Below are 131,707 nucleotides of genomic sequence, written 5' to 3' on the forward strand. Positions count from 1 at the left end.
TGCTTGGTATGCAAATTGCAAGGGGTGTAACAGTGGATCCGTGATGGTTTTCAGGTAGGAAAGCACTAGCCTTTCAAAAGTTTTCATGACAACAGATGTTAAAGCAACTGGTCTGTAGTCATTCATTTCCTTGATGGTGGGCTTCTTGGCACTGGGATGATGGTAGAGCATTTGAAGCAAGAAGGAACATAGCACATCTCTAGTGATTTATTGAAAATATGGGTGAAGATGGGGCCAATTGGTCAGCACAGACTTTTAAGCAAGAAGGAGTTATCTTGTCTGGGCCTGGAGCTTTTCCTGGCTTTTGTCTGTGAAATAGGTCCTGCACTTCCTTTTCTGTGATCACTAGGGGTTGTGAACCCAATGAAATGGGGTCAGTTGTAGGAGGCTTGGCTGTTGTTGGTGTGTCTGAGATGGGGGTTGTGGAGATAGGTGGCTGTAGTTTCCTTTCAAACCTGCAGTAAAACTCATTCAGGTCATCTGCCAGTTGTTGATTACCTTCAGCCTGGGAAGGAGGTTTGCCATAGCCGATGATATTTTTAAGAGTTTTCCACATGTTTGCTGGTTCATTTGCTGAAAACTGATTCTTTAGCTTTTCAGAGTAGCTTCTTTTTGCTGCTCTGATCTCCCTTGTTAGTGCATTTCTGGCCTGATTGTACAGCATTTTATCACCTTTTCTGTAGGCTTCCTCTTTGGAATGTCGTAGCTGCTTAAGTTTAGTTGTAACCCAAGGTTTGTTGTTACTGTATATTCGCAAGTTCCTTGTAGGTACACATAGGTCTTCACAGAAGCTGACATATGATGTTACAGTATCTGTGAGTTCATCCAGGTCTGCAGAGGTATCTTTAAAAATATTCCAATCAGTGCAGTCAAAACATGCCTGTAGCTTTAATTTTGATTCCTTCGTCCAGGTCTTCACTGATTTAATTATTGGTTTTGTGGCTTTAAGCAGGTACAAGGTGAATCATGTAATGATCAGAGGGTCCTACAGCTGCACGTGGTAAAGACCGATAAGCATCTTTTAGTGTTGTGTAGCAATGGTCTAGAGTATTCTTGCCTCTGGTGGGACAATTGACATGCTGAAAGTATTTTGGTAGCTCTTTCCTTAAGTTTGCCTTGTTTAGATCTCCCAAAACAATGGCCAGTGAATCAGGGTGTTTGGCTTCAGCCTCCATGATTTGGTCAGCTAGAGTTCGTAATGCCTTGTTTACACAGGCTTGTGGTGGGACATAAACAGCAATTAGAAGAAATGAGGAAAATTCACAAGGCGAATAGTAAGGTTTGCAGTTGATAATTAGAGTCTCTAAATTGTTGTCACAGAATTTGTAAATTATTTTAAAATCTTGACACCAGTTTCTATTATTATATAGGCATAAGCCTCCTCCTTTCTTTTTACCAGATGTTTCTGGAATCCTGTCTGATCGTTCAATCTGAAACCCTGGAATGTTCAGGCTGCTATTTTCAATTGATTCATTTAACCAGGTTTCAGAGAAGCATAGGACTGCTGAATTGCAAAAATCAGAATAGTATTTGTTTAAGAGGAGTATTTCATCCATCTTATTTGCATGTGAGCGTATATTTGTTAGGAAAATTGAAGGCAGAGGAGTTTTAATGTGATTTCTTAGCCTGATTAAGATCCCAGATCGTTTACCTCTCTTCTTTCTCTTCGTCATTTGGTTTTTTAGTAGTCCATGGCTCCGTGGGAATTGCCTCCTTCTGTGTTAGAATCTCCTCCGTGTTTGTAAAGACAGGTGGGGGTGAGATCAAAGAAAGCTGCTCCTTAAAGAAATGTTCCTTAATTTTTAGCAGATGGTCTCGTGAGTAGGAAATCCGTAGTGAGTCATAGAGAACAATTAGAAATAAAGAAACAATTAGAGAGAGAAGGCAGTGAGAGAAGCAGGTAACATTTACAGATATGCAGTTTCTCATTTTGAATTGTTTGGGTTAATTTCAAGTACTTAAAAAAAAAAAAGAAAACCTCTGAAGGCCTGGAACATGGGTTATTTTTTTGTAACTTATTTATTCAATTTATGTAATTGCCCTGCATTTTCCTTGTTTTTATTTATTTTTATCCCACCTTTATTATATAAATAATGGCTGGCTTAAATTGGAATTTTTAATGTTAAATTTTATTAATTTTAAACGGGGTTTTTTAGTTTATGGCAAATTTTAATTTTCAGGCTAATTTAAATAAGTTTTTTAAACTGCATTTTAACCTGTATATTGTATTGTTGGTTTTATCTTGCCTGTACACCGCCCTGAGTCCTTCGGGAGAAGGGCGGTATAAAAATCAAATAAATAATAATAATAATAATAATAATAATAATAATAATAATAATAATAATAATAATAATAATAATAATAATAATTCAAGGTGGCAAACTTATCTAAATGATCTTCTTCCTCCTATTTTCCACACAAGAACCCTGTGAGATAGGTAGGGCAGAGAGAAAAAGAGTGACTGACTCAAAGACACCCAGCTAGTTTTCATAGCTTAAGCAGATCTTGAATTTAGGGTCTTCTGCTTTCTACTCTGGAGTCTTAACCACTAGACCAAACTGGCTCTCTTGTTTTCTGCTCCTCCTTGGGAATTTTGCTGAACCCCATCAGCTAGGCCTTATTAGTATTGTATTTGTTATATTAATGCTAAACAGCTTTGATGGATACAGAACTTGAAAGAAAATGTGAAACTTTGATATTATAATCAGAGGTGGGTTTCAGCAGGTTGTGACCAGTTCTGGAGAACCAGTAGCAGAAATTTTGAGTAGTTCGGAGAACCGGTAGTAAAAATTCTGACTGGCCCCACCTCCATCTATTCTCTGCCTCCCAAGTCCCAGCTGATCAGGAGGAAATGGGGATTTTGCAGTAACCTTCCCCTGGATTGGGGAGGGAATGGAGATTTCACAGTATCCTTCCCCTGGAGTGGTGTGGGAATAGAGATTTTACAGTATCCTTCCCCTGCCACACCCACCAAGCTATGCCACACCCACCAAGCCACACCCATAGAACTGATAGTAAACATTTTTGAAACCCACCACTGATTATAATGTATATGTTGACAGTAGCAAGAAACCGGTTTGTGCAAAGATGGAAAGCCACACTAATTAAATAATTCACTAATACACTAATAATATTCACTAATACACTAATACACTAATAATAATTCACTAATACACTAATTCACTAATACAAAAATGGGGAATAAAAATGGGGAATAACAGAAATGGCAAAATTGATTGTTTTAATTAAAGAAAAGGACTTACCTAGTTTTGTATATGTGCAATGATGGAAAGACACACTAATTCCCACAGTGGAAGATAGGCAGTAAAGATGATAGAATTAGTGGGAAATTGTTTTAATTAAAAAGTACTTACAGTACCTAGTTTTGTTTCTATTTGGAAACTATTTCTGATCTTTTCACTCGAAATGGGAAAAAAATGAAATGTTGATTTTAAATTTTGATGATCAAAATGATTTTGTAATGATAGAAGTGGTTTGAAATATTATAAAATTAAAGCAAAAGGTTGATCTTGTATTATTTTTGTAGTCTACAGCAGGGGTCTCCAACCTTGGCAACTTTAAGACTTGTGGACTTCAACTCCCAGAATTCCTCAGCCAGCAAAGCTCCGAATTCCGAATTCTGGGAGTTGAAGTCCACAAGTCTTAAAGTTGCCAAGGTTGGAGACCCCTGGTCTACAGCACTGAAGAAAGTTAAAATCCATTACTTTTCTCTCCCTTTGCACCTTTCTCTCTTATTTTCCTAACTTTACTTTCTTCTTGCAATAAAACTTAATAATGGTATCCGGTGGCCTGTGTATAAGAGGGTCATGGAGCAGATCAACTACTTCTCTTTCCAAAAGAAATGGAAAGTGGGTGCCATTTGGGGAACAATTGCAGTTCTCAGAGCATGACAATTGCAGCTGCTTTCAAAATGGCACCCACTTCCGGGGTGGCACCACAGAGCCTCTGTATAGGAAGGCTGCATGGCACATTGGCTAGTTCTCCTTGTTGTTGTGTCAGATACGTGGATAGAGAGACTGGAGACAGGCTTCAACAACAGCTTTTTTATTGACATCTATGTACAATCCAACAGCTAGCCTCACTGACAGCCAGCCCTTTTATAGGGAGCTGTCAAGAGCACTAGCCAATCAGTATTAAGCTTTTTTCCCGCTTGAACAGCGGACCAGAGGGAAAACTTCAGTTGTCAATATCTAACATAGACCATGACAATTGCAGCTGCTTTCAAAATGGCAGCCACTTCTGGGGTGGGACCACAGAGCTTCTGTATAGGAAAGCTGCATGGCACATTGGCTAGTTCTCCTTGGTGTTGTGGCCCACCGGCGGCCAGCAGAGCTGGCAGCAGAGTCAGACAGTGAGGAGGTTGGGGAGGAACATGGGCCAGTCCTGGGGGCTGGTGAAAGCTCAGACAAGGGTTCTGCGTTGGAGGCAGAGAGGGAGCTAGACAGCAGTGAGGCAGAGGAACAGCTGGAGCCTATTCCCAGTGTGTGCATGTGCAGAGCTGCCAGAAGACAAGAACAACTAAGAAAGCAGGGTCGACTTGGGAGTAAAGCCACACCTTGGAGGTGATTGGCCCCTCCCATAGGCCCCTCCCATAGGAAACAAAAGAGGAGCAAACGGGGAGTGGGCTTTTGAGGGAAACAATTAGTTCGTTCCGTGACTCTCAGAGGCTCTGTGCCAAGTTTTGCCCTGTACTGCGTTTGGAAACTAATTACGTGGCAGCTTTCCAAGTGAGATAAGGAATGTGTTGATAAATATTCCTTTGAAAAACTGTTTGGACAGCCTAGCTGACTGTGAATGAAAGGAATTCGTGTAAATAAAAGAGGTTTTGCTGGGACCAAGACTCTGCTTCCTGCTTTTTAAGGGAGCCTAGGCCAGAACACTTGGGAAAGGCAAGATGGGTGGGGGGGAAGGAAGCCTAAAGGATGGTACTAAATGGGACAGGATACTGTGCAAGGGCTGCCTCAGGGGATTGGAAGTCCCTGGGACACCCAGGACAGGCCTCATATGAGCTGAGTAGGTGCCACAGTCTGATTGCACCAGATCTCCCAAGGTGTCTCCCCAAGGCACCCCTTGCTCTGCTTAACAACTGAACTTAGAGAACTGGGATTGTGGCCTTTAAGCAAGGCAATCATGTGGGCATCAACAACCACCACAACTTATGGCAATCATTCCAGGCTCAATTGTGGTCGTACGTCGAGGACTACTTGTATTCTCTTACAGGGATCTAGTAATATAATTTACTTGATTGCAGTCTGGTTCTGGATCTAATATAAAACTTGATTGATTCACCAAATAATAACATGGTATTTTGTTTTATTATTTCCATGGAAGCTAATGGAAGCAGGATTCTTGAACCTGATTATATTATATTCACTGATGTTTATTATTTGGATATGATAGGATATTTAGTTCAAATATATTGTGCCAGTTACATTTAGCTTATTGGACTAGGTTCATTTACTGTGAGTTGTGTTGAAGCCTAATTAGATATTAATTGTGTGTATATTTTATTTTGCAAATGAAAAATCATGTGTCTTATAACATACTTTATTAAAAATTACTTTTTGGTAATAAAGATGCTGCTGTTATTTTTTGTGTTGTGTTCCCTCCTTCCCCCCCAGTTTTAAACTTGGTGCATCCAGGATTCTAAATTGCATAGAAATATCACACTCATATTTATGCAAGCTTTCTGCTGCATCTATAGAGTACAAAAATGGTCATGTCTGTTTTGTAACTTTCAATTGGACAAAATTAGATGGTATAGATCAATAATTGTTGAACTGACATAATTCAAATGGACTAACTTTCAAAATGCTAGGACTTAGTACTCCTAAGGCAGGGGCCTGCAACCCGCAGCTCTGGAGCTGCATGTGGCTCTTTCACCCCTCTGCTGCAGCTTCCTGTCACTCAAAATATGCGTCACAACTGCCAATGCGTGACACCTGCCAGCACGTGATTTATTGAGCTTTTTGACGCATCTTTTTTTTCTGAGTTCAAAATGTTTTTGTTGCATGGAGAAATAAAAAATTGTTTTCTCTGTAGCAGGTCATTGATTTCATAAATGCAACACACTATAGTTTTTTTTATATATAGCATAAAGGTAAAAAATAATAAATAATATAGTGTTATCTTCATTTTAGATGTCAAAAGGGTTTTGTGGCTCCCGGTGTTTTCTTTTCTATGGGAAACGGGTCCAAATGGCTCTTTGAGTGTTTAAGGTTGTTGACCCCTGTCCTAAGGGAATGACATTTGGGGAAGTTGTGGCTGCTTCAGTCACTGCAATTATGTGATCCTCATTTACAACGTTCCCTGATCCCTTCCTAGTCACTTGTGCAATTATTTCCTCACCTCCTGGAAGAATGAAAGGGGAAGAGGAAGGGAATTTCCAATGTTCCCTGCCAGCTTTCTACAAGAAACTCAAAAGGAAGGAAATTGGAAGTTGATCTCACTGCTTATTTGCCTATCATGGTTACTATATTTCTCTGTTTAATTAACAACGTATTTCTGACACAATGACACACGAGTCACAAGTTGTCTAGTATCAATTTAAAAAATGAAGTGCTGATGGAAACATAAAGCTGGGGGAGAAATAGAAATTGTATTCTGAAGCTTTGATTTCTGATATTCTGTATCATTGTATGTAGATACTTTTTTGGTATCTACATAGAATCATTTATAGTAATGAACATTAGTGGAATATTCCACTAGAAAATATTATGTATCAGTGTCTTTCTCTCTCCCCCACCACTCTCTCATTCTATATTAATTGGAGTGATTTCTGTGACAGTGATGTTTGTATCTTATACACTTACAGACACCAACCAAATATAACTGCAAGGCTATATGCAATTAAAGATCCACAGGTCCTTTTCCAAATACCTTTAAAATTCACAACCAAGTTTAATGTTGTGGGAGATTGCTAAGTAGATGGGAATGTGTCAGTTGGCCTCTTATCGCTCTTTTTCTGCAATTATTGTAGTGAAAGAGACAATGGCCGGTTTAGCTCACGCTGGTAAAGCCTGTTATTAAGAACACAGTAGCCTGCAATTACTGCAGGTTCGAGCCCGGCCCAAGGTTGACTCAGCCTTCCATCCTTTATAAGGTAGGTAAAATGAGGACCCAGATTGTTGGGGGGGCAATAAGTTGACTTTGTAAAAATATACAAATAGAATGAGACTATTGCCTTATACACTGTAAGCCGCCCTGAGTCTTCGGAGAAGGGCGGGGTATAAATGTAAACAAAAAAAAAAAAAAATGGGTAAGCTTGCTAGAATAACAATAGAATGCTGGCACTGCCTTGAACCAAAGATGTTATATTACCTTTCAAAATGTCCCTTTGTTGCTTCTCCTACTCTGCATTATCAGATACAAGTACATTTCTTTGTTTCATTATATATTGAGCACATGCTCTGTGTTTCTTTGATCAAATCCCTACGATGGTTTGAGGTATTCCTATGATGTTTGTTTTGGCCTGCCCCAGTTGCACAGGACCAGAATTCCTGCCCCAGGTGCACAGGACCAGAATTCACTGTAACTAGTTTTGCTAAATAAAATAGTCATTTATATCCTTCCATAAGTTTGACATTTCTCAATTGTTCTGGCCCAAGTAGTTATTACCAAACACAATCATTCCTAAACAAACATATTTTATTAGAACAGCTGAGAATTACTTCATTCTCAGTTTAGTCCAAATTAAGTCCAAAACAAAGTCCTTCAGAAAAAGTCCTTGTGCCTTATCACAAACCTTTGCCTTCTTTGGCACCCTGCCAAAGGCTTTTCTTGGCAAGAATCCCAGGAAGTTCCGAAACAAGAGACAAGAAACAATTGTGGCAACATTGCTTTCCTACAAAGAGCCCAAGAGCCGTTGCTGCTCTTTTAAGCCTTATGGGAGGGGCCAATCATCTCCTGGCCTTACTCCCGAGTCGTCCATTTTGCTTTAGCTGCTCTTGCCTTCTGGCAGCTCTTTGCATGCGTGCACTAGGAACAGGCTCCTTCTGTTCCTCTGCTGTCCGCTTCTGGAGGCTCTGGAATCCGCGCACCGCTCCTAGATGGCCCTGGCCCCATCTCTGCCTCCGACGCAGAGCCCTTGTCTGGACCTTCCCCTGACTCCAGGACTGACTCATTGTCCTCCCCAGCCTCCTCATTGTCCGACTGCTGCTAGCTCCGCAGGCTGCTGTCGGACCACAACATGTTTCACTGCATATGTGTGTATCAAATCAGAAGCTTTCAGTATTTGATCACATCTTCTAGAACAGTGATGGCTAATCTTTTCCGGACCAAGTGCCCAAAGCACGCGAGTGCCCAAACCCCTCGCATGCACCCTGCCCCCACGCATGCACGCCCCTCACACGTCCCCCCGTCCCCCATGCAGGCGCAGCAGAGACCTGAAGACCAGCTGGTTGGCGGGAGGCGCACGCACGCATGCACAACAGAGCTGAACTGGGGCAATGGTTCGTGTGCCATTAGAGAGGGCGCTGTGTGCCACCTCTTGCACGTGTGCCATAGGTTTGCCATTATGGTCCTAGAACCAACAGATCTGTAAATTGCAAGGATGATTGTGAAATCTGATCATCAGGCTAGAATTTCATAAATCGGGGAAGGAAAAACAGCTCTCTCCTCACAGCATGTAAAAGTGGTATTTATTTTTTAAAAAATATAAACACAACACCAAAAGCCAAATGCCAGGGTAACCAAACATGTTTTAGAAATACCGATGGAAATAATTGCATCAATAAATCCCTCAAAGACACAGCTGCCTCCGTGGAACTGTGAAAGCATCACTGCTTTTCAAGAACCACACACCAGTTTCCTTGGTCATAGTAACTTCCTTGCACCTTTATGCAGTCTAGTTGTTTACACAGCAGTTCCAGTTCACCTTCACAGAAGACGTGGTAATAGCGGTGAAAAACAGGATTGGGTTCTGGAGCATATGTAGAGGCATCCAGAGGCTGACAAAGGTTACCATGTCTTGTCTTTTTCTTTATCCCATCTTTCAGGTGCCAAGGGACCAAGACATCTTGAGTTTCAAAGGAAGTTCTATTTGTATGAACGGGAAGGCTGGCAGGAACTCCCTGGTTTGGACTGTTGCTCGTCCCATTAGGCTGATTACTGCCCTTGCTGGGCTGTGCCAAACCTTGGCATTCAGTGCTGCCTGTTTTATTTAGCGTGTCGCTGACGGCTTTGGCAAGCCTTTTATCACTAGTTTTTTCCCCTTTCAGATACTTCGACTTCTGCTCCTTGTATTCCTGTTCCATGGCCCAAACGTAAACAAGTGCTTTTCCACCAGGTCTCAGCAGCCGAGTCAGTTCACAGAGCACAGCCAGCCTCCTCTCCTAGTCAAGGGGGAGAAACACAGATAGTTATCCTAAAGGTAAAAGGTAACAAACTAAAAACCGTACTCAGAACAAAAACAAAATACAAGACCGGGCTCAGAGAATTAGGAGCTACTGTACTATTCTGCAGTCTGTTTACTTCTACTTTTTAAATTATACATCTTTCATGCTTTTCAGCTATTTAACAGAATTCTATATCAATGAAAGTAATATAATAGAATGAATATACAATTAAATATTTATTTTAAAAAATTCACCCAACAATAAAATAAAAAAACCTAAAGAACAAGGAACAGCTACCATAACATGTAAACAACTTTATTGAAAGAAAGAACAAAGAACGATTTTAATGATGGGTAGTCTTCAACTTACAATTGGTTGTTGCTTAACGATCATTTGAAGTCATGACAGACTTATGACCACATTCAGAGTTCCGAGAACTATCCATGCCCTGCGGTCACATGACTGCATTCTGGGTGCTCAAGGAACTGCGTCAACAGCGGATTGCAGCATCCTAGAGTCATGAGATTACCGTTTATGACGTTTTTGTTGGAAACTGCATTTACTTTCAGCTTCCATGAAAAAAACACCCATTGTGAATAATGATTCACTTAATAACTATGGCGTTTGCCTTACGACTGCTGCTGCAAAAAATATATATCATAAAATCAGGAGTGGTCACATGGAGATTCACTTAACGACTGGCATGACTCATGACCATAATTGCAAGCTTAATTACAGATGTAAGTCAAAGACTATCTGTAAAACATAACAAAATAGATCTCTCATAATAAGGGAGCCCCCATGAGCTTCCTTAACTGTACTAGAAATGTTAGCAGGGCATGTAACTGAGTTTCCTTTGAAAACAGGGAAGTAATGGCAGGTCTAATTGGGCAAAAGAGGTCTTCCAGTAACTAAGCTAAAACCCTTTATGGTCTGACACTTACAAAAAAATATTGATTGTGATGTAGCTAGCAAAACTGAGAACCACAGCATGCAAGTTCTACAATCCGTTCACATCCAGAACAGAAAAAGGTTTATACCATACTGGCTAAAACCTAGCTTATCAAAGTTAACTTGGAGAGCGAAGTCTTGCAGAAAAGATTCAGAAAGATCTCACATCACAATACAACACTTGATTCATAATTTGCTTCGATAGACCCATCTCCAGTGAGGTTGAAACAGGATCACTGCTAAGTGGTCCAACACATGCTTTGTGTACAAAGTTTCAGATTCAGCAGCAGCATCTTCAGGGAGCAAAAACTTGAGATAATATGCCAGAGAACATGAAGAACCACCACCAATCAGAATAGACAAAAATGAGGAATTTTTATTGCAGACTGTACTGAGATGTTAAGAAACTTAGAAAAACGTTAGGGGTACAGGAATTTCACAGGATGGGAATGTCTTTTCCATTTGCTTTCTTGCCCCCAATCCCACCCCAGAAAATAGTTATAGACCAAAAAAAAAAAAAGGCATGGTAGGCCTTAATTCAACGGCACCAATAACTGTGATGTAAAAATCAAAGGAGCAATCTGGAAGTTCTTTGGGAGCTTCAAAAATGGAACTGGGAATCACAGCTCCCTGGAATGAAAACAACAACAACCACCACCATGAAACAGAAGGATAGGCCATTTTAACCTACCACTGTTGAAAAATGATGGATGACCGCAATGGATATGCAAGCATCGCAAGAACCACTCCGTATTGGCACAGTGAGCGCATCGCACACAAAAGCCTGAAATTCCTTTTCTCCACAGATGTCGACCAGAGTCTTACTACGGTCACAGCCCAACTGTTAAAAAAAAAATAGTCTTGAGAAGGCTGTACACAAACTAGGAATGAATATTAAAATTATGTAGCTTTTCAGAAATAAACTATAGTCAAAGAGCCCCAGTTTTCTAGATCAGGGGTCTCCAACCTTGGCAACTTTAAGCCTGGAGGACTTCAACCCCCAGAATCCCAGCAAAGCTGGGAAAGCTGGCTGGGGAATTCTGGGAGTTGAAGTCCTCCAGGCTTAAAGTTGCCAAGGTTGGAGACCCCTGTTTTAGATCCAGTATTGAAATGTGGTTAACTTTGATCTCTTTTAGTAAAGAACCAAAATAATGATCTAACTGCTGGATTAACAGCAGGCACACATGCTTCTTCAGTGAAAGGAACAGTAACAGCTGGCTGCCCAGATGTGAAGGACTGTAAACTCCAAATTACACCTGCAGGTATCAAAGCTTTTCAGTTTCTCTCTTTGATGCTGTTCTTTTAACACAATCCAGCACACTGATTGTCTTGATTTATAAGCCTGTTTTTTCCCCCCACCCAAGATTTATGAGGTAATTCAATATTAGCTGCATTTTATAGAAGGTGAGCTTACCAACTCTGTGTAAATGATATCAAAAACAAACTATTGTGTGAACCCCCAGTAGCATTAAGAAACCAGTTTTCTTTCTTGTTCCTACCATCATCGATCTGGGATCCAATTGACAAGATTAAAAGTAGGGTTTACATTTTAATTCCATTTTCCATTATCATCTGATATTCACAGAAGCAACAGGAAGTGGATCCTAACTGATCTTGTGCTCCATGTTTCCCCCAGAGAAAGGGAATATTTTCTCACCTCTTCCACCAATTGCATTCCTACTGTAGTAAAGGTAAAGGTTCCCCTTGCACGTATGTACGAGTCATTCCCGACTCTAGGCGGCGGTGGTCATCTCAATTTCAAAGCTGAAGAGCCAGCGCTGTCCAAAGACGTCTCCATGGTCATTTGGCGGGCATGACTAAACGCCAAAGGCACACGGAACGCTGTTACCTTCCCACCAAAGGTGGTCCCTATTTTTCTACTTACATTTTTTACATGCTTTCGAACTGCTAGGTTGGCAGAAGCTGGGACAAGTAATGGGAGCTCACCCCATTACACGACCCTAGGGATTCGAACCGCTGATCGACAAGCTTAGTGTCTTAGCCACTGAGCCACCATGTCCCTATTCCTGCTATATGTTCTGTCAATTTGCCAATTTTTTAAAAAAAAGGGGGGGGAGGAAGGATAGCAAAGAGAGCAAACATGGCTAGCTATGCCCTTTTTTAAAAAAAATCTTTTTCTCCAGCTAGACAATTCACTTAGGAATGCTTGCAGCAATATTAGCTCTGACCTTGTTTATTTGAAATACATTCTGCTGCCCCACTTCTCTTCTGTAAGACACTCAAAACAGCTTGGAATAAAATCAATAAACACACAGTTATTCAGCAGAGGAGGACATCAAAACTACAATGAATACAAGGCGTAGAAGGCTAGGCTGAGCAGTTCCACCCACCATCTAACCAATTTCCACTTCAGATGGCCTTAACAACTCATCTTTCATGAGAACAGTACTCTGAAAACGGATCAAGGTTACCTTTTAACTGGAGTAGTGGTGGGTTTCACTTACCTTTGCTACTGGTTCGCTCGCGCATGCGCAGAGTACCGTATTTTTCGGAGTATAAGACACTCCTTTTTCCCCAAAAAAAGAGGGTGAAAATCTGGGTGTGCCTTATACTCCAAATGTAGCCCCACCCAGTTTCTCAAACGGAGGTTTCAGAGGCTGAAAAAAGCATCAGAAATGAAGCTTCAGAAAAAAGCAACAAACGGAGCTTCACGGAGCTTAGAAAAAAAAACCCAAACAGAACTTCAGAAAAGAAATTCCCAAACAGAACTTCAGAGGGGTTTTTTCTGAAGCTTTGTTTCAGAGCTTCAGAGGCTTTCAGAGGCAGAAAAAAGTTTTTTCTGAAACAGAATTTCAGAGGCAGGGAAAAAAAAAAAAAAGCAAGGCACAGAGCTCACAACCAAGGAACCTGTTGCTAAATTTCACCTCTGGGAACAGCTGATTGGAGGTATTCCAGGAGGCCAATCCACCTGCCAATCAGCTTTTTTCTTATTTTCCTCCCCAAAAACTAAGGTGCATCTTATACACCGGTGCATCTTATACTCTGAAAAATATAGTATATTTGATGATGTCCGGGAGGGTGGGAAGAGTCTCCCGCCGCCGCTACTGGTTTGCCCGAATTGGGGCAGACTGGTAGCAACCGAATTGAACTGGAGCCACTTAGCTACTCTTACTACCTACCTTCCAATTTTATTTTTGACAATTTGACTATTTTATAACTAAAAATGTAATAATTAGCGACCAGCCAGATTAATAGGAGACAACTTCAGATTGAGTCTATTTGTCGCTGGTAATGTATCTGTACAAAGATATCCTCTTTGCTTCAGGCTGACCTCACAAGTCAGCACTTGACCTCACAAGTTCCTTCAGATTATTTTCATTGGTAGGGTAGTATTCAGGCTTATGAGGAATATAAACCACGGTTCTAAAAACTACTCAGAGCAATTTTTGGCAGTGATTGTAAATACTGAAGAACTCCTACCCCTAATAAACTTGTTCTTATTCAAGTAGATTTATTTAAATTTTGGAACAAGCTAGTTTTGGGAGTTGAAGTCCCAAATCAGAGCAGTCCATCTATAGCAGGGGTCTCCAACCTTGGCAATTTTAAGACTTGTGGACTTCAACTCCCAGAATTCCTCAGCCAGCAAAGCTGGCTGAGGAATTCTGGAAGTTGCAGTCCACAAGTCTTAATGTTGCCAAGGTTGGAGACCTCTGACCTATAGAATTCACAGACATCTGCTTTTGGTCTGAAATTTGTTTTTTTTTAAATAAACTATGGCATGAAAAGGGCATTTATACTGTTGCTGTTAGACAGCTATATAGTTGTATTCCTCCCTTTTTTTCCAATCAGTAAGAAGTTCAGAGGCAGTCTGAATGAGGTTTATTAATTTACTATCAACTGTATGTTTCCTATCACAGCTCAGTTCAAATAGCATGGAAACACACAGCAGGAGAGCTCATTTTAATGTTCAATCTCAAGAAAAGGAGCACTGTAGCACTCTCATTTGACCTTCAAATCGCATCAAACAACCTGGAATGGCTTTGTGGACAGCTTTGGAAGGCCAGCAGGATTGTAACTCAAACACTTCTACTGTATTATTGCTATCAACTTGAGAACAGCAGCTATAGAATGAAGGAGATTTGAAAAGAAAGCACCAAACTGAATCCCAAGTAGTTTTCTTTTTCCATTGGTGCCAGGAACAAACAAGCTTGGTAATTCTGCCTCACATGTCAAGGTTCCAGTAACACCCCAACGAAAGAAGACTCTGAGGCTTGAATTTCCTCAAAGTTCCATTTTATTGAAGATGTCATATTGGCACATCTGGGAAAACCCGAATCTGAAAATTTCCAGGTTTTCCCCATCCAAATAAAATTCCAAGTCCCTGCCCAACACCCACATGTCCATCATATGATCCAATCAGGCACCATCCAAAACTGAAGATACCTCCCAGTCCCCTCATGGCATCTGCAGGGCACCGGGGCCTTGACTCTCTGAGAACATAATGTTATTTTGACTATCTATGCTCTATACAATCCCCCCTCCCATTTTCCCACAGTAGAAAAATGTGGCAGGAGGCTGAAGACCCAACTGTAAAAGATGGCTTCCAGGTCTGACACCACACTTGTAGCCTAAAATCTAGTATGGGACCTCAGGGATACCTTCTGCAATGCTTGCCTGGCCCCATGTCCTACCTGGTTTTATTACTTTTTAGATTCTTTTCCAAAAAAGACAGAAAGCTAACACTGAATTGCAAAGCAAACTGTCAGGCTCAAGCATTGCCTTTATTTCAAATAATGGTACTTCTACATGGACCCATAAAAGCTGGAAAGGGAGACTGGAAATTTTACTATTTTGCCTTTGGATAAATAGGTATTTTGTGACTAAGTACATCCCCTATGGCAGCCTTTTGTGAAAATCCGTATAGCACGCTCTCAAAATTTAGGAACATCCACTAAACCTCCATAAGTTGTGGCTCCTGATTTATACTCTCCTGCAATATATCACACTATTTCCAAAAATCCCACAATGCTTTCTGAAAAGAAAGGTAATATATAAAATACCCACACACACATACACACCTTTCAATGATGTTTCAGAGGTTGCCAATTTAGGGTCACCATGTAAAGCTGCACTTTATGAGTGAAATAAACCTATGAATTTTTTATTCATAGATTATATAAACTTATGGTTATTCATAATCATCATGGCAATCCAGGAATCAGCCTGTTTACAGGCAAGATATTATATTTGCAAAGAGGAAATAAATTACATATAAAAAGTTTATTACAGTAAAAAACCAACAACACAGGGAATCATGTAAATCTGTACCACGGATTTCTTGCTATGAATATAAATGTTCATCTACAAGACTAATTTTAGTTGATGGATTAGCTGCTAGAAGACAATAAAAACAGAATGCAAAAGCTATAAACTAGGTTTGATGCATGCACTTGCATATATCAAATGAAAACAATGCCGTGTAAAGCCAACAGATGGGGCATACAAAAACCAATAAATAGTTTCCTTTGGTAACTCTAACAATTTACTCATTTGCTTTAACATAAATAGAATTTTTTAATAACATGTTATTTATTTTAGTGTTTCCAGCCAAGACAGATTAAATTCTCAATTTAGTCAGCTTTAGCTGCCAGTTACAAAGTGGTTTATTGACAGAATATATGCCAGATCTAATTCTCAAAGCAGATTTGCTCCATTTCATTAAAGGGAAAGAACTGTAAGAAAAAAAAAAACAATATTCCGCATTTCAGTTTTGTTGGATTAGGGTAAATGTGAAGTGCACGCCAGTTGTACATAATGCTATTCATATCAAAGATTTGCCGTTAAGTGGGAAATCTTTATTGCCGATGGTGCCAATTTCATTACTGGGTATGATCGTAAAGACTTTGATTTTAATTAAGAACATTTAGAGCACCAGAGCCCACCATCTGCAGAGCAGATTGCGCTCCAAACAAACAAATTGGTCCATTCTGGTGTTTACAAAGTCTAAAAGTGACTCGGTGAAAAAGAGAATGTTAAAACAGTGATCAAAAGAATTTCTAACAAGGAGTCCTGTTAGATAATTTAGAGCTGGGAGAAAGGGATGGCGTTTAATCCTTCATGTGAACATCTCAGCAACTAAATAGAGACTCAAGAGGTTCTTGGTTCTCGTATAGAGATGAAATTCCACTCAGCTTAATCACTTTCTGCTGTCCCAAGTTAGAACAGTAAAAAAAGGAATTCAATCAAAAAGACAACCCTGAGATGACCTTGCAAGAGACAACAACACTGTAGTGTGATGAAATGTAATGGCTATAGCTTAGCTAACCAAGAGGAATAAAGCATATGACAGCCAGAATACGAAATCCTAATTTGCATCTAAATTATATCAAATAATTGAGAAGTCAGGCTTAGTTGTAACGTCCTACGTAGTGAATCCACTGCCCCAAACAAAAGCATGAGATCTTGCAATAAAAATAAAAATACTTCGGAGCATCGATTATTTCAAGTGTGATAAAAATACATAGGATATGCCAGCTCCAGTGGAAATTTCCCTTTGGCATAAATGTGATGAATACTGGATGCACGTCCATGGAAACTGCAAAGAGATGATTACTGCAAACTTGCATTTTATCATTCCCCCAACTAACGCTGTGATCTCATTCAGATTATCAGAGGTTATTTTAACATTTTTTCTAACTAATTAACTTTCTTCCTCTCTCGACCTGCTTCTGTGATCAGGATTTATTCAGAGACGAACTTCAGTCCGGCAGCCGATTTGAAATGCCAAGGCTGAACGTAGGAACATGTGCAATAATGCAGATGAATACCGATGAGCTTTTTTCCGACAGTGGTACAATCACCCAGCTTGGCAACAAGATGGTCTGCATTTGATATGCTATTTGTATTCATACCCTAGATATACAGCAAAGACAGAAGGGAGAGATGCAACCTTGAGCCATGTGGCAGCCCGTATGAACAAATGGGAACAGAAAAGCAGGAAGTGCAGAGAATGCAGAAGAGCTTCCGCTGTGAAATTAAAGAAGATGCAGGGTAGAAAGCAGCGCCACGTGTAATGGGGACAGATGAAGCCAGCAGCAGAAAAAGGTCACACTGCAACTGATGAAAGAATAATGGAGAATTTCATTGTTTAGTCAAGGAGATATAGACCAGGGGTGAAATGCTTCCAGTTTGGACCGGATCGCCCAATCCAGTAGTGATGGCGGCGGGTGGTTCGGAGAACCGGTAGCAAAAATCCCTGCCCCCCCTCCCCATGCCCAGCTGAGCTGCGTGATCATCAGAGGTGTTTTGTTTTGTTTTTACTTTTAAAAGCATTTTCTCTTCGGCCAAAAAAAAAAATGCTTTTAAAAGTAAAAAAAAGCCTCTGATGATCATGCGGCTTAGCTGGGATCGTCAGAACCTTTTAAAAGCATTTTTTCTACAACCTCTTCGGCTACCACCTTAAAATGCTTTTAAAAGGCTTCTCTGGCATACCCCAGCTGAGTTGCCAGATCATCAGAGGCTTTTAAAAGCATTTTTAACAACCTCTTCGGCTGAAGAGGTTGTAGAAAAAATGCTTTTAAAAGTAAAAAAAAAAAAAATTGGCCATGCCACCTAGTCACATTACCACCACCACCACCAAGCCACACCCACAGAACTGGTAGTAACAAAATTTACATTTCACACCTGGTATAGACCCCCCATGGACTTCAACTCCCAGAATTCCTGAGCCAACCATGTCCACAAGTCATAAAGTGGCCATAGTTGCTCACCCTTCCATTAAGAGTATGTCCGGGAAGTGTAGGCTCTTATTTCTTTTTTCTCTTGTGAATTTAATTCCTGAAATATATTCATGATTCTATTGTGTGTGTACTTTTTTGATCATGGCAAAAATGTCAACTGCATGGTGTGAATATTTGGGGATGTATCTTTAGGAGTACTCCTGATCAGTGGTGAAATTCAAGGTTTTTTTACTACCAGTTCTGTGGGCGTGGCTTGGTGGGCGTGGCTTGGTGGGCATGGCAGGGGAAGGATACTGCAAAATCCCCATTCCCTCCCCATTCCTGAGGGAAGGATATTACAAAATCTCCATTCCCACCCCACTCTGGGGCCAGTCAGAGGTGGTATTTGCTGGTTCTCCAAACTACTCAAAATTTTCACTACTGAAAACTATATTATTAAAATATAATCTTGAGGAGAAAGTGACTTCTAGTTTACCCCTCAGATGACGGAAGTGGCATTTGCTAAATAGTAGTAAAGAGCCATTTTCAGTCACTTTCCAGGTGATGAACTATCATGAATAAAAAAATGCTTTCAGAACCCATGCCCCTACATGATAACAACTATTAAAAGTAATCAGATGATTTTTACTTCACAAAAATCATCCTTCAGAAAAATTAATGAAAAAACCCTTTCCCTTAGATTTTCTTCAATAAAAAAGAGGATAGAATATACAAAAGAATAGCGTCTGGTCCATTTTTGGTCTCGGCATCGAGTGATTGCATTTCTTTAGACCAGAAAAGAAAAAAGTCAAAATGTTATAGTTTCATCCTAGACTATAGCCATATTTCAGCAGTAGCCCCATTTATTTCTATTATCGAAGTAGCAATTAAGATGGAAAATGCAGAAGAGAATAATTGTAAGGGAGTGTGCAACCCAGGAGAGATTAATTACTTATCCAAGTTCAGGGAACAAAAAAGAACATGAGATGCTGTGGGCATTTAGCTCTACTTCATAATAACTAACTCCACCAGGTAGAATTAAATCATTTAAGTCCATTGAAATCTGATTGATGTAATGTATCAGAAACCTAATGGAGAGAGAACTACATCTAATTTTGAAATCCAGCCACCAAATGAAATTATGTGGCTCCCCAGAGAAATATCTCAGCTATAACTAATAGCATGAGAGTCCTGAGAAAGCAAATTAAATTCTGGCAAATGCATACAAACACAGCAAGAAGGATGACAGCATGCAGAGAAAAAGAGAGAAATTCCACTGGTCTACATGTTCTGAATCAGGCCTTTAACAGTTGCCTCACGTAAAGCTTTGTTTTCCACCACAGAGAAAACAGTTTCACCTTTTTTGGGGGGTGGGGGGAAATGAGACGCCTATCTCTCGCTGGCAGATGCGTTTCCGGCAACTTGCGTTATACTTTTAAGCTTTCACTGTTTGCTGTTTCTAGTCTTTAATCTCCAAGATACTTTAGCTTTTTGGCTGCTAATAAAATCTGAGTATCCAAGCTTCCCAGGAGCGAGCCCTTGGTATTCTGTGGAGCAGAAATAAAATCCATCAGTGGTTTTTACTACAAATGGCTGCCTGGAATGCCTCCAAGGCATTTCAAAACAACAGAACCATTTTCCATGATCTACCGATGAGGGTGGGTGGGAAACCCAGATTTATTTCATCCAAACTGAAAAGTGAGGTGTTTCAAGGTGCTTAGAAAGGCATTACCAAAGAGTTGGGTAGAGTTGGGCACCTGACAAGGCTCCTGTCATTTCTTCCCCCTTCTTCTTCTGTCTCCTCTTCACTTTTCACCTGCAGCCTTGCAAGGGAACAAGGAGAAGGAGCTATAATTGCCTTGACCTTTCCTACTGCAAAGCAATTCAAAATCAGCTCAGAGGAAGAATCACTGAACATACAGTAGCAACAGAGAGAGAGGATGGTGGTGAATCAGCTCACAGACAGGGAACTGAGACAATCTTGCTGAAGGATTCCAACAGTATGTTGCTGATACCGAATTAATTCACATTTTGCACTAAGCCCGTGATGGCAAACCTATGGCATATGTGCCACAGGTGGAATGTAGACCCCTCTTTGCGGGCAGGCCAGCCGTCACCCCAGCCCAGCGCCACCACACATGTGCGCACACTTCCCACCGGCCAGCTGGTCTTCTGGTCTCTACTGCGCATGTGCATGGGGCGGGGCCTTTTCCGATCTCCGCAGGTTCCCCCCAGTGCGCCCTACCTTTTTACCAGTGGTGAAATCCAATTTTTTTTACTATTAGTTATGTGGGCGTGGTGTGGCTTGGTGGCCGTGGCAGGGGGAGGATACTGCAAAATATCCATTCCCACCCCATTCTGAGGCCAGCCAGAAGTGGTATTTGCCGGTTCTCCAAATTACTCAAAAATTCCACTACCGGTTCTCCGAACGGTTCAAAATTTCCACTGTCGATTCTCAAGAACCTGTCAGAAGCTGCTGGATTTCATCCCTGCTTTCTACTCCATTTCTGCGGCCTGCACCAACCTGGAAGCCAAAACAGGCCATGGGGGGCATGCACGGGGGGCGCGGGGCACATGCGCGGGGGGCGCTCGCATTGCATTTTGGCGGTTCAGGCACACGCACGCACATGTGTGGGTGCACTTTGGGCACTCGGCACCAAAAAGGTTAACCAGCATTGCACTAAGCCATGGTTTATCAAATAAATCACAATTGGCTGGGGTGATTTCACGGGCCTGCCAGAATCATTCTGAACACCATGGATCTTTATGCTAAGGGTTTGCAAACTTTTTTAGATCACGCAACTTGTTAGTTAGACTAAAAAACAGAACTCCTGATAAAGAGACACAATCTAGAGCAGTATTTCTCGACCTTGGCGACCATAAGATGTATGGGCCTCAACTACTAGAATTTGGGAATTTAAGTCCATTTGATTAGGGGACTGGAGGCTAAAATATATGAAGAACGGTTACAGGAATAGGATATGTCTAGTTTAATGAAAAGGACTGGGGTGACATGATAGCAGAGTTCCAATGTCTCAGGAACAAAGAAAATAGGGTCAACTTATTTTCCAAAACACATGAAGGCAAAACAAGAAGCAATGGATGGAAACTAATCAAGAAGAAAAGCAACCTACAACTAAGGAGAAATTTCCTGACAATGAGAACAATTAATCAGTGGAACAACTTGACTCCAGAAATTGTAAGTGCTCCAACTCTGGAAGTTTTTAATAAAAGATTTGACAACCATTTGTCTGAAATGGATAAGGTTTCCTGCTTGAGCAGGGGGTTGAACATTTGTTACTGTGCTCTAGGAATAGAAAATTGGTGGTATTCAACTGATTTTCTTTTCTGCCCATCGTCTCTCTCAAGTCACAGAACACAAGAACACAGTGTGAAAAACCTCGCCTTATGCAATCAACAGTCATCTTATAGGGAAGACAGGGGAAAGGTGTAAATTTTTTAAGAATTGCACCAGATAGGATGATTTATATACTGCTTCAGACTAACAGGGTTCTAAGGCGCACAATTAATGGCTGCCACATTTTGCGTCAGCAGAAGTTTAAGTGTGACCTTCTTTTCCCCTTTTTCACTTTTTCTCTATAAAAATGTTGGAGTCTTTCAGAGTAAAGGTTTATTCTTCTTCCTATTATTATTATCATCATCATCCTTGGCAGACACATTTATCTCATTTCTATTCAATTACAAAATGTAAGTTGCTATTAAAATCTCTGCTTTCAGCAATTCATTTTAAATCATGAGGAATCTATTGAATTATGAACAGGCATATTTATGCCTGAACGATGTAGCTTGGAAATAATTATTAGTTACTTTGCAGACTCCAATCTTTGAGCAAGACCTACTGGACAGAAAAATCAGAGCACCTTAATGATAGACTCCCACAAAAAGAAAGTTTAAAAATGTAATATTTTCTTGCTTCCTCCAAAAATAAGTTGATCTTAAGAATGACCATTTGTTTTTTGCTTTGGGAGGCTGTAATTTTTCATCTGTGACAATCTGTCTTTGACAATACCTACATATGAGAACTGACAACTAATGTACTCATTTAAAAAAGTATTATATCCTTTTTAATGATTTTCATCTAGAGGGATTTTACAACAGTTGCCTTTTTGTTCTTATAAGATTTCAGCCTACACATTATTTTGATTTGGATTTTTGGCTACTGCAAAATCATGCAATGATGTTCATTGCCTGTAAATGTTGGGTTTGTTGATCAGTCTTATGATCGAATGTAAGATTCACTGCAAAGAAGTACCACAGGCATCCATAACAAGCCACAATGATATTAACACATCGTGAGCATCAGGGCACTGCTGCATAAACTATGCAATTGTGCATCGTGACATCAAAAGCAGTTGTGTAACTTGTGTTGCTTATATGATAATGTCAGTTTCTCCCCCTGCTCACCCTTTGATTATAGTGGAGTTATTCACTGAAAAAATAGGGACGTAGAAGTAAATATGAGAAGTTAACCTGAGACCCTTTGACGCTCTCCCACTGTTTACATAATATAGGAATCTCTAATTATTCCATTCATTTCTTGGCATCTCCATATAAAATTGTTTTCCTGATAATAAGTATCTATAGAAATTAATAATAAGGTTTTTTTAGTTTAAAGGATTTAACAAAGATCTAACATAAAAAACCAAAGATTTAGTTTAGAGGATTCCACAAAGAAGAGGGGGTCAACCTATCTTCCAAAGCACCAGAAAGCAAGAAAAGAAACAATGGATGGAAACTAACCAAGGAGAGAAGCAACCTAGAACTAAGGAGAAACTTCCTAACAGTGAGCACAATTAACCAGTGGAATAGCTTGCTGTTCTGTCCCCTCCCAGCCACAGCCACACGAGCTGGCTAAAGAGCCAGTAATTGAGTTCACGGCTGCTATCAGTCCTGGCAGGGAATCTGCAGCTGCCTGCCAAAGTCTCCCTTTTATCTTGGGGTTGCCAGGCAACCAGGAAGTCAGCAGTCCAGGCCGAATGTTCAACTCACTTCTCCGAGTCAAAGAGTTCAGCTCAATTTTTGCTCGTTACGGAGCAGAAGAGCAGCCAGGACTGCTTTTATACTCTGTGGGGTGTGGCTCTGTGACTCAGCACTTCCTAGGCCTGCCTCACCCTTGCTTCTGTTGTTCCCGCCTCTCCTGCCTATGAAACCTAGGGTCCAGCCAGGCCTGATTGCCATTAGCTGGGTCTGGAGGCGTTGGGGGGGGAAGAGTCAGGGGACGGAGGCCTCATTATCTCCTCCACCTGGCCTGCCTCTGGCTCCTGGAGCTGAGCCAGGGAAGCCGGTGCTCTAGAGGTAAGTCCTGATGGCCCTTCCCCCTCACTTTCCAAGTCACTTTCTGGCAGGGGGCTCGGCTCGGGGGGCGCAGACATAACACTTGCCTTCTGACGTTATAGGTGCTCCATCCATGGAGGTTTTTAAGAAAAGACTGGACAGCTACTTGGAATGGTATAGGGTCTCCTGCTTGTTCAAGGGGTTGGATTGGAGGATCTCCAGTGCCCCTTCCAATCTGCTATTTTGTTAAAGACCCAGGAGTTGAATAAAATAATGCAGTTCTTGAATTTGGACCTGGACAGATGGACCATCTACCCCTCAGCCAGGTGGTCATTTGATCCACATTATCAGCTGCATAAGTAGAGATTCTTAGCAATGTAGTTCAAACCAGCTAGTTGATCATTTGAGACCCAGAACATTAATTTCCTGCTTATGTATAACATATGTATGTTATGTATAATATATAGGGTTATATGTGCACGAGGATGCACCCATATTTCAAGCCATGACCTCTGATTCAGCAGCGATTGTAACAGTCAAGATTAAAGCTTGCCATCATCCATAGACTATGACGCACAGCAGGTTTTGTAAGAATACAGCCAGTTGTTTATTACAGTCTCAATACTTGAGGAGAGAACAATGCTTGACTGACAGTAAAATTCAGTGTATGTCCACTAACAAATATGTTTTGCTGTTTTTGACTGTCAGGTAAGCACCCACTGGATTGTAGCTTAAAATTCCCTATGGTTTTTACCTCAGATAAAACAAGCAACCTAGATTTATTATTCATTAGGCAAAAATAATCCCATTTCCTAAAATTACCTTCAAAGGAAATAGAATAGACAGAGAGAAAATTAGATTCTTATACAATAGGTTTTTTCTTCTAAGAAAGTCTCTATAAACCAGGGGTCTCCAACCTTGGTCACTTTAAGACTTGTGGACTTCAACTCCCAGAGTTCCTCAGCCAACAAAGCCAAGATGGCCATTCTTGAGAAAAATAGCTACAAAGGCACATTTCCTCTTGAAACAGCTTTACTAAAAGTCAACAGATTCTTTCATGTCCCAATGGATTACATGGAACCAAAGAATATTTATCACACTGCATTAATCACCAAGCAAGAAAGGCTGTGCTATACTCACAACTGCTTTATGGACTGACAATGTAAACTCTTTCCTATATCCCTCACTCTTTGGATTTCCTACTTTTTATTTCTCTCACAACTTATTTTCATATCTTCTGTCACCCCATTCTATGGATAATATTCCATGCTACTTTTAATGTGGATAATGATCCAAGAAATCCTGGTAGATACGATTTGAACAAACAAAAACCCTAAACAATTTGGTAACCATGTTAAGTCTGAAACATCATAAGCAAAATAATTATTGTGCATTTTTAATTAAATTTCAAGGTATCAGGGATTTCTTATTTGTTTAAAGTCCTTGATTAAGGACCTAGTGATCAGAAAATGTTCAGCTGTAACAAGAAGTCTTTTATAACTCTTCCTGTCTGAAAAGATCCAATAATCATTTGAAATTGGCAGAGGCTTTATGGAAAATGACTTAAGAGAGTTGCAACCTGCAGTTCAGTGAAACAATTATTCAGCTCCAGCAGCCCCTAACTGAAAGTAATTTCATCTAGCTCCTAAAATGCTATCCAGTTTTAATTAATTCACATTAATTAATTGTATAGACTTCTGAGAACGATGTAATTTCCTGATTATACCCACCACATGGACCTAACCTCTTATACCTAGATGGTAATAACTTTAACATATGGCCCCACAATCAATATTTGGTTTGGGCGATGTGGCAACAAACAACTAAAACCTTTTAAACTATGACCTGATAGGCAGGATAAACTTAAGAGAAGCCAGGGTAGGCAATACGTTTGCTTTACAGATTACAATCCATCAGGCCTAACATTCTGAACAGCAATTGTGAAAAAAACAATTAGTCTGAAGCTAAGTAATTCTCCTGTGGTTTTAATCTTCGGATGTAGATTGAAAATCTATTGCTTCATTATCTGTGCTCTCATATTTTCTTGACTTTTTTGTATATGATTACATGATGCTGCCAGCAGACATTACTTAATATTACAACTAATATGAATCTGGACAAGTGAACCAGACTGTGGTTTGATTTATTATATTATCTATTCTTTTTGTATAGATATGTATTATCTATTCTTTTTTTTTTCTTTTTTTTTTCTTGATTTATTCTATGAAAATGGAAGTTAGCAGTTTCAGACACACTCAGAGGAAAAATGTGAAAGCCATAGAACAGGTGCGCCAAACTCGATTTCATTGAGGGCCGCATCAGGGTTGTGTCTGACCTCAGGGGTCCAGGGGGGGGCGTGGCCAGGCTGGGTGTGGCCAGCTCAACATCACTTTTGCTGGGGGCGCCTGTGGTGGCCCAAGTTGTCTGCTAGCAAAAACAGGCTCCCAAACTCCGTTTTCGGCTGTGACAGCCTCCTGCAACCCTCTGCCAGCGAAAATAGTGCTCGGGACAGCCACATGCGGCCTTCCTGAGCTCCATTTTTGCTGGCAGAGGCACCGCGGGCCGGTCTTTCTCTGTTTCCAGGACAGCCCCACAAGCCAGATCTAAGCACCCCACGGGCTGGATCTCACCCAAGGGTCCTGAGTTTGACACCCCTGCCATAGAAAAAAACCAAATGGGATTGGTAAACATAGTCAGAAAATTCTTTGCTAGGAACTGTTCAATCTCATATTAAGAATAGGTCTAAAGTACTATCCAGGACTACGTATGCTTAGATTTAAAAGCATATTACAGGTATGTATTAGTCAAGTTGGCCAGGTCAGGAGACAGAAACTACAAGAACAATGGAATTCCACTTTATTATTAAAGCGTATAATAATACAATCTTAAAGGCCTGGCAAAGATTTTATTTTCCTGATCTTGTACCAAAGAGAATCAAGGCTAGTCAATATTCAGTTTCTTTTTCACTCCCCTTTACTTTTTGGGATTAAGCTATGTCTATTCAATAGTTGCTGATACCTTCTTCAATGGTACCAACTCAGTACCGTTAGTCCTCAACTTACGACCACAATTACGCTCAAAATTTCTGTTGCTAAGCAAGACAGTTGTTAAATGAGTTTTGCCCCATTTTATGATCTTTCTTAACTTAACAATTGAGCGAAGCACTGCAGTTGTTCAATGAATCTGGCTTCCCCAGTTGCTTGTCAGAAGGTTGTAAAAGGTAATCACATGACCTTGTGATCCTTGTCATAGCAACCATCATAAATACATACCAGTTGCCAAGCATCCAAATTTTGGATGACGTTACCACAGGGGTGCTGCAACAGTCATAAGTGTCAAAAATGTCATAAGTCACTTTTATTTTCACTGTTGTAACTTTGAAAGGTCACTAATCAAATGGTTGCAAGTTGAGGACTACCTGTCCTCTTTTACAGCCTCCCCTAATAAAAGATTTGGGGGATTTTTCATATATCTAACTTAGCAAAAATTATTTTGCAGCTGGGTTGGTTTAAGCACTGAAACAACTTGTAAAGGTTCTCTGAAGATTTATTCAGTTTAGATGTGTTTGGTTATTTATGGATTTTACTATAAATTTTCATCTGCTTCTTGCCTCTAAACCAAGAGTAAACTGCTAGAATTTGGTGGGATGCCCATAAGAATGCCAACAACTAAAAGTGATTACCTAAATTAAAAATGGCATATACCATATTTTTCAGAGTATAAGACTCCCCAAAAAGTATTAGTTTTTGGGGAGGAAAATAGAAAAAAAAATCTGCTTATCAGATATTCATCTGGCTAGCATCCTTGCCTAGTCAGATTCAGCACATTAGTTCGCTCGCTGGTTTTGAGGCTGGGGCTGGTTGGGGCTAAAAAAACAGCTTCTAAAGCACAGCTGATCTTCGGCGGGAGCAGCAATTAGAAAAGCAAGCAAAGCACGGAAGATCGCTTCGCTCGCGTTGGGGCTGAAAAACAGCTTCAAAAGCACAGCTGATCGTCGGAGGGAGCTCCAGGGACTAAAGCAGGCGAAGCACAGAAGGGGTAAGAAGCAACTGTTCCTGGTAGCCATTTTGGGCACCGCATGTCGCGTTTTCAGCCTTCAAACTTATCGCGCTTTCAGAAGGTGATTAGTGGCGATGTGCTTTGGCAATCCTTGCAGCCTTGAAGGGTTCTCAAAATAAAGTGTTTGGAGGCTGAAAATGCGACGCGCGGAGCCCAAAAACACAAGCTATTGTCAGTGGCAATCTCTGCAGACAGGAAAAGGTCGCACAGAGGCCAAAGGATTGGGCCGGCAGGTGGGCAGGGTTACATTCAGAATATAAGATGCACCCAAATTTTCAGTCTCTTTTAGAAGGGAAAAAAGTGCGTCATACTCCGAAAAATACGGTAAATGTAGCACAGAAACAAACACATTCTAGTAGGGAGAACTTCCACTATCTCGAAAGACTAAACCTCTGGTCCTGGTGACCGACCCTGATTGGATCCTGCAACATTATCCTGGGACACGTATTATTTGCCTTCATTCACATAAACAAAGCTTACAGAAATGCCAACCATATATCATCTTACCATATATAAGTCTTTGCAGAGGCCTAGGTACTTTCCATTGCCACAGCCAACATCAGCCACAATAGCCCCACATGGCAAGCCTTTAAGGAACTCGACCACTTGTGGCCACGGACTATGCCTGGTGTTGCTGAAATGTCTGGCAATGTCTTCGTACACTTCGTGGACATACTTCTGTTCTAGCACAGAGGCGTCTTTGTTGCTACTGTGAAACGAGGGCGCACTCTCTTTGTGCCGACTGTCGCATACGGAAGGAAATGCTGGAGGAAGGAGATTAGGAGAAGAAAGGTAGAAGATAGGTTTATTTTTAATTGCTAAGTTTTAGACCCAAAACAATCTTTTTCTTTTTTAACGGAGAGAATACAGACAGTTGCAAATCGACCTGCAAATTTCAATGTTAATTTTTATTGCAAAATTTAATTATAGATAGACCTGGGTTAAGCTATTGGAACCGGAGTGTCTGTTGCTAACTGATGCATTTGTAAAGCGTGACCTCACATGATCATGCTGCTTTGCAAAGAAATTATGGCATTGCTGATATTAAGTGAATTCTGCACCATTGGTAACTGAGGACTTAATGTGGTTGCTATTTGCAACCTCCTGCTGTCTTCCCCATTGGCTTTGCTCGTAGGAAGCCAGAAAAGACGTCATAAATGGTGATCACATGACTGCAGGAAACTACAACCAATATATGTAGAAGAACCAGTTGTAACTACCAATTGTTCAGCACCAAAATAAATTTTAACAGCCGTTAAGAGAGGCTCACCCATAGTTCAATAATAAAAATGCCAGCCCTCATTCTGTTGCTTATGAACAGACCTCCTCCTCTTAAATTAGAAATTTTGCCATGTTCAAAAGGTAGTCATCACTAACTGGGACATTATGAAAGAAGGATTGGAGTAAGCAACTAGTCTGTAGATATCTCTCTTGGCAGCTAACAAACTTCATGTCCCACCTAATACTCTTTATAAGTTAAACACAATATGTATACTTTTAGCCAATGAGCTAAAATCTTTTTATTTGCCTCTGAACCTCAAATAGATGTCTTAGGCATTTTTAAAAACTGAAAATATTGCAGGACATACAAATCTAGGAGACAAAGAGGAAATCAGAGAATAATCTCACCAGATTGTTATTCTGGGTAATTGGTAATGAAACTGACCGCACTTTTTAGGGAAATCGCCTACAATATGCTCCCAAAACTGGAAATATGCTTAGCCCTACTATAAGAGTAAATAAGTGATTTACTGTGAATTATCTGCAATGAAAACCATATTCCAGGAATAATATGCAGTAAATGGTATGGCCAGGATCCAATCTATCCAAGCATTTCTCTATTAATATAGTAACAAATAAAAATGTCAGGCTGGTGCCATTCACACATTTATCCAGCCAACAATACAGACTAAGCTTGTCATTACGTTCCTCGAGGATATTTTTCAACTTCCCAGCTGATATTTTTCAACTTCTTAGACTACAATTCTAGTATCTTCTGTTGTTTCCCTGCCCAAAGACTAGACAGATCCAACTTTTTAGCCTGCTTGAGAATGGCCAAAGTTAGTTTGGTGCTGCCATCTACTGGACACTTATATGTTGGAGCTCCCTCCTCTTTTCTACTTCCAGATTCCTGTCATTTTCTAGCGTCTTAGAACCTTCTGGAATGGCCTTTCTGCAGACATCAAAGGGTTTCATTTGAAGAGAAGCCCCTTCTCTGAGAATCCCCTCTGAATCCCCTCTGCCTGACTGTTCATTTTCTCTGATTCCTAGCATTTATAAATGTCAATATTAATCATAGTTTAGTTACCCATGCACTCATTTTTTAAAAAGAAGTTAATTAGAAAAAATGGTCAATGAGATAAGGGGATTATTTATTTCTTGCATTTCATCCAGGGTTTTCAGAGCTTTCAGACTGATCAAAACAGAAGGAGGAGAGAAAGCCACAATGGAGGCAAACCATGTTTTTCGTTGCTTTTTGTAAGCGGGTACTAAATCAGCCATGTTAGGATTTTAACACCCAGAATTCCTAGTCAGCTTGTTGTTGTTGTTAGTTGCGAAGTCGTGTCCGACCCATCGCGACCCCATGGACAATGTTCCTCCAGGCCTTCCTATCCTGTACCATCCTCTGGAGTCCATTTATGTTCACGCCTACCACTTCAATGACTCCATCCAGCCACCTCATTCTCTGTCGTCCCCTTCTTCTTTTGCCCTCAGTCTTTCCCAGCATTAGGCTCTTCTCCAGTGAGTCTTTCCTTCTCATTAGGTGACCAAAGTATTTGAGTTTCCTCTTCAGGATCTGGCCTTCTAAAGAGCAGTCAGGGTTGATCTCCTCTAGGACTGACTTGTTTGTTCGTCTTGCAGTCCAAGGGAGTTCAAAGGCCTCAATTCTTTGGCACTCAGCATTTCTTATGGTCCAACTTTCACAGCCATACATTGCAACTGGGATAAGTATAAGTCAGCTTATACAAGGCTAAATAGCAGAGACAGAATTATGTGGAGAAAAAGCTGACCTTTATTGTCTAGGCTAATAATTATGTATAATGACACCATAGTGACACCAGTCTTAATGTCCCACACACTATACAGTGTTTTTCAACATAAACCATTTATTTCCATACAAATTTTTTTCATCAGTAGCCTAATGTACCATCCCAAAAATAAACATAAGAAATCTGGCTGTGAATTTCATGTACATGATTTGAAAGAGGAAAACAAAGCTATTATCTTGAGACATTTGTTACAAGTGACCATGCTAAACAAATTGGGTTGTTTTTTTTTACGTTCATATAGCATCCATTTCACTTCTAGGGAGTTAATATGCTGGAAAGCAAAGCACCAGCTTATAGCCTCATCTACATTTCTTGGCAGATAGAAAGGATGGATGGTTGGCTTTTCAGCTTTGTTGGAAATGTGCCATCTGTGCAGAAATAGGGCAGTGGAAACCTTCTGGGGGTCATGCTTGGTAATTTCCCTCAAGGCAGCTGCCCAGGCTGGTTAGGGAATTCTGGGAATTGAAGTCCATAATCTTAAAGCAAGTTCAGAGATCCCTCTCTGACAGCCTTTCTCTGAGAACATTTACAACAGTGTTTCTCAACCTTCGCAAAATGAAGACATCTGGACTTCAACTCCAAGAATTCTCTGGGCAGCTGCCTTGAGGGAAATCTTCACCTTGCCAAGGTTGAAAATAGCAATAACAATAGCACTTAGACTTATATACCACTTTACAGCCTTCTCTAAGCAGTTTACAGAGTCAGCATATTGCCCCCAACAATTTTGGGTCCTCATTTTACCGACCTTGGAAGGATGGAAAGCTGAGTCAATCCTGAGCCTGGTGAGATTTGAACCACCAAACTGCAGGCAGCCGGCATTCAGCAGAAGTATTGATTTACAATATATTCTCCTTTATACAGGTAGTCCTTGAGTTATGGCCGTAATGGTGCCTCTCCATTTCAATCATAAGTCATAAATCATTGTTTGCTATGGCATGGCTTTGCCAAAAACTGGAGGTAGCTGCCGGTTTTCGGCAAAACCATCGTAAAATGTGGTCACGTGACCTTGGGATGCTGTAAACAGCCATTAATGAGGCCACATTGCTGAGCAATGTGCAGTCACTTGACCACTGGGGGTAGGGAGCGACCATCGGAACCCCAGACCTGGGTCATAAGTTCCCCTTTATCAAATAGGTTGTAACTTTGTTAAGCGAACAGCCACAAATTGAGGACTTCCTACCTATTCAAAATATATTAGAGAGATTAAGATGCTGAGACCAAAGTTATGCATTCTAGTTCACGCTTAGGTATGGAAGCTGGCTGTGTAATTTTGGGCCAGGCGCTAGATACACAGCCTTATGAACACCATTTTGAGTTGCCGATTAAATTTTTTTTTAAAAGATATAAATTTAATCATAAGTAAAAATTCTCATAACTCCAAATGAGTCCATCAGGACAAAGAGCATAGGAACCCCCGACCTAAGAACTAATAAAATAGAAAAGTAGCTTTCTAGTTCTCCAGAATGTTAGAACTCTTGGCCTTACTATTCTGAACGTTCTCTCAGGCGTATCAACTGATGGAATTTTAAACCAGCTTTGTGGGTAGATCGGTCTTGTTCTTATCATCACTGATTGAAAAAGGAATGATGACTTTTAGGCCCGGGATCTGTATTATATTATTACTGAACTCTTCGGTTACTATTTTGTAACTAATTCTACTAATTCTGGGTAATTATTTTAATAATCATGTTGTTTTATTTTAACCCTCTGCAGACTGTCTAAAGCAGGGGTGTCAAACTCACGTCGTCATGATGTCGTCATGTGACGTATCATGATTTTTCTTCCCTTCGCTAAAATGGGGGTGGGCGTGGCCAGTGCATGACGCATCTGATCTGCGGGCCGCGAGTTTGACACCCCTGGTATAAAGTCACCTCTGAGGTGGATGACTATATAGATATCATACTATAGTAAAGATAAGCTATGAGGTAACTCATAAATAATCAGATATGTCTTAATTCAATATTGATTCTATGATTAGATGGGTAGATTTTTTTTTAACACAATTCTGCAATAATTGCTGTTTTTGAAAGATAAAATGATTACTGAAAATCACCCTGTTTTGAAAAAGATTCCCAATGAAAGAGACTCAAATTGCATGCAGCACAGTACTTACAGCAGCAACAAGGACTTCTCTTTATTTTCCGGAAAGTGAAAGATATTCTCTTTCCCCTTTTGTTTAAGGTTAACTTTCTGATGTCAGCAGTGATGCTTCCAACGTTCTCTCCTTCTGATGCTTGAACAACATCAAATTTCCTTGGTGTAATGCTTTAAAATAAAACAGAGGTCAGGATTTCACTCCCTTTTTTTGTATTTCATAAATATCACGTTTTTGGCACACATGTTTTAAGCTAGAGTTTAAAAAGTCTGTGAAACATTGGAGAAGAACATGAATATTTAGAACAATTTCAGCAAAGACAGAACTATCTACCACTAATTTTTCCTCCCAATTAATTCAGGTGGTCAGTGTCAAAGGACAGTAGCCCAAACAAGGATAACGACAAAAAGGTTAGCTAAGTAAATCATAACAAAACCTTTGATCCCATTTGTATACAGAAGTAGCAGAAAATCCACTTATCATATCATAACAAAGACAAAACAGGGAATATTTAGATTTAAACTTCACAGCTTGATGTTAAATAGAAGAAAAGTGTTACAACAAAAGGGATACGTAAAACCCCATTAAATTCAAGGAAAAAAAGTTCTAAAAACTTCATAATCTGTTCCTGAATCTGTGAGCTTTCCATATCCCATATAAAAATAAAACATTTAACTCAAGTATAACAAATGTTAATTAAAAATATACAATAACTAACTGGACGCTCATGTTTCGCTACGAAACTATGTGATTAGTTGTGATAAATCAACATTTAAAAGCCTGAAACTTAATGTAGAATGTATAACTCCGTAGCATCAGAGCGTGTTAATATAAGGCAACTGGCAGTTGGAACAGAGAGGGAGGGGGAGTAGAATGTCCCAGCCCGCAGGCTAGATGAGTCTTGTGCTGGCCACGCCCACACCCAGTTTAACAAAGGGGAAGCATCAGAGCGTGTTAATAAAAGGCAACTGGCAGTTGGCACAGAGTTTTTTTAGGTGGGGAGGGGGAATAGAATGTCTAGCTCCTTAGCATCAGAGCTTGTGAATATAATACTGTATATGAAATACTAATGATCTGATGGTTATTTAGAAAAATCCTTTCTTAGCGAGCACATAGAAGCCAAGAGGAACATACGTGCCAAATTTCAAGTTTGTAGGCTTTACAGTTCTGGAGATTTCATGATGAGTGTGTGGTATTTGGCTTTTTTATATATATAGATAACACATATTAACAAAGATATGTATAGGATATGGAAAGAGCTAAACATAATCCAAGGAGAATACAAAATCATATCCAGAAATGGAAAGAAGTCTGTCAAAAAAAAAAGTTAAAGCTCTGAAAAAGTTGAAGCTTGCAAGAGATACCAAAATCAAAAAGAATATTAGTTGGGTATATAAGAAATAGAAAGAAAACAAAAAAGAGTACAGGATCACTGCAAGGAGAAAAATGGTGAAATGATAATAGCTGATGATAACAAGGCTGAACTTCTTAACTCATGTAACTCAAGAATATTTTATCCTTGTTTTAACTGCCTCCTTTTATTGAAATATAATATTTTATATGTTTTTTATGTTTTTAATTGTGTACCACCCAGAGTTGCTCTGTGATCGAGGTAGGCAGTCTCTGAATTTCATATACAAATAAAAAAACGTTTTGCATCTGTCTTCTCAGAAGGAAAACGAAGCTGTACCAGCTCAGGGTGATGCCACTGAAGGAAGGAACAGTGCCTTGAGATTGACAAGGAAAAGATAAAGAGAGGAATTAGCTAATTAAAATTAAGTAGGACTAGAAGGAATAGGTCCTAGGACAGGGGTCTCCAACCTTGGCAACTTTAAGACTTGTGGATTTCAACTCAGAATTCCTCACCCAGCAAATTCTGGGAACTGAAGTCTACAAGTCTTAAAGTTGCCAAGGTTGGAGACCCCTGTCCTTGGATACTGAAGGAGATAATCGCAGAATCATTCTTGAAAACTTAATCTTTGAAAAAGTGAAGGAGGAAGATCTGGGAAACAACAGTTGTGTTACTTTTTTAATCTATATTGGGCAAGTTCTTCAAAAACATTATCAAGCCGTACAGCTATAGAGATTTGGCTAAGCATGCTTCAATTAACAGGGTTTTGTAACAAACAAATCATTCTGGACTAATCTTATCGCCTTTAATAGAGATACTAGCTTAGAAGGAGAAGACTGAGACTAGTATATCACACAGTCTTTGACAGAGTGCTTCATGACACCCTCCATTATATGGTAAAAGTGATATTACTGCTGGATGGACTCATATAAGATATTATGATGCTATAATATATATTACACATAGAATTGTATGCATTATACCATAATACCCATTTTGTCACCTGATGACAATAAATAATAATAATAATAATCTGATACTGAACATTTCATTGAGAGCAGTCAGGGCTTTGAAAGCTCCATAATATCAAAAAGCCTTCGAGAGGATCATTCCTCAGAGCAGGTGTCTCCAACCTTGGCAACTTTAAGCCTGGCGGACTTCAACTCCCAGAATTCCCCAGACAACTGGCTGGGGAATTCTGCGAGTTGAAGTCCGCCAGATTAAAAGTTGCCAAGGTTGAAGACCCCTTTCCCAGAGCACTGGAAACCTTGCATTCTGTAAGACATAGAAGATGGATCATTCTAAAGGGATTTTCAAGTAGCCTCTGCTAAGACCAATATTAACCTCAAAAGGAAATGTTCTACTCATAATAAGGAGTCATAAAGGTAAAGGTAAAGGTTCCCCTCGCACATATGTGCTAGTCATTCCCGACTCTAGGGGGCGGTGCTCATCTCCGTTTCAAAGCCGAAGAGCCAGCACTGTCCGTGGTCATATGGCCGGCATGACTCAACGCCAAAGGTGCACGGAACGCTGTTACCTTCCCACCAAAGGTGGTCCCTATTTTTTCTACTTGCATTTTTAGGTGCTTTCGAAAGTGCTAGGTTGGCAGAAGCTGGGACAAGTAACAGGAGCTCACCCCGTTACACGGCAGCAGTAGGGATTTGAACCGCTGAGCTGCCGACCTTTTGATCGACAAGCTGAATGTCCTAGCCCCTGAGCCACCTGTTAAGGAGTCATGGAAAGCCACAAACACAGATCCTGTTCTCTCTGCCTCTTTCAATAGGTCCAACACATATATACAACAATGTTGTGGTTGCGCGGTGGTTACAGTGCAGTATTCTGCCCACAACCTGGAGTTCGATCCTGACGGGGGTTCAAGGTTGACTTAGCCATCCACATTTCCAAAGTCGGTAAGATGAGGACCCAGATGGTTAGGTGATATACATGCAGGCAGCTTGCGACCATAAGTTATGTTGCTAAGTGAGAAATTTGTTCAGTGCGTCTTGCTTTTCCTCTTTACAATAACAAAGTGTTGTGTTGCCAATTCTGCTATAGACTCAGACAATATTCAAATATGGGTTTTTTTTATTGCAATAAATCTAAGATTTATTGCAATAAAAAAACCCCATATTTGAATATTGTCTGAGTCTATAGCAGAATTGGCAACACAACACTTTGTTATCTTAGATTTATTGATTTTACATTTCTTTTTTGCCATTTTTCTCTCTTTGATCCTGTTTAGTGTAGAGCTTGTTTCTCTTTCTTACATAGCTTTTTAATATAACAAGTTAGGGGTTTTTCCCCTCAAATAATAAGTGTTCTTTAATATAATAAAAATAAAATGGCTTCCCTCATAGGAATATGTTCTGGTGAAATGCTCCCAGTTCGGACCAGAACGCCTGATCCGGCAGGTGGTTTGGAGAACTGGTAGCAAAAATCCCTCCCCCACACCCAGGCCCAGCTGAGCCACGCGTTGCCGATCATCAGAGGTGTGTTTTGTTTTTTTTTACTTTTAAAAACATTTTTTCTTTGGCCAAAAAAATGCTTTTAAAAGTTAAAAAAAAAGCCTCTGATGATCGGCGCGGCTCAGCTGGGATTGTCAGAGGATTTTAAAACCTCTTTGGCTAAAGAGGTTGTAGAAAAAATTCTTTTAAAAGGCTCCTCTAACATCCCAGCTGAGTTGCCTGATCGTCAGAGGCTTTTTTTCTTTTAAAGGCAAAAAAAATGCTTTTAAAAGTTTAAAAAAAAAGTTGGTCACGCCCACTCAGTCACATTACCCCACCACCACCAAGCCTCATCCACAGAACTGGTAGTAACAAATTTTACATTTCACCCCTGGTTCACATGCATATATACACACTGAATAGCATATAACGTATGAACTTAAGAGAGGATCATGAAAAGAAGAAAATCTTGAGAGGACAGTACAAGGATGATGAGGTGCCAGGAAGCAAGCACCAGCAAAAAGCTATTTCCAAACCATTTATTTCGTATTAAAGAAGGCAGGAAAGAAGGAATATTGAATAATACTGAGAGGGTTTAGAATAATCCTGTTTGATAATCAGCTACTGTACCTCAAGGCGGAATCTGCCTCTAAGAACTAGCATGGCCTGGCACGGGCTAGCTTGCACTGAAAAATCCCCAGAATTTCAATCTTCAGGATCATCAGCATTTCATTTCCAACAAGATAAGCCTTCTGCCTATTATTAATGTCTACGCTAAAAACCTGAATTTAGCCTTGTCAAAGGAGCTACAGCAAGGCAAAAAAGTATTATTGGAGAGCAAATAACTTGTGAGCAAAGCAAAACCAAATACACCTATGTACACATTTCATAAATGTCAGAAGCATTATCTTTGCTTTTTGCAAAATGGGTATTAAACAGGAGTGAAATGCTCCCGGTTCGGACTGGATCAACCGATCCGGTAACGATGGCGGCAGGTGGTTCGGCGAACTGGTAGCAAAAATTCCTCCTCCCCCCCACCCATGCCCAGCTGAGCCACGTGATCGTCAGAGCCCTTTTTCAGCTGAAGAGGTTGTAAAAATTGCTTTTAAAAGTAAAAAAAAAGATCACAGCTGATCACCCCCCCCACCCTGTTCTACTTACTCCATGCCTCCTTTTGGTGTGCACTGCGTGTGCACACCTAGCATTTGGTGCATGGTGTGCATGCACAGCCAGAGAATCAGTAGTAAACCGGTTCAGATTTCACCACTGGTATTAACTGGCCAAACTGATGAACATTTTATGTGCATTAAGAATAATCCTCGATTCACAACCACAACAGAGTTTGTTAACCAGAATTAACCAGAATTTCTGTTGTTAAGCAAGGTGGTGGTGAAGTGAATTGCACCCATGTTATGACCTTTTTTTGCCATGATTAAGCAAATCACTGCAATTGTTAAGTGAATTACGTGGTCTTTAAGCAAATCTGGCTTTCCTCACTGACTTTGCTTGCTGGAGGTCAGTGGGAAAGGTTGTAAATGATGGGTCACATGATCCCAGAATATTGCAGCCATGCTGGATGACAAAAAACCTATTTTTAACATGTGACTATGGGGATATTGCATTGGTTGGAATTGCAAGGCTAGTTGTAAATCCCATTTTTCAATGTCATTGTAACTTTGAACAGCCACTGAATGAATTGTAAGTCGAGGACTACCTATAGACTAGATTTCAATGAGATTTACTACATTCTAAGTTCATAGATCTTGCCACAAAGTGATTACTTTGCTTTAATTTGACATGATGTATGGAGCAATTAAAAACAAACATGAAGGCCTGATTTTTTGTTAGTTTGCAAATCCCAGCTTGTTTTTAAATGCAGTTTACCAGAATCGTAATGTCTAGCCCTGCTTTTCTGTTCCACTTTTTTCTAGATACAAGCTGACAAAAACAAAGAAACAAACCACAAACCCAAGAACTGATCAAATCATCCATGCTTACTTTTCCCATTTGCAAAGTCTACTTCAAAAACTCCTAGTTCAGTGTTATATATCAATGCAACACAGTCTGCTTTATTCCCCTAGCTCACTATTCTTAAACTGCTGCCTTTAAATGTTGGAATTACAATTCCAGCTAAGCATGACTATTCCCACTAAACTGAGGGAGGCTGCTTTAATTTGATCAGTTTCCTACTCCTTAAGGTTTCCGGGAACTGCTAACATATCCTGCTCTCTTTCTGATGCCCTCTGGAAACCAGGTGTTCTACTGATTAATAGATTCAATTAGGTTGCAGCAAATTCAAATTCAAATCATTCATCGGCCATAAAGCTTTGCAGATGATTAAAGTCACAACCTCACAGAGTTAATGTGAAAATGAAATGTACATCTGAGGAAGCTCCTTGGAGAAAGGGTAGGGTTAAGAAATGTCATCCATCTTAAATACCTGCAGCTTCACCCAAGTGGGATCACTGTTTGTTTTCTTCCTCAATAAACAAGTCCTGTATGAAAACTTTTAATTCGTTACTTGTCAACTGAACAGAAAACTGAGCTTCATATGTATAAGACCTCTTCCTTCATAATTGCTCATAGTCAATCAAAATTCAGATGATAGGTACCTTAAGGTGGTGCTATGTCTTTTATGCATATTACTAACAGGATAAAAGGGATACAGTGGCTCAGTGGCTAAGACACTGAGCTTGTTGATCGAAAGGTCGGCAGTTCAGCAGTTCAAATCCCTAGTGCCGCATAATGGGGTGTGGTCCCGTTACTTGTCCCAGCTTCTGCCAACCTAATAGTTCGAAAGCATGTAACAAGTAGAAAAATAGGGACCACCTTTGTGGGAAGGTAACAGCATTCCGTGCGCCTTTGGCGTTTAGTCATGATGTCCACATGACCACAGAGACATCTCCAGACAGCGCTGGCTCTGGCTTTGAAACGGAGATGAGCACTGCCTCCTAGAGTCAGGAATGACCAGCACATATATGCGAGGGGAACCTTTACCTTTACCAGGATAAATAGGCTGTTTATGTTATTGACCGCTAATAAAAATAAAGTCTCACTATACTATACACTGCCAATTTTTAATTATTTGACTGCAAGGTAAAAACCAGCACTTACCCATGAGTCCAGAGGTATCTGGATTCTCCAGACATCACTAGCAAACTACGCTGAGGCAGCAACACTGCAACAGTGCGTCCATCAGGATGTTTAAAATCCATAACAATCTGCAGAAAAGGAATGGAATCCATAGTTATTTCTTGTCGTTGAAAGTTGCCAAGATGCGTACTTGCAAGATGCAAGATTTACCATTCAGATCATGTGATGAGAGACACACTAATGCCCTTTCTGCATTTTATCGTAAGTTTAACGGCTCTGAGAGGCACATTGGTATCCACAGGGTCAGGGTTCATGATATCCATGTGCTGGTACAAAAATGATCAAGAACTATTGTCCATGGCCACAGAAATGAGGACCAAATGTAACAGGCTTAAGTTGCAACGGCCTACATTTTATTAAAATTTAAGAAAAAGATTTATGATATATAATCTGTGTAACTGTTTGTTAGGCTGTCAGACTATAATGATGGAATAGTCTTGCGGACATTGTAGGTTCTCCATCATTGAAGGCTTTGAAGAAGAAGAAAGCCATTTCTTGTGGATAGTTTAACTGGTTTCCTGCAGAGGGATAAATTATATTATCCTTGTAGTCAGTGGTGGGATTCAAATAATTTAACAACCGGTTCTCTGCCCTAATGACCAGCTGGGTAGGCGTGGCTTGGTGGTCCATGTGACCATGTGGGTGTGGCTTGGTGGTCCATGTGACCATGTGGGTGTGGCTTGGTGGTCCATGTGACCATGTGGGCATGGCCAATGCAACATCACTCACGTAGATGGGCGTTTCGCCTTAGCTGTTACAAAGTAATAAGGGTTAAGCAGAGAGGCAGTTTCTCTCTGCAGGGCAGTAAAGATTAGGCTAGAAACACCACCAAAATGTTCCTTCCTGCCTTCCTTACAGGATTAGCCCTGTAAAGTGGAAAAAAACAAAATAAGATTTCTTCCAACAACCGGTTCTCTGAACTGCTTAGAAAGTTAACAACCAGTTCTCCCAAATAGGTGCGAACTGGCTGAATCCCACCACTGCTTGTAGTCCTTTCCAGCTTTACAAGCCTACAATTCTAAGCTTTCACAGATGTAAGTGGCCCTGAGATCTTAAGTTGTGTGCTCTTGACCTAAATCTTTTGTATTTTGTTTATTCCCACCCACATCCCCCTTTAAACATTTTTTAAAAATATCTAGTTGAAAATCAGCATTTACAGCTTCTACGTTCATCTTCAAACAACGTCTTCTCCTAATTCATCATAATCATCATCTTGCTTCCACATAGAAAAGTCCTGATCCCATTCTATCAGAGTGTTTACAGTGACTACTATTTTGAGACAACACACACACACACACACATAAACATCAGTGGTGAAATCCAAATATTTTTACTACCGGTTCTGTAGGTGGGGTTTGGTGGGCGTGGTTTGTGGTGTAGTGGGAATGGCTTGGTGGGCGTGGCAGGGGAAGAATACTGCAAAAACTCCATTCCCACTCCACTCCAGGGGAAGGATACTGCAAAACCCCCATTCCCTCCCCACTCTGGGTCCAGCCAGAGGTGGTATTTGCTGATTCTCTGAACTACTCAAAATTTCTGCTACCGGTTCTCCAGAACCTGTCAGACCTGCTAGATTTCACCCCTGATACACGTGATAAGCAAAATCAGGCAATCAATCTTCTTCAACTCTGAACAGAGAACTACAATGCAGATACATGAGGAGAGAATGATGCCCTCCTCCTTTATATAGACAGCTTCTTAAAGGGCAATGACCCTGCTGACTCATCCTCAGTCTTAAAGGGCTGGTCAGCTTTAATTCATCGTTACCCTGACACATTCACTATTAAAAATCAGATGCCAAAGGGGACAGAGATGACTTTGTTGTGCCTCTTTGTGAATCTTTTTTTGTCCAACCAGAGAACTGCGAATTTCCACTTCTTTGTTTCATTCCCTCACACGTCCATAGTTTCCAAAGAAAAGAAAGAGGCATATTAGATGCCTGGCCCTCTTTTTAATTCATTGAAGGCTCCCAATCAATAGCGCTACTTCTGCCACCACTGCTGAATCAATTCGTCTCATGACAGGTTCCCTCCACGGGAGCTATTTCCAATTACTATTTTTGTTCTTAGCCATTTTCTTTATTCCCAGAGGTGGCGAAGTCAATAAAGATCAAATTTCTACCTTACCCATAATACATCATCAGGGACGGCAGTCAATAATAGTTTTTTTAAAAAAGGGAAAAAAACGGGGAAAAGAGTAAGAAGCTTGATGTGTTGATATCACACAATCCCTTGCTGCCTTTTTTTTTTTTTTTGCAACTAAAAGTAGGGGGAGAAACACATATGAAGTTAATAATATCGCTCTGCAGGGAAAAGCATGACGCTGGAGCCAACGTTTGTGACGAGGGATTCTGATGGATCTTTCAGAGATGCTCAGACAGCTATAAGCCACCACTTTTTTTTTTTTTAATTTACATTTATATCCCGCCCTTCTCCGAAGACTCAGGGCGGCTTACAGTGTATAAGGCAATAGTCTCATTCTATTTGTATATTTACAAAGTCAACTTATTGCCCCCCCCAACAATCTGGGTCCTCATTTTACCTACCTTATAAAGGATGGAAGGCTGAGTCAACCTTGGGCCGGGCTTGAACCTGCAGTAATTGCAGGCTGCTGTGTTCTAATAACAGGCTTCTTTACAGCCTGAGCTAATACGGCCACCACTTGCATTTTGAATGCTGCTCCTGCTGCATGAGACACAGCCCAAATAATGCAAGCAAAGTGTGAGCATCTGTTGGTGTGGGGGGAGAGGGGAAGAAACTTTACAAACAAGAACAGAGGGAGAAAGAGGTATTTTTTAAAAGGTATGAAAGTTGAGCAAGGCTGCTTGCTCAGAGATGAAATTAGATCTGGTGAGCCATAGAAGAGACGGCAGAGAAATAATTGTTGAAGAGGCTATAAAGATGCTATATAAAGTGAGTCATTGTTTAACGATGTTCACAGTCACTGCACTATTAGCACAGGGAACGAGTGATATAAAGCCCTTAAAACGAACATGGAGAAACTTGCAAAAGAAAAATATTTAAATTCTAGGAAACATTGCAACATCCCATCAACCATGGTGGCACAGTGGTTAGAGTGCAGTACTGCAGGCTACTTCTGCTGACTGCCGCCTGCCTGCAATTCGGCAGTTCAAATTTCACCAGGCTCAAGGTTGACTCAGCCTTCCATCCTTCCGAGTTTTGGGTAAAAATGAGGACCCAGATTGTTGGGGGCAAGAGGTTGACTCTGTAAACCGCTTAGAGAGGGCTGTAAAGCACTGCAAAGAGGTTTATAAGGCTAAGTGCTACTGCTATTGCTATCCAGATTGTACTCAAATACTTCTGAACTCCTGCAGCAACAGAATCTATACAAAAGCACAGGAAGACAGTAATGTACTGTAATTTATACAGTAATGTTGAACTGAATTTTTCAAGTGTAGAACTAGAGCCTGATTCTCACCCCCATCCTACACACAATACATTCTTCCTCCCTACATTAACACTGGAAGAAAAAATAAGACTAGGAATAATACCAATGCAGTATAGTAACTGAAGCATTGAACTAGGGCAGTGATGGTTAACCTTATTGGTGCCGAGTGCCCAAAGCACTCGGCACCAAATGAATGCACGCACATGTGCCTGAACCCCCAAAATACAATGCATGCATCACCTGTGCATACACATGCGTCACCCCAAGCATGCGGGGCTCCCGTGCATGCTCCCCATCCTCCTGCGCCCTGTTTTGGCGTCTAGATTGGTAGAGGCTTTCCAGGCCCAAAACGGGGGGCAGGGTGCCACGCAAGCCCCCCCTCGTGCCCCATTTTGGGCCTGGAAAGCCTCCTGCACCAATCTGCAGCCCCATGCATGTGCCCCACCCCCACAGAGTACGTCCCCCGCATGCACCCTGCGCATGCACAGCAGAGACCCGAAGGCCAGTTGGCTGCGGGAGGCGCACATGCTTGCACAGTGGATCTGGGCTGGGGCAACAGCTGGCGTGCTCTCAGAGAGGGCTCTGCGTGCCATCTGTGGCACACATGCCATAGGTTCGCCATCAAGGAACTAGGGATGCCCAGGGTTCAAGTCCATGATAGCCATTAAAGATCACTAGATGACTTTAGGCCAGTTATTCTCTTTCAGCAAAGAAAGTAGAGTAGGAGAATTATATGAACCACTTTAAACTCTGGAAGAAAGGCCAGGAATAAAACTAACAAATAAATTACACTAAATGATGACAAGCTAAATGTAACTTAAATAGTTTTAGTTAAAGTTTAGTTTAGTTAGATCTAATACTCTTTCAAATTTTTTAACTGTTTGGTAGAGTTTTTATAGCATCTGTTCAACCAACTGCAACTTAAAAGGTTTTTAAAAAAAAACTCCACACAATGACAGGTTTAATACAGAAATGCAGGTAGTGACTGCCTCACACAGGAACCGTTCACAATTATGACAGTGATGAAAAAGTAGCTTTGCAACCAACCCTCGTATTTATTATGACTTTTGCAAATATGCAAAGCAACAAAAAACTGAAGTAAGATCATAAGCACAGTCATGGTTTTACTTAGCAAGCACTTCACTTAATGACCATTCCTAAATATGATCATTAAATGAGAACTACACCTGCCTCTGAAATACAGGAGCATATTTTTCCAACCATTTTGAATCAGGAAATATACATAAGCCTTAAAGATAGCTATTAGATAGTTTAAAACACACACAAACTCGGAAAATATGCAAATCTTTTCATTTTCTATCAGCACTTATTATTGCCTTTAGATTGCTCTCAAAATGAGCTAATTATCCAAAAGTTCTCCAATTCTGTTTCATTACCATATCTTAACAACTGTACGTAATCATTTTGTCATAAGGCTATTCCAATTTACATTTTGTCTCAGGTACCAGTGACAAAATCCAGAGAAAGAGCACTTATCATAATGAGCTTAAAATGGAATCAATGGATGGAATCAAATGTATCAACCATAGTCTAATATCTAATATAGATAGTTTCTATAAAGATGTTAAAATCAATAAATAAATTAAATAAATAAATCTGATTTAAAATCAAGCACTACATATTCATCTTGACCAAGAGAAAAATATAAGCCAGGTTATCTTTTCCCGTTAACTTTGTTTTAACTGTTGTGGTAACTCCAGGAAAGGCCTGGGGTTTAAAGTACAAGACTCAGTAGGCCAAAAAAAAAAGTTCTTGAGGGTGTAAGTTCAATACCCAGGAAGACATGATGGTTCTGAGATCCAGCAGAATGAAGTGGAATGGATATGGAACTGGATATGAATTGGGGAGATACAATTTCAAGACTCCATCGGAGTATCTATCTTACAGAGTGATTCTGGGCCTATCACAATCCAACCTGAAAGAGGAAATTTAGCATGCTTGTATTACCTACTTGAACTGTTTCCTTGTGCTCCAAAAGAAAAGGTGGATATAAAAGCAATAAATCACATAATTAGGATTACAAGTTCCAACGCACAATCGAAATGACCTTAGGTAGAAAAAACTAACCAAATGGGTTTCATAGCAACACAGTCATTGTAAGGAATGTTCCATAGTTATGTATTTTGTAAAAATTATCACATTCCTTCTGATTAAGTAATGGTTGGAAGGATAAAATTATTTCTGCCAACGGGATGTAATCCTCCACATGACTTCAACACAGTTTACTATCCATTGTCCAAAACTTCCATTATGCAAGGCTAAGAGCTATTCCTTCTTCCCTTCCCAACCTATTTAGAACGACTTTAGTTTCCCTACCATGCAAAATATTTGTTATTGCAAGCTTATTGCCAAGAACTTTCGGCTCCTGGGGCAGAGAACTTAATGGTGTTCATTGTCTCTTGATCTTTCAGGCTGACTGGTATATCAAGAACTTAATCCCTCTAGGAAAAGTAATGCAGGCCGTGGGCACCTTTTATGATTTCAAGACCAATGATTCACTTAGGCTTCCAGCATAGTCTGGTTTATTAGATTTCACTAACTGCCCATGTTCTGCTCCAGATAAAAGGCTCTCATAGTTGTCTAACTCACTTTATTTCTACAAGCAAGAACTATTTAATGCAGTTTAGTCTCTTTTTTTGGCTGATGTCTTTAACAATACCGGAACACATATTGAGTTGTAAATTAAGCAGAGAGATGGGAAACTTCTCACTTGACCTGATATTTTCAAGGTTTCAATAAATCTGTATAGGAACAGTAACTCCTACCCCTTCCTATCAGCTACTACCTGACTAGAATATAAACCAAAAAGCAACAATAAATCTATTGCTGTTTATAATCTCACAACACTCCCTTGTGATTTATGAAACTGATATTGCTAAACCTCTAGAAATAAGTTTATTTAATTATTATTATAGCTCGGTAAAAAGAACAAATTAAACTTACAATTTTGAAAATCTGAAAAAAGTTTCACACAAAAATGAAACAGACCTCTTGGTTATTATTGTTAAGAGCAGGATTAAAAACAATGTAGAAACTGCAGGGAAGCAGATTTTGATTAAATATTAGATGAATCATAGAATCAGAATGTTAAGCAAGATTATACAGACCACCCAGCCACCTACTCACTGCAAGAATCCCAATTAAAGCATATCCAACATCAATCAGCTTTTGAATGGGAGTTCACCGATTCTTTTGATAATTGATTTTATTTAATAACTACTTAATCCCCATAGCAATGTTTGTTGGTACGTATAACGGAAACAGCTACAAAAAGCTACAAAAGAGAAATAATCCTACCATAGCTCTTGAAATATTAATTAACTACATTGGCAGCAACAATTAGTTCCACCGTCCAATAGATCTTACTATTAGGAAGTTTCCAACAACTTAAGAACTTTATTCTATATCCTGCCTTCCAGGGTAATAAATTAACAGGTCTTGATCTCCTGCATGGCATTCTTTCAGTGCTACCATATTGCTCTTCAGTTGCCTTTTTTCAAGGATAAATATATTAAATTCCATTTTGTCCCTATTCGTAAGACTTCATTTCCACATCCCTTATCATGTTTGAAACAACATGTCTGTTTTTGCTCTTAAAGTATGGTATTGCAATGCAATGCAATGTATGGAGGACCTAGGGGGATAAAGGAAAGAGAAAAGACAAAATCAGATAAGAGTGTCAGGAGCCCCCAGTAACTTAACAGACACAAAAAGAAACATACTTCAAAAGAAATTACTTTTAGTTGTAGGCAACTGCCAAAAGTTTTATCCAAGGAAACTACCCAATCTATGAGTGAATATCTTCATTTTATAAATGTGGATTAAGACAGAAATGTTAATCATGATGTTTTTGGATGCAGAAATAACTTATATGTACAATTTGAGTGGGATAATTGATGGGCTTCTATCCAGAGGGGCAGTTTAAAATACAGATTTAGATTTGGGTAAGAAAGAATGCTCACACACTTTATATCAGAAGCAGAAGGCAGGAGAGCAATTCATTTAAGCAGAATTCCTTGATCAGAAGGTTTGGAAAAGGTTTTTAGAGGCCTTATGAGTCAAACATAAGCCCTGGTCTGCTGCTCCTTGCCAAAGATTCAACAATGGCTAAGGCAAAACCCACAAAGAGGACTATGTAGAAAGTTAGCACCCACCCCTCCCCTAGAAGAATGAAATATTTTGAGAAATATTAAAAAGGCAGAATATTATATTTCTCTTTTTACAGGCAGTCTCACTCTTAATACCCTCCATCTTTCTTAGTAGCCCCCAGCAGATTTCAGCACTTAAGAGATAAAGAGATAGCTAGCTCTATTCATAAGCAAATTCCCTGCAGCAAGGTCTGAACAAAGGTGGGATTAGCCCTCAGCCATACTAGGAATTGCCCAACATCTTTCAGAAAACAAGCTCCTTCACTGCATCATCTCAGTTGCACCACACCCTCCAAACTTCAACCAAACCTGGGACAACCTACAGAGCCAGTTGTGACCCCCTACAACAACCAATAGAATGCATGTTCTTGCAAAGGTAAAGGAAGCTCAAGTGCAAAGCCCAAGAGAAGGTATAAAAATCCCTCACTCTCAACTTCATCTGTTCAGCTACCCAGAATAATACATGCTTGGTGGTTCTGCTTCATCAATAAACCATCTTTCCAATCAGCCTTCATATTTTCAGTATCTTTCTCCCAGCTTGGAACTGAACCAAATGGATATTTCTCCCAACAACTATAAAGGTCCAGCCCAGAAATGAAAGATAAGCAATCTTCCCATGGCAGGGCCTGGGTGTTACACTTTCAAAAACTATATCTAAAGCTCATAGATGAAACAAATTTACAATGACGGATGAGGCCAAACTATTCCGCCTTCTTCAAATTATGGGGATTCTGCAAAGTTTTGTAACCCAAAATAAGAAACACTGAAATAACTCTACTTCTTATTAATACCAACATTGTGTTTTGCTGCTGAAGCTTAGCCATCCAGTTTTTTTAAAATCCAAAAGGTTCATGCAGCTGAACTTTGACTTCTAATTCTTCAGGAAGCGCAGGTCCTGAGAATTGCAGTTTTGACCAAAGAAACGTTTGCTAGAACTAACTAGTCACCAGGGTCTCTCCTTATTACTTTGCTTTATGGTTTTCATGAAGGGTTTCAGATCAATTCCGACACACAGCAGATAGATAAATCTACCTGTACTCAAAATATTTCAAAAAAGTGTCAAAGATATTGTCTCCTCCCATTGTAACCTACTTTCTGGGATCAGAAGGAAAAATTCTTTGCAATACCTCAGGCTTGGGTGGCTGGCGGGGGGAGGGGGGATGAGAAAACAGCTGATAGTAACACGAAACCTGATTGGACCATGTGACTGATTGTTTTGAGAAAGTGATAAACTTTTACTTTTAATTAGGTGAAAAATGTGGGAAGAATCAGAGTCGGTTTTCACCAGCCTATGGCAATATGACATATTTCAATAAACCTATTCTTTGAGGAAATTGCCTGCCTCAGGGTTTTGTTTGCTATGAGTATGTTACATTGATGGGTTTCAAAAAAAATTATTACCGGTTCTGTGGGTGTGGCTTGGTGGGCATGGCATGGCTTGGTGGGCGTGGCTTGGTGGGCATGGCAGGAGAAAGATACTGTAAAATCTCCAGTCCCACCCCACTCCAGGGGAAGGATACTGCAAAATCCCCATTTCCTCTCAATCAGCTGGGACTTGGGAGGCAGAGAATAGATGGGGGCGGGGCCAGTCAGTCAGACCTTTTACTACCAGTTCTCCAAACCATTCAAAATTTCTGCTACTGGTTCTCCAGAACTGGTCAGAATCTGCTGAACCTACCTCTGGTATGTTACTTGCAACCCTGACACACTGTGTTCCACTATAGATATATAGATATATAAGCTCTTTTCTTTTCTCAATTAATACAAGTAAAAGTGATGGCATATTGAAAAACGAGAAAATACAGTAGCAGTTTGAGGTAGAGAAATACTTTCAAGAAAGTAGAACAATTAGATAAATATGCAGATTTGTTGATGGGGTAGTTACACAAATACAGTTAAAGACATACATTTTTTTAAAAAAAATATATGGAACTCTATCATGCAGTAATAGGAATAGCCAGTTTGACAACTGAGATATCAACAAGTTTGCTTTGAATCCAGAGAACAGATTATCAGTGAACTGCAATAATTGGTTGGTTTCTGAATTTTCATCGTTTGAAAGACCAACTGTGCCTCCTGCTGGCATTTTTAATACCACAGCTTCATCTACAGGCAGACTTTGCAACTGAGACTTGCGAGCCTTAAAATAGGCTCCTATAACAAAAGGGGAATGACATCACAGAGTAAATGAAATTACTCCCCGCTTATTGAACTCCTGAGCAGAAACATTACTGATATTGCAACAATTCCTTGCTAAACCACCACAGTTCACCTTGGCAGCTGTTAATTTCTGACAAGCACCAGCAGTCTCATTTCATGCTCCATGTATCAAACTTCCAAAAATAGATAGCCAAAGGGGATTTTGATTAAAATGTATTAAAATAATTTTTGATTTAAAAAAAAAAATTAAATCCCCTTAATTTGCAACAAAACAAAACAAAACAGTTTACACAATGGAAAAGGAATTGTGTATAGAACTTTTGGGACTAAATGGAAGGACAAAGGAATGAAAATCCATTAGAAATAAGATTATAAGGCAGGGGTGTCAAACTCGCGGCCCACCGGCCAGATATGTCACGCTCTGGCCATGCCCACCTCCAGTTTAGCAAAGGGGGGGGCGGAGTTGCGATACGTCACATGACAACATGAAGACACGAGTTTGATGCCCATTATAAGGTACCAGAACTTTCAGTCTTTTATTTAAAGAATAAAGCAAACACAGAAGTAGTGGGGAAAGAGATAATGAAAAACAGATTTAAAATGTCAAATGAAACCAAGGGAAGAAAAGAGGAAGGCCAATTAGATGTTAATTGGTAAAGTATTAGACCAAGCCTGGAGAATTGGTGGGTCATTCAGTTGAAGCTAAAAGAAACTCCCATCAGCTGTACCAAGAGTAAAAAATGTGAGAATCTGGAGGTTAGCAACATCTGCAAGTCACAGATTGCCCATCCATGTTAGAAGTACTTTTAGAAATCACTCTGAGGAACAAAATGGAGGTAACAAATAAAGATAACACTCAGTCAAACACATGTCTTGGATGAAGGGGAGGAGAAATCTCATCATGGTTGCTAGGAAACATTTGATACCCATCTTTACTCTAGAATCCAGTAGTTGCCTAGCAACTGATACCTGCTTTTCTTTTACCCCAGGATAGATCTCAGTCAAAAAGAAGATGCAGTTCCTCATAAAAACCCACCACTAGAGTTAAAGTGACAAGTGTGAACGAGGATGTAGTCAATTATTTTAATATCAATGTCTTTGGAAAACTAGAAATGTTTTCTGCTTTTTTCCCACAACACTGGCAGCAGAAAAGCTTGTAATTAACATATGATGTACGTTCATTATATACAGCTAGCGTCACTAAGGGTAAAGGCGCACATCGGAAAAATGTTACATAAATCCTCCTATTTTTAAGAACGAATCAGAAATATGACAAACAGTGGTGTAGTAAGTGGAGGAGGACAACAGAAATAAATCCAAGGTATGTAAAAGGCAATATTAAGCTATTATATAGCCGGTCAATTAATCTGTGAATATTTATTTAACATTTATTCAGCTTCGAGGTAGGGAGAAAAAGACAAAATGGCTCACCCATTATTGAAATATTTCAAAATGTTACAAGATTAATTTTTTTTTCTTGTTTTAAAAAATGTGCTTCATATTTGGTATTCTGATTTGGGACATGAATAAAAAGTAGACTTTCTAATTATAGCATGCTAAAAGATTCAGTGAATTCAGTCAGTAATGTTGCATTAATCTGAAAGTTTGCTCAATAATTCTGGCCTTGTGAAAAATGTGCAATTGGAGACATGGAGCAATCCATGGATTTCTTACAAACACAGAATACAGTTACTTTCTCACCAAAGTGGTACATATTTATCTACTCACATTTGCATGTTTTTGAACTGCTAGGATGGCAAGAGCTGGGGCAAAAACGGGAGGTCACCCTATTGGGTGGCGCTCAAGTCTCAAACCCATGCTGTCAGCCTTCCAGCTGACATGTTCAGCATCTTTAACCACTGAACCTCTTTACTTTTTATCTACACTATAATAAACACAATAAAAATATATAGCAAAATAAAATTGAAATTCTGGAAGAAAAATACAGTATTTTCATTCTTTTTCTTAGTCTTAATTAATTCTAAAATTCTGTAGCATCGTGGAAAACATTACAGATAAGGAAGAACCCCAGTAACTATATCAATATTTCTCAATCTCAGAAACTTTAAGAAGTTTGGACTTCAACTCCTGCTTGTGGGGGTGGAAAATTATGAGAGTTGAAATCCACCCATCTTGCAGTTCCTAACCAGTTGTCTAACTTTCACTTGGGCATATCCAATGAAAAGAAACCCATTACATTTCTGGGTAATTGATACTATGAATGAATTGTTCTTTGTTGTTGTTGTTAGTCATGAAGTTGGGTCCGACCCATCGCGACCCCATGGACAACGTTCCTCCAGGCCTTCGTTTTCCTTTACCATCCTCTGGAGTCCACGTAAGTTCACGCCGACTGCTTCAATGACTCCTCCAGCTACCTTGTTCTCTGTCGTCCCCTTCTTCTTTTGCCCTCAATCTTTCCCAGCATTAGGCTCTTCTCCAGTGAATCCTTCCTTCTCATTAGGTGACCAAAGTATTTGAGTTTTATCTTCAGGATCTGCCCTTCTAAAGAGTAGTTAGTGTTATCTCCTCTAGGACTGACCGGTTTGATCGCCTTGCAGTCCAAGTCTTCTCCAGCACTATAGTTCAAAGGCCTCAATTCTTTGGCACTCAGCCTTCCTTATGGTCCAACTTTCACAACCATACATTGCAACTGGGAAAAGCATAGCCTTGACTATGCACACTTTTGTTGTTCTTACTATCAGAAAAAAAATTCTATTAACATGCGACCAAGCCTTTTCTAAGGTAAGTAGAACAGCAGGGGGTGGGAAACAGCTATGCCCCACGATTTAGATTTGCTAGAAAGCAGGATTTCCTGCTTTCTAGTGAATATAAATCGCGCGGCACAGCTGATCATCGGAAATACCTGTTCGCCCAAACCAGTAGCTTTTATTAGTTCCAGTTCACCTGAACTGGTCCAAACCAGTAGCATTGTGCCCCTGGTCTGGAGCTATCTTCTGTGGCCAAACAATTAGCAAAACTTAACATTACTTTAACATACCTTTAAAAGTAATTAAAATTAAATGTGGCTAATGTGATTATTCTCAGTCATGAATTATCTTCTGCTGTATTAAAATTAGTTTGATAACATATTTCAGAGGTTTCTAACCACTATGTTCAAGCAAGGTTTTCAGGGGCTTCATATGCTCCAGTCACAGACTTTATGTGATGCTACAGAAAAATATTCCATGCAACTAATATTGAATCTCATCTTCAAAGCCGGTTTCAGAGACTGCTGAGATGAGGTACACACTTTACTCTGAAAACTGTTGAAGGGGCTTTTTTTTTTCATGCAGCCTACATGAGGCAAGCAGGAAACATGCAAGAACTCTTAACCAGCATGTTCTAATCCCTTTACAAAAGATGTCCCACTGAAAATAATTTGGACAAGGGCTGCTCATCACTGACAATCCCAATTCCCTGAGGATAATCATCAACCTGAAATGCCAGAGCAGTCGAGCTAAGAACAGACTGTGGCTTGAAGAAGTTATTTGATTTGACAGGCCAATGAATCTATAAAGGCTTTCCTAAAGGCAAATGGTCTGAAAACCACTAATTTAAAACGGAAGGCTTTTTTAAAATGCTATTCTCTTTCCACCTGCATTGCTTTTGCTGATGGTGCCATAATGACCAGCTAGACAAGTCTAGCTATAATACGCTGTTTTCCTAAAGACTTCTTCAAAGTTATTGAACTACTCTCATGTTCCTTTTCTCTGACATGAGGATAAATGGTGCTTTTTACCACCTTTTAATGGAAGAGCTTTACCATAATAGATGGGAAGTCAGGTTAAGAACCTGAACTGCATCCAAAGCAGATGGATCAACAGTCTAACCTGGTCTAAGGTTCCTTTCTATTCTACTTTGCAGCCAGGGTCCAAAATTAAGGGTTGAATACAGTTTTATGTGATTTTATTTAAACTCAAGTTAAAACTATCTATTACAGGTCAACTTACAACCTATACTTGGGATTTTTTGGATTATTTATTCACTTATTAAATAGATTTATATGCCTCCCCCAACTCATACAGTGGCTCCAGATAGCCCACAACAGTGATGGCTAACCTTTTTGCTGAAAGCACGGGGAGCGGGGATAGGGTTAAACGCATGCGTGCCCACATCCATAATTCAATGCTCTCCCCACCTTTCTCCCGCTTTTGGCATGTGATGGCAAAAAGGTTACCGGTGGGCCTGGTAGGCCTGTTTTTGTAGAACTGTGTGAGCAACTGCATTTTGGACCAATTGAAGCTTCCAGATAATCTTCAAGGGCAGCCCCATGTAAAGCACATTTCAATATAGTTCATTTGGGAGGAGACTAGGCTATGGTGGTCCAGGAATGGGTGTACTGGAGCACAATGCAGGTGAATGCCACCTGCTTCTCAAGTAGGAGTTGAAAGTCCAGCAGAACCTCAAATTATGCACCTGATCCATCTGGGACAATGTAACCCCATCCATAACCAAAGACAGTAATTCTTCAAGAACCAAAGAGCTCCATACCCAAAGCTACTGCGGTCTTATAGGATTCAGTTTTTAAACTGATCAGAGGTGAGTTTCAGCAGGTTCTGACCAGTTCTGGAGAACCGGTAGCAGAAATTTTGACTAGTTCGGAGAACTGGTAGTAAAAATTCTGACTGGCCCTGCCCCCATCTATTCTCTGCCTCCGATGTCCCAGCTGATCGGGAGGGAATAGAGATTTTACAGTATCCTTTCCCTGTCACGCCCACCAAGCCATGCCACACCCACCAAACCACACCCTGGTAGTAAAAACTGGTAGTAAAAATTTTTGAAACCCACCACTGAAACTGATGTTCCCCAGATCTCAACAACCTCCAGACACTGGGAAAGGGCAATCACGTCATCACTTAACTCACCAGAGGTGTATAGCTGAGAATCATTAGCATACTGATGATATCTCACCCAATAGTTTCAGGTGTATATTGAACAGGAACAGAGAGAGCACAAATTCCTATGGAAACCCCCAAAGCAAGGGCCAAGGGCTGGACCTCTTGCTCCCGATCAACACTGACTGGACTGGCCATGGAGAAAGAGGCAAACTAGGACAACACTGTGCCCTTCACTCCCAGCTCCTGAAGCCAAACCATGGTTAATGTTATCAAAAGCCACTGAAAAGACAAATAGATTAAGAAGGGAATAAACCACACACTATCTCAGTCTCATTCCCACCACAGATCATCAAAAAGCATAAGCAATGCCATTTTTGTCCCGTATCAGGGCCTGAAACCCAATGGAAAGGGATCTAGATAATCCATATCCTCCAGGATCCTTTAAAGCTACAATGTGAATTTCTTCTCAACAACCATCCTCAAAAAGGGAAGGTTGGAGACAGGATAAAATGGGACTTGATAGACCTATTCAACTTAAAGTCAATGCTTGGCTGCAGTGTACCTTGTCTTTGTAATAATTCTGATTCTCCTTCTTTTGCACTTCAAGTTTTCTATACATCAATGTCAGCCTACGTAACTGAAGTAGAAAGACAAGAAGCCAAAAGTTTCTGACCCGGGTGAACGAAGATGAAGGAGGAAATACTTCAATGCCAGGAACATTTTATAAATAAAGTATAAAATAGCAGAATAACATAACTTCTCATTTACAAAGGCATAGCTCCCTGCAGGAGCTCTGCTGGCAGCTGAGATACTTCTATGAAATTCTCTTCTTTCATTAAAAATTCAACAGGTAAAGGTAGGATGGCTCCTGGGTGAAGACAAGAGAAAGCAAAATCGTCTTTCCTCCTTTGGCAACTTATTTTTAAGAACAGCAGGACTTTTTTTCCCCTCAGAAATGAGCTGTCAGCAAATATATGAAATAGAAATATATTGCCTCAATAGAATACATAATACATATGGTGGGGCTGCAACTTGTGGAATTCCTAATCTGCTATGGGCCCAAGATATCTTAGCAGCTAAGCTAAGAAAGCTGTATAAGTCTTTGATGTCCTGAAAGCAAATCCAAGAACCGCAATCTGGGTTTGCTCTCTCATTTCAAACTAAGACAATAATGTGCTTACAAAAAAGTTCAAGAAAAGTGCACAATGCCAGTTACTTGATTGTACCCTTCATTGTATGCTGTTCTGGCCTACATCTTACACCCTGCCACTATGTGCTGGGCTGTATCTGAGATCTGTCTATACAGGCTCCCCCTCTGGTTCTGTCTAGTGTGGTAGAACCCTGCTTCTATTGATCTGATGCTTAGTGCCTGTTCCAGTGCTATTATAATCAATGCCTGAGTACTGTCTTTTAGTCCAGTCCTTTCCAGACATTGGTAGGATTTCCAAATATATATTCCATAAATAGAGGGGTGGATGGATACATGGATATGCAGTTAATAATGTACAACATTATAATAGAATAGAATTCTTTATAGAATTCTTTATTGGCCAAGTGTGATTGGACACACAAGGAATTTGTCTTTGGTGCATATGCTTTCAGTGTACATAAGGAGAATAAAATACATTCATCAAGAATAAAAAGATACAACACTTAGTGATAGTCAAGGTTACTAATAAGCTATCAAATCATACTAGGAAACAAAAGCAATATAAATTAAAAAATACGAGCAACATGGTTATAGTAATAAGTGGGAAGAGATAAATACTAGTAAGGAAGAGAAGAACAATAGTAATTCAGTCTTAGTAAATTATTTGACAGTGTTGTGGGAATTAGTTGTTAAGAAGAGTGATGGCATTCGGGGGAAAACTGTCCTTGTGTCTTGTTGTTCTGGTGTGCGTCGTTTTGAGGGTAGAAGTTGGAACAATTTATGTCCAGGATGTGAGGGGTCATCCCACTGAGTTGAAAAAGGGCTAATTTCCATATATGTGGGTATTCAAATCCTATTTTAAAACGCTATTGACCTTAGTAAAAATGATGATGCAATCTTACAGAATAGCTCAATAAACCATGGTTCAATAAGAGGTGTGAAATCATTATCTGTCTTCCCAAACTTGCTCTTTCCAGATGTGCTGAGGCTACAATTTGCAGAAGATACCGCATTGGGGAAGAACGTTCCTGAGTTATTATAAAGACACCTACAGTAAACTATTTCTCTAGTTATCGTGTTCACTCCAGAAAAATCAAGCCTAGAAGAAAATGCCTTTTCAAGAAAAATGTCTTACCTACTGGAAGTACAAGCTCTGCAAAGAACAGGTACAAGATAAAGCAACAAATACAAATTAACATGCTTTCAACTTCTAGAGGAAATATTTAAACGATTTTCAAAAAATTACCTCAGCTCCTAAACTTAGAGATATTATTTCATCTTCGAAAGCAGAATGAGTATCAATATGAGGAGGGATTCCTGTAACATCAAATAAAAACAGACAAATAAAAGAATAAGTGAAATCAATCAGTGTTTCTTCATCCTTAGTCCTACTTTGGTATACTAGTGTAGTACCTAAGATTATACTGCAATTCTCTACAGGTGACATTTATTTGGAAAACAAAGGTACACAAAATGGTGGTCAATAGATTTTATAAAGCAGATACGGATTTCTCGCCCAAACAGGCACATTATTGTATTATTATATGGTCATATGTTTAGTATCCAGTAATGCAGAACATATGCTTATTTTTTTATCCTTTCTTCCTTCTATGGGGTCAAGAACCCTAGATCGGCAGTAATGTGCAGGATTGTAAAAGATATGAAGTCTGATATTTAGCACAGCCTAAAAGTACAGCGTTATAACTGTCCATGCTGGTTGATCTGAACTGATAAAAGGTAACACACCTGTGATCTTATTAATACAGAATACTTGCGTACAGTCATGGGAATGTATCCTTATATCCAGTGGTGAAATCCATTTTTTTTTATTACCGGTTCTGTGGGCGTGGCTTGGTAGGCGTGGTGTGGCTTGGTGGGCATGGCAGGAGACGGATACTGCAAAATTTCCATTCCCACCCCACTCCAGGGGAAGGATTCTGCAAAATCTCTATTCCCTCCCCACTTCTGGGGGAAGGATATTGCTAAATCTCCATTCCCACCCCACTCTGGGTCCAGCCAGAGGTGGTATTTTCCAGTTCTCCGAACTGCTCAAAATTTCCGCTACTGGTTCTCCCAAACTTGTTAGAACCTGCTGGATTTCACCCCTGCTTATATCTAAGAACTGCCAACTTCCCTAAGTCTCCTCACAACCCCACACTGAACATTTCCCCCCAACGCTGGATTTACAATATTTGAAAATCTGATCCTGGAAGATCAGGTGAGGATGATATAGAACCCAGGTACATACCTTGTCCAGGTTCATACTGATTTACAGTGAGTTGATCAGGTTTCTGGTTAATGTATCCCATTTTCAGACATTTTGCAAGAATTGCAGTACAAGAATCCGGGAGACCTGATATTTCAAAACAAAGATAAATTTTTGCCTCTTTTTTGTCCCCTCAGAAATTCTTCATAAGAGAGACTATATAAAATAAATAAATATATAATAATGTTTGAATTGAAAAATAGAATAGATTCCAGTACTATTTGCAGCTTTCTATAATGTGATGGCTCAGTGGTTAAAGACACTGAGCTTGTCAGTTGGAAAGCTGACAGCCCAGGTTTGAGTCCCTAGCACGATGGGATGAGCTCCCATTGTGTGCTCCAGCTCTGCCAACCTAGCAGTTTGAAAGCATGCAAAGGCAAGTAAAAGGTAGCAAGTGTTCTGTGCACCTTTGGTGTGTAGCCATGCTGGCCACATGACTACAGAAACATCTTTGGACAGCGCTGCCTCCCTCGGCTAAGAAACAGAGATGAGCATCGCTTCTTAGAGTCGGATACGACTGGACAGGGGAAACTTTTACCTTTACTTTTATAAACTTAAAGCAGGGGTGAAATGCTCCCGGTTCGGACCGGATCACCCGAGCTGGTAGTGATGGCGGCGGGTGGTTCGGAGAACCAGTAGCAAAAAACCCTGCCCCCTTCCCCCGCCCCAGCTGAGCTGCATGATCATCAGAGGTTTTTGGGTTTTTTTTTACTTTTAAAAGCATTTTTCCTTCGGCCAAAAAAATGCTTTTAAAAGTAAAAAAAAGTGTCTGATGATCACGCAGCTCAGCTGGGATCGTCAGAATCCTTTAAAGGCATTTTTTCTACAACCTCTTCAGCCGAAGAGGTTGTAAAAAAATGATTTTAAAAGGTTCTGCCAATCAGGCAACTCAGCTGGGATCGTTAGAACCCTTTAAAAGCTTTTTTTCCTCTGGCGATCCCAGCTGAGTTGCCTGATCATCACAGCCTTTTAAAAGCATTTTTTTACAACCTCTTCAGCCCAAGAGCTTGTAGAAAACATGCTTTTTAAGGGTTCTGGCAATCAGGCAATTCAGCTGGGATCACCAGAGGAGCCTTTTAAAAGCTTTTTTTTTACAACCTCTTCAGCTGAAGAGGTTGTTAAAAAAAGTTTTTAAAGGGTTCTGACAATCTCAGCTGAGCCACACGATCATCAAAGGCTTTTTTTTTACTTTAAAAGCATTTTTTCAGCTGAAGAAAAATTGCTTTTAAAAGTAAAAAAAAAACCAACCTCTGATGATGGTGCACCTCAGCAGGGGCAGCGGGCAGGGCCAGGGATTTTTGCTACCGGTTCTCCGAACCACCCGCCGCCATTGCTACAGGATCAGGCGATCCGGTCCGAACCGGGAGCATTTCACCCCTGCCCCTGGCCCAGAGAGAGAAATATCTGCCTCTACCTAGGATCAAACGCACAGCCTCCTGATTGTGAGGTGACAGCTCCACCTCTAGGCCACTGCACCACTCCTATCCTCCATGAATTTGTATGATCCCTTGAAATTATGTACTATATAGTATTTCTATTCCATAGCCTAAAGTTTGGTCAAGATTACTTAGATTGACCTCTCTATAAACATATTTAGGCATATCCTCGTTGGTGTAAATGGGAATTGTGTACACAACCCCATTTTTTATATGAATTTAAACCAGGTAGTCCTTGGTTTATGATCAGACTATCCCAGGACTACTTAAAACCCAGATTCAAAATTCCAATGGCCACCCATACATACACACACACACACATAGTCACATGATCACATTGGCAACCGGCCTGCATTTATGGCTAAGTCACAAGACTATGATTTACGATGTTCTTCCAGAGACCAGCATTTACTTTCTGTTTCCAACAAACAATGCCCGTTGTAGACAATGGGTTCACTTAACAACCATAATAGGCCATAAAGTTATGTAGACATGTGGTAACCGCGTTAACAACCAGCACAATTTACAACTGTAATCCAGGGCTCAATTACAGTCACACGTTAAGGTCTATCTGTAAGTTTCATGGTATTGATTTGAATGGTACTGTAAAGAAATGCAGCCACATTTGTATAGGAGTAATGAAATTATTACTCAATTGGCATGAAAATCAGTAATGAAACAAGAGGGGGAATAAGGATATAAATATGAGAAGAACAAAGAAACGAAGCTGATGTAAAGAAGGAATATATGTTTTATGTCAATATACGTTATGTATTGTTGCTCTTTTTTGTTAAAAAGAGAAAGAAAAGAAAATCATTTCACAGAAACAGGAAGACTGATAAAGATCTAATTCTGATTAGATACCCACCTCCGGGTAATGGTCTGTCTTGATCAACATTGTTGTTATCATATCGAAATTCATATCCAAAATGTTTTACCCGCCTATGTTTTAAACACTTCTGAGCTATGAAATAGAAAGAAACAAGAGATTGATAATATAATTGTTAATATAATATTGGTTATGAGCCTGTGTAATCCCATTCTTATGAATCAGTGCTCAATTCAAATCCTGCTTCTGCCATTGTAGTCTCAGGAAGGTCATGCTTTCCTACTTCCAACATCTGCACTGAAACTGAACTGATGCTTTGAACATTTGAAAGCACTACACTGGTGGCAATCATTACTATTATAGTAGTAAGCCCCAAAGTGCAATTTTGTGCTAATTGTACTATCCTTGGAGCTGTATACTCTCAACACTCTTAAGCGTAACCAACAGCTCTTTAGATGTTACTTGCAGTTTCCCCCTCTATTGGGCAGGTGAATTAAGATCATTGGCAGCTATAGTTCAGCTGGAGGACCACAGATTCCTCTATTCTGATTTCTCCAGCAAAAACCATTTTCTTGTCCCCCAGGAACTGGCCACCTAACCTGCCTCCAAGTCAGAACCCTCCAATTGGCTGGGACCAACTATTCCAAATTACTGGCTGCACTTGAAAGGTCATATTAAAGCAACTTAAATAGATTGGAAAACACTGACTCCACCTCAATTTCTGGATGGTTTAATGCCCAAGTCTGTTGGGGGTTTTTAATGTAGGGACTTTAGAACAAATCGTGTGGATTGATTATGGAGGTATTCTACTGTGCCTAAGAATACTTTATCATCTGCTGCAAATGTGGTTGAGGTCACACATCATGATAATCCATGATGTATTTATTATTAATTTAAAATATATATATATAGCACCTATCTTTCAAGAACTTAAGGCACAAGCAAAAGACTCACCATCTGACTTATGTAGTGTTAGAATAACATACCATGGGGAATGACCTCATCCTCTGTCCAATTAATGTTTTCCAGCAGCATCTTTTCTTCTTCAGGTGAAACTAATTCTTCAATTACTCTCAAGCCAGGGGGTAAGACTGGAGGGCTCATTTCTTCCCAAGGAACTAGTAGCATAGGAAATATAAAAAGCATTCATGAAACTTTGGTTTTTTTTTAATTCTATGTCAATTAAATAGTAATATCCAAAAAAAATCTGACAGATACTAAAGAACTCCAGGAAACAAGAGTGACTTCCATCACTGTACTACACAAAATATTTTCTGTTTAGGACACAAAGATGTCATCACTTTTCTGATCATTCTTTCAAATCAAAGTTCATTACTTGGGGCATTTGTTTCAGACGTGAAGTTAACTGCAATCAATTGTCTCTGTTATACATAACATCTGTGGATAGTCTGTGGCTAACAGACAACAAATACTATGAAGTAATGCAGGTAGAAAGAAAAAAAATCCATTTAGAGCAAAATTATAACATTAACTAAGCCCAAGGTGAGTCAAACTTGGAAGACTGCAAGACCTATCATTCCTTGCCAATGCCCATGCTATAGGCATTGCAATCCAACACATCTGCAGGAGAAAAGTTAAGAAAGCTGGCTAAAATTAACTTTCCTTACTTCACGGTTGATTGTGAAGAAAATCTATGATCTGCTTAGCAGAAAATCTCACGATTAAATGGCCCTTAGAAGTGTTCATGTTGGTTCCATCAGGCCAATTGATCAATGCCTCTCTGAGCTTCATGAGGTATGAACTTAGTTCTCTAACGGTATGTTGGGGAAAAACAGAGTAGAAAAGCAAGCCTCTTCAGTAATACCTTTTTCTACATAGTTGAAGTACAGAACAACCTTTTGGCTGGAGTTGTCTAATATTAGTTCCTTTCCATTGAGGGAGTCATAGGCTTGCTTGGAGTCAGCTGTCCTTCCATACTGCACAAATGAATAGGGTTTATTGGGAGGCATTAAGATATTTTCTACTTGTCCACATTCTTCTACCACAGAGTGCAACTGGCATCTGCCAACACCGTTACCCAGACCTCCATTGGCAATAACCAGGCTCTAATGAAGGAGAGAATAAAAGAGACGTAGATATCTATAATTAACACTGACTTGTTCATCTGGAAATACCATTCTGTATACACAGTAATTAAAAATGAAAAAGAGACCATTGTCCCAGAACTTCTGTTTTGCTCAATTCTAAATATCTATATAAAATCTTCAGATTTGAAGTAATCTTGCGCTACAATTAATATTCATGTACCCAATGAAGTGTGTGCACGTCTATATAGCATTATTTAAGTTACTGGCCTTCTTCATGGATAACATTATCACAATATGGTTTCTTAGTTTCTGGCTTCTAGATTTGTATCCCACTTTTCTTAAAGAGTCTAAGGAAGCATGTACAGTTTTCCTTCCTACAATTTTTCCCCACAACCACCCTAGACTATAGATTTGCCTGAGACAGAATCATTTCAAATCAGCCAAAGTCAGCCAATGGCCTCTGGTCCAAAACCACAACATTGTACTGGTTCTCAGATAGTGACTTATTCACACAAATTCATATTTTCCAGCCTAGTGTTCTGTGCAAACAACACCATCATTCAATTAAAAAGCATGGCTTAAGATATGCATCAATTTGAACTATCAACTGATCACATATCAAAGTGTAAGCCATAGTTTGTTGGATAAATTACAATAGGCTAGATGGGTGGACTTGTTTACAGTAGTGATGGGCACTGAAAGACCTTAAGAATCAGACTGGAGAAATAATTACCATGTTTGATAAGAGTTGATACCAAGATAATGGCACATAGTCAATTAAAACCATGCTACAGTCTTGGTTCATGCAACTTACTAAGAAGTACAGTAATGTGATTGTTGAATTTTGGTTTAGGGTGCTATACAAATCTAGACAGCTATGCTTTAATCCTATTTTGTGTAAAATCATAAGCTATGCTTAACACAGTATGTGAATGCACACTCTCATAAAAAGTAAGAGTTTCTAATCACCTTAGTAGGGTATGATACACACTCAATACCCTCATGCTTTAGTAAGGTGTATCTGGCCTTCATCTGTTTTTGCCGCAACTTCTTTTCTGCTTTGCTTATTTTCTTGTTCTGCAGAGTGATGTCGTCTGGTTCCATACTAAAAGGAACAAGTAGGAATTTATCAGAAGAAAGTGTCAAAAATGGGATCCCTGTAAAAAAAATAAAAATGAAACAGCATAGAAAAAAAAACAGAATTCCAATTTCTATTTTTAGTGAAAATTCAGTGGGTGTGCCATACCATGAACCCAGGCTATTTCCATATACAGCAATATCAGTTTTGATTTACAAACAGCTATTTTGGGATATTTTGGGATATTAAGGGGGACGCGGTGGCTCAGTGGCTAAGACGCTGAGCTTGTCAGTCGAAAGGTTGACAGTTCAACGGTTCGAATCCCTAGTGCCGCGTAATGGGGTGAGCTCCCGTTACTTGTCCCAGCTTCTGCCAACCTAGCAGTTCTAAAGCAGGTAAACAATGCAAGTAGGAAAATAGGAACCACCTTTGGTGGGAAGGTAACAGTGCTCCATACGCCTTTGGCGTTTAGTCATGTCAGCCACATGACCACGGAGACGTCTTTGGACAGGGCTGGCTCTTCGAGTTTGAAACGGAGGAGAACTGCCCCCTAGAGTCGGAAACAACTAGCACGTATGTGCGAGGGGAACCTTTACCTTTACCTTAACTATTTTGGGATCAGAATAGCTCAAGGGCTACCTTTTTCCACCTGAAGCAGAATTTGTAATCATCAGAATATGCATATGAGGGCCCCACTCAAGATACAGATTATAGCCAAGACACCTAAACAATAAGAGGTCCTTGATGCTCTCTAAAATCCAAATGAAAATCTCATTTCAATCCTAAACTACAATTATTCACCTTTATTGGTAACACCTAAACAATTCTGTAAGATCAAACGGACCAGGAATCTATCTGGAAAAATGAAGCAGGTTTGATCATGGCTAATTCCAAAGAGCCAAGTAGAGTTTTATCTGCTTAGCATTAGAATGGAAGACCCCTTGGAAATCCTACAGTTATCTCCTAGGTTGGAAAATCGAAAAATCATCTCAGAACATAATGGCAAATGATTACTGTATTGTTTTCCAGAAAACAAAGTGATTTGTTCCTGAAGTGACTAGAAATCAAAGCTAATTCCAACTATTTTACCTTCTTACAAGATTCACCACTGCTTAAGTTTCATATTTACAAAAATAATAGCATACTTTATAGGATTGTTATAAGGATTAATGTGCATTGTAAATTGATGTGTATTATAAATTAATATTATTAAGGAATTTTACACCTTAGGATTTATTGCAACTGAATATATTCTGCAAAAAACTAGGCTCTTTTGGAGCCTTCCAAGGCTGAAGCAGCAGTGTATATAAACATACTAAAATATATGCCTACAAATCTATTAAAAGAAGCTAAAATATTAGCTTTGAACAACTTTTTTTGCAGACGATGAAAATGCCAGTTCCTTGCTTTCTCCCTGATCACAATTTATAAAAGCTCAATAAATAATTCAAAGAATCTCATCTATTTAATTTATGCAATGTGTTCAGGATACAAAATCAATTTTTGTTATAGAAATATTTAGGTTAGCTCCTTATATGCCATTTCCTATGTTTCTATGTTTCCTAATATGATTTGATTGCTTATTTGTATCCTATGACTATCATTAAGTGTTATGATTCTTATGATTCTTGACGAACGTATCTTTTCTTTTATGTACACTGAGAGCATATGCACCAAGACAAATTCCTTGTGTGTCCAATCACACTTGGCCAATAAAAAAATTCTATTCTATTCTAGTCTAGTCTAGTCTAGTCTTTTCTATTTCTATTATAAAACTGATGTTTTATAATAAAATAGGTTGTTTAACCTGTGAGAATGACTCACTGAACATATAATTTGAAACTAAACAAATGCGTATATGGTTAGGCTTCCTACTAGGAAAATAACTTTTTTTTCTTCAAAGCACTTTAAAAGACTGTTTTTGTGTACCAGCAGATGGTGCAATGCCACTATTTTATCATTTTTCACCTAACCATTTTCAATTTCATTTCTGCACGTTTAGTTTCGAGACTACAGATATTTAAGCATAAATACAAGTGCCTGTGTATCTTTGCTGTAAGCAACAGTTCAATCTTTACTTTTTATTTAATTCACTATTTTCTGCCTTCGCTATTATTTAATAAGTAAGGCAAGTGTAGTTGACCAAATGGGTATTTTTCAGTGGAAAATGTAACTAGCATTTAGATCCTTATATAGAAACATAACACAAACATATAACATAACACTAACAACTCAATGCCTAGTATGTTTGTTTTCCTGTAGCAGATCTGGAAAAGACTACTACACAGAACTATGAAGAGGCAATTGAAATTGGAGAGAACAAACAATTCAGTATAAACACAGCCCTTCATTAACTTTTATCAGATTTTAAAAACTTATTTTCAAATGAGCAAATACTAGTTATAAAATTTTGACTGATCCCTTTTCCAATAGGAATGAAAAATACAGCTTGCATTCTTTTACATCTGGATTAAGAGTGCTATTTGTGCATCAACACACACATTGAACAAAGATTTTAAATTTATAGTCCATGCTGCTCATGTACAGGTACCTAAATAACACATTTTAATGCCAGTATTGAAGTTCAGGATTTATTTTTTTTTGCCCGGAGAGAAGACCAACTCTTAGCTTTATATATCATATCAGTAACATCTTTACAGTCAGGGAAAGAAATGGAGACTTCTGATACTGTATATTAACTAGATCTTTAGGGAGACATGATTAGCATCAGGCTAGAGCTGGGGTCTCCAACCCTGGTAACTTTAAGACTTGTGGACTTCAACTCCCAGAATTCCTCAGCCAGCAAAGCTCAGCAAAGCTGTATGTCCGTGCTGGCTGGGGAATTCTGGGAGCTGAAGTCCACAAGTCTTAAAATTGCCAAGGTTGGAGACCCCTGGGCTAGAGGAAGTCGAGCAGCATATAATTTTAACATATTATTAAAAACACCCTGCTGAAATAATACCTGGCAAAATAAAAAGAGCCTTTCGGGAGCTTTTCAGTCTTTTAAAAGCACCTGCGTGCCTACCGTTCCTGTTTAATGTTCCCCTTGATTGTATCCAATTTGTATGGTTATTTCATGTTTATACTTATATATACTGTTGTGTTTGACTAAATAAATAAATAAATAAATAAATTTTAAAAATGATAAATCTAGCCAATGACAGAAAACACATACAAACCCAAGCAGCTCCAGACATCCATGGGATGTATTTGCATGTTTCCTCAACACATGATTAGAAGTTGTGTTGCGAGCATTCTATGCTTGCTAATAAGGATTCTCAATTTTTGTGCCTTTCCATGGTAACATAAAACCATATCCTAAGGGCATTTGACAGAGAAAGCAGGATAGAGAACAAGAAAAACTTTTCCCTCTAACTACTGTCAATAAAGATGCTTAGAGCAACTACTGTAATAAGTACACAGTACCGATAGAATCACTATTTGTTCTTCGTCTTTCAGATCCATTTGATTACAATTTTCAACCACACCAGATCAGATGAGCTAAGAAATTTGGACAGATATCTGGAGGAACGGCTTTAGCCATCAAAATATTTCTTATTTTCCAGGAAAGGAAATGCAACGTGTATTGTGCAAAAGCTCCGATGCAAATACAGGCAGAGACAGAAATCTCCCTAAACTAAACTAAATTCTAAGCCCTTCCCCTGCAAAAAGTAACTTTTCTCAGTTATTTTTAAATATTCAAGAGGGAGCACGGCAGATAAGTATCCCCTTACCTAGCAGAAGGCAACCATGTTGGAGGGCAGAACTGCAATTCCCATGAACCTCGTTGCCTACATTTCCCATCATGCTTATGAACGCTCAGCTATTTAACCCCTTAGTAGAAGTTTCCTAAAGCTTACTGTACAATAACTCATTGCATACCCGGATTTTAAAACGTACTAATACTGGTTTCTTTTCAATGGACTTACAGGCAAACTTTTTAATAGAGAAAAATAAGATATCTTTTCTTTTATGTACACTGAGAGCAATTGCACCAAGACAAATTCCTTGTGTGTCCAATCACACTTGGCCAATAAAAAATTCTATTCTATTCTAGTCTATATCTTGGTCCCTTTAAGACTTGTGGACTTCAACTCCAGGAGTCCCTTAGCCAGCTTTGCTGGCTGAGGGACTCTGGGAGTTGAAGTCCACAAGTCTTAAAGGGACCAAGGTTGGAGACCCCTGTTCTATATCATCCTTCCTTAAACGTCTCCTGTCTATCAATTTCTAAGTTGCTATCAAAATATTGATTTCAATTGATTATGTGTCATGAAGTCGTTTTCAACTCAGCAACTATATAGATAAGTTTTCTCCATGATGATTTATCCCTAACCTGGCCTTTCAGATCTTCCAATAGTGTACATCCCTACCTATAACTGAATCCATTCACCTTGCCGCTAGTCATCTCTTTTCTTTCTCCTTTCCCATCATTAATTAAAGCTTTTTCCAAAAAGCTAGGTCTTTGCATAATGTGTCTAAAATAAGATAATTTGAGCCTACTTGTTTGCGCATCAAGTAAGAACTCTGGATTTATTTATTTGATGATCCATAATTGCTTTTGTTTTCTTATCTGTCCACAGAATGATTGGATGGATAGAAATATGCTTTTGCTTAAATTTAGAAATTAACATACAATTTGTTATTTCCTCCAGGAGCTCAAGGCAGATTATACAAGGATCTCCTTCTTTTTTACTCTGCGAAAAGTCTTTAAGGCAGAAGTCTCCAACTTTGGCAACTTTAAGTCATGTGGACTTCAACTCCCAGAATTTCTCAGCCAGAACACTGCTATCAGTAGTATCTCATTTCCAATGTCTATTGATTATTGAGAAGAATATGATAAATAAAATGAATCTCGATTCTTAATTTAAAAAAAGCAAATCCTGTTTGGAATAGAATAGAATTTATTGGCCAAGTGTGATTGGACACACAAGGAATTTGTTTTGCTACATATGCTCTCAGTGTACATAAAAGAAAAAGAAAAAAATACCTTCATCAAAGGTACATTTACAACACAAATGATGGTCATAGGTTGCAATTTAACCCTTAATGATAGCAACAAAAAGTTACAGTCATACAGTCATAAGTGGAAAGAGATTGGTGAAAACGATGAGAAGATTAATAGTAGTGTAGATTTAGTAAATAGTTTGACAGTGTTGAGGGAATTATTTGTTTAGCAGAGTGATGGCCAAAACTGTAACAGAACTAATGGGGTACTTCTGCAATTGGAATATGGCAACTCAAAGATAACAGTTGTTCAAAAGGATCAGAAATAATAGAAAGGAAGAAGAAATTACACGGTGTGTTAAAAATGCTCATTCTTGCTCAGAAATTTAAATAAATAAACTTGGCAATGCAGTAGATGGCTAGAGGTGAAAGAAGAACCAAGACCCACAGTATAAACAGATAACACAGAGCTATAGATCTGTGTCAGGTAAACGAAGAGTGAGCTGATAAATCAAAAGACTAGGATGAAAAATAACAATGAACTTGCCATATGTAAATGTGAACTTCTTAATTTGGGGGGAGGGGTGTCAAAATATATAGGTACAGGATGGTGCTATCCCACCTTCATGTAAAGAAGGTCTTGGAATTGTGGCCAATCTGTGTAGCTATTGTGTCAGAAGTGATATCCTTGCTAAAATGAAAATTTTCATTTTAGGCTGCATTGAGTTATGACCCCAAACCAGAAATAATTATGCAGAACTCCACTGTACCTTGCATTATTCAGACCCTGTCTCAAATACACCGAGTAGTTCTGGGCATTACATTTTAAGGATGATTGAACACTTCCAGAAAATAAAACTATGATTGGAAGTCTGAACAAACAATATTGGGATACTACTGAATTTTAAACTCAAGGGAGTTCAAGACCCTTTTTTTCTATGAACTACAAAACCTGTTTTAGTCTAGTTAGAATGTTCTACAAATATAATCTATCTGTATATGTGCATACGATAGCAATGTTTACAGCATATTCTTCCTCATTAAAGCCTTGCATTAAAACAATTTGATTGCAAAAATTGTTGAATTCCCTGCATGATTTACCTCAGATGATCTATTTTAAACACATTGATTTAAATTAATTTAAATGGGAAAGGTAATGTTAGGTTGTTGTTGTTAGTTGCGAAGTTGTGTCCGACCCATCGCGACCCCATGGACAACGTTCCTCAGGTACAATTCATTAAAATCAATGGTTCCCTGAACTACTTTGGGGACATGTAAATTACAGGATTATGTAAATTATGGGAAGTAACAGAATTCTTTATGGAGCACAGTTATGTTCTAGGCAGAAAGCAGGTCTAATAAATATGCAGTGACCTATTTAAATTATATTTCTGCTTCCAGGAAGGAAGAAAAGAAAGAAAGGCCAATTCTCCGTAGCAAACTCCACAGAGATAAAAGAAAAATGAATACCAGAAAGAATAATACCAATGATTTCCATTCTAATAAAGCACCTGATTTTACATTTTCATCATGCTGTCTTTCACATTTCAAGATTATCTAAGAACTGTAAGGGATTTTGAAAAAAGTCTCTCACCTTCTTTAATAATAGAAACAAGGTGTCACATTCTCTCATGATAAGAGCAAGGAACAATATGTATTTTTTTTAGCCCAGTGTTGTTTTTTTTAACTTTGTTTCACCCATTGCCTCCTTCCAACCTTGGTTCCCCCCCCCCATTTCCCCCCCCCCACACACATGCCCACCTCAGGATATAGACATGGATTGTAACTGGCATGTTTTCTGGCATCAACCAAACATCATTTGCAGCACAATACATTCTGCCTGTTTGTTATGGTGACAATAAAGAATTTCAGGACTAAGAATCTACTCAAAACTAGATTTCTTTGAATCAATTGAGGCAAGATTGAGTGCGTTTTAACAAACTGCATCACTGTTTGGTTTGATGGCAACAGTGCCTCAGAAAGTCCATACAGAGAGTAGTGAGGACAGCCGAGATTATAGGAAACTCATGTCCCATTATTCAGGATACTGCTTATAAGTGCTGTGTGCTTTGAGCTCAAAGCATTGAGACCTCACACAATCACATCATGGTCTGTTTCTGTTGCTCCTTTCTGGGAGGAGGTTTTGAAGTATCTATAGTAGGACTACTAGATGCTGTAACAGCTTTGTTCTTTATGCCATCTGTCTTATAAACTTGCAGGATTCTTTTTCCCCCCACCATGTACAGTGTTTCTCCAAAAATAAGACCCTGTCTTATATTTTCTGAACCCCGAAATAAGCGCTTGACCTTATTTTCAGGGCGGTCTTATTTTGGGGCGCATGGAGCAAGACGGGGATCCTCTTGCAATCTTACCTGATTTCCAGCTCTGTCTCTCCAAACCTAACCAGAGGAAATGGCGGGGACTGGCTGCGCATGTGGTTAAATACTTTCGGGGAGGGCTTATTTTCGGAGGAGACTTATTTTAGTGCATGCGCTTAAAAGCCTGATTGGGCTTATTATCAGGGAATATCTTATTTTCAGGGAAACGGTATATGTATACATTCAAACTAGACTGTGATGTTTCTCTGTGTCATGTGTGTGTATGTGGGTATATGCATAATGATTATCTTTTGAGAGGTGAATGCAACAAAATTTTATTTTAATTTATGCTGATTAGTGTATCTTTAAAGTTACAAGATTTTTTTTAAATTCTATTCAAAGTGGTACATTATTGTTTGCCAAAACAAAATTTGCCTATTACAGACATCTAGAAGAGTTGTTGAGGACACCTCTCCTCTCAAGGTGCGTTTATTTATTAAATTTATATATTACCCATCACACTCTGCAAAGCAACTCACGGTAACAATTAAAATAATATTAATAACATTAGGTACAAAAACATGAAAAAAGCAAGCATACATAGAGTAAGTGATGGGGTATAGAGGACTTTTGATGGTGGCTTCTACGCTAGAAAACATCTTATTCTAAGAAGTGTGTGTGTATCAATATACGTCCATACTTAAATCGTCATAACAACAGAACTCCCAACTACAACTTCAAGAAAGCCAATTACGACCTTATAAACAACGATCTTTCATTTCTGAACTGGCAAAATCTGTTTGCAACCTGCATAACCGCTGATGACCTCTATAGAGTCTTCCTACTTGAAATCAATAGAGTCATTAAATTATATGTACCACGAACGACTACCATGTCCAAGAAAAACAAACTACCCATATCAATAAAAAAGCTTCAATCAAAAAAAAAATCCCTCTGGAAAAGAAACAAAAAAGGCTATGTTACAAACTTCAGAAACCGCTACAGAAACATATGCAACCAAATAAAAACTGAATGCACAAATTACCACACCAAGCAAGAAGAGAACCTTCTACGCACAAATTCTAATCGTGCCTTTTATAATTTTGTCAACAATAAACTTAAAGATTCAAGATCCATCCCACCACTAAAAGATTCTAACAACAAAGAATGCAATGACGAAACAGTCAAAGCAAACCTCTTCAACATTTTCTTTGGCTCAGTTTTGTTAACTCCGATAACACATATCCAACATTCCACAAACGAACCAGCAATGACTATGATGATTTAACTCATATAGATTTCACAGAAGACAACGTTGGTAAAGCTCTTCACAACTTAAAACCATCGCTTTCTATTGGACCCGATGGACTATGTGCATATTTCTTAAAAACTTTCCATTAATATAGCTGAACCCCTAAGTATTATCTTTGATAAAGCTTTCACTACCAGTTCTCTTCCCAAACTTTGGTCACTAGCCACAGTCATCCCCATCTTCAAAAGGAGACTCCAGCTTAGTCGAAAACTACAGACCGATCTCCCTTTGCTCGTCACCTGCAGAGTCATGGAATCTATCATCAACCAATCCATTACCTCACACTTAGAAACTAACAACCTACTCTCCAACAAACAATTTGGTTTCAGGAAAAAGTTATCATGTAACTTACAACTTCTCCACTGCAAAAACATATGGACTTCAAATCTAGATCAAGGCAAATCAATAGATGCAATCTACATAGACTTCTGCAAAGCTTTTGACTCAGTAGTACACGATAAACTTCTCCTTAAACTAACATCCTATGGCATCTCAGGACCCCTCCACAAATGGATATCTGCTTTTCTGTCTAACAGACAACAAGTGGTCAAAATTGGCAATGCTTTATCAAATCCTGTTCCTGTCAAGAGTGGCGTTCCTCAAGGCAGCGTCCTTGGACCAACACTCTTTATTCTATACATTAATGATCTTTGTGACCATATCTCAAGTAATTGTGTTCTCTTTGCTGATGATGTCAAACTATTTAACACCACAGACAACACTTCTATCATTCAAAACGACCTTGACCATCTAACGCTTGGTCTAAAATTGGCAGCTCAAATTTCAACCAGCAAATGCTCAGTCTTACATATAGGAAAAAGAACTCTAAAACTAAGTACATACTAGATGGACATTACCTTACAGACGACCCCATCCCGTTAAAGACCTTGGAGTTTTCATGTCAAATGATCTAAGTGCCAAAGCCCACTGCAACTACATAGCAAAAAGCTCTAAGAGTTGTAAACCTAATTTTATGTAGCTTCTTTTCCAAAACACCACACTACTAACCAGAGCATATAAAACATTTGCTAGACCAATTCTAGAATACAGCTCACCTGTTTGGAACCCTCACCACATCTCTGACATCAATACAATTGAACGTGTCCAGAAATATTTTACAAGAAGAGTTCTCCATTCCTCTGAAAACAACAAAATACCTTATCCCACCAGACTTGAAATCCTAGGCTTAGAAAACTTGGAACTCCGTCGCCTTCGACAAGACCTAAGTTTAACTCACAGAATCATCTATTGTAATGTCCTTCCTGTCAAAGACTACTTCAGCTTTAATTGCAATAATACAAGGGCAACCAATAGATTTAAACTTAATGTAAACCGCTTTAATCTAGATTGCAGAAAATATGACTTCTGCAACAGAATCATCAGTGCTTGGAATACTTTACCTGACTCTGTGGTCTCTTCCCATAATCCTAAAAGCTTTAACCAAAAACTTTCTACTATTGACCTCACCCCATTCCTAAGAGGACCATAAGGGGCGTGCATAAGCGCACAAACGTGCCTACCGTTCCTGTCCTATTGTTTTTCTTTTCTTCTTCCTATATATGTTTATATGTGTATATACTATATAATCTTTTTGTATGATGTTGTGACAAAATAAATAAATAAATAGTACCAATTTTCCTTGTTTTCTGGAAGCAAGTTAACCAGTATTGTTTCAGAGCGCTTTGGTGATACTAGGCAACCACAATGGGTTGTGTTTAATACCCATACGAGATGAAAAGTCAAGAACTTATCATTTTTATGGAATCAATATGTGCAACTTTTCTAAGCTTATGGACATAAATGTATACCAAATTCTACTGGATAAAGAAATTTGTTTTGGTTTATTTCAAGTGTAATTAAATGTAATTATAGTATTAAAAATATTCTCCGGTGAAGTGTTTTAAACACTTTTTTAAAATATCTTCTTCTGTGATATTAAAAAAGTATAATGAAGGAAGAACTTTTAGGGACAATAAAGACCAACCCAATATTGTGCATTTCTGAAAAATGAAACACATGATTTCTCCCAATTCCATGTGTAAAAACTAGTCAAAATTATGACTGAATTTTACTTCAATACTAGCAAAAGAATTACACCTGCATGGGAGAATTTGGCTCTGGCCTTGAAAAGGAGATGGGAGAGTGAAACTAATTAATCATGGGAAAGTAGAAAGCATGAGAAAAAGATTCAGAACAGACCCGGCTTGACCTAGGTCATTTTAAAATTCCCTTAAAGGCTATTTTGAAATAAAATAGCATTCCTGAAATCCCAGTGTGTCTTTTTCTTGACCTGGCCAATCTCAAAAATTTGACATCTTGATGGCAACATATAGCAAATCAAATCCTACATTGTATATGCCTTTTATGCCTTTTTTGAGTACTCAGAGACTATTAACATTCCTGGAAAGCTTCAAATCAATGGAGAAAACCTAAAGAAGGTGGATTTTTTTGGTATCTGGGATCCCATCTCCAAGGCAATGGTGACATCAATGGCGAGGTGCGAGCAAGGGTGAATGCAACCTGGATGTGTTCGTGAGAACTCACTGGTGTGCTATGCGACAGACAAACACCAACCAGTCTTAAATGTAAGATTTACAAGACAACCATCCATCCTGTTGCACTGTATGGCACTGAATGCTGAGCAGCAACAACAGGGACCAAAAGCTATCTCCATGCCATGGAAATGCGAATGGTCCATTGGATATCAGGCATCCCCCTTCTTGACCAAATCACAAATGACACCATTCGACAGCATTTTGTTGTGGTGCCAATTATAGAGAAGATGAGAGAACACCGGCTCCGCTAGCATGGACATGTCCAGAGAGCAGCACCTTCCACCACTGCCAAGACTGCCTACCAAGTAGAAGTCAATGGCTTTGCGGGTGTCCAAAACAGAGATGGCAAGACACCATCAACAAAGATATGCAAATCGTGGGCCTGCACACTGGAGACGCAGCTGACCGTGCAAAGTGGTGTTCAATGATCCAAAAAGTGGATCATTCCCTGTACCTGCAGAGAAAAGGAGGAGGAAGAGGAGGAGGACGCTTTTAAAACTTTGCATTCCTAGGTCCTACCTTCTGTTATCCAAAGCAACTTCCTTAGTCAAATGACATGAAATGGCTCTTCCTTCATAAAGAGATGGGCAACTTGCTTCATACAACATATTTGGGGAAGGTGAGGGCCACAGAAAGCAGGTTGATGGTGCAAAATGGATAAGACTAGGAAGTTCTGATTTTTAAAAAAAAGCTATTGTAGGGCTCACATTACTGTATAGTTCTTGTCTTAGATCATCTTGTTAGTTTTGGCTAACCAGATTAGAGGAAACTCCAGAGACAGAATAAGCGGTCAGGTCCTTCCCTATATCCTTTGCTTTGTAGCAAAATTCACCTGCAGAATGTCTTCACAAGAACACCAATAAATAAATTTATGATAACATAAGGAGTAATTGATCTATTTTTGCTTAAGTTTACTTTGTTTCTGGTTTACTTTGTTTCTGGTATGAAAGACTAACACAACCACCTCTCTGGAAACTCAAAGAAACATTGTGTTTGAAGGATCTTAGCAACATTTATCACTAATGTTTTCCCCTTAGCAGCTGGTTCCTTGCTGCAGTTGGAGATCAAGGATTTCATGGAGGTCACAAGAGACAACATCATGGGTACCACAAGTAATCAAGTGGATTTCAGCAAAAGCCCTTCTCATCCTGCGTTTCTGCATCTATGTGTCTTGTTAAAGCACTTTAAAGTGCTGAATAGCCTGAAAGCCTAGATGGCTTTTGGCTCATTGATTGAAGCAATGTATTTTTTGGCTCTAGTCCACAGTAGCATTTAAGTTTAATTTACTTACAAGTTTAATTAAGAATTTAAGCAGTCCCTAGTTGCTTTTTTCTTCTAAGGTGCTAAATTGGTTGCCCAGTCCTTCAACTGTTCTATTGGCAGAAGCTTTGCAAAACTAAATGGAGCACTTAAAGGACTGGGCCATTCCTACTTAAACACCACAATGGGTGATAAAAGTCTTGTTGATTCTTAAGACCAGAATGACATTTCCCAACTAAAAGGAAATGTGGGTGTATGGGACAGGCATCCAGCTTTGCAATGTTGTGAATTGATGGAGGATAAGCCTGCATTCATATATAAATTAAACCAAATTTGTGGAATAGGATAACTGGGTTGACCATACAATATGTAAAGATATAAGCCAAACAGACAGCATTAAACCTAGATAAACCTAGGTTATCTAACCTAACCTAGATAAACTAGGTTAGGTTAGGTTAGATTTTGCAACAGAAGAATGCTACTGGTATTAAGAACATTTCCGAATTCCAGTAGTTGAGTATATGTTGAGTGGAACTTGCTTTGTAGACCCATATAATGTTTAGTATGGTGTATGAAAAGAATGAAAAGTTAATGCAATGTTCCGTTCCGGAGCAGTGAATGTAAGCACATTATAGGTAGTGCTCAAGTTACAATCAAAATTGGGATTGAAATTTTGAAGTTATAACAGACTTAAGTGACTTAAGACCTATTCTTAAAGTGATGATTGTCACACAACCCTACAGCCAAATATTGCAATCTGAATGTGTGGCAACTGGCTCACATTTACAATGGTTGCAACATCTTGCAGTCACGTAATAAGGATTTATTATCTTCCCAGTCAGCTTCCAACAAAGTCAATTGGGGAAGCTGGATTCACTTAACAACCATGTGATTCACTTAATGTGATATGCTTAACAACTGCAGTAAAAAATAATCATAAAGTCAAGTCGAAACATAGGATGACTTGCTTAATAAAGGCAGGATGTTACATTCAAAATTCTGGTTGCAATTGTGATTATAAGTTGAGAACTAATTGTAATGCACTTTCATTCACTGCTGCAGGAACAGAATGTTGGATTCACACATTGCATTAACCTTCACTCTGTTCTAAATACTAAACATTAACTGTGTCCAAACAGCAACACCACTGCATAGATGCTTCTCTTTCTACTGGAATTTAGAATTTTTTTGAAAACCTGTCTCTTTTGAAGGGCATTCAGAGATCATATAGAAAGATCTGGGTATGTAAGGAGTTCTAGGTTCTCACCATTCATGTACTGTGGTTTTATGATCAAAATATTATGATTGCTGAACTATGCCATTCATTAGATATTATGGTTGGCAAGGATACTGCTTTATTGTGCACTATGTTGCTGCAGTAAGTCGTTTACGTAAGTTAGCTTTGCTGGCTGAGGAACTCAGGGAGTTGAAGTCCACAAGTCTTAAAAGTTGTCAAGGTTGGAGACCCCTGGTTTAGAGCTTTGATCACTGCACCAGCATTGCTAGTAAGTAAACCATTCACATGGTGGTTGCAGATGTGTCATGTGTGAATTTAATCAAGGGTTTCTACCATTGCAAGTTCAGTAAGAAGTCAGTAAGAAGTCTGCCAAGTTCAGATTTTTTGTAGAAGTAAAACCTCTATCCTGCTTCAGACTATAGACTGGGCCTTTTATTCTTGCCTAGAGGAGCATTTTAATGTAAATGTACTCAGAAAAGGAATGTAAACCCAACAGGCCAACTTGTATGGTGTATATGTCTATGGAGATTCTCAGTCGTCCAGGTCATGGTTGTCCCAAAGGTGCTTTTTAAAGAGGCAACTGGACTTTCTGGTTTTTCTTTGAAAACATTTCGCTTCTCATCCAAGGAGCTCTTCCTAAGCTCTTTCAGAGCTTAAGAAGATGAGAAGTGAAACGTCTTCAAAGAAAAAAACCAGAAAGTCCAGTTGCCTCTTGAAAAAGCATCTTTAGGATTGTATGGTGCAAAGTAATACATGAAAAGGACATTTCCTTGAAAAAAAAATTTCAATTCAATCCTTGGAAATGTAGGCTGCTGGGAAATAGCTATTTATCTTTTAGGCTCAAAAAATAGGGCCTGGATAACTACCAAACTACAACTGTATTCCCAGGCAAGCTGCTTTCCAGCGGGGGGATGGGGGGGGGGAAGCATGGAAACGCAGAAGCCCAAACTCAAGACACTTCTCAGAACCAGGTCGGCAAAAGGCTGCATTCGCACAACCGGCTTCTCCTTGGCTACTAACCAGTGGTGAAATCCAATTTTTTTTTTTTACTACCGGTTCTGTGGGTGTGGCTTGGTGGGCGTGGTGTGGCTTGGTAGGAAAGATATTGCAAAATCCCCATTCCCTCCCCACTCCTGGGGGAAGGATACTGCAAAATTCCATTCCTCCCACTCCAGGGGAAAGATATTGCAAAATCCCCATTCCCTCCCCACTTCAGGGAAGGATACTACAAAATCCCCATTCCCTCCCCACTACTGGAGAAAGGATATTGCAAAATCTCCATTCCCATCCCACTCTGGGGCCAACCAGAGGTGGTATTTGCCAGTTCTCTGAACTAGTCAGAATTTCTGCTACCAGTTTTTTTTAATTTAATTTAATTTAATTTAGTCACAACAGTATATACAATCATCAACATAAACAATAACCCATCATGAGAGAAAAAAGTATATATAAGTAAAAGTATAAGTAAAAGTATGCATATAATATTATAATGAAGGGAACAATAGGACAGGAACGGTAGGCACTTTTGTGCTCTTATGCACGCCCCTTATAGTTATATATATATTCTCCGAACTGCTCAAAATTTCCTCTACCGATTCTCCAGAACCTGTCAGAACCTGCTGGATTTCACCCCTGCTACTAACCCCGTTTACTCAGCGAACCTAAACCCTAAGGAGGCTGCTTTCACACATGACCAGGCCCGACCCTCGCTGGGGGAGGGGGCGGAGGGGGGCTCCGCGCTCTCCCTGACCTCGCACTTCTCCTCGCTGACCGGCAGGCGGCGGGCCGAGCGGGTGGCTTCCCGCTCCTCCAGGCTGCCGGCAGCGATTGCGCCTCACCTGGCCCAGCGCGGCGACACTTGTCTGCGGGGCGGCCGTTGCCTTCCCTCCTCAAAACCTTGCGGGTGACCCACATTCCCGGAGGCGACCCCGGGTTCTCTCGTCGTTGCGAAAAAAATCTCGCCTGGACGGCGGGTGGGGCAGCGCTGTGGTGGGCTTAGAGGAGAGGGTGAGTAAGCGGCAGTAGCTGTTGGGGTAGTAGGGTCCCTTTGCCTTCATATCGGGCCCCCCCCCGTTTCTTGTCACAGCTGTGGGAGTATCTAAATCCTGGATCCCCGACCCTTGGCATAAACCCCACTCCCCACCCCTTTAACCCCCACCCCTCTTAAACCTTGCCCTTCTTTTCTTTTGCATCTCAGCGCTGCGTCGAAATGATGCGCGTATTATTGCAGCGGGGAGCGCAAGCTTAATTCATTCCCCCACCCCAATGCAATGCGTTGCTTGCATTGAGGCCGGGGGGGGGGCTTTTCTTTCCAGCGGCCGAGCAGGCTGAGGCTGGTGGAGGTGTTCATCGCGGACGAGTGGGGAGGGAGAGGGGGAGACTTTAAACCCCAGCGCTGGTCGCCTAGCGACCGGCAATCAATTAATCATAAGGAACTGCGCGAGCTCCCGGGGCGCGCACGGTTATCCCGCTGTCCGATTCCACCATCTGGACCTTCGAGCCCGCAAAAGGCGGGGGAGGAGGAGGAGGGGGCGGCGGCGGCATTGCGGTTATTGATTGTGGGCTTTGGGGCAGTCCGCCGTTTCTGCACGGCCCGCTGTGGCGGAGTGGTTTTCCCAGTAGTTGATTCCGGGGATATTGGCGGATTCACCCTGGTTGTGGCTTGAGGGAGGCGAGGGGAGAAGAGAGGGGATTCCACACACTGCCTTCCAAAAGATACCCCTGCTGTTTAGCAAAAGGGGGAAAGAGGCGCCCCAGGAAGGTAAGTACAAAAAAGAAAACGGACTTTCCATTATTATTATTACTATTATTATTACTATTATTATTGTTGTTGTTATTATTATTATTTGCTGGTGTGTGTGTTTTTTTATTTAATTCATAGGTTGGGTTTCTGGGACGCTGTCAGAGATGACCATTTTAGGAAGGTGATCCTATTCCTAGTGCTTTACCTGGCAGAAAATTCTCCCCCCCCCCTCTTTTGATGCAAGGTGTTGCTGGATAGCTGTGGATCCTAGGACTGTGCCAGGGTTGTGGCATTAACATTTTCTCCCTGTCCAGGGGAGATTAGGGTGTCATGAATACGTTTTGTCATTTATTATTGATCGCGTCTTGATTCTGATGGGGGGTTGTGAAACCAACAACCGTAGGACATTTGAGCTCTGCAAAATAAAATAGGAATTTTAAAAAAGAGAGCAGATCTGACTTAAAAACACATCTGGAGCAAGAACACATTGTTGCAGAGAGAAGTGGGACAGGAAAACGATGAAGCAGGTGGGTTTAAGGTGCTCTCTGACTCCTGACTTCAGTTGTTTCAACCAATTTTTAAAAGGCCAACTTTCGTGTTCAAAGGAGAGTAATTTTTTTCTTCTTCCTCTTCCTTCTGTTTCTCATAAGAAGAAAAAGAGACACCCTTTGCATAACATTCTTTAGGACAAAGGCAATTTATGTTATACCAATACACTGGACAGATTCTAAGACTAAAAGATCTGAGGTGCAAAAATCTAGATTACCAATAGATGGCAGCAAAATAAATGTCTCCTGGATTTTGCATCTTGGATACAGTTCTAATCAAACCATAGTGTGATACAAAAATCTGTCGAGATTCTCAGTCATCCAGGTCATGGTTGTCCCAAAGGTGCTTTTTCAGGAGGCAACTGGGCTTTCTTGTTTTTTTCTTTTGATGAAGGTAGCTGAAGAAGCTTCTTGGATGAGAAGCAAAAAGTCTTCAAAAAAAAAAAGAAAGAAAGAAAGTCCAGTTGCCTCTGAAAAAAAAGCACCTTTGGGACATAGTTTGGTACCATAGCTGGCTATGGAATGGCTATCTCAAGATTTCTGGGTGATTTGTTTATGCAGTGGTTCTGAAGAGCTCACTAATTTCCTTTTGTTGTAGAACTGAAATGGTGGCTGTGTTCTTACAATACATTTTTCTATAAGGTAATCATGAGTTTTTCAGATGAGTAATATCCCATTTTAGGGGTTGGGATTGAACTATACAGGCACACTTAACCATAAGTTAATCACATAGATTGGATTTACACAATATACCAAGAGTTCACATGTTGCAGTAAGTCACTGTTTGCTAAACCATGGTTGAAAACGCTATAAGTCACAATTCGTAAACTGCCCTGGCTGGGTTCACTCAATACCTTAAACCAAAATCAGTCAAATCCCGCATATGACTTAACTCAATGGTGTTCAATCAGCTAGAGTTCTAGGTAAGTTTTTGTACGACTGCAGCTCAATCCTATGGCAATTTACTCATAATTAAGTCCCACCTTGGTCACAGTACAAACTTACATATCTACTGCTATGTATTTCAGTGGGACTTAAGTCACAAATTAAACTTCAATGAGGTTGTAGAATTCCATGTAGAAGAAGAAGAAGAGGCAGAGCCTGGGGGTGGAGTTAAGAGAGTCATCAGTCTGGAATCCATATGTTGCCACAAGCAATTAAAGTCCAACACTCCTTGAATTCCATTAACCCTGGTTGTGGCTTGAGGGAGGCGAGGGAGAAGAGAGGGATTCCACACACTGCCTTCCAAAAGATACCCCTGCCGTTTAGCAAAAGGGGGAAAGAGGCGCCCCAGGAAGGTAAGTACAAAAAAGAAAACGGACTTTCCATTATTATTATTACTATTATTATTACTATTATTATTGTTGTTGTTATTATTATTATTTGCTGGTGTGTGTGTTTTTTTATTTAATTCATAGGTTGGGTTTCTGGGACGCTGTCAGAGATGACAATTTTAGGAAGGTGATCCTATTCCTAGTGCTTTACCTGGCAGAAAATTCTCCCCCCCCCCTCTTTTGATGCAAGGTGTTGCTGGATAGCTGTGGATCCTAGGACTGTGCCAGGGTTGTGGCATTAACATTTTCTCCCTGTCCAGGGGAGATTAGGGTGTCATGAATACGTTTTGTCATTTATTATTGATCGCCTCTTGATTCTGATGGGGGGTTGTGAAACCAACAACCGTAGGACATTTGAGCTCTGCAAAATAAAATAGGAATTTTAAAAAAGAGAGCAGATCTGACTTAAAAACACATCTGCAGCAAGAACACATTGTTGCAGAGAGAAGTGGGACAGGAAAACGATGAAGCAGGTGGGTTTAAGGTGCTCTCTGACTCCTGACTTCAGTTGTTTCAACCAATTTTTAAAAGGCCAACTTTCGTGTTCAAAGGAGAGTAATTTTTTTCTTCTTCCTCTTCCTTCTGTTTCTCATAAGAAGAAAAAGAGACACCCTTTGCATAACATTCTTTAGGACAAAGGCAATTTATGTTATACCAATACACTGGACAGATTCTAAGACTAAAAGATCTGAGGTGCAAAAATCTAGATTACCAATAGATGGCAGCAAAATAAATGTCTCCTGGATTTTGCATCTTGGATACAGTTCTAATCAAACTATAGTGTGATACAAAAATCTGTCGAGATTCTCAGTCGTCCAGGTCATGGATGTCCCAAAGGTGCTTTTTCAGGAGGCAACTGGGCTTTCTTGTTTTTTTCTTTTGATGACGGTAGCTGAAGAAGCTTCTTGGATGAGAAGCAAAAAGTCTTCAAAAAAAAAGAAAGAAAGTCCAGTTGCCTCCTGAAAAAAAAGCACCCTTGGGACATAGTTTGGTACCATAGCTGGCTATGGAATGGCTATCTCAAGATTTCTGGGTGATTTGTTTATGCAGTGGTTCTGAAGAGCTCACTAATTTCCTTTTGTTGTAGAACTGAAATAGTGTTCTTACAATACATTTTTCTATAAGGTAATCATGAGTTTTTCAGATGAGTAATATCCCATTTTAGGGGTTGGCATTGAACTATACAGGCACACTTAACCATAAGTTAATCACATAGATTGGATTTACACAATATACCAAGAGTTCACATGTTGCAGTAAGTCACTGTTTGCTAAACCATGGTTGAAAACGCTATAAGTCACAATTCGTAAACTGCCCTGGCTGGGTTCACTCAATACCTTAAACCAAAATCAGTCAAATCCCGCATATGACTTAACTCAATGGTGTTCAATCAGCTAGAGTTCTAGGTAAGTTTTTGTACGACTGCAGCTCAATCCTATGGCAATTTACTCATAATTAAGTCCCACCTTGGTCACAGTACAAACTTACATATCTACTGCTATGTATTTCAGTGGGACTTAAGTCACAAATTAAACTTCAATGAGGTTGTAGAATTCCATGTAGAAGAAGAAGAAGAGGCAGAGCCTGGGGGTGGAGTTAAGAGAGTCATCAGTCTGGAATCCATATGTTGCCACAAGCAATTAAAGTCCAACACTCCTTGAATTCCATTAACCCTTATCTAGCACCAATTTAGTGCTGATCAATAGCTGACTAGATTCTTGTGCAGAGGCTTGAGCCTGGGGGTGGAGTTAAGAGAGTCATCAATCTGGAATCTATATGTTGCCACAAGCTATCCAAGTCCAACACCCCTTGAATTCCATTGACCCTTATCTAGCACCAATTTAGTGCTGATCAATAGCTGACTAGATTCTTGTGCAGAGGCTTGAGCAATAAATCTTCTGAACTAGAACTTCACATGTGATTCTGATTCCTTGTGCCTGACATCGGCCCCAGAGCAGTGCGAAATATATCTCTTTGCTTAACACCCCCATTTTGCTGTGCCTGTTTTTTCTCCTCTTTACAAACACAAAAAAAGAGAGTAGCCAATAGTGATCCCTGGGAAGATGTCAAGGCCTCGTGGGCCTCTGCTGGAGCTCTCTGCATGCTAAAACAACAGCTGACTTGAGAACAGCTGTGGAGGGCAAAGTAATACCAATTGCAGCTTTACTCCCACTTGTTTCCTTTTCTCCATAATCCACTCCAGCACGAAGCATAAGCTGCAGAAATCCAGGTGATTCCCAGGTGTGGAAGCAAAAACTTAACTTATGATACCAGAACAAATAAAAACAAATAAAATAAAATAAATTGGGGGGAGAGGCTAGAGAATGAACATACTAAGTTAATGTACATTATCTAGATTTGCTATATATTCATTTAATCATTGAATAGCAATCTATCAAATTTCACATAAAAATGTATCCTTGCTTGTAAAATACGAAATCTATGCCAAAAGGTATGGGGTCATTTTTTTTTATTAGTAGAAAAATAACCTTTTCAAAAAGTGGTAAGGTACACTCTGTGCTATTTAGGTAAAGCGCTTTCCCAGTCTCAATATGATATAACCAAGATTCTTTGATTCCTGGATATAACCATGATAATTTTGGCATGTCTAACCTGAAAATGCATCTCCTTATATATATTTCAATATTATTCTGAAATTAACCAGTTATTAACTAATATAGTTCACTGGGTTGAACTGTGTTTACTGTATGACTGAGGATCTTTGCATTTTCTCTGCATTTGTTTTTAAAAATTGCAATAAAATTACATTGAGGAAACAAAGAGGAATGGAGAACTCTCTTTGCTGTCATCTAGTGATTATCCAGAGGTTTATGGCTCAGATGCCACAGCTGGCCCTGCAGAATCAGATATCAGGGTTCCAAGTAATACACCCATAACAAACGGAACTCCGAGGCAAGTAGGTTCCTCAAAGAATTGGTTTATTGGACATATCATATGGGCATAGGCTGGTGAAAACCGACTCTGAATATCCCCGTGGTTTTCACCTAATTAAAAGTTTCTCCTTCTTCCCAAACAATCAGTCACTGTCCCGTCCGGCTGCCAGGCAACATCACTCCTTCTCTCTCCGGTCACCTGTGGGAATGTCCTTGGTTCCCAGGAAAAAGTATTTTGTTTTGACTACAAACCCCTCTATCTCTGTACCCCCCTACCTATCCCTCAGCTCCAGTGTGGCAACATTAAAGCTTCAAAATGGCCTTGGTCAGGTCAGCTTCAGGGTTGATGTCAGAATTGTCAAAGACATGGACTGCGGAATTGGCAGGAAACAGGGTGCCAGGGGTACTGTACTTCTGGCTTCAAAACGTCTACCTTCCTTCCATTTTAAGAATGCTGTAAGCATTCCATTCTTAAATAATTTAGATTCCAGCATTAACCTCAATGGGAAATGAATGTAATTTACATTGCAGTTCTTTAAAACCGGGTACCAAGCTATGTGGATTCTTTAATTATAACAATCTGATGTCCCCAGGAAAGATGTGGCTATTCCTCTAATGGGGAGTTTTGACAAGTGCTTTCCCTCACATCTGTTGATGATGATACCTTCAGAGTTTCTCTTGATCTGTGGATGAAGTTAGTGAAGAAATATTGCTCCCCAAACACCAACTAAATTTTAACATCATTTTTGTACTTTTTACAACCCTGTAATTCCTTAATTCGGCATGGAATCAGGGGCAACTGAATGGAGCTGAGCATTTACTGGCCAGATGCCCTTCCTGACTCCTATGTGGAGATCACAGCAGATATTTTCTCTTTGTGCCCTGCTACAGAAACATCTGTCACTGCCTAGGATAGAATTCTCCACCTTCCGAGTGGGAGGCAAGCATCTTCACCCCTTGAAATATAATGTCAATTATAATGCTATTTATTTATTTAAAACATTTATATAGATGCCTATCTTTCAGCCAACTCTGGATGGTTCCCAGTCAAAAATCATTTAAAAAACTATAACATTAAAGTTTATAAAATTAAGACATAAAACATTAAAAACAACAAAACACTAAGCCGGTCATGCTAATGTGCCATCATCTCATCTTCTCCCAACCCTTAGGGGAAAAGTCAGGTCTTCAAACTTTACAGAAAGCTAAAAAGATGGAGGCCTGACAAACTTCAGGGGACAGTGTTCCATAAGGCAGGCACTGCCACAGAAAAAGCATGCTTCCTAGCCCTCATTCAATGGCAATATTTAGGGGAAGGGACTAGGAGTGTGCTCACCCAATCTCAGTGATGGTGAACTTTTCGGCATCAGGCACCAAGTGCCGAAAAGGGAGCAGACTCATCAGGGCCAGGAAGAGGAGCTGCCCAGGGGACATGTGCGCACCAGATAAAGTACTTCCGGTTTCCGGTGCGCGCATAAGCTGATCAGCTGGCTGGCACACATGCACACACCAGAAAACAGAAGAACAGCTCTTCCAGTTTCCGGCACTGCCGCGCACACAAAGTCCAGCTGGTTGTCACGTGCGCAAGTGCACCAGAAACCCGGGAAGAGGAACGGGCGATGCAGCACGTGCCAGGTGACATGGCTCTGCGTGCCACTTTGGGCACGCGTGCCATAGGTTCGCCATCATGGCCCTATCTAATCTGGAAGGACGAGTAGATATCCTTAGGGAAAGGCGGTCCTGTAGGAATCCTGGCCCTGTGTCATATTGGGCTTCAAAGGTAAATAATATAATATAACAACAAGGTGATGATCTTCACCTTGAGTTGCATCCGAAATGAAACCGGAAGCCAGCGCAGTTAGAAGTGTTACATGGGCAAACCTAGCCTTCCCCCCTCCTCCCCCATTAGTGTGTGCTCTGCTGTATTCTGGACCAGTTGGAAGTTTCTGTATCGTCTTCAAGGGCAACCCCATATAGAGTGCATTGCAGTTATCCAATTGGGCGGTGACCAAGGCATAAGTGAATGTGAGCAAGGCCTCTCGGTCTAGGAAAAGACTCCATTGGGTACATCAAACAGATTTGTGCAAAGTTCATCTTAAACCCAGTTCCATATGTTCCTTAAAGAAGTAATAGTTGAGCAAGGCAATATCCAGGTTATCTTGTTCTGCTCCATGTGTTTTGGTTGTGCTGATGGTGTGGCATCCCCAAGCTTAAGTGGAGCAGTTGGTGTGTAACAAAAGCTCCAGTGAGATAGAATGGAAGCAGCCTCCATCTAAGTTATGACTCCATCTAAGTTATGACAATACCAAATTTGAGATCTACCAGATCCAGCCATATAGGGAGAATTTGTCTCCCCATGAGAAAGCAAGCAAAGCAAGAGCTTCTAAGAACAAGAATAGTTTTTTTTTCCATCCTGTGAAAAATTATACATTTTGCTGTAGCTCTTGATAGTAGAATTTATGAGCTGCTAAGTTTCCTTTTCAAAAAAGGAGAAGGTGGAGGAGTTTGATGCCATGATGGATCATACATTTTTTTTCTAGTTTTAGGAGTGAATGAAAACTATACACACAAACACACATTCATCCATTTACTTGTAAGATGAGACCACGACTGTTTCTTGCCAAATCAATATTTGTCAAAGCAACCTGTTTTTCCCTAGAATATGTCAAATTAAGGAAGACTTATCTGTAGCATAACAAAATAAGGAACTAGCAGTTTACTATTAGCTTTTTCTGAAATGTGGGTTGGCTTCTCCAAAGTCTATGGCGTGTCACCTGTCCACAGTCCCATTGTGGGAGCTTTGCCCTTCTCCTCATGACACAGGAAAACAAATCCATCAGGACAAGATTCAGTAATCCATCTGCATCTGTTTCAATTTCAAATCTTTATTGTCAGTGCACAACAGATGTACAATGAGATTGGTTGAGCTCCCTCAGTGCACCACCCCCCACCAACATAATACAACTCGTACTGAACACAGAAAATCCCTAACCCAATAAATCATATTAACAAAACACCCAGTCCTATTGCACAAGGGTGAACATGTTACACATTGTGCCGGCCCTGCAAGTCCATCGTACTACGTAGTTATGATGTTATTTCTCATTCAGGAGTCTGACAGCCAACGGATAAAAACTATTCTTCAGCCTGTTTGTGCGGCTGGATATGCTTCTATATCTCTTTCTCTATGGTAGGAGGATAAAAAAGTGGTGACCAGGGTGTGAGTCGTCCCTGAGGATTTTCCTCACTCTTCTAAGGCAGTGTGCCCTAGCGATCTCATCTAGTGGTATCGGGACAGCCCACAATGTTTTGTGCTGTACTTACCACCCTCTGTAATGTTTTTCTATCCTTTGTCTATCTGAAAGACAAAGGCCACTCTTTTGAAGACAGCAAAGTCCACATTTTGGACAGAGAGGGCCACTAGTTTGAAAAAGGGCCCAAGAGGCCATCTATATTAAAACTGAATAACAGAGAGGTCAGAATACAACACTACCTATCCCCTGTCTACAACAACAGTCCTTTCAGCAATCCCAGGCAGGTTCCATATCCATTTGCACTCTAATTCAGGTGACACTGAGGATACAGATAAAGCTCCAAGTGGCCTCAACAAATCTCAGAGAGCTAATAACAGACCTTACCAACAAAGATGAACCCCTTAGGAACTTACATTCCCAATAATATGGCTCTTAGGGGCATTGAAAGTACTGTGTCCTCCCAAAAGATAATCCACATGTTTGTTTGTTTTTAATTGTTCAGTGCTATTTATTAAGGAAAGACACAAGATTGTTAAAAGGTTCTTCGAAATGCATGGAAACATATATTGATAGATATTCATTTTTTTTCATTTTTTAAAATTGAACTACAACTACAGGTTTACATCTAAATCTGTCTGGTTTTACAAACCAGAGCCTGCAGTAAATAATGCTGCACCAGAAGATCCAGAGAAGTATGTTTATTTGAATTATAAAGTCTGTTGAATGACAGGATACCTTTTCTTTACTGCTTGTGCCTGGGGAGTTGGCTGACAGATTCAATAGGACTAGACAGCCAGGCTGCATTCTAGCTGCAAAATGCTAATGTGTTGCTACATAAGTTGGCTGATTTTTTCCCCCCCACTCTTTGTGACTTTTTCAAAAACCTTCTGCTTACAGGAGAGCACTGTTATTTGCCTCGCTCCACCTGGCAATTGTGAGTACCTTCAGTGCCTCATCTAAAAGTTGTGCAGATATTTGGCATTGTTCCTGCTTTTTGCTAAATATGGAATTTTAGTGGCCTTTCCAAATAGCATTGCTTACTCTTATCTATGTGTGTCAAGGGCTGCTGTGAGATTGTACATCTCAAACTGGAGTAACACAGCTGAATGTGAAATCGAGGTCTTTGAGAGAGGTGGAATGAGTTTGAAGTGGAATGATTTCTTGCTGCTTTTCGTCCTCCTCCCGATTTCTGTTCTAGAACTAAGACAAACCACCTCCCTGAAAAAAACAGAAGAGCATTATTGGTATGAATAAAAATGCTGGATTTCAGCTAGCATGCTTACTCCTTCCACCAATTGCTTTGTCCCTTGTGAGGGGTGACATTGTCAAACAAAATATTGGATTGTAGCTATATTTCTTAAAGAAAATATTTATTTTATTTTATTTATTTGTCAAATACTGATAAGATAACAGATATAAGTATAAACATATGATTATGAATACAGGATAAGAATAAATGGGGACAGGGACGGTAGGCACGTTGGTGCGCTTATGCATGTCCCTTACAGATCACTTAGGAATGGAGGTCAACAGTAGACAGTCTAAGGTTAAAGTTATGGGGGTTTGGGGATGTAACCACAGAGTCAGGTAGTGCATTCCAGACACTGACCACTCTGTTGCTGAAGTCGTATTTTCTGCAATTGAGTTTGGAGCAGTTTACCTTGAGTTTGTATCTATTGTGTGCTCGTGTATTATTGGGGTTGAAGCTGAAGTAGTCATTGGCAGGTAAGACATTGTAGCAGATAATTTTGTGTACTATGCTTAGGTCAGACTAATAGTAGAATAATAGATCATAGTAGCTACGTTTCTTAAAGAAAATAGTAGAATACTACAGGTAGTCCTCGAGTTACGACCACAATTGAGCCCAAAATTTATGTTGCTAAGTGAAACATTTGTTAAGTGAGTTTTACGACTTCTCTTGCCACATTTATTAAGTGAATCACTGCAGATCGTAAGCTAGTAACCCAGTTGTTAAGTGAATCTGGTTTCCCCATTGACTTTGCTTGTCAGAAGGTTACAAAAGTGGCCCCAGGCCACTGCAACTGTCATAAATACAAATCAGTTGCCAAGTGCCTGGATTTTTGATCAGGTGACTATGAGGATGCTGCAATGGTCATAAGTATGAAAAATGGTGATAAGTCACTTTTTTCAGTGCCGCTGTAACTTTGAATGGTCACTAAGTGAACTGTTGTTAGCCGAGGACCGCCTGTAGATAATTTCTTAAAGAAAATAGTAGAAAGTGGCATGGTGATTGTAGCTTGAAAACCTGAAGAACCTAAACAAAGTGATGTTAGATGAAGCAAAGAGCCTGCCATGCATCGCAGAATCTGTCTTAAGGGCATATTTTCGTTCCTGAGTACGCTGTTACTTATTGTTGTGTCTTGCCCGCTCTCACAGCAGCCGGGGCTTCTTATCTGCTCCCGAACACGGAGGAATGTATGCCTCCCGGCCCCAGTCCTGGCTCCATGCCCAGACAAGCTGAAGAGGAGGGGGCACCTCCCGGTCCCAGCCCTGGCTCCATGCCCAAGCAGGCTGCAGAGGAGGGAGCACCCCCCGGCCCCAGCCCTGGCTCCATGCCCAGGCAAACGGAGCAGCTAGACCCCTCCCCCTCCTCCACAGCATGTGAGCCTGAGGAAAGTTTATTTCCAACAGCTGCTGATTGGAGTGACCCTCGCATCAGAAGACTGGATAGGCGGAGGCAACAGAAGGAAGGGAGGGGCAGGCCTTAATGAGTGCTGAGTCATGGAGCCACACCCCATGGCCTATATAAAGGATCTGCTTTCTGGCAGTCTCTGAGTCAGGCAAAGTCGAACTTATCTTGCTGAAGTCACTTTCTGGTCTCCTGCCTGCTCTGAGGACTTTGCTAGGACTTTGGGCAGAGCTGCAGAGGCAAGCCTGATTCGGATTTCCCTGACCCGGCCGTCAGCGGAGGAGTGGGACACGACACTTATCTTGAATCTTGAGTCAGCTTTCATCAGTCTACCTCTCAGGTGTGTTTAGACTGGACAGCATATTTAGAGAAGGCTGATCTAGAAATTGTTTTTTTTTAACCTCCTTGCCCATGATCAGTATATTAATTCTACACAATTTTCTGTTTCTGTTCATATAAGGGCAGTTTACAAATATTAAAATTTGCCTATGCAATGTAGCAGTTAAGATGTTCAATTAGAAATAGTGATGTCATTTTCTAGTCCATATTGGGCCACAGAAACCCAATGGGACACTCTGGAAGACTTTTCTCAACCCAACCTACCAGCCTACTCACAGGGCAAATAATTGACGGAAGCATTGTCTTGAGATTCTGAAGGAAAAGTGGGGTATAAATTTATTTATTTAAAATTCATATTTCTGAGATCTCCCAACTTATTATTAATAGAATTGATCTAATAACCTGATGGATAGATACAAGTAGACAGCTCACCCTACCCACTTGTGTAGGACAGAGAGTCCAAGCAAAAGAATGAGGAATAGTCAAAATAAGATGAGAAGGATATGCAAATCAATGGTGGATTTCTACTGGTTCGCCCCGGTTTGCGCAATCTGGTAGCAGTGATGGTGAGCTGAGAGAACTGGTTTGCTCTGACCATCAGCTAGGCCCTCCCGCCCCTGCTTATACCTACCTATAGTCGTTTGGTTTTAACCCAGCGGATAAATGTGGCAGAGCGGATTGCTGTGGCTTAGCTGTTCTGAAATGCATTGTGCTTGCGTGAAGCGAATCGGCTGTTAAACCGGTTGAAACTCGCCACTGATGGAGCAATCATGATCATCAGCCATCATCTTCCTGGCTTCTGCAAATTCAGGGAAGGAGGGAGTATGTTAATCTATCAATCATTTGCTATGTAAGGAAGGTTGGAGCTGACCACACTCAGGGTAATGATGGGGTAAGATGGGCCCACTAGCCGAAATACCTTGGCTGATGGGGCCCATATCTGTCATGGATGTGGCCCCAGACTCCACTTTGGACACTTGTTTGGAGGACTCGAGGAGTTTGAGTCAGTTGAGGAAAGAGTGGAGCTGAGTGACAGCCTGTATGAGGCTCAGAGAATGCTAGCCTGACAGACCAGTTTCAGCTGAGTCAAGTGGATGAGTGACAGGCTGAGCGAGGCGAGCCACAGCTGCAACAAGTTGGCCAGGAGGCGCCAGGCGAGGACCAAGGAGCAGCTGCTGCCCATTAGCAATGAGGAGGAGGTAGAGTCCACACCTCCTCCTGATCCAAAGACAGGTTGGCCAGAGAGGAGGCAGGCACAACACAGGTCAGCTAGATTACTCGTGAGGAGGCAACCTTGCCTCTTGTGAAGGGCTGCATTAGCGCCACCAACTTAATCATGCCCTGAGGACTTAAGCGCTGCTGGAGCAACGTGCCCAGTTCCATGCCTTGTGTGATCATGCCAAGTACCTGATCCATTCAACTCGCGGACTACTTTCTTGGACTTTGTGTGTGCCCGTTGGACTCAGTTATTCAATGACTCTTCTTGTGCTGGAATACAAACCTGCACAACAGGGGTGCTTTCAGAGGACCTGTTTGTGGGGGTTGAATAAAAACCTGTATGTGGGGGGGGGGAGCAGGGCAGCACAGTACCATGCTTCCTCTGCTGGCACAGATGGGGCAGGCCGATCCCAGTAGGATGAAATGGTCCCTCAAGTCACCTGGCTCCAGGCCACGAAGGGCTTTAAAGGTAATTACCAACACTTTGAATTGTACCCAGAAGCAAACTGGCAGCCATTGCAGTTCTCGGAGCAGCGGGGTTATATATGGGCCACACTCGGGGTCCCCAAAACTGCCCATGTGGCTGCATTTGCTTATTTTCTCAATGGCCACTTGCCAACAGGAAAGTGTCTTTTGAATGCTTGCTTTTAGCAGGTGACATTATAATAGATACATTCACAAATCTTCTGGGGGGGGAAATACGAAAGGAAAAGAAAGGTAGGTGGAACAAAGGATTGCCTTTCATCTCCCACTTTGTTGGATTGCACAGTCTGATTGTGTGATTTCCCCAGGAGTACAGAGTCCTTTAAAAACACTCTGAAAAGAGAAATGAGATGTGTCATTGAGCTATGGGTGATATTCAGTTTGTACAATCTTAAATGAATGGGAGTTTCAGCTCATGGCATGGGGTCCTTAGCACTGAGTGTGCCCGAATATTTTTCTGCCTGCAAGAGATGTTTAAAATGTATCTATAAAGTATGAGTTAATCACATTCAAATGATTTTAATTGCAGCATTGTAATAAGGAGAAAGCACGTAGAGGTTTTGATAGAGACGGAAATGTATTCTAGTGGATTTGGAATCGTGCCAGGGATCAAAGCTGGTCTCTTGCTTGCTCCAAATAAAACTCTGCCTGAGAAGAAAGTGTCAGTGCTTGTCACTGGTTCTAAAAGAAGGAATAGATTAACGCTGCATAGATTAGAAGTTGGTTTTCAATGCCTTACTTAGATAATATTTGCACAGCAAGTCGCACGCAGTTGAATCCAGTTTTACATTTGGTGCTGTGCCATTCTTTTTAGAATAGGATCTTTGTAAGCAACATATAGTCCCTATGACAGGGGTGTCAAACTCAAATTTCATTGAGGGCCACATCAGGACTGTGGTTGACCACGGGGGGAGAGGGGGAGGCTGGGGGGCGTGGCCAACTAGGTGGGCATGGCCAACTTGATGCCACTCACTGGGTGTAGGTGGGTGGGCGTGGCCAGCTTGATGCCACTCACTGGGTGTAGGTGGGTGGGCGTGGCCAGCTTGATGCCACTCACCAAACTGCTGACATGTTTCCTCTTTGCGCTGGGTAGACTGGGCCAAAGCCACGCTGGTCCTAATGTTTTTTCTTCACACTGGGTAGACCATGCTATGCATTGGGTAGACCTGTCTGAAGCTACGCTGGCCTGATGTTTCCTCTTCGCATTGGGTAGACCGGGCCGAAGCTGCATTGGGTAGATCAGGCTGAAGCAATGCCAGTCAGCCACTTACATTTTCCAGGATGGCCCCACGGGCCAGATCCGACCACATCACGGGCTGGATCCAGCCCGCAGGCCTTGAGTTTGACACCCCTGCCCTATGACCATTGTTGTGACTGACAATTATGTTTGTAAGTCATGACCATCGTAAAGAGGGTGACCACATGACCCAACCTGATTTTACACTGTTTTTCATGGCGGCCATTAAGTAAACCTTGTGGCCATTAAGCAAACCCATTATTTGCCATGGGCTGGTTTTTGCCAGAACCAGAAGTAAGTGCTGGTTTCTTGCAAAACTATTGTAAATTGCAATTGAGTGATCAAGGGGCACTGGAAACACCTGGAAATGCAGGCTGGTTGCCAAGCATCCAAAATGCAATCATGTGACCATGAGGGGAGGGCAACAGGAGAACTTAAAAACCGGGTTGTAAATATGTTTTGGGTGAGGGGGGCATCGTAACTGAACTGTCACCGAATGACACATCATAAATCAAGGACTACATGTATAGAACAAGAGAAAGCCTGAAGGAGATGCTATTCTGTCATGAATAAGAAATGAAAGATCTGTGGCTTGGACCATGTCATTTATTTGTACATGTGTAGAAGTTATAGATCACCTTCTTAAGTAATTTTTAAACTGTAGGATTCTGCACTTAGGTACTGAAAACCAGATGCATAGGTATAGGATATCTATAGCAATAGCACTTAGACTTCTATACTGCTTCATAGTGCATAGTACAATGCTCTCTAGGCAGTTTACAGAGTCAGCATATTGCCCTCAACAATCTGGGTCCTCATTTTACCAACCTCAGAAGGATGGAAGACTGAATCAATCTTGAGCTGGTCAGGATTGAATTTCTGGCAGTCGGCAGAATTAGCCTGCAATACTGCATTCTGTCCACTGCGCCACCACAGCTCTAATAGGTACTTGGCTGAAGAGGAATTGTGAGAAGGATCTAGTGTTTAGTAGGCTAGGGATTAAGCATAAAACAGCAATATGCTGCAGCTGCTAATGCAATTTTGGGCAGCATCAACAGAAATGTAGTGTCAAGATTGTGGAAAATGATAGTGCTGTCTATGTTACACTGCTCAGAGTTGAATCTAGAATATTAGATCCAGTTCTGGTCATAATATCTGAAGGACACTAAGTAATTGGAAAGAGTGCAGAGAAGAGCAACAATAGTGAGATTAATAATAAGGTCATATAACAGTAATTATGTTTCGGGCTAGGTTAGCTAAATGTTTCTGGGAAGCAAGTTCACAAGTTGCACTTAATATTGAGGGCCTTCCATTATTTCTTTGTCATGAAGTAGACTGGATCAAATTAGGGAGCTTCCACTTAGCTATCATAGCTAACAGCTATTTATCATTAGGGATTAATAATCTGTGGCCAGCTACTCCTGATGATGTAAATCAGCCCAGCCAGTGGTGAAAGATTCTGGGAACTGAAATATCTAGAGCAGTGATGGCGCCACAGATGGCACGTGGAGCCATATCTGTGGGCATGTGAGCATTGCCCTAGCTCAGCTCCAGCTCCAGCCGGCCAGCTGATTTTCGGGCCTTACGGGCCCACCAGAAGTCAAGAAACAGGCTATGTCTGGCCTCTGGAGGGCCTCCAGGGGGATGAAGAAGGCCATTTTTGCCCTCCCCAGGCTCCAAGAAAGCCTCTGGAGCCTGGGGAGTGCAAAAAATGGACCCACCAGTAACCTTTTTGCCATCGCGTGCCAAAAGCAGGGGGGGTGTCATACACGCAAGTACGGGGGTGCTGGGGGCATTGAATTATGGGTGTGGGCAGGCATGCATGTGCCCCGTCCCCTGCGCTCCCCCTGTTTTTGGGACATGACGCCGAAAAGCTTAGCCACCACTGATCTAGAGTCAGGCTAGAAACCAGGTGATTTCACAAATTTAGGCCAGATGGCACAAAGCCATCTAAGTGTCTTTGGACAAGTCACTCTTTCTCAGCTCTAGGAAGAATGCAATGGCAAACCACCAGAAAACGTCAGAGGCTTATGCAGGCAGTTGCCCGGAGTCAAAGTTGACTCAAAGGCCCCCCAAAATTGTTAGGTTCTTCATGTATCTGACACTGAACTTCATTTAATGTAGTGTGCCTCACATTCTAGGTAAATATTTTCAGTAAAACTATATATCATCTTCAGTAGTAGTAGGATGTTTGAAAAGAAGATTCAGCTGTGCTTGGACACTGTTTATTTTTTGCTGATCAAATATGTTCACTTTCTCTTCATAGCGTCAGTTACTTCTGAAGAAGCTGTTTGCCTGGGCCCTAACTGAAGATCATTGCTATAACTGAAAAATAAAACCACCATCATGAAGCACTTCCTCAGGTAACTTCCCTTTGTTTATAGAAAGCCCTTGATTGAGACAAGTTCCAGCTGAGATTGGTTTGAGACTGCTCTAAAATATTTCATCAAGGACATCAGTTTGCTCTAGAAAAGCTGGATTATATCATTGTTTGATATTGAACAAATTACATAATCAACCCTAGCTTATCTTTACTTGTTCTTGTATGTACTCATTATATTTCTATCCAACATTTCGGTGAAGCGTGTAAGGCAACATACAGTACAGGTAGTCCTCAATTGGCAAACATTCATTTAGGGACCATTAAAAGTTACAACAGCACTGAGAAAGTGCCTTATGACTGATCCTCATACTTATAACTATTACAGCATTGACACAATCGCATAACCAAAATTTGGGTGCTTTGAACCATCAAACATTTACAAAGGTTGCCATATCCCAGGGTCATGTGATCACCACTTGTGACCTTCCCAGCCATCTTCCAACAAGCAAAGTCAGTGGGGAAGTCGGATTCACTTAATAACCATGTGTTTCACAAAACAGCAGCAATCCTGGTTCCAATTGCAGTCATAAGGCGAGGACTACCTGTGTTTGCTCATTTTATCCTCAAAACAATTCTCTGTGAGAGTTGCAGTCATCCAATGAATGTCATGACTGAATGAAGATTTTAAACTAGTTGTGACCATAATTGCTAGGTGAGCTTGGCTATGTTTCTTTATCTTGTACAATTATACTTTTCTGTAGCATAATGCAGCACCGATCTCCCAGTCAAAGAAAATTCTTAATCTTACTCTTGCATTCATTCTTTAATTCCTTATAAGTATTGGTTATTTATTTTCAATATGAACTTTGCAGCCTTGAGGTTTAATACCTTGAACATTTAGGAACAAAGATTGATAGTCTCAGGAGGAGTTTAAGACTGAACCAGAAGGGGAGAAATGACTTAATGCTGCTAGAAGTAATGAAAATGTTAATAGACTTAGTGGTTTTGACTGTCTTCAGAGATAGCATTAGATTGATATCATGATGAACTCAAGAAGCATTGCTTCTATTTCTAAATTTACTGTTTAGTTTACATTCTATCAGTTATTAAAAGCAAACATATCAAATTAAGACACTGATTATACCTTACTCCTTAGGCAAAATTTCTGGAAATTTCAAATAACTTTTATTTGGAATTTTGCATGTAGCAAAATCTGATTGTGTGATATTAGCATGTTGATCGTATGATTTCCAAATCTCCAAGATTTCTCTAATTTTATTTTTTTAGTACATGGTATTTTATAATTTCCCATAAAGGCACACTACAAAAAAATTTACAATTAAAGTTGCACCATACAAATTTCACTGTATATAACACACAATTATGAAAGCAGCAAAAAAATGGAAAATGATGTGTACCGTTATATAGGAATAAAGTCATTGTAATATTTAGGTGTCACAATTCAATCTTTCTGAAAGTTTTGTGTCTCTGCACCTGTTGGATTATATAATTCTGATGCTTGAGTTGTCTTTAAAAATTGTGCTGGTCATTGCCAACAATAAAATCTGTTTCTGTCTCTCTTGCCTATAAACAATTTACACATATCACTGATTTAAGATGTTAATTGAAAATAACCACTGAGTTTACAGTAATTTGTTATGTTGTGGTCTTGTAGAATTCCTAGGATGTAATTTCTCAATTTAAGATTTTCCTAAAGCATATCATAATCTGAATATTCAGAAAAACAATATTAATAACAAATTAGTCTGTTCAAACACAAAAAAAAGGAGGAAAGAAAGAAAAAGAAGCAGCTTGTGCTTCTTATTCTTAGACTAATGGAAATACTGTGATATAATATTTTTGAGTTTGAATCTGTGTTTCTGGTGAAGTAGGGTTTTCTTTTTGGTTTTTATGGGTCTTTTTTGTGCTATTGTAAACTTTGATAAAGCTGGAGGAAAGCTACTATTCAAATTGCTGGAAGAATATGAGCATCAGATCTAATTTGGGTTGTTGAGGTTATTTTTACTAGAATGCAGAAGCTCAGTGACCAAGGCAAGTTAGAAAAGACTTATTGTTAGTACTGGACATTTTAGAGCTGAGGAATTTATATTTTGTGCCATAACTCAGTGGTGGTTGTTGCTGTTTTTTAATACAAGCAACATGGTAATTTTGACCTTCATTTCAGCAAGAACTCACATTGCTATTGCTAAAAAGAACAAAATTATTGTCAGTCTCCCAATGTCAGTTCAGTGATCTCATTCTGTCTTTTAACCACCTCTAACATATTCAACTTATTATTCATTTAGTTGCTGTTCAAAGTGATGATGAAAAAATGTTTTTTTGCTTTCCTTTGTGAAAATGTTTGTTTATTAAATTTATATGCTGCTCATCTTCTCGCCTGGATTATTGCAATGCTCACTTCTCGCCTGGATTATTGCAATGCTCTCTACATGGGGCTACCTCTGAGGTGCACCCGGAGACTTCAGCTAGTCCAGAATGCAGCTGCGCGGGTGATTGAGGGAGCACCACGTTGCTCCCGGGTAACACCACTCCTGCGCAGTCTGCACTGGCTGCCTGTGGTCTTTCGGGTGCGCTTCAAGGTTTTGGTTACCACCTTTAAAGCGCTCCATGGCTTAGGGCCCGGGTACTTACGGGACCGCCTGCTGTTACCTTATGCCTCCCATCGACCCGTACGCTCTCACAGAGAGGGTCTTCTCAGGGTGCCGTCCGCCAAGCAGTGCCGGCTGGCGGCCCCCAGGGGAAGAGCCTTCTCTGTTGGAGCTCCTACTCTCTGGAACGACCTTCCCCCCGGTTTGCGCCAAATATCTGACCTTCGGACCTTTCGTCGGGAATTAAAAATTTATTTATTCATCCAAGCGGGACTGGACTGATTTTTTAGATTTTTAAATTTCTAAATTTTAAAATTTTAAATTTTTTATATTTTCTGTAATTTTATATGGGGTATTTTAGGTTGGTCAATTCGACGGTTTTAATTCGGCCACTATTGAATAGGTATTTTAAATTGATTTTTAACTTTGTATATTTATTGTTTTTTATCTTGGCTGTACACCGCCCTGAGTCCTTCGGGAGAAGGGCGGTATAAAAGTTTAATAAATAAAATAAAATCTCACCCATAAAGTGACTTATGATCAGTCCTCACACTGTAACATCCCCAGCATATATTTATGACAGTTGCAGGATCCCAGGATCATACAATCACCATTTGGAACCTTTTAACAAGCAAACTTGATAGTGGAAGTCAGATTCACTTATTGACCATGTCATTTAGTTAACAACTTTGATAATTCATGTAATGATCACGGCAAAAAAAAATCATAAAAATGGGTGCAACTCACTTAATAACCACCTGCTAAGCAATAGACATAAAATGTTCCCAAATGTGATGGTAAATTGAGGATGACTTGCATAGACATTACAGTAAATAATATCCCTATGAATTATTCCTATAATAATAACTTATAATGTCCATTTTTTGCACATCCCCCTCTGTGCTGCATTCTTCATAGGTGACTCAAAGCAAGAATATTTTGTTCTGGCATGTTGAAATGATCTCTTCATAAATAATCTTCTACTTTGATGCTGTGACCTAAATTATAAAAGCAAAGTATTAAGCTGTGTCAGGGTGAAAATCTTTTGGTGCCTCAAGGCCACACGACCATCTGCAGATCACAGTTGGTGGAGATAGGATTCAGCATGGAGGGAATCCTGTTGCACGTGTCAACAGGGTTGCAATTATTCTTTATTCTGGAATGTTGTTTTTTTGTGAACTTAGATTTTTTCCCCCCCATTGAGTTAGCGTTTGTAGTGTAAGGGCTGCATAGAAGAACCCTGGAGCCTGAATCTGCAGTCTGCTGCAGTTGCTCATGTTAGAATCAAGCTCTTTCTCCTTATTATACTAACAATTCCATTGCTATTGATACCAAAAGTTCATGAAAACTCAGTATATTTAGCAAAATCCAAGCCATGCAAGGGAAATAAATCCTGGAGATATAGATAGATAGATAGATAGATAGATAGATAGATAGATAGATAGATAGATAGATAGATAGATAGATAGATATTTTCTGAGGTTTTCGCGGGTGTTTGTATGTAGGTCTTTGGTTATTGGGGTTTTCTCCCGCATAAAATTGGAAGTGTCTTGGCGACGTTTCAACGAAGTCTCATTCGTCATATTCAGGCTTCAGCACGAAGCTGAAGAAAGAAAATACTTTCCTGGTCTCTAGAGTGTTTAACTACAACTCTTACGAGTTGCTTGCAAAACAGACCCAGTGAGTTATGGTAATCTTTGCAGATCAGTCTCTCTGGTACTCTCCATGGTCCTGTTGCCAACTAAAGAGCTATTTAGCTACAAATAAGAGCTATTCTATCAGGCCTCTTAATTTATTTTAAAAAGCAGTCAGAGCGGAACAAAACTGCTTAAAAAGGGAAGGAAATTAAAATACAAGAGCCAGTAGTTTTACTTTACCTCATAATCAGGTGCCAAAAGCTTTAAATAGAATTTAGTCTTAAGGTTGTTGTAGGAGTTGTATTTGTTCTCTAGAGACTACTCTGGAGAGAATTGAGCTATGTTGTTGTAAGAAACATGGAAAAAACCCAGATTCTAGCCAATGAAGCATTTTAAAAGGGGATGGTAATCATCTGAAGCTGAAATGCTATGGATATATCTAGAGGTAAAGCTCAATAATTAAATAAGTACTTTTAGGTTATGGTTAGAAGCAAATGTTTGTTGTGACCCAGGCCCAAGTAGGTATTATTAAACACAATCAATTCGAAAACAAACAGACTTTATTAGAACATCTGAGAATTAAACTCATTCTCAGCGTAGTCCAAACTAATTCAAAACAAATTCTTCATAACACAATTCTTCAGTCTTATCACCAACCTTGGTCTAATTAGGCAAACTGCCAAAGGCTTTTCTTGGCAAAAGTTCAGAAGCAGAAGACGCCGACAAGAAATAAATGCAGCAAGACAAGAAACAAGTCTATCCATACTGTTTTCCGACAAAGAGCCCAAGAGCTGTTGCTAGTCTTTTAAGCCTTATGGGAGGGGCCAATCATCTCTTGGCCCTACTCCAGAGTCCTCCTCTTTGCTTTAGCTGCTCTTGCCTTCTGGCAGCTCTTCTCATGCATGCACTAGGAACAGGCTTTTCGTATTCCTCTGCCTCTCTATTGTCAGCCTCTGGAGGCTCTGGAGTCCACACCTCACTCCCCGATGGCCGTGGCCCCATCTCTGCCTCCGATGCAGATCCCTCATCTGGGCCTTCCCCAGCCTCCAGGACTGGCCCATGTTCTTCCTCAGCCTCATCACTGTCCGACTCTGCTGCCAGCTCCGTAGGCTGCTGGCGGACCACAACAATGTTTCCTAAAACATCCATTTTGATGGAGTGGTAACACATAACTTCATGAGGGAATAGTCCCACGTTTAGTCCAATTCATATGTCTGGGGAAAACTGGGAAACAGCTATCCATTCTACTAGTCATCTCTATCCATATTTTAGATGGGAAATTTGTGACACTTAAGCTCATCATGGAATTGATAGGTGGAATTAATACATTCCAAGTTAGCCGGTTGCTTTTGTTAATTGTGCTTTTTTCCCCGAGATTGTCTATGCTTAGAATCCATAGAACCATTGTTTACTATATTTCTGTACACTTATTTTAAACCTCCCTTACAAGGGGCAGCAAATATATGTGGAGGGTGTGATATTTATTCCACTCACATCTAGAGAAATAAATGGTTGCTGAATCGTGAGACCGATATGCAGAGTCTGCAGTGTTTTTGATCGCTTTATTATGGTAATAATTTTGGTTGCCATGGTGCTTTTTTAAATCTAAACAGATGGATAAAATGAAAAACCAGTCTTGTTTCAATCTGAAAAATCTAGCTGTTTATTGGGGAAAATTCAAGGGAAACGAAAATAGTGAAAGACAGAGAAAGGTGGCTATGTCCTTTTAATGAATCCAAGTTAGGTTTTTTTTATTTTTGAACTGAGCTTATGTGTCAGTTAAGTATTATAAAATGTGTACTCCAAGCTTGAACAAATGTTCAGGTCCATTATCTCTTGCTTGGTAACTTTCTTTGTTTCTAGTCTCTGCCCACATGTGGGTCTGTTAGCAGGCAATAGGCTTGCATTTATATGATGCATTTTGGTAACTGTGGAAAACCAACTATTGTTAGTATTCCATAAGGCTGGGGTGGCTACTATGGCAACTTTATGACTTGTGGATTTCAACTCCCAGAATTCCTGATCCAGCTGGTTGTAAAATTACCACAGTTTCCCATCCCTGGTGTAATGAGATAACAGATGCCTCTGCATTCAGTTCAGAGTCCATCATCATGTTGCTGGAGATTACCTTCACTTCTGCTTTAGGCACTAAACAGATGCTTCTTTCTATAGGTAAATCCCCTGTAAATTAAATAGAGAAGGTGGAAAAAATCCAGAATCAGGATCAGGACAAGCACAACAACATCACAATAGATACATAAAAGATAAAAATCCATCTGAGTCAAGCTTGAGTCCTAGAGATAGTTCTGAGATGAATAGAATAGAATAGAATAGAATAGAATAGAATAGAATAGAATAGAATAGAATAGAATAGAATAGAATTCTTTATTGGCCAAGTGTGATTGGACACACAAGGAATTTGTCTTGGTGCATACGCTCTCAGTGTACATAAAAGAAAAGATAATGTTCATCAAGAATTCTAAGGTACAACTACTTAATGATAGTCATAGGGTACAAATAAGCAATCGGGAAACAATCAATATCAGTATAAATCCTAAGGATACAAATAGGCAAATAGATCCATTTCCAAAGCATCATGATGCTTCCATGCTCACCATTTACATGTTCTGAGAATGTTTTTCAGGGCCTTAACAAATTAAGATACTGTTGGAGACAGTTAGTTATTTGTAAAATGACTACAATTTTTTTTGTCTTTTAATGACCCAGTAATCCCTTGCATCGGGGTGGAGTCAGAGCAAGTGAATGGAGCTGAGTGTTTACTGGCCGGATGCCCTTCCTGTCGCCAATGCAGAGTTCGCAGCTGATATTTTACCCAGTGAGAGAAATATCAGCCGCTACCTAGGATCAAACTCACAGCCTCCTGATTGTGAGGCGAGAACTCCACCTCTAGGCCATTGCACCACTCTGCAACATGACTACATATATACTTTGTAAAATCCATTTTTAATATAAGTGAGTTGGCAAGAAACAAGCACCTTGCTCCTTCCACCCCAAGTTTAAAAGTTCCTCAAATAGTAAGATTGAAGGTTTGTTTGCTGCAATAAGAAAAAAAAAGGATAGCTATTCTTTTCCTAGGGAATGGCATCCAGGCAAAAAGAAATCAATATTGATGGGGGGGAAACGTATCATTCTTACTGATTCAAATGTAGTTAATAGAAGAGGTAGAATTAGGCTGGTGACAGCTCTCTCGCCATCTTTGGCCATGTCCTGCATTCAAATTCATTGGAGAAGGCAATGATGCTAGGAATGGCTAGCAGAACAAGAAAAAGGGGCAATCAAAGAACATGCTGACTTGATAACATCAAATCTGATACAAACGTGAACATCACAACTATTGAAAGAATCTATACTTTACAGGGTAACATGGAGAGCACTTGCCAATAAAGTCACCAAGAGTCAGACACAACTTAAAAGTTAAAACAACAATAAATATATGGTGTAAGAGTCCCTTTCTGAATCAAATTACTTGGCATTAAAATTGCATTTCTGTTTTGTTTTGTTTTGTTTTGTTTTAAAGAGAGGGGCATTATCTCGTGATCTTGGTAAAATTAGGAAAGTCAGACCATCTTAAAAACCTAATCCATTTCATAGTGTGCTTTTATTGCAGGATTTCTACAAGCAAGAATTTATACTGTATATAAATAAACCATTGAAATGATAACAGCCTTAACTGTACTTAAGTCAATATCATTTTGCTCCTAAAGAAGATCTCCAATGTCATAAGTTTAAGATGGAGGAGTAGTGTATCATTTAAAGGTACCCATCCAATGACTGTTCACTTCCTGTAGTTAACCTTTCTAAGACGTAGCACTTCCTTTCTAGTACCCCACTGTAATATAGTTACATGTTTCACCATTGATTTTGGTGTTTATGGCTGTGATGTGGTCTTTCCTACTAATTCTGTTTAGTTTAATTTGCAGTTTGACTAAAGGCCAAGAGGCTCAGTCTTTTAAGTGTTAGCATGGAAATAAAATGGTTTTAGGAAGTGTGATTGGGTATACAGTGGAATATGTATTTTGAGGAATAATAATTACAGGGTATGGTTTCCTTGTACCAGGTTCTTTTAAAAACACAGCGTCACCGATCACATAGGTTTCTTAACCAGCTGCAGACAGATCAATTCTATCACATGAATGTGTTCTTAATAATCGCAGAAAACATATATGTCACCTGAGAATCACATGCTTAAGAACTAAGCAACGTACATTTTTCTGCTGGAAGAGGAGATAGATAGAAAGAATAAAACAATTCCTTGGTGGTGCATGCCTTTTAAAGTGTACACATTATTTTAATTTATGTAGATTGCAACCCTTTGTGCCCTTACCAGGGATTAAGCCTCAATAAATGCTGTAGAGCATTGTTCACACAATACTGAATTTAACTAATTGTCTGTATGCCAGGACGCAGTGGCTCAGTGGCTAAGATGCTGAGCTTGTCAATCGAAAGGTTGGCAGTTCAGCGGTTCGAATCCCTAGTGCCACGTAATGGGGTGAGCTCCTGTTACTTGTCCCAGCTTCTGCCAACCTAGCAGTTCAAAACCCAGTAAAAAATGCAAGTAGAAAAATAGGGACCACCTTTGGTAGGAAGGTAACAGCATTCTCTGCACCTTTGGCATTTAGTCATGATGGCCACATGACCACAGAGACATCTTCAGACAACGCTGGCTCTTTGGCTTTGAAATGGAGATGAGCACCACCCCCTAGAGTCGGCAACGACTAGCACATACGTGCGAGGGGAACCTTTACCTTTACCTTACTGTATGCCCAATATACTGATTCATAAATTAATCATCCTGTCTGACTTCATTCAGTGCACAGAAATGATCCAACCCTATTTTTAACCTAATATGTTGTATAAACAAAGCCTGAGACTATTTAGGCTTGTCCAGTTCATAAATATTGTACAAAATGTAGTGCAATAACAGAACATGATGGATCCTTGCCTCAAGCTTATTTTCTAAAGTTCATGGAGTTCCTCTGTAAGCAAGCTTCATAACGTCTTTAAATGACAGAGGCCACTTAGTGCTTATAAAGGACAGCATGTGGAAACAATATGCAGTGAAAAATGTGACAAAGGGGAAAACTGCATGTACAGGATCTCCCATGTGCCCAGATCTTGAGAGATGACTATGTTCATTTGTCAATCGGCAATTCACCTGAGCCTGCAAACCATGAACCACAGCACATCTTAGGTTCACACATTGCGCGCACACAGAGAGGGCAAAAAAGAGCATGAGGATAAGGATTGGCTATATGCACTGATACTACAGTTATTAATCTTAACCATGGTTTGTTTGGAAAAAATCAGTATGAAACCATCGTTTATGTACTCAGCATTTTTTAAATAGCATTAACTGAATGCATCAACACATGCACTAAGTCTCATTTAATTAAGGCCCAGTGCTGATTTTCCCCAATCAAATCACAATGCCCGTATAATGTATTAAGCCAAAATTGAACTCCCTTGTGAGGTTTAAGATTTTGACAAACCCATATAGTGTAATTTTAGCTTATTGAACCCCTTTCATTCTGGTTTAATCACTGTACCATAGTTAAGCAAACCACTGATAATTACAATGGCCTCCCAACCTTTTCAGTGGCAGGGACGGTTCCATGAAGAGAGGATTTTTGTGGACCAAAAGAGGCGTGGTTCACATATGTGTGGATGGGGCTTTGCTTGTTTGCGCAGCCTGCTTTCTAGCACGCCATAGCCCTCTGCTGGGCTGCAGAAACAGGGGTTGTGGATTAGTGATGACCTTTTAAGTCTCTTCCAGTTCTATGATTTTATAAGAATGCTTGACAAAAAAACCAGAGGAGATAAGGCTGAAGTTTTGGCGGAAGCTTTTAGGGGGCTGGTTTTATTTATAGTCTTTTGAAGATTTAACAGTCTTATTTTGCTCTTCATTTCAGCAAAAATATTATTTTTAGAGTTCTTAAAAAGGGTTTAATAAAAAAAGGCATATGAGTTGCCCATTCTGCTCTAAAATATAAAGAATGCGCTAAGGTTTTTCCTCCATAATATAGAGCAATTGCATTGCTGCAGAAATTAAGTCATGGGTGTGATAAACCTTGCCATTAGTGTCCTTTACTTTCTTCATACCCTTTAGCCCTAGCAAATTCTCAAGCATGATTATTTTGTGTTTGTGGTACTTTGGTTACCATGCTAAATCTTTTTTAAAAGTCTAACTAGAGCCGAATATTGTTCTTAAATTCAGTGAAATGCAGACATGCTGTTGCCACTGAGGATCATTTTGCTGATCAAAAAAAGGCTTTCCTGGTTTCTCATTTTAAGAATTCTTTTGACAGAATGCTTATCCAGGTATGCCTGTACTTCTATTGCAAATGCTTATGGCGCTGCCTGAAATTTGTGGCACGGAAATTGACCGGACGCTGTGAACTGCAAAGGATCTGCTATAATATCAAGCCTGGAGCTGAAAGAACCTTGAAAATTGGTAAGCACCTTTAGGGCAACTCTTAATCTTTATTTTCATTCATCATGCTCATAAAACGGTTGACTTGTTTGTTTGGTTGACAGTTCATTAATTGCCTCAAGCCTTGATTAAAGTGATCTATTATATATGAATCTAGTTTAAAGTGATTTATTATACGAACCCCATAGGGGTGGGATTCTACTGGTTCGGACCAGTTTGGGCAAACCGGTAGCTCCGACGATCAGCTGGGAGTGAACCGGTTTGGTCCAATGATCAGCTGGGTCGGCCTGCCCATCCTTGCGCTTTACTTACCTTTATCTTTGCAGCTGATTAGCGTGGGAGAACAGATTGCCGCGCCTCAGCTGTTTTAGTTCCCTAGCACTAACGCGGAACTGCACACGCGCGCGCAGCAAAGCGCATGATAACTAAACTGGTTGTTAAACTGGAAGGATCTTACCACTGGTACATCATCATAAAAACTGATGTTTCAGAACACAGGTATTCCTTGACTTACAACAGTTCATTTAGTGACTATTAATAGTTACAACAGCATTGGAAAAGCAACTTATGACCGTTTTTCACACTTATGACCATTGCAACATCTCCCTGGTCACATGATCAAAATTCAGACGCTTGGCAACTGGTTCATATTTATAACGGTTGCAGTGTCCCAGGGTCATGTGATCAGCTTTTGTGACCTTCTGACAAGCAAAGTCAACGGGAAACCCAGATTCACTTAACCATGTTACTAACTTAACAACTGTGATTCACTTAACAACTGTGGCAAGAAAGGTCAAAAAATGGGGCAAAACTCACTTAACAAATGTTTCACTTAGCAACATAAATCTTGGGCGCAGTTGTTGTCATAAGTTGAGGACTACCTATCTTTTGTTGGAAAGCATGTTTTTCTCGCCTAGACTTCCTCATCCTGCTGTCTTCCAGATGTATTGGTTTAAGAAAAGGTTTCCTCCTTAATCACAATTAAAGGCAGTGAATGAAATTTGCCACTGAAGAGTCTCATAAAATTCCATTTATCTGTGGCAAGATTCAACAGAAGACAAAAATTAGCAAGCAAGCAAACATTTTATCAAGTTGGATTCATTTATCATATTGCATCAGTTTCCTCATTAGGAGCAAACAGTGGTTGATATAGAAAAAAAAAAAACTTTCCTTGGACTATACATAGTTATTTCCAACTTTTTTCCTGCTGGAATTTAACAAGATGGATAGCAAATAGAACAAAAGCCACTGGTGTAGTTTGGGCTTCTTATCGTTAATTCTCTTTCTTCATAGTACTTGATCTAATATATGTATCCTCAACTTACAACCGTTGATTTAAGGGTGGTTCAGAATGATGAAGCCTTCCACAGCCTTGCAAAAAGCGATTTATAACTGTCTTCACGTTTAGAATAACAGAGTTGGAAGAGACCTTGGAGGTCTTCTAGTCCAACCCCCTGCTTAGGCAGGAAACCCTATACCATTTCAGACAAAATGTTATCCAATCTCTTAATTTACAACTGTCACACAACCCCCACAGTTAAATGGTCACAATTTGGGTGGTCGGCAACTACTTTGCATTTACAACCAGTTGTAGTGTCCTTTGGTCACACGATCATCATTTAAAATCTTTCCAGCCAGTTTCCAGCAAGCTACGTCAATTAGGGAAGCTGGATTTCCTTAATGACCGTGTGATTTGCTTAATGGACATTCGCTTTGTTTAAAAACCACAGTAAAAATGGTTATAAAATCAGGTCTGTTCATATGATGACTAGATTTACAAATTACAATGGAAATTCCAGTTCCAATTGTGGTTGTAAGTTGGGGACTATCTATACTTCAATAACTTTTAGCTTGTTCTGCTGTTTATCCTAAATATGAGCTTGGTTATATCGTATAATGTTTGGGGATTTGGGGATCCCAATTGGCCATCCTGCCTCAGGTTTTTGGGAATTCTAGATTAAGAGAGACAGATTGTCTTGCTGAATAAAAACATATCTTATATAACTGAGATAAACAGCTTATTTTTTTAAAAAACTTATTAATCTTTAACATCATTGATTCCCCCCCCCAAATATTTTGTATTCATGTAAGAATTCTGTTTCCTAATAAAATTTTATTTATTTTATTTTATTTTATTTGCATTTATATCCCGCCCTTCTCCGAAGACTCAGGGCGGCTTACACTATGTCAGGCAATAGTCTTCATCCAATTGTATACTATATACAAAGTTAACTTATTGCCCCCCAACAATCTGGGTCCTCATTTTACCTACCTTATAAAGGATGGAAGGCTGAGTCAACCTTGGGCCTGGTGGGACTTAAACCTGCAATATTGCAGGCAGTTGCTGTTAATAACAGGCTGCATTAGCCTGATGAGCCACCAAATCCCTCCCTTGTTCATTTTTCCTTGCTGATGAAAGCCCGTTGATAAAATATTATGTGTTTCTATTGGCCACATTGTTAAAGATGCTAAAATGTAATAAAAATTTAAATTTTTTCCCAACAGAGACATCATTGAGGAATTCAAAAAACAAGGTGGGTAAAATTATCTCTGTATTGTGTTTATTTGGTGTGACAATATTAGCTCTATGATCTATATTACAGCAGAAGTATTGTAAAAACAAACAAGAGTGAAGGAAAATCTTCAGATAACTGAAAAATATGAGACTGTGAAAAGGAAGGAAATAAAATATAACCTCTATATCTTAATAGCTTCAAGATATTTACCTCACATATTTAGATGTTCAGGAATTGATTGCCTGGTAATATTAATGCTCATTGATTTGCCTTAACAAATAGTGGTCTTTCTACCCGTATCCTTTTTGACAGCTGTCAAATATTCATGAGATGGAAATTCGAAAGTTCCTCGTGCATTAAAGACTTTCATTACTATTCTGTTTTATTGTTATTGAGTTAAAAAGAACACAGATGGTCATCTTTATTGGACACAGTGATACAAGGGTGTCCAAGGGACAAGGAGGACAAAAAACAATGGCGGACACCTTTTTATAACATGCATCATGGCTTACAAAGGGAGGGGGAGTTTCATTGTGTAATATAGCTCTCATCTTGACTTTTTTAAAACTTTCCTTGCCTCTCCCCACCCCCACCCTCAAATAGGCCCTACAAATATTTCAGTGTGGGTTTAATCATGATTTGGTATGATGCAAGCCTAAGTAACTCAGGGTTATACCCTGTTAATGTCGTTTAATAGTAGTTTCAGTAATTTATTTCTACTGCATTTCACTGTGGGAAAACTGATATATGATAAATTCTTTTTTTTCAGTTGCTCCAAAATTCCATTAGTGTTCATCCAGATGCAATTGAAAAAACGGTAGATGCCATCATAGACTTGAAAAAAATTAACCCAGATGTAAATCCGCAGTAAGTTTTAAATAAAGTGGCATTGGGGGAGAGAATGTTTCAGGCTTCATTCTTTAATTTCTTTTAAAGTTGATTTTTCCCACACATTTCCCAATGCAGTGCAGATTTTGACAAACATTTTGTGAAAGATACAGGTATTAAGAGCTGCGGTGGCACAGTGGTTAGAATATAGTACTGCAGGCCAGTGGTGGGTTTCAAAAAATGTTCTACCAGTTCTGTGGCTTGGTGGGTGTGGCATGGCTTGGTGGGCGGGGCTTGGTGGGCAGGGCAGGGGAAGGTTACTGCAAAATCCCCATTCCCTCCCAATCAGCTGGGACTCAGGAGGCAGAGAATAGTTGGGGGTGGGGCCAGTCAGAATTTTTACTACCAGTTCTCCAAACTACTCAAAATTTCCACTACCGGTTCTCCAGAACTGGTCAGAACCTGCTGAAACCCACCTCTGCTGCAGGCTACTTGTGCTGCCTGCCGGCTGCCTGCAATTTGGCAGATCAAATCTCACCTGGCTCAAGGTTGACTCAGCCTTCCATCCTTCCGAGGTCGGTAAAATGTCATTCCCCTCTGTCATGCTCCTGTGACTGCATTTTGGGTGTTTGGCAACGAAATACCTTTACAACTGGTTGCCGCATCCTGCCGGTTTGGCCAGTTTCCATAAAAAAAAAAATCCCATTTGGAAGGTTTCATGATAACCATTTGCTTAAGAGTTGCATGATTCACTTAATGACCACAGTAGTGATTTGCTTAATGACCACCATGGAAAATGGCCTAAAAGGGGTCCCGTCACATGGTTGCTTCAACTTGCAACTGCAACAACTTGCAAATGGATTTCTGGTCCCAACTGTGGTCATAAGTCAAGGACGACCTATAATTCTTTGATATGATCCCTCATGAGCTCCAGTACCACAATCTTGGATAAATAATTTCTCTTCTAAAACTGTTGATGGACAGCAATAGCAATAACACTTAGACTTATATGCCACTTTACAGTGCTTTACGGCCCTCTCTAAGCGTTTTACAGAGTCAGCATATTGCCCCCAACAATCTGGGTCCTCATTTTACCCACCTCGGAAGGATGGAAGGCTGAGTCAACCTTGAACCTGGTGAGATTCAAACTGCTGGCAGCTGGCAGTCAACAGAAGCAAACTGCAGTACTGATCATTGCGCCATATTAGCAGACACAGCTGTATCTTTCCTTGGAACCAGTTCTTTTCTTTTTTCAGATATTTTTTATTTATTTTTACTATATAAATAAAGAGCAACAATTTCAATGTCTATATAAACAGTGTGTTATCTGGGTACAGTTATTTTGAGCAATAGTCATCATCACCATCATCATGTTCATTAGTAGTGATCATATAATAATATTTTCTCAACATAATATTAAAACTTAATTGTTAATGCTAAATCATATTGATAATAAACATATAATAAACCCTCATGGTAAAATGAATCCTTCGCTTATCATTTTAAATGTTCTAACTTCTGTTTCTATTTTTTAACCATAGATAAAATGAATCCCATGTTTCAAAATAGTCCGTATCTTCCTACTCTTTAATTTCAAGTGTTAATCTGGAACCAATTCTTTACCATCACACTTTACCTTACAATCTAATGATCATTTCATATATATTGCTTAGAGTGCCCATTCAATTCTTAGTTACTCCCTTAGAAGCAAAGCAATTCCATATGTTTTTATTTCAATCAGACAAAATATACAGATTTCTGTTGTCCCCAGCAAAAGAAGAAAAAAAAAAGATTTCTTTTCAGCCACCTTTTAAAAAAGAAGGATGCAAATTACCTGTATTTTTCAGACTATAAGACGCACCTAGCTTTTGGGGAGGAAAACAAGAAAAAAAAATCTGTTTCTGCCTCCCAGCAATTTGCCACCTTGCAGCAAACAGCCAGGTCAGCTTCAGCACAGCCTGATTTAGCACAAGCAGCTGATTGGCAGTTGGATCTGCCTCCCAGAACACCGCCTATCAGCTGTTCCAGGCTGTGAGGATTGCCACCACCCATCACCTCTGTCACCACCCATCGCCACTGCTGCCTGTCGCCGCCTCCACACACCCCATTTTTGGCCTCCACACACCCCATTTTCGGCCCATTCCAGGAGGCGGTGACGGGCGGTAGCAATCCCTGCAGCCTGGAACAGCTGATAGGCGGTATTCTGGGAGGCAGATCCAACCGCCAATCAGCTGCTCGTGCTAAATCAGGCTGTACTGAAGCTGACCAGGCTGTTGTTTACTGCAAGGAGGCAAATTGCTGGGAGGCAGAGGCCGAAGGGTGGAGTGGGGCTTTGGCAACATTCGCTATATAAGACGCACAGACTTTTCCACCCACTTTGTGGGTGGGGGGAGTGTGTCTTACACACCAAAAAATACAGTAGCTGTGAGGACAAACGTCAAGGAAAACAGAAAAGATGAATTGAAAGATGGCATGTCCAGAAGTTCCTTATAGTCACATGTAAAGTTTTTTTTCTGCTGAAATAAGCAGGCAGAATGCAAAGAAAGTCAGATTCTTGAGCAGTACACATTGTCTCAAAAAATGCTGATCATCCAGGGGAAAAAGAAAAAAAAAAGAAATAGGCCACCATTCTATACTAAAATAATATAAATCTCTAGAGAGACGACTTCCGGTGTCCAGAGGCAACGGTCGTCTGGAGGCTTCTCCTGCCTCCAGTGCCCGAATCCGGCCGCCGCCGAGGCCCCTAGGGGCCAGGTGTTCCGAAAAGGACACCTGCCGCACGGACGGCTCGCCAGGGGTCTCCCAGCCGACATACAGGACTGGGGGGACCGATGCTGGCGCGTCCTAGGCTCGGCGGGGTTTGGAGGCCACGGGCCACGGCCATTATTTTGGTCGTCGCCTGGGCCGCTGTGCCCGGTGACACCGGGGCTTTGGATTTATAACTGCAGCAGCCTGGTGGTGAACAGGAGCGGAGAAGAATTGAGGAATGGAGAAGGGAAGGGATATCGGTAACGCGAGTGGAGTGCTCCGAGTGCGGGGGTTTTCTCCCCTGCGGCTGGAAGGAGCACGAGTCATTCTGGAGAGAGGAGAACTTAAAATAAGAAGATTACGGTTTTGTGGAGCTCTGGAGAAGAGGTGATGGAGAAATTTAGGAGGGAGGGTTTGAGGCCCCTCCTCTGGGGAACAGTGGTGGCGCCCAGCTTCCGCCTTCACTATGAGAATTTTGATGACATCACTTCCCTTCGGCTTCCTGGTTGACTAACTGTACTCTGGACTCGTTGCTCCTGTGAGTGCCCCCTGGTGGATCCGGAGGAAATTACAAGGATACTGTGCTTGCCTGAGGATTTTGAATTTTTTTTAAATGGCAAAGGTCAGAGACCAACTGCTGGAGAGATGGAGAGAATTCTGGAAAAGTTATCCAATATGGACAAGAAACTGGATGATTTGCAAAGAGGCCAAATGGAAATAAGAGTAGAAATTGTGACTATCCAAAAGGATTTAAAGGATACTCAACAAGTCTCAGCAGAAAATAAGCAGAAAGTGGAAGGTCTGCAGGTGAGATGCGGGCAGTGCAGAAAAGAGAGGAGATGACAGGCAATGCTGTGCTTGGACTACAGATGGATAAAATGTCTTATTTCCTTAGGTTTCAAAATTTGGAAGAAGTGGACCAAGAAGATTTGAGAGATGTTGTGACTAAATTGTTGGGAGAATTTCTTGGGAGAGGTGTTGATTTCATGAATTGGGATGTGGATCGAGTTTATAGAGTTAATTCACAATATGCACGCACGCATGCAGTTCCCAGAGAGGTTCATGTCAAATTTGTGAGAAGAGAGACGAGAGATGAAATTTTAGAAAACATAGGAGTGGGGCACTGACTTACAGGGGCAGGGAGATAGCCATTCTGAGGCAGATTCCCAGACAGGTACGTGAAATGAGAAAGAAATATTACTTTTTGTCAAGCAAATTGTACCAGAAGGGAGTAGGCTTCAGATGGCTGATGCCAGAGGGATTGATGATTTTCCGGGAGGGCATTACGAAAAAAATTAGTACAATTGCGGAGGCTACGGCCTACGTGGAGGAACACAAAGCCCTCCTGGAATCAGATGACCCAGGAATTGAAGAAGGGGAGGTTATAGACCATGGGGCGGAGGCGGCTGCCGCTGTTGCGGCCCTGGAGTTGGGTCAGGCTGAACCCAGAGTTCTGAGATCCAAAACTAGGAAGTGATAAAGATATTTGGTATTGTGTTGGTTTTCCTTATTCTCTTTTGTACGATATTCTGTTTATTCTTGACCCTTCTTTATTGCGTATGTAAGATTTGTAAACTTAGCTACTTCGTGTCACCTGTTTGCCATATGGCTGTTGTATGTGTTAAAAAATTTGAGTTAAATTCTTATCTTGTATAAGAAAAATGAAAATTTACCATACCTGATATGTATTTGTATAAACCTTTTTTGACCAATAAAAACTTTTTGAACAAAAAAAAAAAATAAAATAATATAAATCTCTCAAAGCCGAATTACTGAGTTTGCCGTGTTCTTGGCCTTATCTTTTCATTTTAGGCTAAGTGTATCTCTGCAGGCCTGCCTTTTGCAGATTGTTGGATACAGAAATCTAATTGCAGAGGTGGAAAAGCTGCGTCGAGAGCCATATGACTCTGAGGAGGATCAGCATGAAGAAATGCTTCTGAAGGTACGTGCTGGAGCTATGCTTAAAAACGAGCTTTATCTCTTAAGAAGGCCTTGAATAAAGTTACACGCTCAGAGTATTGATAAAAAGATTTCGCTGTACAGCTTTTCCTAAACTCATGGAATGATAGGAGAGCTTCTGAACTGACTGGGAAGATTTTGCTTATTTAGTTTCCAAAGATTGCAGGCAACAATGTGGTATTGTTAAAATTAGTATAACCAAGATTGTGAGAAATAGGGAAATAAAAGATAAAATGGGAAAAACCTAACTTTTGAGAGCATTATTATGGCCAATAAATCATTCTATTCTATTCTATTCTATTCTATTCTATTCTATTCTATTCTATTCTATTCTATTGCCGTTCCCATTCCCATTCATTATGGCTTCCTCTATTTAAAAATCTCTCAGAAGAACATGACTTTTCATAGTAAAGAGACGCCACGCTGAACAACTTTCACTTTTAAAGGAAGCAACATAAAAATTTATTTAATTTATTAGTATGGGCCAAATCTGTTTTCGCAAAAAAACAAAACAAAACAAAAAAAACCCCAATATTAAAGTCATTGCTCTAATGCCAGTAGACTTACTGACCAAATTCAGAGTGCTGATCATTACCTGTAAAGCAGTGGTGAAATCTACTTACCTTCCCTACTGGTTCGGAAGTGTGCACGCTGCATGCGCAGAGGGTCAAAAACAGCTTACTTCCTGGTTAAAACCAGGAAGTAACGACATCTGGGCAGGTGGGTGGAGCCTCATGCTGCCGCTGCTACCAATTTGCCTGAACCAGAGCGAACTTATAGCATTTCACCCCTGCTGTAAAGCCTTATCAATAGATCACCAGGATATATCCTGGACTAGAATTGGTTCTCCCAGGTCAGTTCAAAATTCTAGAGATGCCCTCTTTGAGAGGGCAATAGTAAGTGGCAGGGCCCCTACAGTTTGGAACATGCTACCACACAACTACATTTGGCTCCATCCCTTCCTGAATTTCCTAAGGCTATTAAGAGAATTATTGTCAGGTGCGAGAAATCAGGATAAGGTTCAAAAGTACTGCAAGTTTATTTCATGCTACCTAGACACAAGAATCTGATCTACCAATGGTCAAGGCAAATTGGTGCCTGATAAGAATCAAAGGACTTCAAAGGTGACTAGACTTATGTCTCTTACAAGGGTGTAGAGATTCCAAACTAATGATGCATTTGACCCTGCCCTCAGGCTCATCCTAGACAGCTCCTACATCTTCTTTATCCGACTGTGTCTTTGGCCTTGAACAACTATAGAGAACCATTATTATGATATTCTATTTTCGTTATATAGTTTTCTCTGTTTTAGTCTTACTTTGTTTTACATTACCCGGGGGTCTTGGTTATTTGGGACAGTTTTCAAATAAGCAAAAGAAGGCATGGAAGATGATGATGACAGACTCTTGTTATCCCACAATTAGATAACTACAATTCCACTTGCACTGGATTGACTTGAAGATCGCTAGCATTTGGCATCCTCTAGATTAGCTAAAAGGGATGTGGTGGCTTAGTGACTAAGACGCTGAGCTTGTCGATCAAAAGATCAGCAGTTCAGCGGTTCGAATCCCAAGTGCCGCGTAATGGGGTGAGCTCCGGTTACTTGTCCTAGCTTCTGCCAACCTAGCAGTTCGAAAGCACGTAAAAAATGCAAATAGAAAAATAGGGACCACCTTTGGTGGGAAGGTAACAGCTTTCCGTGCGCCTTTGGCATTGAGTCATGCTGGCCACATGACCACGGAGTCGTCTTCTGACAGTGCTGGCTCTTCGACTTTGAAACAGAGATGAGCACCGCCCCCTAGAGTTGGGAACGACTAGCACGTATGTGCGAGGGAAACTTTACCTTTACCTTTAGATTAGCTAAAATATACTCAAATTTAAGCCCAAACTGTTGGAAATGTGGTCAAAAGCAAGGATAAACTGACAATTGATTTAAAAGGAGAAATAGATTCGGAATATTACGCAATATGGGAGAAGTGGTACGATTAGATTGAGAACAGATAAATGAAAAAGAAACAGACAAAAAAGACAGAATCAAAATGTATAGTAAAAATGTATAGGATATTTTCGAATTGGAATGTTATGCTATGTAAATAGTCGCAGATATGTTTAAGATGTAAATAAGATTTGCTTATTTGTAAAAACTCAATAAAATTTAAAAAAAAGAAGAAGATGACTCAGAGGTTCCCACTGGCACAGATTGTGGCTGCCTGCCTGCCTGCCTTTAATTGTGTAGCAGATTAACACCTATTTTGCAGCCAGTCCATTTGTTGCCACAAGCTCCTGGACACAGTTCAAATGCCGGTAATTAATAGCTTGAACAAAGTTCCAAAGTAAATGAAAACTTACCAAGTATTTTTTCATACCAGTTCTCTGAAACTGAAAACATTATAGTCATTTACTTTGCCTGAATGTTGTACCTTGATGAACGTATCTTTTCTTTTATGTACACTGAGAGCATATGCACCAAGACAAATTCCTTGTGTGTCCAATCACACTTGGCCAATAAAATTCTATTCTAAAAATTCCATTCCTGGTATTCTAGCAACATTCAAACTGTGCCCTCCGGGATTCTGAGCATTCCATCAACCGAGGGCCCAGGGTAGGGGTGGAGGGGTGGCGGTTGTGATGAGGGAAGGTCTGGAGCCGAGAGAGTCCACTGTGCCTCAGATAGCCAATTGTGAATCCCTCCTTGTGAAATGGGGCCATAGGAATCAGATGGGTCTGTTGATCGTGTACCTGGCTCCTTGCTGCGTGACTACAGCCCTGCCTGAGCTACTGGAGGTGCTTGCCGGAGTGGCGGTTGAGATTCCCAGACTTTTGGTCATGGGGGATTTCAACTTGCCATCGGCCGGTTTGTCATCAACGGTGGTCCAGGAGTTCCAGGCTTCCATGATGGCCTTGGACCTGATTCAAGTAACTGATGGCCCTACACACATAGGGGGGGTCCACACTGGACTTGATTTATATCTCTGGACAGTGGTTTAATGATCTGGTATTAGGAGATTTAGTGACGGTACCTGTGTCATGGTCAGATCATTTTCTCCTCCGCCTAGACTTCTAGACCGCCGCTCACCACCGCAGGGAGACGGAACCAATGTGTTGGTTCCGTCCCAGGCGCCTGATGGACCCCGAGAGGTTCCTGACGGAGCTTGGGCCGTTCCCTGAGGATCTTGCCCACGGCATGACCGAAGAACTAGTTGCGGCCTGGGAACAGGCTGGGGCTTTGGACCGTGTCGTGCCTTTGCGGCTTCTGACCCGGCGTAGATCTCAATTGGCTCCTAGGTTCTCTGAGGAGCTGAGAGAGATGAAACGCCGGAGAAGACGCCTAGAGAGTACCTGGAGGTCCAGCCGTGCCGAGGCTGATCGGACACTAGTTAGGTCTTTTTCGAAGACCTACCTAGTGGCACTGAGGGATGCGAAACGTTCTTACGTTTCCACCCTCATTGCGTCGGCAGATAACCGTCCGGTCGCCCTGTTTCGGGTGACCCGCTCGCTCCTACATCGGGGGGGGTGGGATGACCCCTTGCAGGAACGTGCCGAGGAGTTTAATGGTTATCTATACGATAAAATCGCTCAGCTTCGGGATAGTCTGGACCAAAATTGCGATGATCCGGATGAGATGACGGAGACGCGTCTTGTTGATGTTGTTTGGGATGAGTTTGATTCTGTGGCTCTCGAGGACGTGGACAGGTTACTGGGGAGGTTACATGCCACTACATGTTTACTGGACCCGTGTCCCTCCTGGCTGGTGCTGGCCACTCAGGAGGTGACACGAGGCTGGCTCCGGGGAATTATAAATGCTTCATTGTTGGAAGGGGTTTTCCCCACCGCCTTGAAAGAGGCGGTGGTGAGACCCCTCCTCAAGAAGCCTTCCCTGGATCCAGCTATTCTGGGTAATTATCGTCCAGTCTCCAACCTTCGCTTTATGGTGAAGGTTGTAGAGAGTGGTGGCATGGCAGCTTCCCCGGTACCTGGATGAAGCTGTCTATCTAGACCCGTTCCAGTCTGGCTTCCGGTCCGGATATAGCACGGAGATACCTTTGGTCGCGTTGGTGGATGACCTCTGGAGGGCCAGGGATAGGGGTTGTTCCTCTGCCCTGGTCCTGTTAGATCTCTCAGCGGTTTTTGATACCATCGACCATGGTATCCTGCTGCACCGGTTGGAGAGTTTGGGAGTGGGAGGCACCGTTTATCGGTGGTTCTCCTCTTATCTCTCTGACCGGTCGCAGACGGTGTTGACAGGAGGGCAGAGATCGACCGTGAGGCGCCTTACTTGTGGGATGCCTCAGGGGTCGATTCTCTCGCCTCTCCTGTTCAACATCTATATGAAGCCATTGGGCGAGGTCATCAGTGGCTTCGGGGTGAGTTACCAGTTGTACGCTGATGATACTCAGCTGTACTTTTTCCCCGGGCCACCCCAACGAAGCCGTCGAAGTGCTGTCCCAGTGCCTGGAAGCCGTACGGATCTGGATGGGGAGAAACAGACTCAGGCTCAATCCATCCAAGACGGAGTGGCTGTGGATGCCGGCACCCCAGTACAGTCAGCTGCAACCGCGACTGACTGTTGGGGGCGAGTCATTGGCCCCAACAGAAAGGGTGCGCAACTTGGGCGTTCTCCTGGATGGACGGCTGTCGTTTGAAGACCACTTGGCGGCCGTCTCCAGGAGAACCTTTTGCCTGGTTCGCCAGTTGCGCCCCTTTTTTGACCGGGATGCCTTATGCACAGTCACTCACGCTCTTGTCACTTCTCGTCTGGATTATTGCAATGCTCTCTACATGGGGCTACCCCTGAAGTGCACTCGGAGGCTTCAGTTAGTCCAGAATGCAGCTGCGCGGGTGATTGAGGGAGCCACACGTAACACCGCTCCTGCGCAGTCTGCACTGGCTACCTGTTTTTAATTTTAATAATTTTAACTGGGGTATTTTATTTTTGGGTCAAATTTGACGGTTTTAATTTTCGGCCAATTATATAATATGTTATTTTAACTGATGTTTTAATTTGTATATTCCACTGTTTTAATCTGGCTGTACACTGCCCTGAGTCCTTCGGGAGAAGGGCGGTATAAAAATCTAAATAATAAATAAATAAATAAATAAAATAAACATTCTGAATCTTAAGCCCTGGCAGAGGCATGAATATCCATTTTTTTGAACAGCACAGTCTCCTCTATGACAGGCCCTGATATGCTCTTACAAAATTAGCATAAGGGAGAAAAAAAATCCCTTTATAGCTAATGGTGTTTACAGCCATTCTATGATTTGCGGCTTTGCCTAGAGGTTTGTGCCAAGCTAGAGAAAATAACTATGGAGGCCTGATCAGGATTCTTGCACCATTTCTGAATTAAAGCAAATCAGATTTCCCAGAGGCCACGTTTGAAATGTTTGCAGTGTCAAGGAGAAAGCCTTGCTGATTTTTAGTTGGCACATCGCCCCAGGATCCTTCAATACCATGCATAACAATGAAGGCAAAGCCAATAAGGTCGGGGTTCTTTTTTTATAAAAAAAAATCATTGCACGCAATGTGTTATAATCGACCTGTGATTTTCTTTTACTTCCAAAGCTGTGGAAATGCTTGAAACCTGATTCTCCTTTGGCAGCTCGGATTTCCAAGCAGTGGTGTGAAATTGGTTTCCAAGGTGATGATCCTAAAACAGATTTTAGAGGAATGGGGCTCCTGGGCTTGTATAACTTGCTGTAAGTATATTTTTGTTTCTTTCACGTAATGCATTAAAAGTAGACATTGTATTTTCTTTCTTTTCTTTTCTTGAAAAAAAATCCAGCCTTTGTCAAGAAAACTATTTTTCAAACGCTTGGGTAGTCTGACTTCAGTTGATTGCAACTATTTGTCCCTGTGTAGATGATAATTTCTTTAAATCAGCACAACAGCACCTACAATGTAGGAAAACAGGGGTTTAGTTTTTAAACACAACAATTACAATGTCAGCAGTTTTTTTAATAGGAATATCAGATCTCTGCCTTTTCCACCCATGGTGCTCATATATAGTGATTTTGGTTTCAGCTGGTGTACGTTCCCATTTGTTTCTGGACAAGTTAAGCATATTTCCTGGTATGCATTTGGTTAGATCAGTGGTTCTCAACTTTTTCTTCACCATGGAGCTCCTTAACATCCTTTGTGGCCATGGACCTCCAAGACTTAATTCAAGATTTAAATCATAATATTTCTTCAAGCCGTCATGGAACCCCTGTGATGACATCGTAGCCCCCCCAGGGGTCCACAGACCATGGGTTGAGAATCACTGGGGTAGATTATTTTTAACAGGAGTGTACTTCATTTATTCCATTGCGTGTGGTGCAGCGGAAAGAACAGGTCTCAGTTTTTTTACACACACGAAGTGGTTTGTCTGTTCATTCTATGAATATCCAGGTGTTCCAGATGTTGAAAAATATATACCTGTCATGTATATGTGTTTTTCCCTCTCCCTTCTAGATACTTTGCTGAGCATGATGGACCTGCAGCTCAGCAAATACTCTTAGACTCTCTTCAGCCCAAATATAGGTAATGTTTGAAGCTGGAATTGGCAACAGCATCTAATAAATCATTTGAAAGATCAGTTTGCATCCTTTTTTTCCCTTGATGTTAAATACTCTGCTTTTCTTGCATTCTTTTACTTGGGGGTTGGGGCGAGGATGGGATAAAATGCTTTGCTTTGACATATTTATTTCATTAACAAATCATGAACATGAATCCACGTTTAGACTTTTTTTTTTACTTCTTTTCTTTTCTTGAAAAAATCCAGCCTTTGTCAAGAAAACTATTTTTCAAACGCTTGGGTAGTCTGACTTCAGTTCATTGCAACTATTTGTCCCTGTGTAGATGATAATTTCTTTAAATCAGCACAACAGCACCTACAATGTAGGAAAACAGGGGTTTAGTTTTTAAACACAACAATTACAATGTCAGCAGTTTTTTTAATAGGAATATCAGATCTCTGCCTTTTCCACCCATGGTGCTCATATATAGTGATTTTGGTTTCAGCTGGTGTACGTTCCCATTTGTTTCTGGACAAGTTAAGCATATTTCCTGGTATGCATTTGGTTAGATCAGTGGTTCTCAACTTTTTCTTCACCATGGAGCTCCTTAACTTCTTTTGTGGCCATGGACCTCCAAGACTTAATTCAAGATTTAAATCATAAATTTCTTCAAACCGTCATGGAACCCTTATGATGACATCGTAGCTCCCCCCCAGGGTCCACAGACCACGGGTTGAGAATCACTGGGGTAGATTATTTTTAACAGGAATGTACTTCATTTATTCCATTGTGTGTGGTGCAGCGGAAAGAACAGGTCTCAGTTTTTTTACATACACGAAGTGGTTTGTCTGTTCATTCTATGAATATCCAGGTGTTCCAGATGTTGAAAAATATATACCTGTCATGTATATGTGTTTTTCCCTCTCCCTTCTAGATACTTTGCTGAGCATGATGGACCTGCAGCTCAGCAAATACTCTTAGACTCTCTTCAGCCCAAATATAGGTAATGTTTGAAGCTGGAATTGGCAACAGCATCTAATAAATCATTTGAAATATCAGTTTGCATCCTTTTTTTCCCTTGATGTTAAATACTCTGCTTTTCTTGCATTCTTTTACTTGGGGGTTGGGGCGAGGATGGGATAAAATGCTTTGCTTTGACATATTTATTTCATTAACAAATCATGAACATGAATCCACGTTTAGACTTTTTTTTTACTTCTTTTCTTTTTCTTTTTTCATCTTTCACAATCAAGGGAAATCACTAAAGAGGAAATAAGGTATATATACATATATTTCTTTTCTATTTTATAAGCTTTGAACTGAAGTTTGGAAACAGACGTGAAGGAGATCCAGAGGGATAAACTAAAACAAAATCTGGGAAGTTAGCTCCACTGAAAATCAGACATTATATAAATTAATTACTATTGGTGGTAGTGGTGGTGGTCGCACAGACAGCCAGGTGTTTAGATTGGATTTGGCATTTTTGTCCACATATCGAGTCACTCCCATTTTGTTTAATAATATTAAAGGTATAATCCCAGGATGTAAACTGTTCCAAGTAAAGCTGCCTTTGCAATTGACTAATGATGTCAATTCTGATATTGTTCAAGTGGTGCTCCTGTTACTGTGGCATTGCATCCAAGATGCCTATTGTTACTATTATTAAAGACCCTGAAGGCTTCCTTACAAGAAGACCTTGGTAAGGGAGAAAGGAGTGATTGCATACTCTAGGTGCAAATGAGGACAAAGAAGGAGGTCAGGCAATAAAAAGAACCAAGAAAGAAAGGTTGAAAGAAAGAAATACGTTTTCTCTACCACAGATAAGGCTGAAGAGGATAATATAATGGAAGTTTAAAAGTGTGTGTGTAAAAGTGTAAATATTCTGAAGATTTCTCAGATTAAAAAAATGCAAAATCTTATTTCTAAGAGGGCAGGTCTCCATCTAATAGATTTAAGTTATAGAAAGCTATATTTTGCCTTAATCATATGATAAACTTCTGCTTAGAAGTTTCAACAGCATCAACATTCTTCTCTGTTTCAGGATTTTATTCATCTGTGAGGTTTGAGTAGATTCCATGGTCTCCTCTCAAACCTGTTTGTAAGTCCCCTCAAGGGGGGGATACTTTTTTTGGGTTGGGTTGACTTCTGGGGCATTTCCTGAGGCTCAGATGAGCGCTCAAGAGGAGAAGGGGTTTCTTCTTCTCCGTATGCTAGATCAGCAAGCTTTGGACAGCAGGACATCTTCAAAAGGACCTTTCTTACTGGTAGAAATAACAAAGCAGGTTCATAGTAGAAAAGAGAATCCCTCAGATATCTACCTCAGATATCCCCACAACAACTACATTGCATTGTAACATATCAATTAATAATCCTACTTTAGTATACTATATAGTTCCAGTTCTTATTTTTGTAAAAAAAAAAACACACACACAATAGCTGAGAATGCTGGATTCAAAAATTATATTGAAGAAATATACTGAATGTTGAATGTGACTTGTTAATTTTGCTTTCAAGGGAAAAAGTTGGCCTATTTCTCTATTTTAGAGGACAAATTAGACTTTATTAGAAATCAGAATATACTCCTTTCCACCTAACAAGACGAAGTCATACTTCATCTTCCAAAAGACAAACAGGAGCTTCAAATCTTCCTATTATTCTGTCTCAATGTCTCTGTGCTAGAGATTTTAATTCAGAATTAGTTTTGCAGACATGCATGTAATTCTCCAATAAAAAGCATCCATGAAAGAGGGAGGGGGGGAGAGAGAGAGATTAGCTAGGTAGAGTACCTAATTCCAGTTGACTATGGGCCTCTCATGACTTAAAAACAAGCTGACAGAAGAGAATATTTGCAGCTCAGGGCTGAACTGTGAGGTCCTTGGTACTCTCTGAGCTTGATTGTTTTCCTGCAGACCTTTCATTACCAAACTAGGTAATATAATCAGAGCTACTGATGATGCTACCTAGTTTGGTAATGAAATGTCTGAAAGAAAACAACCAAGTTCAGAGAGCATCAATGACTTCACAGTTCCATCCTGAGTTACAAATATTCTTGGGGGTTATTGATGTTTAAAAGTTAAAGGAAATTGTATAATATATCTCCTCTAACTGAAAGTTTAGTAATCTAGAAACAGAATAACAGAGTTGGAGGGACCTTGGAGTCCAACCCCCTGCTGAAACACTACTGAGCATTTCTAATATTAACTCTAGCTATCCAAGATGTCTTAGTGTAGTTTCTACCATTTCATCAATGACAAGCTTTTCTTTCCAGGAAAGTGTTGAATAATTGTCATGCAAATTGTAATAATATAATCATCATTCTCCATCTTAGTGCCCCTCCTTTCCCCTCCTGTATCCAGAGAAGGTCATTACATTACAATCTATCTATAAGATCTGTAACTGGGTTTATTTTCCTTTTAGGCAGGTTAAGATGGGGTGGGGGAGTAAAATAGATTCGAAATCACTCCTTCCTCTTTTAACAATCTTCTCACATAAGAAGCCTCCTGAGATGCAGCCTATCTTGCTTGAGGACTTAAGGCAGCTTGGTGACCCAGCTGGGGGGAGGGGAGGGGAGAACCGGGCCACGTGATTGATAGTTGAGCTCACGTGGCCCAGTTGTGAATAGGCCACGGTCTGGTAGTGGGCCGGAGCCCTGGGGGTTGGGATTATGTGTTATTTGTCCATTTTCCCCCCTATTTTTAATGATACTGAAAACTGTGATTTCCCATCCAGATTTAGGGGAATTTACTTTTCAAATTCAGATGAATACATTATCAGGGAATGTGGGACATCACATGTCAACTAGTTTTCAGATATTTTAAAAACAATTCCACATGAAGGCAATACATTTTCCTCTCTTCTTCTTCCAATCAGAAAATGTTATTTTCTCTTACTTTTTCAAGTGATTTGCCTTAGGCTGCAGTCAGACTTGCAAAAATGTGGAAAGAAATATAGAACATTTATATTTTCCCCCTCTCCTTAGTGTACTCTAATTTTTAGGCTGTCTGAAGGATCAGTGTCTGACAAAAGAGGATCAGTCTCAGAAACATTTTAACACGAAGAAACATTTTAACACTGATAGGTTTATAAGACAAACAAGTTAAATTGGCTTCAGAGATAAACAATTTAAAAGCCCCACTCAAAAGACAGAATAAAATGCTAGCAACCTGATTAGCTTTTCCATTGAGGTGGCATACTGTAGGGGGAAGACGGTTTTTCATTTGTAAACCAATTCTTCATTTAACTTTTTCAGCAAATATAGCAAGACTGAGTGGGAGAAGAAAAAATTTGACAAAGCTATTGGGTAAGTGCTGCATTCCAAACGAGAAATCTCATTAAAGTCATCCTCATTTGCTGATAATTTTGTAATTAAATCCCTGCTCGGCCTGCTTTCCATAAAATTGTAGAAGGGGATTTCTTTATCTTCCAGAAATACAGTTCGTTTTTCGAAGGCATTGATGAGATAAGATGTATAATGTGATAAGAACACTATTTAGGTGTTGATTTTAATAAGCTCCATGCTGTCTTCCATTGGGGGGTTATGAGCATAGTTTAGTGCAGGGGTCTCCAACCTTGGCCACTTTGAGACTTGTGGACTTCAACTCCCAGAGTTCCTCAGCCAGCAAAGCAAAGCAAAGCTGGCTGAGGAACTCTGGAAGTTGAAGTCCACAAGTCTTAAAGTGGCCAAGGTTGGAGACCCCTGGTTTAGTGGTTAGTTCCCATGATGGACTGGAACAAATTCAGGATTGATTGGTTGGTTATGTGCCATCAAGTTGTTGACTCTTAGGATCTGCACAGGGGTGATATTCACTTACTTTCCCTACTACTTTGCAAATGTCTACACATGCGCCCAGCCTTCCGCCCGGCCATACTTACCTCATGCCTCCCACCAACCCGTACGCTCACACAGAGAGGGTCTTCTCAGGGTGCCGTCCGCCAAACAATGTTGGCTGGCGGCCCCCAGGTGCAGGGCCTTCTCTGTGGGAGCTCCTACGCTCTGGAACGAACTTCCCCCTGGATTACATCAAGTGCCTGATCTTCGGACCTTTTGCCGTGAGCTGAAAACGCACTTATTTATTCAAGCGGGACTGGCTTAATAGTTTTAAATTTTTAACTGGGGTTTTATTATTTTAGGGTTCAAAATTTTAAATTTTAAATTTTTAATGTTGGCCATTTTTTCTAATATACTCGGTTTTAAATTGTTGTTTTAATTGTATATTTTTTATGTTTTTTATCTTTTGGCTGTACACCGTCCTGAGTCCCTTGGGAGAAGGGCGGTATAAAAATTAAATAAATAAATAAATAATAAATAAATAAATACTTTGCTGGTATGCACATGTTCTGCACATGCGCCCAGCCTAAAAAACCTGCCTAAATAGGATGCCATAGAGCCAGGGCAGGTGGGTGGGTGGGTAGCTCTCAAATTTGGATATGTGACTTGCAAAGATGCTGCAGTGTTCATAAAGGAGAGGACTGGCTGTAAATCCATTTTTCAGCACTGTCATAACTGCAGTTGTTAAATGAATGGTTGTAAGTTGAGGACTACCTGTATACTCTTTGCCAATCATGCTGTGATATTGGGTTGGGGGTGGGGGGTGGAGAGTAATGTCAGGGTTCCAAGGAACACCCCCAATGAAATAAAGCTCTGAGGCTTGAGGTTCCTCAAAGTTCCAATTTATTAGAGATGTCATGTTGGCACAGCTGGGAAAACCCAAATCTGAAAGCTTCCAGGTTTTCCACACCCAGTTGACAGTTCACAGCCCTACCCCACACCCACAAGTTCATCACATTGTCCAATCAACTCTTCATGCTCAATTGGATACAATCTTCAGGCAATCTACATCAGACACAGGCAAAAGTCGTTAAATACGGAATATTGTTATGACTAACTTTCTACTGCTCCAATAACAACCCCCTCCCAACTTCCCCAGCTAAAAATTGTGGCAGTTAAGAAGCAAAAAGAAAAGTGCCTTCCAAAATGACACATGAGACAGGAAGTAGACATTCAGAAAAAGATGGCAAATTCAAACTTTCATAATGGCATGCAATTGAAGCTGAAAAAAGAAACCCTTTAGTTAGAGAGAAATGACTGTGGATTTTCTAGATGTCATAGTCCCATCCACTTTAGTTTCATTCCTTGCAATCCAGTTTCTATATTTCTTGCAGATATTCCTTTGCTATTGTTGGCATCAACATAACAGAACTTGCATACAACCTGCTTGTAAGCGGTGCTCTGAAGACACATTTCTACAATGTTGCTCCAGAAGCACCAACGTTAACCCATTTCCAGCAAACCTTTTGTGAGTATTTGTGTGTGGGGGGGGATGATTTCTCTGTGTAAGAGAGAATGATTGCACTTGTGTATGTATGCGTGTGCACAATTTTTCTTCAATTCCCAAGGGAACAATTACACAAAACGTCGTTGCATTCCACTGAATGAAATATATTAAATATATTAATATATATTAATATATTAAAACTAATATAGGTTCTTAGAATGACCAACATTTGGCAGGAATAGATCTGTTTCAGGAAAAATAAGCCAATTTGTTTTATGCAAAATCTCATAAAAAATGAACATTTCCCCCATGTTGGCTAAAGTTGACTTGTCTTCCATAAAAAAAAAAAAACCAGTTTTGAAATGTCCCCCAGATCCCACTTTTCTGTGTATTGTTTGATGATTAAATCCTTTGTGACTGTTGGGGAATTTTTAACATTATTCAGGACGACTTGCCCAAATGTGACCTTAAGACAACACGTTGGTATGATTTGCCAAGGCCAGCAGATGGTGCTGTTTTATTTCTGCCACCATCAAATACTCATTTTTAACTCTTGTCTTCCAATTCTGCCCCTTCCTTACTGTTTCTATAATAACATGGACTTTGGCTACCTCAGGATTTCAACATATTGCAGAATTCCTTTTGTTGTTTCAGATCAAGCTTCCATTCACTAAGCAAAGCCAAGTTTCAAGAGAAAGAAGTCATGCATTTCAGGGGATTTTTTCCCCCAAAATGTCTCCTTGGGGACCTTTTGACTAATGTGAAATACACTAAATAGGTCAAATTCTGACTAATGTTGCATTCATTCATTGCTACGGGCTTTTATTGCCTTTTCCTGTGTGAAGCTTAGCCATCACCAGTAACAACTGAAGAAGAATTTTTGGTACTCCCAATTTCTATTTATCTAAAATTGCTAAATACGAAGGGTTGATGCATACAGTGCTTTCAAAATGGAACATGCATATAGGTCAGTAATGGTAAACCTTTTCGGCACCAAGTGCCCAAACTGGAATGCATGTGTGCATGTGCGCACATGCGTGTGCCAGAAACCCAAAGATCAGCTGGCCGGTGCACGTGCCCACAGAGGGCTCTGCGTGCCACAGGTTCGCCATCACAGGTATAGGTAGTCCTTGACTTAACCATCATAATTGAACCTGCCATTATGGTCGCAAGTCACAGATGGTCATTAAGCGGGTCACCATATGACTCAGCCTGATTTTACAATCCTTTTTTTGCAGCAAAATACCATGGTCATGAAATGAATGTTGCTGTTGTAAAGTGAACCTATGGCTCACCGTGAGGTTTCATTCATTCATTCATTCAATTTCTATAGCCACCCAATGTAACCAAATGACTCTGGGAGGCTTTTTGCCAGAAACCACAAGCAAACACCAGCAAAAAGTCGTAAATCATGGTTATGGAATGTCAGGACACTGCAAATGCAGGCCAGATGCCAAGCACCCAAAATATGGTCATGTGACTGCGTGGGGGCCTGACTATCAAAATTTTGAATCTGGGCTGTAAGTAGATTTTCTGGGATCTGACAGAAAATTCAAATAGTCATTAAGTGATAGATCAAGTCAAGAACTACTAATTATAAACCTGCCAAAAGATAGGGGTGTGTGTGTATGTCCGTGCTGGCTGGGGAATTCTGGAAGTTGAAGTCCACAAGTCTTAAAGCTGCCAAGGTTGGAGACCCCTGCACTAAAATACTGCAACATTAAAATGTCTGTAATTCTATCTGCATTTTTAAGAACATGCAGCACACATGGCTTTTTTTTTCCAAACGAGTCCTTTTCACCTGTCTTGCGTGCATGAGGGCAGAGATTTACGAGAATCCATCTGGGCTGACTTGCCTTCAGCAGCGCTTCCTGCAGTTCGTATTCTCCCACGTTCATACTATTGCCAAAGAAAGTCATAGCGTTCAGTGACATTTGGATTAGGTTACATTTAGAAGAAGCATAGCAAAACTGTTTATGCCTCGAAGGAAAACCCCAATTCACTTGAATTCAAAAATCCGTTGGTTTGTTGTTGTTGTTTTGTCCCCATAGGCTACTTGATGCATGAATTTCATAAATTCTGGATTGAAGAGGATCCCCTGGACATAATGGAGTTCAATCGGGTGCGAGAGAAATTCTACAAACGGATTATCAGGCAGCTGCAGAATCCGAATATGGCGTTATGCCCTCACTTCGCTGCCTCGGAAAGCTTGATCAACCTGTAGCCATTCCCATGGTTTGATTTGGAAACACTGCCTGGTTCTTGTGTTGCGCCACCATCTAGAGATAAATTGCTGAATGCATTGAATGATCACGGCAAGTGCATGCCTGCTTCTTGACGCAGTATTCATTTCTCGCGCTCTCTTTCAGGAACCGCCTCCCACTGCTCCGATGGAGAGCCTGGTCACTGTCAAAGAGCGCTCATATTTGCAATATCTTGCAGTGTTAAACATTTTGAATTGATGTCCTGTGTTTGTTTCTTTCCTTTCTTTTAAGCCGATATGTCTCAAACTTGGCAGCTTTCAGATGTGTGGACTTCAACTCCCAGAATTCCCCAACCAGCCCCTTCCGCCTGGGGAATTCTGGGAGTTGGAGTTCACACATCTGAAAGCTGCCATGATTGGGACACATTTTTTAGGTTCTTACCTCTTCCTTTTGCTACTGCATATTTCATTTAATTAAAGAACTGTATTTCTGTAGCTGGGTGGGGGATATATTTTTTTTGTTTATATAGACAGAATAGTTCAGTTGGAAACTTGTACTGTGAATACCTTTTAACTTATTCATTTTGTTTTATGATAACTCTTTTCTTTTTAAAAAGTGGGTTGTAAGTCAACTTTTTTCAGTCCTGTTTAACTGAATGGCACTGAAGTGAAAAGGACTGAAAAATGCTTGCATTAAATTGGTCTCATGCATTTGAATATTATTTAGAAGACAGTGTACATGACTTCAGCCTAATCTTGACAAAATACATTAAACGTAACAATTTTTCCCTCATGCAGACATGCATGCTTCATGAAAAAAAAAACACAATAGTAAGATTTGTAATAAAAAATGTGTGAATAATTTTGTCATACATAAAGAATTTATAATGAGGCTACGATGGCAGGGAGGTTGAATGAATTTGAGGGAATGAATTAAACTGATAAGAATTCATGGATGTAAGCAAGTCACCAGCAACGTTATGTAACTTGGTGACCTTCATATGTGCTGGACTGGTCTTCTCCTCAGAGGTTCTTCTCATCTCCAACTACCATGCTTATAAAAAAAGTATCCTTTCGGAGAGGAAGAACCAAGGAGATTTATTCCTTGATGGTTTATACTGGACTATGTTCACAGTATTCAGCTAAACTTTGAAAGGGCAGAATTCACTGGTTGTATTTCTGCATGTCTGATTGCAATTGGATTGTGTGCGAGTGTGTTTTTGATTGCTTTAAGGCAGGGGTCTCCAACCTTGGCAATTTCAAGCCTGGAGGACTTCAACTCCCAGAATTGAAAAAGGACTCCCTGGGAGTTGAAGTCCACCAAGCTTAAAGTTGCCAAGGTTGGAGGCCCCTGCTTTAAAGGGACAAAGCTATATTTTCTTCATTTTTCAATGGTTGAATTTGGGGCTTGGATTATCAGCTTTGTTCTCTACCTAGCTGAAAGGAATTAACAAAGATTTGCACGAAAGGAGCAAACGTAACTGGTTATTAAGCAAATAAAGTGATTCAAGGGAAGAAAATGTGCACATTCTGTATAGAATATTCTCATAAAATTGTACTGAAATGACTGGTAGATGCATTACCTTTTCCATGAAGCTCATGCAACTATTCATTTATTTATTTTTTAAAGTGGGGTTTCAGAGGAACAGGTCCATTTTGGTTGTCCTTTGACACCCTAGGTAATCTACACTCAGTTGTATTTACCATGGTATTTCATACTGTACATGATCTTTTTTTAAACCTTCTGACTGTTATAGGGTAGGTTATGAAATTGCTCACATAGCAAGATTGAATTTGAGGTATTGCCTAATTATTTGTGAATTATATGAATAAAACGATATCATTCCAAACAGGAAACGTGTCTGGGGTTCATTATTTAAAATGAAGCAATATTAAGTGTTACTGCTCAGGTATTTTCAAGAGAAGGATTTGGAAGAGGAATTATGCCATCTTAACTCAATTCCGTTCACTAAGAAGTAATGGTGTATAATTTCTTTCCTAATGATATGGTAGAATCCAGATTTATAGCTGATTTTAAATCCATCCCCAAATTTGGGAAACCCACTTTAATTTCAGAGTTTGTAGGACGTTCCTAAAGGCAAAAGGCTCTCCTTTGAATGACAGCAAAGAGAGTTTTTCTTTTGTCCTTCCATCTAATCCTTGTCCCATTTTATAGCTCAGATGTGGTATAGCACAGGAGTCTCCAACCTGGCTCCCTTTAAGACTTGTGGACTTCAACTCCCAGAATTCCTTAGCCAGCTTTACTGGCTGAGGGACTCTGGGAGTTAAAGTCCACAAGTCTTAAAGGGACCCAGGTTGGAGACCCCTGGTATAGCGGACGTATATTCTCTGGATTACAATGTATTAAATAAATAAATCTTCCTGCTACATTTCCCACTTTTTAAACCTAGGGACAAAAATCAATGAAATGAAGATTTGATGTAGATGCAAAATAGCCTTCTGTCTGGAAACACCCCATGTAGTCCTGTATTCACTTACTTTCCCTACTGGTTCGCAAATGT

The 131,707-nt window shown here is 40.2% G+C and overlaps 2 protein-coding genes across 5 annotated transcripts; one reads left to right on the plus strand and one right to left on the minus strand.

Annotated features, from left to right (window-relative positions):
* Positions 1-8,641: 8,641 nt before the first annotated feature.
* On the minus strand, positions 8,642-66,596 carry ALKBH8 (alkB homolog 8, tRNA methyltransferase). 4 transcript variants are annotated; one of them, XM_058185804.1, is made up of 12 exons: positions 66,550-66,596; positions 62,707-62,894; positions 61,515-61,755; positions 60,676-60,807; positions 59,729-59,824; positions 57,407-57,511; positions 56,405-56,475; positions 39,395-39,501; positions 32,504-32,655; positions 27,848-28,104; positions 10,999-11,148; positions 8,642-9,353 (listed from the first exon to the last, which is right to left on the minus strand). In XM_058185804.1, exons 2-12 carry the CDS (start codon positions 62,839-62,841, stop codon positions 8,799-8,801), a joined length of 2,001 nt encoding a protein of 666 aa, XP_058041787.1. In that variant the 5' UTR covers positions 62,842-62,894; positions 66,550-66,596; the 3' UTR covers positions 8,642-8,798. The 4 variants fall into 4 exon arrangements, with proteins under 4 accessions (XP_058041787.1, XP_058041788.1, XP_058041789.1 ...); XM_058185805.1 differs by having other exon boundaries at positions 62,707-62,842; positions 66,550-66,586; XM_058185806.1 differs by lacking the exon at positions 57,407-57,511.
* A 39,435-nt stretch (positions 66,597-106,031) lies between these two features.
* On the plus strand, positions 106,032-129,458 carry ELMOD1 (ELMO domain containing 1). Its single transcript, XM_058185632.1, has 10 exons — positions 106,032-106,182; positions 108,667-108,695; positions 109,447-109,544; positions 114,066-114,195; positions 119,776-119,909; positions 120,664-120,732; positions 121,961-121,984; positions 124,957-125,007; positions 126,870-127,003; positions 129,034-129,458. Exons 1-10 carry the CDS (start codon positions 106,038-106,040, stop codon positions 129,204-129,206), a joined length of 987 nt encoding a protein of 328 aa, XP_058041615.1. The 5' UTR covers positions 106,032-106,037; the 3' UTR covers positions 129,207-129,458.
* Positions 129,459-131,707: the final 2,249 nt, after the last annotated feature.

The sequence above is a fragment of the Ahaetulla prasina genome, chromosome 5, assembly GCF_028640845.1.
Source record: "Ahaetulla prasina isolate Xishuangbanna chromosome 5, ASM2864084v1, whole genome shotgun sequence".
NCBI classification, from domain to species: domain Eukaryota; kingdom Metazoa; phylum Chordata; class Lepidosauria; order Squamata; family Colubridae; genus Ahaetulla; species Ahaetulla prasina.

What these genes read in the sequence shown, in the direction of transcription:
- ELMOD1 (XM_058185632.1), top strand. Translation starts at nt 106,038, where the DNA reads ATGCTTATCCAGGTATGCCTGTACTTCTATTGCAAATGCTTATGGCGC. An exon ending in TGAAAGAACCTTGAAAATTG is followed by an intron (nt 106,183 to 108,666) that starts GTAAGCACCTTT and finishes TTTTCCCAACAG; the next exon opens with AGACATCATTGAGGAATTCA. An exon ending in TGAGGAATTCAAAAAACAAG is followed by an intron (nt 108,696 to 109,446) that starts GTGGGTAAAATT and finishes CTTTTTTTTCAG; the next exon opens with TTGCTCCAAAATTCCATTAG.
- ALKBH8 (XM_058185804.1), bottom strand. Translation starts at nt 62,841, where the DNA reads ATGGAACCAGACGACATCACTCTGCAGAACAAGAAAATAAGCAAAGCA. An exon ending in GGATGAGGTCATTCCCCATG is followed by an intron (nt 59,825 to 60,675) that starts GTATGTTATTCT and finishes TCTATTTCATAG; the next exon opens with CTCAGAAGTGTTTAAAACAT. An exon ending in TCCATCATTTTTCAACAGTG is followed by an intron (nt 9,354 to 10,998) that starts GTAGGTTAAAAT and finishes CCCCTTGACTAG; the next exon opens with GAGAGGAGGCTGGCTGTGCT.